Below are 139,303 nucleotides of genomic sequence, written 5' to 3' on the forward strand. Positions count from 1 at the left end.
GAGTCTTAGGAGAAACAAAGTGGGTTTCCTCCTGTACTGACCCACACAGAGTAACAGGGTGTGATTTCCACGAGCAGGAAAAGGAACACATTTGAGGCATAGAAATCACCCAGGCTGTCTCTAGCACTGAAATGGGCAAGGCAGTGAGAGGTGTTTCCCCTTCCTCTTACCTGTGAGTAGAGGGACAACACACACACACTTGAATTTCTGTAGTTTAGGTGCCTACATGAAAACAGATGAAAACCACCCCGAGGGTCTCTACCCTGAACATCCTTTAGACAAGTCTGTGACAAGCTGTTCTGAAGCCAGTAACTGGTTGTTACTCAGGCAGGTTAGCAGATGGTGAAAAGCAGCCAGGTCTGGTCACAGGCACAGCTGCAACCCAGAGAGGTCCTGAGTCTGTGGTCCAGCTCCCCTGGACATTCCCAAGGGAAACCAAAATGTTAGACTTAGTGCTGTGCAAATGAACTTCTTTAAAAGCATCTCCTCAGTAAAACAATAAAGCAAAGTCTTGTACAACAAACCCACTGAGCTAGAGACATCTATTAAAAGAAAACAAAACCAAGCTCTGTTTCTGTAAAGCATAAAGTCAGTCCTCTGTCACCCTCCTCTTCCACAGGCAGAGGGGTTCTCTGGCAGGCCAGGTCCCTGCAAAGCAGAGTCCCCAAGGAGCTGTGTCTGCCCCACTCACACAGAAGCAGCTTCTGGGGGCAGCCATTGGAATTACTGCTCCTTTTCCCAGACAAACATGGAGGGAAAACTCCACCTTTTGATACCCTGGTCAGGAAGGGGGGTCCCAGCTCTCCCTCTCTTGGTAACATCTCCTGCACATCTGCTTTTGGGTGCGTGTGAGCAAACATCAAGGTACTCTCCTGCCTCTCAAGGCACTTCAGATGGCAACAGGAGCAGAATTTGAGCTGTCAATTTACTGGGAAAAATTTCTGCTTCCAACTCCATCTCACCACACAGCACTGCTGGCAAAACTCATTGGGATTTGGCTGCATTATTCCAGCATACTGAGCTACTTTTTAAAGTATAATGCCAGAAAATGTAGAGGAGTGTTACATATGAGCTGCAGCATATCCAGAGTGAGGCAAATAAGCTTGACAGTGGAAAGAGGAAGTTTGCTTATTTGTTCTACACTGCTGAATCTGTGCCCAGATGTGGTCCTCTTCACAGCACAAATTGATCAACCTCCCGCTCAGCATTGCAAGGGCTTCGTGGGACCTTTGATTGCATTTTTTATGTAAACAAAGGAAGCACGAGGGATAAAAGCAATCAACATGACTGCAATAAAGAAAATGATATGAGAGGAATAGATTTCTGTGACATAGAGCAATGCTTCCTGAAAAAAAGGTGGTTTTTTTCTTAGCTGCAAATATTATGTTTTCTGTTATGGCCCAAGAGGTAGCCAACAAGACAATACACTCTATTTTATTTTAAATTGGCAGCTTCAATACCTTTCATTGAATATTAGCACCTCATAGAACCTGCTGCTTATCAGGTCTCCAGTGACTTCAGGATGAGGGGATGCTCAGTGCAGCACTAGAGCTTCCCAAACAAGGTCCTTCAGCTCCGTGCAGCTGAGGCTATCCAGGATGTGAGCTTCAGATGGTGTTGAAAAGATATGTGTTGAGTTAAGTGAGAAGGTTTAAACACAGGGTGGTCTCTGAAATCAAGTACAGTAGCTAACTAGCAACAGCAGCTAAACAACAGCCCAATCTTCCATAACTCTCAGGTTTATGTTGGCTTTGCTGTAGCAACTCCTTATCTTTCCAGAGATTAGAGCATTTTAGATCAGTTGTTATGAGATTTGGTGGAATCCATTTCCTGAGCTGTCACCACCAGCTAATCAGACCAAGTCAAAAGGCAAAGCTTCAGGAGAGTGGGAAAGCAAAACCCCTGATCCCACAATACTGAAAATGAAATTCTCTTTGCTTTTACTGTTACCAGATTTTAGATGCCCAGCTCCAGACACTGATACAGAGAAACTTACAGCCTGAAACATAAGCCAGCTGAACTGTAAGCAGAGCAAATATATCACAGTAGAAAAAAATGCACCCTTTTTCAATTTCTACAACTATTGGTAGCTGGTGACTGTTCCCCAGTTCCTGTTTACTGTGCTTGCTCTCCACCAGATCTCTGAAATCCCAACCTGGATTCCTCCACAGGTTAAATGGGATTGGGAATCCATGGGAAACTGAGACCCACACAGTCAGGAGGCTAATGGGCTGATCCAAGCATTGAAAGAGTTTAAATTCTTTGATTTTGGCTTTGATTCTGAGACAGTCACAAAACAGAGTGACAACGTACAACTACAACCTGCTATCCGAAATTGCACTCGCAGCTTTGTATCACTTTGGAAGTCATTCTTGCAGGAGAAAGCAGGAATAAACCACAGCTGGGATCCTTGCTGAAGCCCCTCCTTTTCCCATGGGATTTCTCTGGCTCCCATCTTTTCTTGTTCTTTTGCCCTCCTCTGCCAATCGACAACTTAAACCAGCTGCAGATTTGGCCCAATAATATTGATTGCATGTCTTGTGCTTCCTCTGTCCACCCTAATTAGTGCCTTAGAGATAAGCAGTGTGCCCTGAGCAGTGAGCTAATGGAGCAGGGATGGCTGTGGGGCATTCAGCCTTCCTGACAGGGGCTGCCACACTCCTGCCTCCATGACACTGTTCAGGGCACTGCATGCAATGCTAATGAGCTCCAGAACAGGCAAACAATTTAGACAAGGGCCTCGCTGAGCTCCCCAGGGCTGCATTAACCCCTGCACTTACTGCAAGAGAAAGGAGTAACTTTTAAAATAGAGTTGGTGGCCAAGTCAGACCCTGCTGCACGCTGCAGCTGCCACGCACAGGGGAAGGCAGCAGCTTCCAGGGGATGGGGGAGCCACTGGAAAACAATGGTACTGCTGTGAGCAAATGAATTGCACCTCTACATCATCTTTCAGCTGTCCTTTTATCAATAACCATCCTGAATTTGCATCATTCTCTCATTCTGGCATTGTTTTTCTCAGAGAAGGAATCAGTGTCTTCACCACTGGCACCAATGTCTCAGCACTTCTGGCCTGAAACTTCCAGCCTCAAGTTAATAAAAGGAAGGTTATGTGGCAAGCCCAGCATTCTAGTTATTGTCCCAGATATTTATAGCCTAGATTGGGATTCAAGACTCCCAAGTCTTTGTCTGGTTCTGCTTCATATTGTGCTGTGCAAACATTTTCAAAGGCTTCATTACTTTTGAGTTTTGGAGAGTCAAAAATCTGTGATCTTAATGGCTTGACTTTCATTAAGCCAGAAGACCTCCTAAGTTTGACATGAATGGTGAGTGCTGACCACTCTGCTGCAAACTCCTTTGCTTTGACTGCCCAAGGGGCTGCAAGGCTTGCAGTGGTGCAGCCTCACCTCGTGAGCATTGGGCTCCTTTCTTGCTGTTGATGCTAGAAGAGAATGAGGCAGGTCAAGCAAAAAGTAGTCTAACCATCTGAGCCCCAAAACACTCTCCTAAAAAGCCACTATAGCTGGAAACCACAGAACTACTTTTTTAACAGCCTAACAAAATCAAACAAAAGGCTGTGCTACAATTTTTACCTTTAAAAGCCATCCTGCTTGCCATTATCAATGAGGCTTTATATTTGAGTGAGCAGAAGCAGGTCAGAGTGGGTGACAACAATTTAATCTGCTGTTGCTTTTCCATAGCTTCTTGTGCTATCCTTGACCTTCAGCCAATGCCTTTCCATTGCCAGCTAGGGGAAAGATCCAGTCTTCTGGAGCTAATGAGTTGCTAAACATGTACCTCAGGTCTTCTGCCAACTGTAAATGTGATTTTATCCCCGTTTCGGACTCCTTTACACAGACATCTTTGCCCTGGATAGGAGGAAGGTAGCGAGGGAGCAGGATGTTCCCACAGTGGAAACATCCTTTCCCAGGGTGTGACAACACTCCAGTTTCCAGGGGACATTTGACCTTTCACTCCTCGGCGCTGCCTGTAGCTGTTGTGTTGGGAACAGTCGTCCTTGGGGTGCTTGGCTGACCTCCTGACTCCTCCTCGATTGGCATTTCCATGGAGTTCAGCACTCAAAACGAGTACCAGGCTTTTAGCAGCATCAGCAAGGTGGATGCAGGCAAAGGGAACACTTGGCAGCACTAGAAAATCCACCCTTTGAGCCCTAGGCAGGGACACACAGGGTAAAGGTGTCACTGAAAGGACTCAAAACCTGCCCTGGCCTTAGGGATCAAGTGTGGGATCCTGCAGTGTGCAGAGCCCCTCTGCCTGGCTGGCAGCCTGTGCTGGCCCTTATCGGGGGCTAAGGGAGGAAACAGGGCAACACTCCTGGGGAAAGGACAGATCTCCCTCTCACATGCTCAGAAAGCAGATGCCAAGCTGATGCTCACCCTCTTTTTCTCAATAAGAGGTCAAAGCCTGGCCCCTGCCTTCCTGGCTGGTTTTAAAGTGCACTCATTTGGAAACAGCTCCCTGGATGCAGCAAACAGGGTTTGGCCACGTGATGAGATTAAAGAAACATTCCCCTGTCCCCAGTTCCTGTTATCAGGACACTGTGTGAAGAGGGCCAAAATATCACATTGGGTTTTTGCACGTGATAAAGCAAATTTTCACAAACCACTCCAGTGGCTGCTGATGGGCTCACCAGGGCTGGTTGGGCATAGGGACCTGGGGGGGGGGGCTTTTGGGTAAGGTTGTGCATGAAAAGGGAATGGCTTTTTGTGAAGCTTCCTTACATGCTGGACTCAAGGGGTAAAGAGAGTGGTTCTTTCTCACTGAGCTCTCTGCTTGTGGGGTTTTTCAGCTGGGTAAAAAATCTCATATGTTTGCTAAAGGTTGAGTACATCCTGGAGTCTTGCAGTGGCAGCACCATCACTACGGTCTCTGCTCCACCCCACAGCCTTAGAGGTAGAAAAATTTTCCCTGAATTCATGTCACTTACCTGGTCACTGAAATTTTAAGCCTTTTTGGCTTTTTAAGAACCAAGTTCCCAATCACCTGATGAGCACTTCTGTGTATGGGAGTTACCTACTGAGAGAAATCCTGTGAAGGAAAAGCAGCTTAAAGGGTAAAATATCCTTGGTGGAGACTGTGCATGCAGTGAGCTGTTGGCAGTGTGCATTATACAAGAAGCTGGCCCAGCTGGAGCCTCTGTGCAATATTCACCATGATCTGCTGGAGTAACTCAGAATTCCTAAACTTACAGGTTTTTTGTGCTACAATAGATGAACTTTTTCTCCAAAGGAGTGTTTATTCAGACACCTCCTGTCCCTGCTGACCTGGCTGCTTCCTCCTGCCCTTATGTTCACCTTTGCTTTTTCAGGGTGCTCCTTTTTTTTTTTGCCAGGTTATTTTTCCTCCAGGAACAGTCTGGCTTCGTAGCATCCCTGTGCTGCAGCAAGGTGGCAGGAAAACACCAAGAAAGCAGGATAGTGGCACTGCTTCCAGGGTTGTGTTGGCTGAGAGTCTGAGGACTTTATTTCCTCCACACCTTGGTGACCAGTTTATTCATACATGAAGTCTCAATTTGGCAGTCTTCTTAAAAGCAGCCTGGTCTGGGGTATCTTTCAGCTCCCACATAAAGGAAGGAGAGATTGCATTACTCTGTCATTTCTGGGGAGAATAAGATGTTCTCACTGCTTTTCTTTCGTTCCTATAAACTACCCTAAATAATGTCTGGACACTTTTCCTGCACGTCCACCTCGCCTCCCACAACAACGTGCTATTTTATGCAGCAGACAAGCTAAAAAAGGAAAGTTACTATCATGCCAAAAATGCAACTTTGATAAAATGTGAGGGCGTAAGTCAGCCTCAGCATGACTGGCTTGGGATCCAAAGAGAATAATGTGGGAAGGATAATTTTACTTTCTTGCCTCTCACGCCTACCAAGGGCCTGGATATAATGAGGTGAATTCCTAAACGAAGGCAGTAAATATCTAAGAACAGCAGAACGGATTTTTTGCTCTAATGCAAAGAAAGCTAGACAGGAAAAGCAGGACTGAAACTGCATCCTAAAAGATGTCATCTCTTCACCCCATAACATATTGTTTAACAGGTTTAAATGCATTCAGATCTGTGGTTTAATTGCTCTAATTAGGAAAGCCTTACCACATTTAAAGGGAGAAGAAAATCCTTGGTGTGTTTTGTGGGTTATCTTACACTCCCATCACCTTGAAGGGGATGCTCTTGTGTCCTCTGGCTGTGCAGTGTGAGGATTAAGGAGGGGTGAAAAACTTTTGGAAAATTGCTGAGTCTACAGTACCCAAGATTGGGTCTACAGTACCCAAGATTCAACAGGGTTGAAAAGGATTTTTCTGCAGGCTTTATTCTATATAAAAGCAGACCTATGCTTTTCTGTCTCTGCAAAAAGCCCACTTTTTAAAAGAAGAAAACCCCTCCTTATCTTACAGAACCCAAGAGCAATTTCAGCTCCTAAGATGTTACTATTAACCCCCCACCCCCAGCCTCATGTGCTTAGGAATTCCAGCCCACCTGACCTCTATTGGAAAGTCTATCTTTCAAATATGACCACTATAAACACTCCAAATTTTAATGGGTGGAATATCTTCAAAGCAGTTTCTCTGATCCTCAGAAACAGTCATGGTCTGATAGAGGTTCTCCTGCCTATCTGCAGCGGAAGTGGAGGAATGCACAGTTTATACTAAAATAATGTGCACTTGTCCTAATCACAGAGATTTCTGAGCCTCAGCCAAGCTTTTTCACGTCATTACACTCCACTGTGGGTCGTGAGGGAATTATTTGCCTCTTCACACTTTTGATCTTTGCAGAAAGGAGCGTGTGGCATTTCCAGCCCAGATGTTTGGAGAAGATTCTCCCTAAACGAGTCCTGAGCCTCATACCCAGATTAGGAATGAGCTCCCTGCAAAGGTAAAAAAATAATTAAACACTGCCAAGGTCATCTGGAATCACAGAAAAGGGACGGGATCAGATGCTCTGCAATGATGGCAGGAAAAAGGCATCTCTCAGGAATTTTGGAGACTTTTTGATGTGGGTCCCTTGGTGCATGGTGGGAACTTTGACTTTCAGCACCACTGGTGTTAGTGTTGCTTGAAAGAGACCTCAGAAGACAAGTGGGTCACCTCAGGGTGCCACAGCATGTGGGACATGGAGGTGATAGGGAAGGTGAGGTTGGGATAGCTCAGGTTTGAAGGTGGCTAAGCCTGGTGGAGGTCACACTGACCTTGGTGACCCATCCCTCTGCAAGGTTTGGGGCTGTGGAGTTCTGCACAAGCAGGTCCTATTTGGTTCTGGCTTCAGTTTTGCTTGTGGATTTAGCTAAGTTTTTTATCTCCTCCTCAAGCATCTTGTTTCTCTTCTCCATGTCTTCCCGTGAACGCTCCATGTTCATCAACTTCAGCTCCAGTTCCTCAGATTTCTTCTTCTCCCTCTCGATGTCCTGATTCAGCCTCACCACTTTGGTCCAGACTTCTTTGTTTTCCTTCTCCAGACTGCAAAGAGAAATGGAGTGTGAAAAGATTGGAAGGGTGCTGGGAAGTCATTGCTGCCCACTGTGTCCTTAAGCAATAATATAATCCAGAGGTTCTGCCTTGACACTCAGTAACACGATGCAATAAACCAGTACACACAATATATAATGATACAACAATGTGTAAAGCTATAGTATCTCTGGTGGTCACAATGGATAATGTTTCCACTGAACAGTATTAAATAAAGGGACTGTGACAGTTTGATTAATGCAGAGGTATTGCAGTGCCATAGGATCGTGAAGTAAGAACTGCAGTGTCAATATTGTAATAATATAATATAATATTAATAATATAATATTGGCAACTGTGGTGAGAGTACAGCACACGAGCATTGGCTTTTAGATACAATACTGTATTTTATAATAAGTTACTGCTCTTAAAGCCTCTCTAATATCACTGGTAAATCAATCTGTGCAGTACAAGTGTTGTAATAGCAGGAGCTGAAGCCTCAGTACTCTCCAAGCAGCAGCCCTCTGCAGCAGGTTACCTTTTAATTTGTTCCTCGTAGTCATTTTTCTGTACCTCCATTTGGTTTTCCAGCTTCAGGATCATGTTTTTCAGGAATTCCCTGCTCTCCTGATCAGGCTTGGAGACCTCAACAGGGCTGCTGGTGGGACTGGCTTCTTCCTTCTGCTGATGGCTGGGGCAGGGCAGGAATTCCTTATCAGAGATGCTGCTGGAAGGGCTGGGGCTGCTGACTTCCCCACTTTCTGCCTGGGAGGTAGGAACATTATCATAGGTGGAAGCCCGATGAAGGTCGAGCAGCTTAAAAAGATCATGAGACAAAGTCCTCTTATGTCCATCAGGTGCCACAGAGCGTGTGCTGCCCCCGGGGGAGCTCTTCCAAAACTCACTGGCAAAAACATCATTTTTGTCATTGCTGCCTTTCTCCCTCGGAGCAGAAGCTGCCAGGAAAGATTTCTTGTTAGGTAAAGTCTGAGTTCTTTTCCTTGACTGTGTTTTCCACTTTCCCAGTGTATCCTTGGACTCGTTGTCTTCCCCAGGGGCAGTTGAGCTCCCAGCTGCTCCAGGGACACTCCTTGGATTCAGGTTGTTTCTCTGTAAAACAGAACCCTGGAATCAGGACAGCCCCCTCCTGCTCTGGGAGCAGGCACAGGTTGCCACAACTGCTCTGGCTGCAGTATTTACACAGGGAATATTTTAGCATCCTGACAGGAACAGCCACAAGTTTTCCATAAAAATTTAGTTTGGGTTGTTCTGTATTTTCCATTAAAAAGAAATTTCCATTTTTCTTTCCCCCTTTTTTTTCTTTCTTTCTGAGAAAAGGCTTTAATCCTCAATGTTTTCACTTCACCAGCATGAGCTGAAAAGCTTTCATCTATTCTGCCTTTTAGCCAAAACACTTTAGAAGCTTTTATTTTCCCCAGAACAGCAGATTTTCCACAGGAAGGTGGAAAAATTATCTACATTATTTTCCTGACACAGATATTCCAGGGATGACAGTTACAGCTCTTTACCCTATTAATAGCAAGCACTCCTAGTGGCTCACTGACCCATCAAATCTCACAATAGTTCACTGCATATTTATGAAGCTTATGTTTTATTATTTCTAGCTTTACCATTTGCCTTAGGATCAAGCTCTCTGCCTTGAGCACTGCAGGGTCCTCTGCAGCATCCCAGCCCACAGAGCTGCGTGAGATTGGGGCTTTCTTGTCATTCGTTTGAGCAGGTGGGGAGGGTGACACATCCTTGGATGGGGGAAAGAGGTTTGCATGGTCACTTATCATCACAGTCATCACTTTCTGGATCTGTGGTGTGCCTGGAAGAAATTAGAGACATGTCAGTGGCAAACTCAATGTGACAAGCTTTGCTCCACCCATTCTTGCACTTCTGGTTGATTTTTCTTGGTGTCCCAAATGGAGATGCAACCAGAAATGCAGGTGAACACAAGGAGCACAATCACAAAGCCAAATAAAGGGACAGATTTTTATATCACTCCAGAAGAGCAGAAGTAGAACATGGAGCAACCAAGGCAGGAGTCTGCTCAGTTCCACCATTCCAGGAACTGTGCTGCTTTGGCTGAAAAGAAGCTGTGAGTACCATTTATATGAACAGGCAAATGAAAATCTGGATCATTTGCAAGTGGTGTCTGCAGAGCAGAGCAGTCTTTGGCCTGAAAATATTTCTTCTCTTAGTTCTGCTGCATCTGTTCTTACCCATGGGGTTACAGTTTGGCTCAACTATTCTGTTGAGTTTCCTTTGTTTCCCTTAAGAAGAATTTCACACCTTCCTGCTCCAAGCAAAAGAAAGATGAGGTCACCAGATTCCTGAATTGCTTGAAAACTATAGAGGGAACACACCAGGCAGTTTCTAAGGGGGTTTTGTCACCATAAATACATTTATAGCCTAACTAAACTGTGGCTTTACCCTGCTGTACTCACTGTTCCCAGGCACATGTCTGACTTATACCCATGGGTCTGCCATAGAAAAGATTTAATTTCAAGATTGTGGACTCAACTATTTCAGCATAGCAGGTCTTCTATGCTAAATATTCCAAGAGTCCTTTTTACCTCTCATAATAATTGCAGGATCCTCTATCTTGGGTCTGATGAGGTTCACTCCAATCACTGTTGCCAGGTTATCCACACTCATCTTGTTGACACTGGAGTTCAACTGTATTTCATGTAGAAACCTGCCAGAATCCAAGGACAAATATTCAAGTCAGAGTAGGATGACTGCAAAAAGCCTTACACACACCCACTGGTATAAAATCCTGATTAATCCATCCAAATCTTCCTCTAAGTTTCCCAACAGAAATATACTGTGAACCAGAGCTGGTTCTTTGGTATCTTTAGAAAAACCACTGTGTGATGAGCTGCTCATAAAAAAAAAAAAAAAAAAAAAAAAAAAGGAGAAGAAAACCTCCATCTAATATTTAATAAATCACCCAAGTTTTGTTGCACAAGGCTTTGTTTAGGAAAACTACACTTGATCTTAATTCTCAGGGATTTGTAGGTGAGTTTTAGGGTAGGCTTTTCATCAAGGTGTTGACCCTGGTGGTTTAAACTCTCCCTAAAACAAAGTTAGAATCTGGTGACTCGAGGGGAACCAAACCATGGCTTAAGAGGGCTCTCTCCAGAGGAGTCAGTCTCAGCCTTGGGAATGATATTTCTACTCACCAACATAAAATCTGAGCTGTGCAGAGGACTGACCTGCAGATATAGCTGAGGAGGTTGTAGTTCTCTCTTGGAAGGAGGGACAGCTGCTTCAGGAGCTCTTGATGGCCCTTAATGCAAGTTTAAAAAGTGCTCTGTAAGGATTCAGAGATGTGTCTGGACTCTTGGTCACTCTATCCATCCTTGTATGGGCTGACCTTTGGAAGTTTGCTCACCTTGGAAATGACATTTCCCTGGCAGACCAAGCATGGACATGGAGAAGTTTTTGCTCAGCCCATTGCCAGCACTGCTGCTGCCACAGCAGAGTCCCTGTGATGAGCTCTTCAGAAAAGGCTGATCATCCCTAAACGTGCATTTCTTGTCTATAAACATTTAGGACATTTTTAACTCCCAAAAAATCCTGAAGCAAAACAACCTACAACCAACATTTGCCCTTGAAATCCAGTTGTTGAACACTGCAGTTCACAGAGCTACCGAGATCTGCCTTTTGTTTCTGGGGATAGGAACAGCATCTCTGATTGATGGGGCTTTTGCAGTAGGGGGGGCTTCTTTTCCATCAAAATACATAGCTAGGAAAAGACCATTCCTGTTTCTCACTTCTCCTTCTGCCATATCCCTGTTTCCTTCCTTGCTTTCACCCAGAGCCTTCTGCCAGCTCTGCTCTCAGCTCAGGCTGAGGGCAGTGCAGGAGGTTGTTTCCTTCCACTCTTGGTTTTCACACTCACTGTTTGCTGCAAGGGCTCAACAAAAAAAAGGTGCTGAGCAGCTCTTAGATCTGCTCCAGAAATTTAAGCTTAAAACTGGATAAACCAATGTTGTCAAGTTGGGAAACCTCAATGTCTTTATGAGATTTGCTTATTTTTTTATTTCTTTCCTTTTTTCCAGTTGTTGGAGCTCAGTGAACACACAGTTTATAATGCACAGCTATATACCCACCCAGCATCTCCGGCTCACCAAGCCCTGCCACTGCAGCACAGCTAATTTGAAGGCCAGGAGAAGAGAAATGAATGTAGCTCTACCTTCCTCTGATCCCCATCCAGTGCCTGCCCACACAGCAGGAAATCCTCATACTGCATCCAGGGCACAACTGGCTCAGGGAGCTCCCGCAGGTAGAGTTTGAAGAGAGAGGCCACAGTGTGCACATCTGTATCCCTGCAACCAGCAAAAAACCCACTTGTGTCAAGCTTGCATCCAGCTGGTGGGCAAACCAGGGTATCCCTAGGACACCCCAGTCAAGGGAAGAGGATGCTTGATGAGACCCTGAGCCACCTAATGTAGGTAAGAATCTTCCTGCTCATTGCAGGGGGGTTGCACTAGATGACCTTTAGAGGTTCCTGCCAACCAAAATGATTCTATTCCATGATTCTATGGCAATAACTGCTCACTGGAGGCTTTCCCCACAGATCTCTGGTGCTCATAACCCATCTGAGCCTTCCCAGCCTGTTTGGCTGATGAGGGTTTGTATGGAAATACTGCCTAGTGTTCCCATGTCTGGCAGGCTCTCCCCACTCTCTGCAGAGCTGGAGAAGCTTTTCTGGGGTTTTTAAGATTAACAGCAATTACTGAAGTTGTTCTGCTGGGACAGATGTTTGCAGCTTTGCATCCCATATTGTTTACATTTTGTCAAAAGGACACTGCCAAGATCATAAGCCTCTAACTTGACCTACCTTGAAGTCACTCAACTGTTATAAACTTCTAGCAAAAATCCCCCAGGTCATTTATTTTTAGGATTTGGTTGGGTTTTTTTCAAATACTATTATTTTTAACAAATTCACATAACCATAGAGAATTCTTTTTTTTTTTTTAGAGCTGTGTTTTTATAGGGCCTACCAATAACACGCCATAAACCACCCTGGATGCCTGGGTTGCCAGGGCAGCTTTCTGACACTCCCCACTCAATCCTCCCATGCTTGTGCACACAAGTTGTGCCCGTGCAAACCCAAAGAGGATGCAAAGATGGCACTGGAGGGCGAGCCAGCATCTTCCAGCATTCAGGTCCCTGGGCACCCCACTATTTGCCTTCAGCCTCTGGAAGAAAATGTTTTGGTTGAAGTGCAGGGGGGTCAGAGTCACCCTGAGCTCACTGCAGCAATGCTCATACACAGAGTTTATGTCCCAGGGTACTGGGAAAGGGACCAAGCTCCCTCCCCATGCCCGGCTGCAAAAAATCAGGTATGGAAAACAAACACAAAAAGGCTTCACCTTCCTCTGACCCCTGTGCAGGTTACAACAGGAAAGCTCTCAGCAGGACTCTGGCACCCAGAAAGCAAGAAATATGCAGCTGCAGACCCAGCTGAGATGCACCAGGGGTTTTACTTTTCTGCTTTCATTTTGCACAGAGACAGCAGCAGCAAATGTCCCTCTTGGACAGGGAGAGGCAGCTCTCAGATTTAGGGAGCTTCTCATCTCCCCTTAGCCCAGCAAAGGAAGAGAGAAAGGAGGACACAGCCCTGGGGTAGCCAGAATCTCTCTCTCATCTCTCTGTGATGTTGTAAGGAAAAGCAAGAGGAGGAAAATGCCACAGAGCTGGCAGGGAAAGAAATAACTCCAGTGTATTTAGGGTTTCTCTGAGCTTCTCTGTGCCCCACTGCTTGCTTCCCTTTCTCTACCCCTTTGCCCTGAGCTGATGGGCTATGTAGGCTCTTTCCTTTGCCTCCTTCCTTGGCTGCTCCTGCAAATGATAACTGCAGTGTGGGGCAGGATTTTCCTAAACACTTCCCTCTGTTTCCACAAACCCCATCTCAGCACCCTCTGATTCTGCTTTTGCCTCCACTCGGTGTTTGTGCAGAATCCTCCCTTCTCCCCAAGCCCTTCTGGAGGGTCCGAGTTTCCTGCAGGGCACTGCTGGGGTTAGATTCTGGGGAACAGGAGAGGGGGAATCCAGCATACCTGTCAAACGATGGCCTTTCCCCAGCATGGAAGGCATCCCGGAGCTGTTTCACCAGATTGTCTTGGCCAGGCAGGCGGAAAATTCCCTCCTCCCCCATCCCGTGCTGCCGGATGAACTCCGCACACTTCTGCACCAGGATGGGGACCTGGTGCTGCCCAAATTTCTGTTCATAAGCCATGGTCTCTGCCAAGCTCTGTCCAAACACCACTAGGGAAAGAACAAGAGAGGTCAGAGGAGCCCAGAGGCTTTGCTGAGGGCACAGATGTGACGCTGGACCTGCTCTGCAGGGAGAAGAGGAGCTCCAAGAAGTCTGCAAATGAGGGGAAAGCAGAACTTCCTTCAAAGAAATTATAGCAAAAGGAAACCTTGTTCCTCCTCCAATTAATTAACAGTTCTCAAAATCATTTAAACCAAGAAGTGAGGCTTGGTTTATTTCCAGGCTGCTTGCTGCCTTGGAGCAGGGTGCTGATACAGGGCAAGGCAGGAGCAGCAGGAAAGGTAATGCTAGGGCAAAGGGAGAGAAGGGATGCTCATCACACAAATCTTAAGGATATAGAAAGCACAGGAGACCACCAAGAAAAAGAAAAGCAGCCTTGCAAAGACTTGGAGCTGGAAGTCATACTGGTTTAATGGCTTTTCTTCCCTTTCCCCTCCTCTCACCCTCCAGAAACTCCCCAGGGCAATGAGCAGCAGCATTTTGCAGCAGGTACCTTTCCTTCCAAGCAATGGCTTTTTCCTCCTGAACTCCCAGCAAAAGAAGAGCTCAAAGGTGGGAAGGCAGCAGCCTGCACCCCAGGAATTCCTCCTCAGAGCCAGGGGCATGGTAAGAACAGACAAATCCCAACTCAAATTGAAGCTGTGATAATAATGGCAAAGGGTCCTAATGGTCCTCTACCATATTTTTACCCCAGCAGTGCCTGTGATATGTTCACCTTGTGCTATGAAGGTTCAAATTTTATCTTCCAGACCAGGAAAATACAGGTAAACACTCTCAACTGGAACCACAAGGCTTGTCAGCACCTGTCTGATCATGAGGGTGTTTCATTTATGATTCACTTACACTTCTAAATAATGACTATAAATCTGTCATTGTGCCCAGTAAAAGCAAATAGCTTTTTTTTTTTTTTTTTTTTTCTCTGATAATGAGTTGCTTGTTTAGCTGCAAGCTGGCAGAGCTGTTCATTTGGGGACACTTCTTTGAGCTCCACCATTCTTGTCTTGTACAGCTGAAAGGTCTGAAGGACACTATAAAAGAAAATCTAAATAGACAGGGCAAATCACAGAGGGAGGAGAGGCTCAGAATGATGATCCAGGTTAGTTCTCTGCTGGAAGAGAGCTAAAAAGACTCCCAGCCCTGTTTCATTGGGGGATCGTGCTTGTAGGAGTTCATCCTTCTAGGAAAAGTGTCTGGAGGGACCTTTGAGGCTTCCTTTGTGGGCTTTGCCTCTGGTGGCAAATTTATGGCTTGTTCCTTTCTGATCAGTTAATATTTCACACTTCCCCTACCACAGTGCTGTGATGACAGAAGTGAACACCCAAGGGCAAAGGAAGGAAGGATCCAGGCACTGCAATCCCTGCTGGAGTCTGGAGAGGGCAAATCCATGGCCAAGGCAGACTCTGCAGAGAAAATGAGTGCAGGAGGACTGGGATGTGCTGGAAACGCAGCAGAGTGAGGAAACAGGCAAGCAAAAAGCAAGCTTTTCCAATATTTTATCCCTGAGTGTGAGTTGGTTTCAAGAAGAACAGTTTCTGGGGTCAAAAAGTCAATGAGGAAGTTCATAAAAGTGGTCGAAACCAGCCCAGAATCTTTACTCACACTTGAGTGCCATTTCCTTAGCACTGCCCATGTCTGCAGCAGCCCCAGCACCACAGGGCTGGGTCTAGGAGTGGGTTCCTAAGGTGTTACCTCACATCACAGCTTCCAGTTTCAAGGATTTATCAGCCCAAAGCACAGCACAAGGTGGTAGGGAATTCCCTGCCCCCCTTTACCTCCTGAGGATGCCCCCAGGACTCGCTGGATGGATTTAACCCATTCCTCCATCTCAGACTGGGAATTAGCCATGAGCACACAGGGGTCATGCCCTGCCCGGGTCTGGTCTCCAGAGACCCCTGCAAAATAAAAACATTTATACATCATTTACAGAGAGGATTGGAGGAGAAAAGACAGATTCTTCTTTGCTAAATGCTTTTGGCTCCAGTTTGCCTCCCTGCAGTCTGAGTGGCTGTGGAATGGAGCAGCACTGGTGCATCTCACACTTGCTGAAGGGCTGGGAGAAAGGAACAGAAACTTCTTGAGTTTTTAACATTTTTTTAACACTGCAGCTCAGCACGGGGCATGGGCACTGACCCAGGACCCTGCTCCAGCCCTGAGGTGTCAATGAAGACATTTGTCTCCCTATGGGGATCTGGGAATGAAAATTCCTCCTTCAAATTCAGGGTGAACAGTTCAGACCAAATGAAGTGAAGCATCCTCACCTGGGATGATTTCAAAAATGAATTTCCCTCCTTCCTCTGGGTTGCTGGCCACCTCCTTGATGGTGCTTCCCTGGAGACACAGGCAGCCCTAGGACAGAGCAGAGCAGGAGCTGCAAACACCCAGCTCTGTGGGGCTCTCAAACTGAAAGCAGAAGCTGGTGGCCTTTATATATTTCTGTGCTAAAAATGCCTTTTTAAACAAGAAGGGACACTTCTTAAATGCCAATTTTTCTAATGAAGTAATTCTCAGAATAAGAAAACCGGTTGTTTCACTCTTTCAATTTTTTCCTTCCTTCTTATAAGGAAGAGAAAAAGAAAGAGAAAAAGAAAAAGGAAAAGGAAAAGGAATAAAGAAAGGAAGAGGAAGAGGAAAAGAAAAAAAAGAAAAGTAAAAAGAAAAAGAAAAGAAAAAGAAAAAGAAAAAGAAAAAGAAAAAGAAAAAGAAAAAGAAAAAGAAAAAGGAAAAGAAAAAAGAAAAGAAAAAGGAAAAGTTAAAGAAAAATAAAAGAAAAAGGAAAAAGTTAAAGAAAAATAAAAGAAAAAGGAAAAGGAAAAAAGAAAAAAACCCTGCAGGGCTTGAGGGCATTTTCAGAATTCAATTGCATCGATGTTGCTGATCAGGTTCCTTACTGCCCAAAAGCTGGAAACCTCTTGAACACCCTCTGCCATCCCCCTCCCAAACCATTTCCCTGCAAGCAAGAAGGGGGATTCTGAGGACCAGCAGAGCCCAGTGGCCTCCTCCTACCTGTGGTTTGATATCCTCCTCCTCCTTGTAGTAGTACAGGTGCTGTCCCTTGAGCACGAAGAACCTCTGCTGCCAGTTCTTGACGATGGAACGCTGCTTCTTCAGCCACCCCACCTTCTGGGGCCTCTCCAGGGGCTGGGGGGGGGGCAGGCTGGGTGCCCCCAGCCTCACTGCTCATCACGCTTTTGGAGCGAGCTGCCAAGGAGAGAGAGGGAGAGGATGGGGAGGATGCAGAGGGATGAGGTCCCACCAGCCCAGGGCTGATTCAAGCTGCACCAGTGCCAGGGGCTCCCTGCCCCTCTGCCTGTGCTGGGCAAACTGGCTGGAGCTTTGAAAGGAAGTGGCTGCAGTATCTGTCAGAGTGTGCTTCCTTTTTCCTGCGTGGGAGTAATTGTCTTGCAAGTGAGAAGAAAATAATTTTTTTAATTTTTATTTCATAGGAGGGTGTGTGTGGGTTTTTTTGATACCCACCCCAAACAGGCTGCAGCAGCGATAGCAGAATGACCCAGCCTGGCTCACAAAAAAAAAAAAAAACTGTTTGGAAATTGAAGTTTTGCCCTCAGAGAGCATTGCCTGGTGTTTCCAATAGGGCAGTTCTCACACAGGGAGGTGGAAAGTCTCCAAAGGGTTCAAAAAGTTCCAGTCTGGATTTACCAGCTTTTACCAGAGCTAAAAGAATAATTAGTGAAATAAAAGAAAGGTGAAAAAGAATATAGAGACCTTATTATCTCCAATGTTTCTGTGATAAAACAGACCAGCATGAGTTCTGTCCTCAGGGAGGCCGAAATCTGTCGACAAATGACTGACATCAAAAGAACCTGCCTGTCCACTGGAACACCTCTGAAGCCTACAACAAAGATTCATGGCAACTACATGAAATCACTGGTAGAGGTGCTGAGCCTCAGTCAGAGTTATTTAAAGCGAAAGAAAAATAGGAAAGGTGTCTGTTCAGGGAAGCTGGTCCCAGGGGCTACCATGATGCAAAAACCAAACTGGGGTTTCCAAATTCCACCTCAAGTCCTGGGTAGCTTCCCTTCTCCTTTTCCCCTGTCTCTCCCCAGGGTGGTTCAGCATTTGCAGTCACCTCCTCCTTCACCAACACATCCCTGACACATTTGGCCCTGCTCCTCCTTGCAGTGCAGGAAAGAACCACTAAGAGCAACTGAGGTGCCCTGAAGCATCTCCTGTGGTAACCACCTCTGAAGTTGAACATTTCCTCCAAAACATCCTCATTTTTCCTCCAGCCCTGGAGACTGGACACAGCAGGTGACCGTGTCCCTGCAAAGAGGAGCCCTGACAAAATGCAGCTTGCAGGAGAAATTGCATTGAGTGCTCCCGTGGTGACCACATCACTGCTGGGTTCTGCCCCAATTCCTGTCCTGGGCAGGAGCCCTCAGTGCCATCCCCTTCCCTCCTGCTCCACAGGAGGGATGTCAGGTCCTGGGAATAAAACCAGTACAAGCAAAAGTGCCACAACAGGTTTTGTGATGAAAATTGCAAATGTCGTTTTCTCCTTCACTGAAATAAATGCTTTTTTGTTGATTTTGGGTTTTTTCTCAGCACGAGGAAGCACACAGAAGCTGGCACTGCCCTGGGGCTTGCAGAAGCCACTGCTGGGGACAAGGAGAGGGAAGTGTCCTAAAGCCAGGAAGAGCCAATGAGGGTGGTGGTGAGTAATTTGCAATTATTTTCCACAAGCAACTCACATCCTTGCTGCACCTCTGAAGATGGCAGCAGCTGCTCCCTGCAGCCAGAAACCCCAAGGACACCAGGCTGTGCCCAGCACTCAGGTCCCTGCACACCCAACCCTTGTGTCCTGGGCTGGCAGCAGCCACAAGCTGCAGTAGGTACTCAGAGTTTCATCAGGGGAAGTTTTTTCTTGGGAAAAAAAAAAAAAAAAGCAATTCCTGGTCAGAAGATGCAGTCAGGCCTGTGTCCCATCTCCTTTCTCTCTGCTTGCCTGCAGTCAGCAGGCTCAGTGTCCCCTGATCTTTGTTTCTGAGCTACCAATTGAATTTACCCTCTGCTCTGCAGCCTCTCTGCAAAAAAAAATTAATTATCCTGATTGTTCTGGTGGAGATGGATCCCCTGGCAGAGGAGAGCCATGCAAAGCCTGGTGAGAGGCAGGACATAAGTCAGGAAAGGCCACAGTGAAGCCACCCCAGAGCACAGAGCCCAGTTTGGGCATCACAGGATTCCTGGCCACCAGTGAGAGGAAACGATGATGTCAGGGTGGGCAAAGAAACCTGAGCAAGGGCAAGATCGCTTCCTCCAGCCTGTACAGCTCCTTGGCTGGCACTTCACCTCCGGCAAGGTTTGTGCCAAAAGAATGAGCTCATGGGGCTTAAATCCCACCCCAAACCTGGCCTTGGGGTGGGCAGCAGCCCCCCTCTGCCTGCTCCCCTTGTCCCACCCCCCCAGGGCAGCCCCAGCCCTGCTCCCACAGCATCCCCTTGGTGACAACTTTGCAAATCACTTGCAAATCATTTGCAAAACAACTGCTCTCTCAAAAGTGGTAGCTGGGAGCCAGGTCCCCACATCGGGTCTGGCTCTGTGCCACAGCCAAAATTGCTGCAGAGCTTGGCCAGGGGCAGCCCCCAGTGTGCACCTGAAAGGCTGAAGCAGGAAAAAAAAAAAAGGCAGAAATAAAACAGTCACGGTACCTATTTTTGCAGCATCCATTTTCAGGTTGAAATCCCAGTTCCTTGGCAGCTTGAGGGACATTTTGGATCAGGAGGGGACTTTTGGTTTTGGTATTTTTTGGGGGGGTGAGGGGGACCTTGCTTAGGAGACAGGCTGGAACAAAGCCCTGATGGTCCCAGGGGTGCGATCCCCCCCCACGGAGATCTCGGCAAGGGTTGATTTACCAAGGTACTTCCTCCTCAGAGAGCAGCTGTGAACAACCCCATAAAAGTACTTTCCTGCCTTGCTTTCCTGCAAAGCTCTCCTTTGGCTTCTCCCACAGCCCCGAGGTGATGCCACCCCTTTTTGCTCCCCTTTTTCTTGCCCCTTGTGGCTGATGCAGAGACTCAGCCCGCACCAAACGTGGCTGCCCCGAGGTTGCTCTCAGTGCATTTGTGGCATTTGAGGAAGTGCTTGTCCTTCTTGGGGCCCTTGGTACACCAGAAAATGACTTGTTGAGGGGCACGGCCCAGCAGGGAATTGCAGGAGACATTTTGCTCAGCTCCAACGCTCAGCAGGCTTTGGCCAGAGCCAAACAGCACATGGTGGCATCTCTTGGATGTCTGGATGAATCCCCCTGTGCACAGCCCAGATGATGTTGGGTGTCTTGGGGATTTTCTTCTTGCAAGTGCTGTGTGGTCCCCACAGCTGATGGAAGGTTTGCACACACACTTGGTGACAGATCCAGGAGGAAAATGGGGCTGAAATGAGGCTCTCGTGGAGGAAAGATGTCAGAGCAGCGAGGGCCAGGGGACCCCACCAGAGCCACTGGATCAAGCAAAGTCCCTTTTCCCACTCACAACATCAAGTGCAGATCCTGTTCCATGTCATTTAAATGTCTTTTTCCAAAGGAAAATAGCAATGTGCCCCAAAGACCTAACGGAGTGCTCCAGCTCCCCCCCAGCCCTGGGGAGAGGCTTTTTGTGCTGAACAGAAGGAAGAGCAACGTGGGAAGCACTGGGCTGAAAGAGGATGTGGCCACTGGTTCCTGTTCTGATTTGCAGCCCAGCAGTCATGCCTGGCATGCACTGAGCAGCTTGCAAAGTTTTTTTTTAGTGCCACAGCATAAACTGAGGATGTGCTTCTTGGGGAAGCAGCTGGAGCCTGCCCTGGCTGCCAGCCACTGCTCAGCCAGGATGGGCTCATTGGGATTAATCCCATTGGAAAAATGCATCTTGTTGCTTTGAGCAGTGGCTGGAGCTGGCTCAGGGATCCCCAGCTCACATCTTCAACTGCTGAAAGTCCAAAGTTGGTGCCATGGGAAGAGATGCTATGGCAATGGAGCAGCCCAGCTGGAACCCAGGCCAGAATGAGATCAACCCCAAAACCTGCTTTGGGTCCAAACTGCTTGAGTTAACCCCATTTCTGCTTTACCACAAGTGGACTGAGACCTGAATTTTAAGCATCATTGTCTCCTCTTCTTAATAATATCTGCAGAAAGCCATGGGAGCTCCAGAAGGGAAGGTCATGTGTCTTGATCCTTTTTTTTTTCTCTTTCAAGCCTGTGAGCAGCCACCTTTCCCCACCTGCCTGTGTGAACAGGATGTCACGCAGCACTTTGCCTTCCTCTAGAGAGGAAACAGCAAATGTTCGAGCCCAAAACCATGCAATTCAGCCCAATGCTGTGGCTACAGCTCAGCCCTCTCCAGCACCCCAAAACAAGCCCTTTGCAAGCACCCAGAATGCCATTGTAGCTTCCTCCTATTAGGTACTTGGTGGCTGCCTCTGGATTTGGGGAAGGACATCATAAGATTAAGGCTTTTTTCTCACAGCAATCAAGCTGGGCTGCCCGTTCCCCAACCCAATGCCCCAGGGGAACTTAAAAAGAGCAAATCTCAGCCCTGTGTTGGAACCCTGTGTTGAGGCCTTTAATTTTTGCAGGGTTGCTATAAAGAAAGCATCAGATTGTGTTGTTGTAGGATTCACTTATCTGAAAATGCCCCAGAGTGTGACAGGAAGCAAAAAGAGAGCTGCTGATGGGTTGGGTTGTCTTAGCTGATAAGTCAAAACCAGACAGAGTAACACAAGAGCTAAAAATAGTAAATTTTGCTGGGTAAACAGAAGGATTATGTTCTCCTAGCCCCCCCACAAGTCAGGAGAAACGACTGAAATGGAGCAATAATTTATGCTAGATGGAATTCCAACAGTTTATCACATTTCTAATGAAATCTTTTGGGCAAAATGAGCTGATTTGCAGGGTCAGCATGTCCCTCATCTTCGATTAAGATGGGCCCGTAAGATCCCATCACAGCTTCCACCAAACTCCCCCTGGAATAAAAAAAGAAATTTGTGTCCCTGGTGCAGGACAGGGGTGGTTCAATCCTGCCTGTGTGTGCAGCCATCCTGCAGGCTGCATTCCTGGCTTGGCCACAACCAGGTCTGATCCCAGGAAGGTCCTTGGAGAGCTACAGGGCAAGGAATGGGGGAACTGGAGTTTGAAACAAGCTGCCAGAGAATGAAAAGGAGGTTTTCAGCATCTCTCCTCCTTGCAGCCAGTACTGAATAAAACCCCACTCCAGATAATGGAACTTATATTTATTTAACAGTGACATATAGTATATAAATAGGGTAAATACTTTAAAATATACAATATATCACATTCGGACATTCGGTCAAAGGCAGCTCTACGTGTGTAGCTAGAACATGAGTCAAAAAAACAAAGCACAGAGAAAGAAGCAGATGGAAGAAACGCATCAGGTCTGGAGAACAGGAGCACACAAAGATTACAGTAGTACAAAATGCAACTCTGGGGCTGGTTACAGAGGGCAAGAACCAGAGGGGCTTTCATGCAATGCTTTTCGGGGACAAATGTCTGTCCCCAGGGGGGTCTGGAGAGGCTGTAAGGATGCTTTCCCCACAGCTTCACCCTCCTCCTGTCACCCAGAGCTGGTCAGGAGAGGAAGGGGAAGGAAGAGATGCCAAGGTCCCACCAGAGCTGTACTCAGGGGAACTCACTGCACTCACCAGGCACAGGAGACATCCCTAGGATGGTGTTTCACAGCCTGATGCCAAGCATTTGCTGATGCTCCAGGACTTACAGCTTCATGAGCCACACAGGGAACCACAAACCCCTGCAGATCAGTACTAAGCCCACACCTTGAAGAATACATCCTATATGCTGGTCAGCATGGGACAGGACACCATAGCAAGAAAGGTTTTGATGTTTTGCTGAGCACTGCAGGCCAGAGGCTGGCTGGGCATCCTATCTGCAAACTCAGCTGGGCTACCACCAGACTCTGAAAAGCAAATTCCCATCAGAGCATGCAAAGTGCTCATCTACACAGACCTGGCCCAGTTGTGCCCCTCAGGCTGGGGATCAAACATCAAACCAGCATCTGACCCATATCACTCCATCACCCACCAGCAAACCAATGTCATGAACTTTAGAATCACCTCCCCAGGACAGCCAGCTTCTCATGCTCTGCAGAAGCAAATTTCTAGCCACTTGCCATTCCCTTTGCTCACTGAATACACTGACATCCTTCCCTGTCTGCTGCAACTGAACAAGCAGTGAGTGCTCCTCTGCCAGGACCAGTCTCACCCTTAGAGGCTCCACCTTGGCCAAATTCTGCTTTTCTCCTCCTTCCAATCCACCACACCTGCTTGCTCACACAGGACCTCCTCATGCTGGTCTGCTCTCACAGTTATTTCCCTCTTTTTTGGGCACAAGCAGGAGGAACATCTCCAGACATAGAACCCACTGTAAACAAAAACCACTGTGCAACACTGAGCTCGAGCCCTGCAGCTGGAGGAATGTCCTGAGCATCACCCCCACATCACCACCCCTACACCTCCCTGGTGGCAGCTTGGCCTCTCCAGCAGCCTCCCTCCAAACCCAAATTCTTGTCAGAGCTAGAGGGTGGCTAAAGTCCTGCAAGGCTGAATGCAACCAAGAGAGGTCCAACACCTCTTGCTACACATCCCCTGGCATCCCAGTTAACTCCTGCAGGCACAGCCAGAGGCAGGAATGTCAGCTTTCCAGTTCCCTGAATTTTCTAAGTCTAAGTTGAAATACTTCTGGTGAACTAAAGCTGCTCCCAGGCTGGGCTAATGGGGAGCTCACCAAATGCTCCCAGACACCTTGGTGTCACCAAGCACTCAGCTCTACCACCCCCAGGATTCAGACCAGTGGTGTAGAAGTGGGTTTGCCAGCCACAGCTCCCAATGGATGACACACAACCAGTATTTCCTAGCAAGATCAGCTGTCCAGCTTGCAAGCAACCTTCACAGTGCCCATCTGTCTCCCTCCCTTTCTCAACTGGATGCTCTTGTTCAGATTACCAAGATTTAATGCAGGCTCCTCAACCCTTTCCACACTCACCCTGCAGGATCAGACCCAGCTTGCAAGCCCACCCCTTAACTGCACTGCTGGGAAGGAAAGGAGCAGAAAGCTGTGAGTTCATTAGGAAAGCCACCCACAGGATTCCTGCTGCTGCCTTTGGCCCAGCCCTAGGGAACCAGGAATTGGAACTGCTTTGCCCTCCTGTGTCCACATCCAGCACTGCAGCAGCATCCAAACGCCACTGCAGGGGAAAAGCACGCAGGAAAGCTTGGTGTTGGGTTTTTACCCTGCTAATTACAACTAAAGAGGTACAAAAGGTTTAAAGCAAGACCAGAAGGAGACTAAAGACCCATATGAAAAAATTCTTAATATAAAGAGCAGCACACTTTTGTAAGGTTTATCAACTACAGCTTCTTCTGGTGACCCAACGGCGCACTATGAGGGATTTTGGCAGACGTCAGCAACAGGCAGGAAGAATTCAGAAAAACACCAGCTTGGCTGACCCCACATGGCAAACTACTTCTCAGGGGCTACACAAAACCCTGTCACTTCCACACCTATTTGCAGCCCAGGTCCTCTTTGCAGGTGCCCTCACTTTGCTTACCTAAACTCAACCAACAGAGCCATGAATTGGCATGAAATGTAGACGAAATATTCTACCTGGGCCAAGAAAGATGGAAGCACCTTAATGCTGCCCTCCAATTTTCCAGTTAGGGGCTTGGACCAACATCCTTCACATCAACAGAAACTAAATCTCAGCCTAAATCAGGGATTAGTCCCACGACTAGTCCAGGAAAACCTCTGGGTACACCACTGGCATCACGCAAACGTAACCCTGCATGGGCTCCATCAGAGCCGTCCCAACTCCTGCAACTTTGCCAGCCCCACACTGAAAATACTTGGTGGAAACCAACCCTTCTTCTCTGCACCCTGTGCTTTCAAACAAATACATGTATTTGCAGTAAGATGGGGAGAAACTTCTGCCCCAGGGTTCCTATAGAAATGTCAGGGAGAGGTGGGTATTTACGAACGCATTTCCACATGCTCGCTCGGGGTAAATGAAAGCAATGGCAGAATCTGAATCCAGAGTATGAACTACAAAGTATTTTCAGGTGTTTTATTTTCTGTCAATGATGAACTAGTTGGCAGCACGTATGTGTCTCCATACTGGGGGATGTTGGTGGATAAGGTTTGTGTCAGCAGCTGTTTGAAAACAGCAATGTACTTCTGTATTATCTATCCCTGCCACTTGTTCCCCAGGTCAAAAAAAAAGGTAAAGTATCTCTCCTATGCACAAACTATGGAAAGAAAAATCAGAGTAATCTTGTGTTTGGGAACACTGCTTGAGGTGTAAACCAGGGATATTTTCACTATCTGGTCACAAAAAAAAAAAAAAAAGTTTACAATCTTTAGGGCTCTCCTTGTTAAATAATAAAAAAGTATGACAAAATAAAGCTAAGTACTTAGATAAAACTTACAACTATTAAGTACAATCTATGTATGACAAGATTTAGTAAGTGAAGCAGGAGAGAAGCCTGCAGGTACGTGAACCCAGGCTGAAATGTAACACAGACCATGATGAACTCAGCAGCACAACACCTAGAACTCAAGTAACAAACAGGTGATAGACATGATCCCTGAAAGAGAAACAAAACACCCAGCTGAGAGCACCAGTGGGGTGCTGGAGCCACAGCCAGCAAAACAAGTTGGAGACTGCTCTCCAAATCAGTTAAAATATCCCAGTGAGGGGGTTCCAACCAAAGAGTGGTTCAATGTTTCTTAAAGGTTATTTGAGGGGGTGGAGAAGGGGAAATGACCCAAGCTATTTAAAGGGTTGTTCTTACTTGGCAGGAATTACTCATTAAAACTTCAATGTTCTTTAAAACCTATTTACTTGATTCAGTTTTGAAGCAATTTGCACCTCCCACATTCCCATAAGCAACTACCAGTTTCTTGACTTCTTGTCCTCGGTCTATTTCTGATTGAATGGGTTAGAAAAATTGTATTTGACCAAATATCAGCCACAAGGAGGGAATGTGAGAGGCACTGCAAAAAAAAACCAGCAAGTGAAAACAGATGCACATGCCTGGCTGGGCAGAGGAAATGTGGCTGGATTAGTAAAATCCTCTTCTGATTAACAGTGCCTGGTGTTCACTGTGCAGTCTGCAAGGAGGCTGCACACAGGCCTAAACGTGGCTTTCTGGGAAAATGAACACTGCATCCACAGTTACCACTGGAGAAAATGCTGGTCCCCAGAGTTATCATCAAGAACATCTTGGCAGAGGGGCCAGGAGAGCTGCACGGCTTCACCTTCCCGCAGGTTCCCACTGCAGAGGAGGTTGTACCCACCAGGCTTGGTTTATCCCCTGTGTAAACACTCACAGGGAAAGTTCAGCTCTGCCTACAGGCGTCCAAAGTTAAGAACAGACCACGAGGACAGTTGTACCCTCCTACTTCACCCAACAGTCCTTCCAAGTCTTAACTCCTTTTCGGCTACAAACCCAAGATTTGCTCATTTGAACCAAAGCTATATAAATATATTATTTAAAAAACCCACAAATGCAAACATTTACCAAGAAAGGAAGAAAAGTTACAGTGAAATGAGGCCTTGTTATTGTCTTAAGCCAGACAAGCCAGGGATTTCCTCAAAGAGGCTTGTCTGGTTTCAGTCCTGTTCCAGTCACCCTACACGTCCTCCAAGCTTCCCAACATCCCCTTGTCAACCAGGTGTGCTTTGAGAGTGTTGAAGATGTGGAGCTGCTGGTCTGGCCGCAGGGTTAAGAACTGCTGGATCAGTTTGCTTGGATTAGGACCTCTGAAACACAAAAACATCATTACCAGTGAGTGACATTGCTGAGCCTGACTGAGCTGGCACCCCAAGTGGGAGTCAATCAAATGAACGGGCTGAATGCCGTAGCCATGCTGCCCCTTCTTTCACCAGTTCCTCTTTATCTTACTTCGGAGACATTAATCTCAGAGGGACAAAAACTGTCTCATTACAAGCCTGTACCTCACTCAAGTTTGACAGGGCCCCCAAACTTCACTGTCAAGCAAGAAGTACCTGATAAAGCTTGCAAGGTAGACATTAACAAAAGTAGCCATCAGGTACTGACAGTCAAAGCGGTCCATGATACCTCCGTGTCCTGGGATTGTGTTGGCAAAGTCCTGGAAAGACAGAAGGAATTGTGTCAGATACCCATATTGCCTCAGATAGCCATTATCTGTTCCTGCCTCTACATCTACACACGACACTCATACCCTTGCTCTAATTCTCCCCAGGAAGTGAAAGCCAGGCTAAGACATTTTGTTTAATCTCTCCCTGCTTTGAAGAGTTTCTTCTTCAAGACTCCCAGTGCCTGAAGGACATCAAGGCTTAATTCAGCTCTGTCACTCAAAGGTCAAGGAAGGCTGATGTTTATCTCCTCCAGCCCTCTCTTGTCTTCCAAAGCATCTTAACTGAACACAGACTGTTTGTACATAAAACCTGCCTGCAAGACATCAAGGGAAGCCTCAGATTGCAAAATTTCCTGACTGGCTCTTTCTTCTTCTGCCTCAAATTCTGCACCAAAGAGGGGTTTAGAATATCAGTGCTGACATTTTAAGGTCTCTCCCCATTCATTCAAAAAAAACCATCCTGCCCCATTGCTTTATCTGTGACTGAACAAACCTCCTCCCCTTCCCAAAGCTCCCAGTCTGCCACCCCTGGAAGAACAGGAGCTGTTTAAAGTAGTGGCAACCACTTAGTCTTTCCCTTCTAAAATGGAAATGGCTTTCATCATTCTCACCTTGATTTTGAAGGCTCTCTTAAACCCACTAGCAAAGAACCCTCCAAAGGGCCCAATGAGGGAGGCAAAAGTAGAGAGTGCAATGCTGTGGATTTGGAAGGGGTACATCCGGACTGTCTTCTGCAGAAAGAAAAGGACAGAAAAGGAACTTTAATGATAACAGTACTGGCCACTGCTTGGCCTTCTTTCTTTGCTCTCCAGCCTGCAGACCAGTTGGTTTTCAAGTGGTTCTGAAACCACCTGGGAACAGAGTTAAATTCCCCCTTTTTATGGATGTGCCATCATCCCATGAAGACCTTAAAAATAAAGTCCTGATCTCTTTTCTTGGTGTTCCTATCCTAATAAATAAGATCCAATAAACAGAGAGTCCTACCCAGCCCACCACAGACTGCAGCACCAGGGGGATGTTGTACTCCTGCAGCTGGAACAGCTCAGATGGTTCACAGTCCACAGTGAAGCTGTTGGTGTCGTTGTTGAACTCCACGGGACAGGTGAAGCAGCGGTACCCGGACATCACATAGGACAGCTTCCAGGAGAGAGGAAAGAGACACAGGAAGCAGGATTACTGATTTCCTGAGCAATGCAGCAGAGCTGGATCTCAAGGGAGAAGGCCACTCAAGGAGAGGCAGTGAGGAGGGAGCCACAATCCCAGCTTCATTAAGAAGATTACTCTCCTGAGAAGCAGTAAGTGGCTAAAGGCAGAGTAAGCATTTTTGTTTAGTAAGTGCATCTGCTCAGAGCCTGTACAAACAGGCTGAAAGAGGCTGAGAGGACAGAAACAACCAGAGACAGAGATCATCATCAAAGCAGATAAGAATATCCCCCACACAGTCCTTGAAACGATGCACAACATTCATCCAACAGCAGCAGAGGGAAAGTTTCAAGGATAATTATTGTAATAAACGTCATAGGGTCTAATAGGGACTTTCCTGCTCCATCTGCAGGACCTGCACACAGCACAAAGCACAGCCATGGACCAGTTCAAATCCTCAGCAGTAAGGGACATGTGAAGTCTCTAACAAGAGCTGGGAGAGCTTAAAGCTTGCTTGCATCTTCTAGACAAAGCCCTGTCACCCTACAAAGGGAAAGAAGCAATGAAATAAGCATCATGATTCCCACTTACCAGTAATCCAAACAAAACTGTGGAGAAAAATCCTCCAATAAAACCCTCCCAGGTCTTCTTTGGGGAGAGCTGCCAGAGAGAAAGAGAGAGAATTACAACCTGTACCTCCCTGTACACCATCACATACCTCTGTGCAGCCTTTCTTTGCTTGTGAATTGCTGAGGCAAATACAAATTGATGCAAAAAGCCCCAAATAATTGGTCAGAATCTGACACTGACATCCCAGTTTGAAATTGGTCACTTCACAGCCTGAAAGACTGGCACAGTGTAATTTGGAAGCTGAACTCAGACCCACAAAAAACCACAACAATGGAGCTGAGGGGACACAGGACTAAGCCCCAAAGAAGCAAAGTGGGTGTTTTGTTGCCCACAGAGTTACAAACCTTGATGAGTGGGGTGCGGCCGAAGAAGAACCCGAACATGTAGGCCATGATGTCATTGCAGATCACACAGGAGATGGGGACAATGAACCTGGATGGGAAAACATTCACACCACTGCAAAAAGGCCAAGACCATACCCCAAGGCTTAACTAAATGAGCAGTTACTTCATGGGATGCTTTGCAGTGCCAGCACACAGTCTCCCCCTCCAACGCAATGCAAGGAGCAACCACTTGAGGTTCCTAGGGAAAGCTGGGCTTTACTCTAGTGCTCTGGACTAACAAGTGAGTTGTGTACCCAGAATGGCTGTTTTAAGCTCATTTTCTTTTGCTAAATGTGACATGCTGTTAGACTGCTGCCCCTTTTTACCACGAGAGGCTGCTATTAGCTGGAGGCAGGCTGGTCCCAAGGCACTCACTCCAGGCTGGTTGTGAGTGCAGAGAAACATGAAGTCTCAGAGCACCCAAGATTAGTTCCTCCCATGCTGGTTTTGGGAGGTCCACCAAAGGGGCTTCCCCTTGTCCTGTCACCGAGTCTTTCTCTTTTCTTCTTTGAGCAGGTTGGTCCCTCACAGGAAGCACCTTCTCCCTGGCTGTTTTCTAGAAGGGTTTGGGCTCCAAACAGGGTCACTTGTTTCAGGCTGCAGAAATCAAAGCAACTCACCATATCATTCCTTCAAACAGGTTGTGAATGATGAGGTGTGACTGGGTAACAACAATTAGCAACGTCACATGGGTCCATCCAAACTGGAAGAGAAGACAGCATGCAGTCCAGCCTGCTCAGAGACCCCCACCACACACACCACTGCCTTCAGTCAGATGCTGATAGCTGCCTCTCAGCTCATGCACATCTGTATTTCTAGCATGCAACTTCACCAGAACAAAGCCTCAGAATCAGGGAACAGCCACCCACAGTACTCTACTCTATTCCTCAGCTCAGGCCCTGAGGTGACCTTCATTGGGAAGACTTCTGCTGCACCAAATGCTCTTTAGCTCTCCCCTGGCCCCATACATCTCCCTCAGCCTTCTGACTGTGTAAGAGGAGGAGACAGATAGATCTCCAAGCTGCATCCCCATGTGTTGAATGTGCTGGAAAGCAAAACTAGCACAACACATGAGCAATGCCCTGCTGAAGCCTGGGGAAAGGAGGGCATAGGCAGTTAACCCTGGAGGCCATCTACCCTCAGTGCAGGAGGCAAATAGCCTTGTGCAGTCCTCTCAGCTTGCAGGAAGTTTCTTAAGAGTGCCCACAAGTGCAGGGAGAAGAGAAAACATGTTTTCAGGGAAATACAGTCAGAACCCCCTTCCTAAAAGTCCAGTCTGCTCACAGTAACCTGTCCTGCAGGCAGCACTACAATGCACAACCAGAAGAGAAGCACCTACTGACTTGTAGTTCCCTACACAACCTTTCCAAGCAGCCTACACTATTCCTGCCTCCTCCAACTGGGGGAAGCCAGGCCTTGAATTTAACCTTACCATGTAGAACTGGAGGCGATAGTGTTTTTTCACCAGACTCAAGACAAACATGCAGAAACCTGGGGAGAGACAGAAGTAAAAATGAAAAGTAAATAGTCTCCAACAGTAAGAAATACATTTTGCCATGACATTGCACAGCTCCTTAGGGTTTTTCTTGAGCAAAGCAACAATGAGGAGTGGGCAAACACATTGCTTTGCAAGTCACAAAACAGCACTGCCTACAGGTAACACCTGGAGAGATGAACAATCAAGCCTGGCTGTACAGAACAGGGAGTTTTCTTCTGCAGAGCCTCATGTAAGAGATCAGCCACTACTCCAACCATGCAGCCAAATAAGGTTGTAGAGTCTTGTTCTCTGGAGACATTCAAAACCTGCCTGGACATATTGCTGTGTGACCTACACCAAGAGATCCTGCTCTGGCAATGAGGTTGGACTCAATGATCCTTGAGGTCCCTTCCAACCCCTTACATTCTCTGATTCTGTGAAGTTACTGAAGAGCAGAGTTAATTTGCTGCAGATCCTGCACTGGACACAGCACTCAGAACAAGAGCAGTTCAAGCAGATTTCTTGCCTCCAGCCCAGACAAGATTAACCAACAGAAAGTGTGGTTTGTACCTGTTAAGTAGAGGGCGAAGGAAATGAAGCGGTGATATTTGCTGAGGATCCGCAGGGGCTCCTCTCTCTGAACCAGGGTGAAGAAATAATCTGTCACAGTCTCACCATAGAAGAAGTAGTTTACACAGAGCAGGAAGTACCTGTGAAGGATTCAGATGATCATGAACACTAAAAGGCTGCTTCTTGGAGGAACACAGAAAGCATCTGATCTCAAAGGTCTTGGCATGACTCTGGAGCTGCAGACAGGCTCCCCTCCAGTGACTGCCAGAGAGAGCTTTATGTCCCCCAGTTTGGAAATGTCACTTTCATTTAACAACCGGTGGCTGCATCCCTTGGCTCCACTTCACCACGAATCACAGGGTTTAAGGTTTGGTTTTGGCCTTCAGGTGCACAAAGACTTCTTGCCTTTAGGTGGCACTCCTCAACAGGACTCTGCCAACTTTTGCATCCAACAGCACCAACTCTGCTCCTGCCCTCTCCCCAGCCCTCCTCCTGTCTGTTTCAGAACCACCTAAAAATTCCCATCCCACCGAAGCAACCGTGTCCCTCTCTAAGTGGTCGACACTGCCCCTTGCTCATGGGATTCATATCTCTGTGCTTCATGAAGGACAAACCAAACCTTTATCACTACAGGCTTTCAATATATGGATCTGTCAAGGTTTTGAGGAGGCTTTTCTTTTACAGAGCTGCCAGCACTGGTCAAGACACAGCAATCCTGTGGTCTCTGGTTTGGAGGTAAGCAGATGATCCCTTTGCTTGTCTGCATGAGGTGATGTCCCCTGACAGCAGCCCAGGGAGGGGAGCAGCCCCTTACTCACCAGCTGAGTGTCCTGAACCAGGGCAGGTCATAGGAGTGGTACACATTATAGCCAATGGTGATGATCTCATGGAAACATTTGATCTGTACACACATCACCTGCACAAAATGACATCCAGAAGCTGTAATACATGTTGGTTAAATATCTCTTTCTTCCAGGAGATAAAGCACATGCATGTGCAGTGCAAAAGATACTTCAGCAATCACTATCAGTCTGGCAGTAGTCTCCTAACCCAAGAGAAGCTCAGCATTTTGGGTTTTCCCCCCTTTTCTTCTGCAGGAGGTTTCTAAAAACCCCTTTTAGTGGTTCCAGATGCAGCCAAAAGCTGACTGCCAGAGCAGGTGGTTACAAATTCCTTCCAGGATTCCTCCATGGAGAGAGAAATCTAGCAAGCTGAATAAGAACCTCTAAAATATGAGGTTCTGAGCTGCCCACCCCAGCAATGGTCCCAACAACCTTCCCACCTGTCACTGTGAACATAGGGGAGCACTTACTATCATCATTAAGACCATCGGTCCCAAGTAGATGATGATGAAGAAAAAGGTGATCATTGCCAGTGTGAGGATGCCTCTTACCCACCAATTCTTCCATCTAGGCCAGAAAGAAGGAAAGGAGATAGAGAAAGTAAGAAAAAAGCAAGAAAGCAGTGTGCTCTCTGCACATCACAGAAGGAAACTGAGCCCCGGAAAGCTCAAGTTCTCTTTGATGCTGCAGAGAGATCTGATCCACTGATGATACCCTGGCTGCAGCAGCTGCAAGGCTACAGCCCAGCTCAGTCTCCCCTGCTATGAACCTCAGGAAATGCAGAGAGCACTGTCCAGAGGCAGAACATCCACAGGGAAACTGAAACAGGACAGGAGAGCAGCTGTTCCTGTTCAGCTACAGGTTTCCCACACTTTGGGCAAGCTGCAGTAAAAGTTCAAATAAATTGGAGACCATGACCCCTCTCTGCATTTCCTTCCAAGACGAGATGTGGGCCCTGGCATGTTGTACCCTTGCCAGTCTCCAGCAGATCCTGCCTTGAGCCTCTCCCATCCCCACAGCACCCCAAGGAGTGACACTTTCTCCCGTGATATAAATAAAATGCTTTTTTCCCCAGAGCAGCCTGTAGAGAACATTCCTGATTTGTTTTTATATCTTGTCCTTTCCAGTATGCTTGCCTCACGTGTTCCTGCAGCAGCCCCAGCTCTCACTAGTGCTTAAAAATCACCACAGTTAAGTCTGAGAGTGCTGTCAAAGCTAAACCCAACTGTCTTCTGCCCCTCTTTTCACCTGCCAGCACCAAGGTGTCCCTCCCACAGACCCCTGAGCCCTGCATCATCCTCATCTTCTCTTTCTTGTGGCCTCAGGGGCAGTTCCTGCTCCCAGGAGAGCTTCCAGCAGCCCCAGCAAGGCTGAGAACCCTGCAGGGAAGGCACAGGAGCCCTGGCAGCAGAGGGGAACCATGCTCAGCAAGTGCTACCTTGAGGAGAGGTTGGAGAGGGCTCTGTTCAGGACCTCTGGGGTGTCATCTGATGTTGGCACCGGGGGCAATCCTCCAAATTCAGATTTGCTTTCGCTGTCTGATGCTGTCTCTCCATCCAGTTTGTTTTCAGACTCTGACTCCTGCACGTTGAAGAGAGACAAAGGGAGTTCCCACATGGACACCCTCTGTTAAGAAACTCAGACCAGCCCACCGGATCTAACACCTACCACCACTTTGCTCCTGTATAAATGAGAGAAAGAAAATATTCTGGGTATTACATGGGGTTATACCCAGAAGGAACAACACCAAGTGGGTTTTTAGGTGACAAACATGGTGGGTTTTACTCTTCGTCAGTCTCAGCAGCAGCCATGGAAAAGGATGTGGTCCCTCTGAACAGGTAAAGATACCTCAGAGCTGATTAATAAGTGCCTCTGAGAGCAGAAAGTGCTTCAGGGACATGGGCTTGTTAGCAGGAATTTTTACAAGGCCTCTCAATCCCCAGGCAGATCTCCAAGCATGCAACCCTACCCAAATTAGACAGAAAGAAAGGCCTCAGAGTGGACAAGAGCTTCCAGAAAGACTTTTCAAGTGCTGACTTTACATGTGGGCACTAAAAATACCACTGAACCCATCTTCAAATAGCTGCAGAGGAAGAGGATGGCTTATCACTTGGGTCCAACCACCCTCCATGGCCACCAGAGAAAGCTGCAGAGAACACCCGCACACTCCCCACCCCTCACACCACTCCAGCTCTTCCCTCAGAGCAAAGTCCTCTGTTTAGGGGCTACAAAAATGCGTGGGAAAAGGATTACAAACAACATCCTGGTTCCAGGCAGTTCTATGCCCTCTTCCCAGTGGTAGTTTTTCCTCCAGTCCAGCTCCTGAATGGAGAATAAATCCAAATTTCCCTGTTTTGCCAGTTCGTTTCAGTGGCTAAACTTCATCCTGATCCTCAGTCCTTGAAGCAAGGAAGGAAAAACCTCTCCCGGGGGAGTGCTTGTGCACCAGGCAAGGCAGAGCCCTTGCATTTGGCCTCGAACCATGAGCTATTTTAAAACTCCCAGAAAAGAGAGTGTGTTTGCAGGAAAAGCAAGGAGGGATCCAAGCTGCCAGACACCAGAAGCTCTGCAAACAGAACGACTTCATCCCTGCGGGCTCCCAGGCAGTGCTGCCCCAGGCTGGGAGAGGGGGGGACCCCACAAAACCAAACATCCGCTGGGACTGGTTTGGTGCAACCAAACCAAGGGGGGTTTGTAGTTCACTAGAGCAGCAAGACTTGAGTAGCTCCTTTACTTAAGGCAAGAAAAGATGATTACTCCCCAAGCTGTGATGTATGGGTGGCTGCAGGCCAGGTTCTTAAAACAGACAAGGACAGTGAGACACTGGCAGGTGGAGGCAGCTAAAAATATGATGGTGCTGTCAGAGATGACTTCCGGGGCCATCGCCTCTCTGGCACCTGCCTTCCCCTGCCTTGTCCCATGCTCGCTCCCTTCTATCCCCTTCTATCAGCTGGGAAGCAAGAGGAAAGCAAAACTAAACCCCTCAGGTGGGTCTGGAGAGCTGGCAAAGGGAACACAACTTGGCTTTTTCTTCGGCTGTTTTTTAACTGACCTGTAAAATCCAGCTGGCACTCAGACTCCAGGAAGATTTACTGCTACTTAGCTGGGAATGCACAGAAGATCAAACCCAAAAGAAGTGGGCATAAAGACTGGAAATGATAAAACTCCCTGAATACCATGAGGTTGGCATCCTAGAGCAGAGCAGAGGTCAGGGGCCCTGTTCTTGAGCGGGTTTTGGGAAATCAGTGCACTGTGTTTAGCTATGCTCACATCTCCCATTGCAATACTTTCTCCAAGAAAATCCTCTGAGGACTTCCCCTGTGAGCAAACTAAATAGCAGAGAAAAGCCTCAGCTCCAGCCTGACCAAACTCAGTTTCTTCTTCTGGCCTGCTGGATTACCTTAAGGAAATGGGGGCTTTGCTTCTCTTGTTGCACATTTCTAAAAAAGAAAAACGAATGTGATAGATTCAAATCCAAATGGGCAAGGGAAGTGCTTAGGTACTTAGGGCAACCACCACCATCTGTACAGGCTAAACCCAGAAACCTCAAGCAGATTTCTAATGCAATCCAAGTATCCACCCCCCCAGGCACATTCCAGGCTTGCCAGCTGCGTAAGAAAAGGACCGAGCACTGAAATGAGGGTGCAGATCCAAGCCAGCATCCCTGCATTTATTCCCCAAATCATTAACTTTGCAGGGATAAGTGCAAAGCAGGCAAATTATTCCTTGCCCAGAGGATCAGAAATTTCACAAAGTGCTCAGAGACCAAAAGAAAGGGAAAGAGCATGGTGCCTTCCTCCCTTTCACTCCTGGCCAAGAACAGGAAGGATGAAAGCAGCTGCAGGGATCAGGAGACAGAGGGATTGAATGCTGCAACCGAGCTGCTCTCCCACCAATTCTTGCACTAATTGCAAGATGCTGTGATGCTGCAGTCCATGCAAAGCACATCACCAGTGACCTGCTGTGCTTTCAGTGCAATCCCAAACCAAACCTTGTGTTTCTGTCTCCAGGAGCAAAGCCTCAGTGGATCAGCCACACAGGGCACACGCTGGTTTCTTCTAATGTTAATGGTCTCCAAACTTCTCTCCCTTCTTTCACCCTTCTGAGCTTCTCAACCTCCTGAGCTTGGAAAGCAGCTCTTCCCTGCTCCATCCCCAGCAGTGGGAGCAGAAGAGGCTGTGCCAAGGACACACAATACCCACAGCTCCAACAAACATCTTCCTGTTACTTCCACAGTCCAAAGTTGCAGTCAAGATATTTGTTGATACAAAGGGACCTCATTAGGGTTTGACATAAAATGCCTTGCTAGTTCAATTTAAGCCTGATGGGAGATGGAAGGAAACATTTTTCCTGATGGAAGAAAACACCAGTCAGGTGAGGGCTAAAGTAACATCTTCACTTTGAAAACAAGGGAGCAGTGTCAGGAATCAGCTCTTTTCCCTGATTACATGAAGCAGAGTGTTGAGATTATATAGGACACTGTGCCAGATATAGGCTATGGAGAGGACTCAGTAATTGCCACTATTTTTATACCTTTTATGCAAATTACAACCATCAGCCTACAAATCACCAGTTTAAGCAGCTGAGCAGCCTGATAAATAACTTGTTTAAGCCTGAGCGTGATGCACCCTGGTCTGGGCTCCTTAATCCAGCTGTGGCATTGCCTTGGTGACAGCCTGCAGCACATCCCTGCTGTCCTGCTCATCCTGCCTGAGCCAGCCAGACCCCAGCCCCAGGGATCATCACCAGACAGCAATGCTTTCCTCAAATAGCTTCAGCAGCTTTGAACCACACTCACCCAGTGCTATCACTGGTGAAAATTTAAGCTGGTTAGAATTGGTTCTGCTTCTGCAAGGAGCTTGTGACAGCCTGGGGCAGGTTTGGGCTGGGTTAAAGCCCCAGGCTGCCAACACCATGTCCCACACTGCCAGCACAAACTGTTCCAGGGAAGCTGGGGCTAAGAAATGGAATTCTGGCACCAATTCTGCTGCTCCCCTAAGAAACACCAGGTGTCTGATGCCTCTTCTGGCTGTTCTCTCTTTTTTTCTGCCCTTGAAACAAAAACCTGGAGAGACCAAAACTTGCAAAACATTAACCCAGAAATCATGACTTGCCTCCCTTCCCAGCCACAGGACCATACCCCCTCCTTGACCCTTCAACAGACCTTTTTTTTTTTGTAACCTTATTTTTGATTGTTGTTTAGGTTTTTTCCTAAAATTGAAGTTATTCAGCAAACCTTCCCTCCAGTTACCTTGCAATACAGTTTTATTTTTCCATTTCTATTACAGTGTAAGCCTATCAGAAGCAGAAGGTTTTCCTGGCCTTTCTTACCAACAAGTAATTCTTACGCTGAAATGCTCTTTTTTGTGCAAATCTGCCCAACCAGCCCTGTAGCAAACTTAGTGCTCCTTCAGTTTATCATCTCAAAGGCTTCTTAAAGAATCAAGGGTAAAAGTAATACAGGAATAAAATCAAGACAGTAACACACATTTTATCCTAACTCATCAATTTCTACAAAGTCATGATGAGAAGAGTAAAACTCTTTAGTTCTAAGCAACATTTGGGAACAAATATTTTATCACCCTGGAGCAAGACGAACAGAGAAACTGGTTGTCTTAGATTTCTTTAAAGCAGCTTAACTTCTGCAAGAGTGCAGTAAGAAAACTGGTGCTCAGTTTTCAGAAGGTTTTCTCACAGTGGAAGCTGTGAGCACTCAGGGTTTTTATTCCCCAAGTATCCATGACATGATCTCAGTTGTCATAGAAACAAGTCAGTTACCTCCCTGCCAAAAATTTCTTGCCCAATACAGAGATAGAGTTACACAGATTAAATTAATTCAAGAAATCCCATTATTTATGCACCTTTCTTGAAGCAAGGCATTGGTTTACTTTATTTTAACAAACAAAAAAAAGCAGTGATGGTAAATGCTAATGCATTGCTGAAAGGGAAAAATATAGTTGCTTTTTTTAGGCAATAAAATTGAGAGCTAGAACAGCAGGGACCAACTGAACTAAAGCCTTGACTCTTCTCACCCCTAAGCACATTTGCAGGACCAAGGCCAATAGAATTATTCTAATGGATACAAACCCAGTGGCCTCAGGTCTGGAAGTCTCAGTGGTTTTCAAAAGTGGTTTTACTTCTTACATCCAGGAAAACTGTCTGGTCCTTTCCCTTCTCCCCTTCTCCATGGCTTGATCCACACAGCACCTGCCCATCTCCACACAGCTGCCCAAAGCCACCACAACCTCCATCCTCAAGGTGACATCAAGGAAAAAAGTTCTCCTATTACTCCCTAATTACAGGATATTCTCTTGTAGAGGTTAAAAGTTCAGAAAGTTGAAAGAAGAGGGAAGTCTGGAGTCCACTGACACTGGAATGAAGAAGTAAACAAGTGTCAGGTTTGATTCATAATAAGGTCCCCAAAATCTCCCTGCAAATGAGCACAAGGTAGCTCATGTCCTGGTGCTGGTCTAGGGGAAAGTGTTTGAACTTCTAAGTTATCTGCAGAGCAGATAAATGCAAGTTTCTTATGTCCCTCCCTCAAGATATCCCACCAACCTGGTGGTACCTGCTCAATCTGTTGTCTTGAAAAACCAAAGGTCAGGTTTCATTTATGTTTATATAGGACTCCCATCCCTCCCCCAAAAAATCATACTGCAGTTGAAAGCATGCACAGAAATTAGGGAATGCCTAAAAATGGAGCCCTTCAGCAGATAACATCACAAAAGTATAAATATTTGCATAGTGGCTGAAATAACTATGAAAACTCCCCTGGCCATCTCAGGTTCCCAAAGCCAACTGCTTTGTTTGGAACACAAGCAGGCTGAGCTGGGCAGCAGGCTGGGAGGGGAGGTTTGCACAGCTTGCATTTAGCAGAACAACAGTCTGATACAAGAGCCTGGTTTTGGCATCAGCAATCTCTGATTCATGGGAAGTCACATCTCCCTGTGACTCACAGGGCACAAATTCATCCTCTGCCTGTCCCCCAGCACCACACCCCCTCCGGGGTCTGTTTATTCCAGGAAACCAAGAAGGTAAATCCATCATGCTCCAAGTCTCTTACAGAAGCTATTGTATATAAAAGAGCATAAAAATAGGTTGCTGCCTCTGGCATCCCCCCAGAACTTCCTCCTGCTATGGAAGGCTCTGCCTCCTGCTCTGAAACACGGGGTGGAGATGTTTTGGAGACTGAATCCAGTGCTGGGTTCCCCTGGATCTAACTGGGCTCCCTCTGCTAGCATGATGCCAGGCCAGACCTTGGTGTCCCTGCAGAGACAGAGGAACATGGACAGAAACAAGGCAGCAAAGCTCCCGAGCACCTCTGGGATCTGACAGGAGCTGTGTCTGCACAGCCCTGCCCAGACATTTCCAGTTGTTTGTTATTTGGAAGAGCTATGAGAACCAAGAGGGAGAACAAACAGCCCTGCAGCAACAGCTACACTGCCTTGCATTGGCAAGGTTACTGCCGGAAAAGTCAGGTTTTGTCCCCCAAAAGGAGAGCTTACCAGCTCATTTAATTTGCTGCCTCTAAGGGGGAACCACAACCTCATTCACATTCCTCAGCTGGTCAGTACTGTTGACTTTATCTGAACTAACCAAGGAAAGGAGCTAGGTAGGACTGGGATATGTGTGGCCAGATGTAATCCTGATGAACTCCAATCAGGATTTTTCTCAAGTCACAGCTATCCTCATAAACCTACAGACCCACATGGAACCTATTCTAGAGAAATCTGAATCTTTCATGGTCCTTTATAATCCAAGAAAACATGTATCAGAGAAAACTCCAGTAAAGCAGATCACCAGGAGGGGGACATGCTAACACAGGCTTTAAATAATCATAGACTGGCTTGGGTTGGAAGAGATAAAGCTCATCCATTCCCAAATGCCCACCTCCCACAGCCCAGGGGGCTCCAAGCCCCATCCAACCTTGAACACTGCCAGGGATGGGGCAGCCACAGCTTCTGGGGGCAACCAGGGGCTCAGCACCCTCTCAGTGAAATACCTCACAGGTAGTGGTGAAGGTTTTAAAAATGCCCAGTTAATAAGGATGGGAAACAGAAGCCAGCTCTGAATTATCTTGAAGGCTGAGTAACACAAGAGCCACATGCACCTGGGGGGTTGAACCTGAGCATCTGTGCTCCTCCACCATCCCCAGTCCTGCACCCAGCTCCCTGCAGACTGGGAAAGAAAGCACCCAACAGCCTGAGGGGGAGTCATCCAACCCACCCTTAAAATTACACCTGCTTGGCATCAAACTTCTCTGGCATCACTGCAAACAAGCAAGGAAATGGGCTGTTCAGTGGGGAGCCTGCCGTGTTGTGCAAGAAAGAGTCAAACACCATCCAAAGGGAACAATGAGCGGCCTGCAGCTCTTTCATCAGCCCCAGAGCAGGCCAGAAGCTGGTGAAGGTATTAAATTTGACAGCTGGTCAAATAATGAGCTCCATTAGAAATGCAATCAGTCCCAGTTCTCATTGCCACAATTAACAGCAAGAGGCAGCAATGAATGCACTCAGCAGGCACAGTGAGGAAGGCTGAAATGTGTTCCTGCATCAGAGCTATCAGGGCTAAAGGAGGCTCCTGCTCCAGCAGAAGCAAATTGATGCTTGGTATCAAGCCTAAAATGATATTAAGAGCTAGTAAAAAAACCAAGCCTTCAGGGTGGGTCTGGAAGTAGACTTGTGCTTCTGCCTCTCTTCATTGTGGATGAGGATGATGAGGGGACATCACTGATGGGATTTATTGGGTTTGGTTCTACAAGAACCTCATCGTTCTCACAAACTCACAATTACTCCCAGCAGCCTGGGAAGTAACAGGCTTGGAAAGGACTAAATCTTCAGAGTACCAGCACTGTTATTTTTCTATGATCTGCAGCCTCACCCAAGCCAAACACAGAAATCAGAGCTCCTGCTCTCTCCCAGCACACACCAGGCAGCCCCCCACATCTCTGCCCTTCATCCACAACTCAAACACTTCAAACACCTGGCATTTACTGAGCTCACCAAAACACTTCAGATCCACTAGGACAGTCTTGCAAAATGCCTGGAAGCACAAAAATCAGGAGGCTTGGAAGGCAGAGTCCTTCCCTTTTTGTACCCCAGGATACAGAGGGAGGCAGATAAATCATCAGCCCACTGTGAAACCCTTCCTAGGCATGGAAACTTTTCACCCTTGAACACTTCCAGGCCTCCAACCAGTGAAGCAACACTCCTGCAATCACCCTGACCCAGACCTGCCCTCCTTCCCTTCCACAGGACTGAGCCATGGGATGTCAGAGAATCCCCCTGATTTCAGACAAATGCTCCTGCATCATCCCAGCAAAAGGAGGATGGAAAGGAAAAATACCTCTGTCCTCACAGCTGAGTGACACCAAGTCCAAACAGCTACTAAGAATTATCTTAAATCATCAAGCATAAGTGTTCAGGAGCTCTATGGAATGATTTTCTTCTGCACTTTTCCTGTTCTCTTGGGAAGCTGAAGGAGAAAATGTGATTTAATGGGATGCATGCAACAGAGAAGGCATTGACCTCTGGGTTTAGATAATGAATGAGTCTGATGTTTAGATAATGAACAAGTCTGCAAGGACCAAATGATAAAGGGGTCTGCAAAGTAACAAGAAACTAGAACTTGTTTCAGTCATCTAACCTCAGATATCTTCACAAAACCAGCAACAATTAACATTTAGTCTTTGGGGCTAAGAACATGGGTACTGAGCACAAATAACATTGGGGCAAGAGGTTTTTTTCACTGGAAAGAGCAGAAGGAGCCCACTGATCAGGGCAAACAGATGTTGCCTTGTTCTCTTTGAGATGAAGAACTGCATGTTGCTCAACAATTTTAACAAAAATCGATTTGAAGCTGCTCTGGCACGACAGCCTGAAGCAGCCCAGTTTCAGTTGTAAGCACTGCCCTGTGCCAGTGGGGAGGAAAAACATCAAAGCTGTGACACTGTGCAAGGGTCGGAGGAGCAGAAAGTGAAACCAGCCTCTCCATTATCAAAAGAGGAAAGCAGGAACCCAGAACAAAACACAGCTTTCCTGGGCTAGTCTTAAAACCAGCCTGGATGTTTACATCTCACTTCCAGCTCATTCAATATGCTGAGAGGCCCTTTCAGAAGACCCAGGGTTTCTCTACAAAACAATAAGCATGGCTAAATGTTTTTTCTTGGCAAGGCTGACTGAATGACAAAGCAGAAACAGGAATCTCCCCTCTGGACAGCAATACCAGCAGGCACCACTCTGGGCAGGCAAAAGACCACTGAGAAACAGGATGTCCAGCAGCAAGTTTGCTGCCTTGCCTTTATCCTGATGCTATTCCCAGGATCTGTCAGGCATTTCCCAAGCACTAACATCACAACAGCTTCATCTCGGGGAAGGAAAGAGAAGTCTCGCACTGAGCACAGGGTGACACTGTGGGGCTGTACTCATGGCAGGGTTACTGTTGCCAGGTAACCTCCCACCCGGCTTGATTTTCACAGTTTTGGGAAATTCTCTGCCTCCTGAAATGCTTCTATTGTTAACAGACCCTGGAGGAGCTGTTCTTCACTCCTTGGAAACAAATTTTCTTTCTTTCTTTTTTTTTTTTGGCTCTTTCATTTAGGCTGCTTTAGGATGAGCAGTACCACAGAAATGTTCCCCCTCTCCAGTACAGACACTTCAGGTCCTCAAAAGGTAATACCAGAGGAGCCCTTCAGAAGGCTCCTCATATGTAAAAAACACACTTGCCTGGAGATAACAAGATTGCACTCAAAACAGGAGCCCTCTGACCTTCTTTAGGAACACATCACAAGCAGCCAAAGCAAGATCCCAGCAAGGCAGAGGGAGTTTGTTTGCATTCTGGTTAAGCAGTCCCAGTCCTTCCAGGCTGCTGAAGGACATCTTCCAACACTCACCAAAGTCCTGGGATATAAAAGTCCCTGAAGATTTTCTGCTGCACACTAAATTCCAGCTGAGACAAATGTACTTTTCTGGAGGGAAACAGCTTTGCCTGCCTCATGCAGGACAACAAACCAGAATCCACCTTATTGCTCTCTTAAGAGATCAGAGAACGTGGATGTCAGCTTCATGTAAGCAACAAAAAAGGCAGAAACTTACCCAGGAAACCCACTCTCAGCACTGTCAGCACTTTCTGTCCCCTCTCTTCTTCAAACCTGAGGGCAACAGCTCCTCACAGCTGTTAAACTGGCATTCAAAACCGTCTTAAAAGTGACCATTAAGCTGCAAAAGGCATTTTTCCTGATGATTTCACACTTCTCTGAGTTGGTGCTTCCTGCCTCAGCAGAGGAAACATCAACAGGACACAACTAAAGGCAAATGCATGAGTACTTGGTTGCTCTCAAGATCTCTGTATTCAACACGAGGAACCACTTTTCCCTCCAGTTTTTGCTCACTGTGGCCCTGCAAATATTATTTACACAGTTGGGGGCTTTTTTTTTCCTTGGCTGCTTATTCCTCTTGTTACTCTCCCCCTTGGGGAAGCACAGGAGTAAAGATGACAAAGATGACAGAGAGGACACAGGGAGCAACTGCCAAGCTCGGAGCATCCAACCGGGCTTGGGTTTGGGACGGAAAAAGGTACCAGAGGAAAACCTGAGTTCGGTTTTCTCCTCGGGGCTCTTCCTGGGAGAAACGGAGCCGTTAAACCTTATGGAACTACGGATGCAGAGGGACACATCCCGCTGCCGGGGCAAGGGATGACCCTGGGAGACACCTGTGGGGCTTTGGTCACCCCCGTGGGGACACCCCCTTCCCCGATCTCCGCCCTGCCGGGGGGATCTGGGGACGGGATTTCCAGCCGCGGACAGCGGGCTCCCCCCGGCGCCGGGCTCTGCTAGGTCGGGGTCGGGGCTGTCAGGAGGTAGAAATAACCCAAGCTTGGGGTCCCCGAGGCGCAGGAGGAGCGCAGGGTGCGGGGGTTCTCTGAGGGGAAGCGGGGGGTCCCTCCCCTCCCCCCAGCTCTGCAGGCCGCGCAGCCAGCCCGTCCCGGCCCCCCCCTCCTCACGTCCCGCCGATCCCCGCGCAGCGCCTCCGCCCCGCTCCCCGGCCTCTCCGCTCCGTCTCCCGACCCGGATCCTACCTTCTCCTCGGGGTCCCGCTCCCCGCAGGGCTCCCGCCCGGGCCGCTGCCGCAGTTCGCTCATTGCCGCTCCCGGCTCCGCGCCCGCGGCTGCTCCGCCCGCTGCGCGCACCGCCCGCGGCCGCCAGGCGGCGCCAGAGGGCAGCGAGCAGCCGCCGGCCAATCAGCGGCGCGGATGGAGGCGGGGGCGGGGTTTCCCTCAGCCTGGCTCCGCCCAGGTGTACCCGGATGTGCTCCCACCGGCGCCATGATGGGTGGCCGCGAGTGCGCAGCTGCTGCCGGGGAGTGTCGCGGGGAGTGTCGTCATATCGCGACGGGGGATTTGGCGGGCGCTGAGGGAATTGCAATGGATTTGCCTCAAAGGGCAGAGCGGGGATGGGTTTCACTGCGGTTCCTGCCAGGAACGGGGCCCGAGGAGACACGCCCCGAGTGTGGCAGCGGCGCTGCGGTGTAGTGGGGGAGGAGCGGCAGGGACCGGGGGGCTCCGCCGCGTGAACGCGGGAGCAGCGCGGCCTCCGTGGGCTGTATTTACACCCTGGGCCCCGCCGGCCACCGCCTCACGGCCCGGCGGGACGCGGGCTGCCGCCCCGGAATGTGTAAATCGCGTGACGATTGGCTCCCGCCAGAAGAGGGGCGGGATTAAGGAAGGAGCCGAGGCGGGATTGGTCAGCAAGCGGAGTGCACCTGTCACGTGTCACTGAGGGGAAGGAAGGCCGCCGGCGATTGGCTGCGGCGAGGCGGTGGGCGGGGCGGAAAGGGGCGGTGTGGCTGTGTGGGGCGTGGCAGACGTATTGTTAAAGCGGCGGTTGGCGGGCCGTTCCGTCGCTCGCGGCGTGTCGGTGTCGGTTCTGGTGCTGCCCGCTCGCTGCTCCCCTCAGGATGTTCGAGGCGCGGCTGGTGCAGGGCTCGGTGCTCAAGCGGTGCTGGAAGCGCTCAAGGACCTCATCACCGAGGCCTGCTGGGACCTGGGCTCCGCGGCATCAGCCTGCAGAGCATGGACTCCTCGCACGTCTCCCTGGTGCAGCTCACGCTGCGCTCCGAGGGTTTCGATACCTACCGCTGCGACCGCAACATCGCCATGGGCGTCAACCTCTCCAGGTAGCGGCGGGGCCCGCCCGGGCGCTGGGGGAGCGGGACGGGGCCTGAGGCGAGCGTGAGGGGCGGGGGAAGCCTTTGCGGTCGCCGTCCCCGGGGCAGCGGCTGCCGGGGCGGTTCGGATCCCTCCGGGCCCCTCTCCCGCCGCCTCCATTCTCCTCAGAGCTCTCGCGCCGTTTTTTCAGCTGAGGCCGTCCCGCGGTGACGTCACTGCCGGGCGCGCCATGGCGGGAAACGGTGGCGGGAGCGGATGGGGGAGCGTGCCCGGCATGGCGGCAAAAGCCCGGACGAGCCCCCCCTTATGGGCAGGGGGAATCGGCTCCGGAACGAGCTCCGGCTCCGCTCCCGTCACGCAGCTCCGGGGGGGCTGCGTTCTCCCCGCTGTGCTGGGCAGTGGGTGCGTGTTCCTTCTGTCTGCGTGTAATGCTCAGAGCGATCTCTGCTTCCTAACCTCCCCAGCATGTCCAAAATACTGAAATGTGCTGGAAATGAAGATATCATAACTCTCCGAGCAGAGGACAATGCGGATACGTTGGCTCTAGTGTTTGAAGCACCAAGTGAGTGTTACTTTTGGGAGATATTTCGCTAGGGTTATGTTTTTAAGTAGTCATCATAAACAACACGGGTACAGGGAAGGGGAGGAAACAACGAGTACTTCTGGAAGGAAAAGAATCACTAGATACATAAACTCTTGAAACAAGCTGGAGACTTAACTTAGTCAGCTTGCCCGGCTCTTTGTAAGAGAAAAATCTACATACAGTGACCCTATTTTGGTTAATTTTTAGATTTCTGGCTCTACTTAAACAAGTTTGATCTTCTTACCATAATGGAAGTGTTTTCACTTGGGCCTGGGAAGGGGCAGAACTTCAGGTTTCTTGGGAACACTTGGTGAAACTCTGCTTTGTTTCTTAAGATCAGGAAAAGGTTTCTGATTATGAAATGAAGCTGATGGACCTTGATGTGGAGCAGCTTGGAATTCCAGTGAGTAGTGGCTCAAATGACTGCTCTCTCTCTGCAATGGATGTTTTTTCATGTCAGACTTGGGAGTTTAAGCTTCTAACAGAACTCTCTTTGGGAACCCCAGAGTGTTGAGTTGGAAGGAACCTCTGGAGATCATCCAGGGCAGGATCCCCCAGAGCAGGTGGCACAGGAGGGACTCCAGGGGGGTTGGGAATGTCTCCAGAGATGGAGACCCCACCACCTCTCTGGGCAGCCTGGCCCAGTGCTCTGCCACCCTCAAAGGCAACAAGTTCCTCCTCAGGTTGAGGTGGAGCTGCCCAGGGTCCAGTTTGTGCCCGTGACCTCTTGTCCTGTCACTGGGCACCACTGACATTAGATTGTGCCCCCTCCTCCTGACACCCCCCTTGGTGAGATCCCCCCTCAGGCTCCTCTTCTCCAGACCCAACAGCCCAAAGTCCCTCAGCCTTTCCTCACAGCAGGGATGTCCCTGTCCCCTTTGCTGTCCCCTCCCCAGCAGCTCCCTGTCCCCTGGGGAGCCCAGAACTGGACACAGTTCTCCAGCTGGGGCCTCACCAGGGCAGAGCAGAGGGGGAGAACCTCCCTTGACCTTCTGGCCATGCTTTTCTTGTTGCACCCCAAGATGCCATTGGCCTTCTTGGCCACCAGCACCCCTTGGTGGCTCAGGGACATCCTGGTGTCCATCCCAGGTCTTTTCCCACAGAGCTGCTCTCCAGCAGCTCAGCCCCAACATCATCTGCTCCAAGGGTTATTCCCCCCTGGCTGCAGGACCCTCCACTTGCCCTGGGTGAATTTCATGAGGTTTCTCTCTGCCCAGTTCCCAGCTCATCCAGGGAAGGGGAGACAAACTCAAGAGGGGTGACTGCACTGACTGACACTCCCCATCTCGTTGGGGGTCTGACTGACTGTTCCTTTGGCAGGAACAGGAATACAGCTGCGTGGTGAAAATGCCCTCAGCCGAGTTTGCGCGCATCTGCCGGGACCTCAGCCACATCGGGGACGCTGTTGTCATCTCCTGTGCAAAAGATGGGGTGAAATTCTCAGCTAATGGGGAGCTGGGCAATGGGAACATCAAACTCTCACAGACCAGTAACGTGGATAAAGAGGAAGAAGCTGTAAGTGAAGCTTTAGTGGTTACTGTTGTGTCTTCAGCGTTGGGGTGTTGAGCATTATGTTTTCTGGAGCTGTGTGACTGTTGTGTCTTTCTCTGGTTTATAGATGAGGCAACAAATTGTTCACTTTTAAGTCCTTTCTTCTGGGGCCTGCAAGCAGCACTCAGCAGAACAGTTTGCAGCTTCAGATGTCTGAATTACCTGACTCGAGGGCCCTTGTGGCATTTGTTGGGGTCTAACCTTGGCTGATGGTTTTCTAGGTGACAATAGAGATGAACGAGCCAGTCCAGCTGACCTTTGCTCTGAGGTACTTGAACTTTTTTACCAAAGCCACTCCCCTGTCTCCTACAGTCACACTCAGCATGTCTGCAGATGTTCCTCTTGGTAAGTAGACTCAGCTCTCCCCAGAAATACCCCTGTGGAATGCTTCCCACCACTAGGAATTGGTGATGCAAAGGCTTTTCTGCAGAACCTTCTGAATACTTTTTCTTTTCCAGTTGTGGAGTACAAGATTGCTGACATGGGACACTTAAAATACTACCTGGCTCCAAAGATTGAAGACCAACAAGAAGGCTCCTAATTGGAGTAGGATTGAGGGGGAGGACATCTGCTCAGCTCTTGAGAGAGGACAACTGAGGAGGAAATGGTGTCATTAGCAATTTCAGTGTGTTGGAGCTTCATCTGAGCACTGCTAGGCATGTGGTGTAGATACCTGTGTAAATATTTTTCAATTTACTATTTTGCTATTCTTGGGGCCATTGGAAATAGGAAATCTTGTTTTTCTAGGCTCTTCCTGTACTTGTACTCCCTTAGGTGCTGCCTTGAGATGAAATGTCCTTATCTTAAGGTGAAATACTCCTCAACTTGGGTTAGAGAAGGGGTGCAATATTTATCTTTAGTCAAGATGTTTCCTTGTTTCACCTCCAGAGCTGTAGTTGACTGTAGGGTTGCTGTTCAGTTATGCCATGAGTTTATTTGATTTTACTGCCTTTGTTTTTTTACCCTCGTATCCTCATTGAAACTTGGAAAGTGGAAATAAAGAAATACCATTTCATGGGTTTTATCCTGTTTAAATGTGGATGGATTGAATGAGGGCTTTGTCAAACTGCTGGTGAGCCCCAGAGCCTTTTTTAATAGAACTGCAACAGGCAAGCTTGGGCTTTTTGTGTCTTGCACTGGAGTTACCACCTCCTGTGATTCAGATGTGGGGTTACAGCTGATGGCTTCTTGGTGCTGTTTCCTCAGGGCAGAAGAGAGGTTTGTGAAATGGGTTTTGCTTTGGCAGATGCCACAGCTGCCTGGCTGCTCCTGTGGCTGTCATTGTGCTCTGTGAGGAGGCTCTGGTGGTGTCTGAAAGTTCCTGGAGCTGTGTAAACCCCCTGTGGTTCTGGTCCTGTTGGTTCTGGCTCAGCAGATGTTAAGCTCTGCAGGTCTCTGCATGCTGCATTCACTGGGTGCTTTTGTCCCACACTTGACACTCCTCTTGACTCACCTGTGCCACAGCAATTCCTCTCACAAAGGAGGAGATTTGTGTTCGTATCTTGCTGATGAAGATCAAGTTTACAGCGTGTTTCACACTGGAGGTTTGGCCAGGAAAAAGAGGATTTGGAAGCAGTTTCAGGCAGCTGTGGGTTTTTTTCTTTGCTTGGCTGTAGTGCTACCAGCCATATATCCAGACCCCCCATTAAACACAGGCTCCTTGGTGCTTATTTAGGAGCTGTGTACTTCCCACTAGCCAGAAACGGGAGCATGAGCAGTGGAAGTCATGTTTGGAACCCCCAGAGGTGGCAGTACTGATCACAGGACAAATCCTGCAGTGTCAGGGTGATGGGGCTGCCGTGTGACACAAACTTCCTGCTCCAGGATTATTTAATGCCCCAGCCCTCGAGTCTTCATTGTTGGTGGCACTTCTTAATTAACAGAGGTGTTCAGACTTTGGGGTTTTCTGCAGCTGGGTCCCTGCTTGGTTTTCAGCTCCCATACCGAGCTCTGTGTTGTCCCCAGACTGTGCCCCATTTATCCTCTTGCTGATGAATTGATTGAGTACCTTGAAAAAAACCTCTCAAAACCCACACTTTCAGCTGCTTTAAAGCTTTTCAGCATTTGCAGAGTTACTGTCCAGAAGAGGAGCTGTGGAGACCTTGGATAAGCAGGAGGGATTTGTGATGCTTCTCAGGTTGGATCACCATGGTGGGACCCATGAGTGCAGCAAGGAAAGAGGAGCTGCAGGAATGGGAGATTCCTCGAGTTGAGATTGGGAAGGTTCTGATTTGCAGTGGTGTGCAGGAAGCTGGGCTGGTGATGGAAGCAAATTCTTTTGGGCACAACCCCCTGCTGTAGTGGGGCTTACCAAACTCTTAGTTATGCTCTTTCTGCTCATAAACACCTCACAAAAAGGAGCCAAGTGGTGCAGTTATTTTTACAGCTCCAATGACCACATGAAGTAGTCTTGTCTTGTAAGAAGCATCCTGGTTAAAGTTTTGATGTGCACACTGAGCTTCCCGGATAAATCTTTGAGGTTAAATGTTTATTTTGTTCTATCCAAACTTCAGATGCTCCCTTTAAAAAAAACAAAAACCCAAACCAGCCTTCAAAGCAGGAGGCTCAGTAAATGCTGAGTGTGCTCCTCAGTGTTAGAGAGAGGAAGCTTTGGAAATTAAATATATTTAGACTTTCTTACTAGAAAAAAATAAAGGGGGAGGGGGAATCTTTTTTTTAAACTTCAAAGAGCTGAGGTTTTTCAGGCTGTAAATCCAGTGTGTAGCGGATTAGCTGAGAGGAGCTGGAACCAGGGCAGTGCCTGCAGGTCCCGCTGGGGAGCAGCTGGAGGAAGCAGATCCCCAGCAGAGCCTCCTCCCGGTGTCCGCGTTGTTCCAGGGACAGGAACAATTCCCTGGTTAAACCCCTCAGTCACCAGAGCCCTGAGGGCGGACACTTTCATTCCGTGTCATTTCACACCTGCTTTGAGAAACCCGAATTGATTTTTATCGCTGGAGGAGCGATGTGATCCAACCCCCGCCCCGGGACATCGGCTCCGCTCCCGGGGGTTTCGCTCCCGGTGGGTCCGAGCCAAGGACGGGTCCATCCCGGCTCCCCAGCTGAGGCAGGAGGAGAAAATATCCCAGCAGGGCTGAGCCAGCAAGAGGCCCCTGCCATAACCTGGAAGGAAACGCGGTCCATGAGCCATAAACTTCCTGTGCGGTTCCGCGGTGCGGAAGGGAGCGATGGGATGGAGCGGCAGCGCCGGGCGGGGGTGAGGATCTGCTGCCGGGGGGGGGTGTGAATTGCATTTATTTATTGGCTCCTTTCTTAGAATCCGTGTTCTGAAGCTGGGGGGAAGGATTGGGGGGGATAGGGAGGGGAGTTCGCAGACATGTTGTGAACTTCCAGGTCAGCACAGAGGAACCATTTCGGGGCTGGAGGGAGGGGGCCGGGGGTGTTTCTTGCATCAGGTGGGAGATCGGAGCTCCCCAAAGGGCAAGAAACGACATCCCCCCTTCCTTCCTCTTCCTGGGCGGAGAGAGGAGGAAAAAAACACTGCTCAAAACCACTGCTTTTATTTAGGGGGTAAACAGGATTTGAGCTTGAAGTGCAATGTTTGCATTTATTGGCGAGGTTCTGCTCCTGCCTCCCCCAGGGCTCGTGGGCTCGGAACAGGACGGGCAGGGCAGGGGGGTGGGAAACAGGCACAGTCCAGCGTTTATTTTCTTCCTAAAGAGCACAGCACTTCGTTCTGAGCTTGAACCAACGTAGAGCACGAGGAGGGTGAAGCTTAGTGTGAGGTCTGAGAATTTTTTTATTTTTGCCTTTGTCCTTAATAGCCTCTTTCTTGTTTTTTAATATATATATATATATATATATAATATATAAAGTGCTCGTCACCATATTGATAAACACTGTTTGGAACCGCTCTGAGGGCAAGCAAGGTAATGGAGAGGGCAGGACAGGTAATGCAAGTGTAAATTGGAAAAAATCTACATTTATTAATTGGGGGGGAGCCATGAGCCTGGTAAACAATGGGAGAGTCAGAAGAAGTCCTGTGGTGCTTGAGAGTAAAATGGGGGAGAATCAGGAAGTCTGATACATTTCAGATCTACTGACTTGGGGGGGGTCCATGCCTGCACATCCACCCCAGGCAAGGGGAGGCTTTGGGGGTTGTTGTCATCTGGAACATGGATGTGTCAGGAACTGAGGGGGTGTGTTGTCACCCTGTGAGTGGGTGATGTTTCCATTAGCAACGGGGCTGGAAATGTGTTTTGTCTGTGCTTGGGGTTTCCTACAGGGGAAAAAAAAAAAAAAGTGCCAACAATTTGCAGGAAGGAGACAAAGGATTTCAAGTGGGACTAAAAGTTTTGGAGAGGTGCTGTTACCTTTAGCTGCCTGATAGTGTTATGGAAAAAGCATCTTTGTCCCTTCCTGTTGAACAGCTGGGGTGTGCACTTTGGTTTCTTTCCATTCCATACTTTGTCAAAGAAAAAAAAAAATCTGTTGAAGTTGGAAAGGGTGGGAAGTCTCTTTTCTGCCTTCAGCCCTGGGCTGTGGAGCAGAGGTTGAAGGCTGTGGGTGAGCACCCAGAGGGGTTGTCAGGCCCTGGGGGAGCTGGGGAGGTGTGGGCAGGACTGGAGCCAGGTTTCACCTCCTGAGAAGCTGGGCTGCAAGGTGGTAAGGAAGCTGGCTCTGTCCCTGCTGGCAGCAAAACCACACAGGGGTTGGCTCCAAAGCACAGGAAAATTGCAGGGTCTGGCTCTGGTGTAACTAAATAAAGCTGAACCTGAGCCCTGCCTCCCTCGCAGCTCAGCAGCCAAGTGGCTACACTTAGGAGCTCCTGCTGGGGTTCTTTGGTTCCCTTATCCAGTAACCACCCCATCCCCTCCTCATGTTCCCTCAGTCATGACTGGAGCTGCCCCAGCAGTGGCAGTTCCATTGCAGTTTACTTTCCAGTGGGGTTTTTTGTTTTGTTTTGGGTTTGTTTTGTTTTGGTTTTTGTTTTTGCAATATATAACTATTGCAAAATATCCTTTTGGTTGAATAGCTGCTGTTTTTTGTTCTGGTTTGGGTTGATTTGCTAGGTCCCTGTTTAGAAATAACTGGGCCTCAGACATTTCCCTGCTGGAAACAAATATTATTCTGGAATTTCTGTCTTGTTTTCAACACAAGTTCTGCCTCAATTTGACTTTGCTTTCAAATATTGGCAAGCCCTGTTGCAGCTCTATGAAATCCTGCTCAGCCTGGAGAAGAGGAGGCTGCCAGGTGAGCTCAGAGCAACCTCTCAATATCTGAAGGGGCCACAGGAAAGCTGGGGGAGGGCTTTGGGGTGTAGGAGAGGATGAGGGGAAATGGGTTAAAACTTGAAGATTTAGGGGAGATTGAGGTTGGACATTAGGAAGAAATTGGTGTGAGGATGCTGAGCCCCTGGCCCAGGTTGCCCCCAGAAGCTGTGGCTGCCCCATCCCTGGCAGTGTTGAAGGTTGGATGGGGCTTGGAACACCCTGGGCTGTGGGAGGGGTCCCTGCCCATGCAGGGGGTTGGAATTGGATGAGTCTTGAGACCTCTTCCAACCCAACCCATTCTGTGATTCTCTGGTTCTATGACATATCCATGCTTTTGTATTTTAGACTTAAATACAAAGCTTAGGTTGGAAAGATTTAATTTATCAACAGAGGTGCCCTTTGGTTCCTATAGGCCTGACATTTATTTCTCTGATCCATGTGTCTCAGGCTCATACCATGAAGTTTGCTCTGATTTTTTGCTGCTCCTGCTTTTCCAGGTTCTAGCTGCTGCTCAGGCTTCCTTGGAATGATGCCGTCACGTACAAATCTGTCTGCTGGGATTCCCAGCAGCAAAGTCAAATATTCCAAGCTCTCCAGCACTGATGATGGATACATTGACCTGCAGGTAAAAGCTGGAGAAGAAAAGCCTCTCTCTGCTGTTCTTTTGAACCGGACTTAGCAGGACAGGCTGCCGTAGCTTTGCATCTCCACAGCAGGTTGCTTTTGTCTTCATCCTGGATGATCTTTAGGGTCCTTCCCAACCCAAACCATTCTGCAGTTTTCAGAAAAGCAGCCCCAGCTTGGGTGCAAAGCTACCTGCCAGGCACCTCTGCAGCCCTTCTTCTGTTCTGGAAACAAGATTGCTTGTTTAATAGGTTCAGATATATTTTTTGGTTAAAATCAGAGCAGATCTTTTAGCAAAGGGTGCAAACCCTGGCTCAGCAGGGTCTCCATGGGCAGGATTCCTACAGAAGGGCCACCTGAGCTGCTCTAGCAGTTTGTCCCATGTCATTTCTGCTGTGATGGGAGGGGGACTGGGCTGAGTTCACCTATTTAATGTTTGGGTTTTTTTCCATCCAGTTCAAGAAGAGCCCACCAAAAATCCCCTACAAGGCGATAGCTCTGGCCATTGTGCTCTTCATGATTGGGACCTTCCTCATTATTATAGGGGCTCTGCTCTTGGCAGGATACATTAGCAAAGGGGTAAGTGCTTTGATTTCCACTTGGGTTACAAGTTCTGCCTCACTTCCCATCAGCTGTGCTGGTTAGTGCAGAAATTCAGAGTAAGAAAGTGATCCCTTAGATCTGGGGTTGGGTGTCAAGAGGAAGGGGACAATCTCTGTTCAGGAGTGCTCAGGACAAGGAATAATGGGTTGGAGCTGGAACATAGGAAGTTCCATCTCAACATGAAGAGAAATTTCTTTACTGTGAGGGTGAGGGAGCTCCGGAACATCTGCCCAGGGAGGTTGTGGAGTCTCCTCTAGAGACTTTCCAAACCTACCTGGATGTGTTCCTGTGCCCTGCACAAGGTGATCCTGCTGTGGCAGAGGGGTTGGACTGGATGATCTCTAGAGGCCCCTTCCAACCCCTGACATTCTGTGATTGTATGATTCCAGCACCCCTGTCCCTCTGGCAGCAAAGTCACCTGGTGGCTTTGCTTAGCAAGGTTGGAGCAGGTTCAGAGCTGCTGGAGATCAGCCAGGGAGGGCTGAGTGTCTCTGTCCCCTCTGCAGTAGAGTTTCATTTCACTGCTCCATCCTGGCAGAGGTCAGCTTGCTTTCCTGGAAAAAAGATTTCATGCTGGAATCATCACTCCTCTAGTGAAGATAATATGGTATATTAATAATAAACCTCTCCAGGCATGAGCAAAAGAGATCGGTTTTCTTGTAGGTGACTTGGTGCTCCTCTGTGGCCCACTTCATTTACCTGGTGCTGTAGGGAATTGCTTCACACTTGGCAGCTGCTGCTTATCAGTGTGGGGCCAGCAGCCTCTGGGCTGTGCTGGAAACTGTCCAGGCCCAGATAGGGGAATTTTCCCTCAGCCAGACAGGCAGCACCCAGCCTGAGCACGGCAGGTTTGGTTCATGATTAGTGCCAGGAGGAGCCACCCCTCCTATCTGAAGGAGTTCAGTTGAGGGTTTCCTGTAGGAAGGAGGAGATAGCAGGGAGAGGACTTTGAGCTCTGCCTGAAGAAAACGTTTCAGATTTCAGATGAATTTTTAGTTTTTGACAGCAAGCCAGGCCTTGGGGATCAATAGTTGAGGCAGTACTTAAGAAAAAAGCCCCCTGCTCATACAGATGAATAAAGAAAGCTCCCTGCCCATACAGATGTCTTCTCACTTGTGTCACTTTGGACAGGGAACTGCTTGAGAGAGCCCAGCACAGAGCCACAAAGATACTGAAGGGAGTGGAACATCTCCCTGCTGAGGAAGGGCTGAGGGAGCTTAGGGCTCTTTAGTTTGGAGGAGAGGAGCCTGAGGGGTGACCTCAGGAAAGTTTATCAAGATGTGAGGGGTGAGTGTCAGGAGGATGGAGCCAGGCTCTTCTCAGTGATGTCCAAATGATAGGATAAGGGGCAGTGGGTGCAAGCTGGAGCACAGAAAGAAGGTTCTGTGTAAATACAAGGAAAAACTTTTTGACTGTGAGGGTGAGGGAGCCCTGGCCCAGGCTGCCCAGGGAGGTTGTGGAGTCCCCTCTGGAGACACTCGGAACCCACCTGGATGTCACCCTCTGTGACCTGCACTGGGTGATCTGTGCTGGCAGGGGGTTGGACTCCAGGGTCTCTTGAGGTCCCTTCCAGCCCCTGACATTGTGACTCTCTGTCTCTTTCTGACCCAGGGGACAGACCGTGCCATCCCTGTCCTCATCATCGGGATCCTCGTGTTCCTCCCAGGCTTCTACCACCTGCGCATCGCTTACTACGCTTCCAAAGGCTACCGGGGCTACTCCTATGATGATATCCCAGATTTTGATGATTGAACACCATATATTTAATCCCATTTATAGTTAGGTTGGTGATAAGAGCTGGCATTAGCTACTCTGGACCTCAGGAGGGAGCTTGTTAAGATTGTAGAGGAAGGATCTGCTGGTCACAAGATGCCAGTTCTGGTTTTGAGGTGGAGCAGATTTTTCAGTTGGGGTTTCTGGGACTTGACCCAGGGAATTGACCAAAGGGATTGCAACACGAGGTGGGAAGAACCATGTGATTGATTGTATTTTTCCTCTTTCTGTTCCATAATGTTGCTGGCTTGTAAGAAGTTCTTCTTGAGCAAGGCATTTCTAGAAGTTTTCTGAAAAATAGATGAACCAGTTTGAGTAATGAAAATATTTGGCTTTTTTTTTCTGTTTTCCAGACTTTATTTTAGTTTTCAGTGAGATTGTGGTTGTCACCAGGTTTACCTTTGCAGACAAACACTGTAGCTAAAGTTCTCCTTTTGCTCTCTGTCTATCAGACATGCTTCTTCAATCTACTTGTCCTGTGTTTTTCTGGAGCAAAGCAAGTCAGATGTGGACAAAAAAAGGAAAACTTTACTTGCATGAAACAATTTACGTGGAGTGCATTTGCTCCTCTTGTCAGACTGACCAAGCTTATTTCCTCAACAAAACATTCTTCAGAAGCTGTTTCCCACGCCACTGTTACTTTTGGCAAAATCTGTTTCTCCTTTAAAAGGACAGTTGTTGTATCTTGCTTTTTATTTTTAAACAAACTGAATGGATACAGAGAGGAGAATTGGAATCTGGACCAGGACTCAAGTGTCTAAATACCAGAAATCTTAGTTTTGACTGGGGTGGATATTAGAGACACTTGCATTCCAGCTGTCTGTATGTATATTTGTCCCTGTGCATAGCTCCCTAGCCCAGTAAAAAGAAAATCTCTGTATAGTTTGTACTAAGTAAATCCTGTTTTTATTGTTTTGCTAGCTGCAGTGATGTGTTATTCAGGGAAAGCAGAATGGAAGCTCTTTTTAGGTACAGTAAAAACTGTTTGCCTCCTGAAGTGAAGATGAAGACAGTGTCCTGGGAAACAAATGTGTAACACATAGTGCTGCAAGTGGATGTATTTATTACAAATAAACTTCACTATATTCTGTGTACAAATCCTAAGCTTCTCTTTTTCACATTCACAGAGCTGGGTGTGCACTGAAGATTGTTCTGGGCAACCAGATGAAGACTTTGGCTGAAGCTGCTGGTGCCCCCTGCTTCCAATCACTACTGCAGTCAGTGTTGGCCTTTGCTGAGCCAGCAGCTTTGGGGTGGCTCCATCTGCTCCCAGGACCCTGGGCTGGGGCAGAGCTGGAATTACCTCCAGGGTGCTCTGGGTGCAGCAGGAGAACTCAGTTCTGAACCTCATATGCAGCCCTTATGAAAGGTACAAAGACACCAGAGCTCTGGTTGCTTTGTTTCAGGATGCAGATATCCAGCTGTGCAAGGCAGGAGGAGCAGTGTCTGTGGGATCACAGCCTGGTACTGGTACTGGTAGTGACTCCAGCATTGTCAGGGGTACCTCACATGGAGGGAAGGTTTTTCAAAGGAAGAGGGGCCAGGATCCCTGGTGGTGCAGAGCACAGAATGAGTTGGAAGGAACCTAAAAGCTCCCCCAGTTCCAAGCCCTGCCATGGTCAGGGACCCCTCCCACAGCCCAGGGTGCTCCAAGCACCACCCAACCTGGGCTCAGACACTGCCAGGGATGGGGCAGCCACAGCTCCCTGGCAACCTGGGACAGGGGCTCAGCACCCTCAGAATAAAGAATTTCTTCCTCATGTCCAACCTCAGTCCCCCCTCTTCAAGTTTTAACCCATTTCCCTCATCCTCTCCCTCCATCCCATGTCCAAAGCCCTCCCCCAGCTTTCTTGCAGCCCTTTCAGATATTGGAAGGTTCTATAAGGTCACCTTGGAGCCTCTGTGGAGCCTTCAGGCCCATGGAGATGGGGAGATGAGTGCTGGATGAACACCTTGCTCTGAAAGTGCTCTTCCCATCACTACTTTTTCCTTCTGCAGTGTTCTAGATTAAACCCAGAGCCTGAGCCAAGATCTTTTTTTAGCTCCCATCTCTTCCCTCATTTAACTGAAGTGGCTTGAGTGTGCCCCAGTGCTGTGCTCTGAGGAATCACTGACTGAATTCAGGATCTCCATCTCTGAAGACAAGAGCTTGGGCACGTTCTGTGCTGTGTCACACTGCTCCTCATCCCTCTGGCATTCCCCTGTGCTCTGCTTCCCAGAATTTCTCATGTTCTGAGCTCAGCAGCAGCTGAAATGTGTCAATGAAAGCTGTGTCTGGCCATGAGAGCAGCTGCTGATGCAAACCCCTGAATCTGCCTCTCTTAGGGGTCAAGAATGTCGATTTGTTTGGGCCTGGGGCAAGGAGAGATGAAGCAAGAGGGAAGTTTAGATGGGAGAAGGAAGAGGGAGGAGAGGCCTTCAAGTGGGGCTGTTAGGATGCAAGGAAGTTGGGAAGCCTGGGCTGCTGAAGAGAGATGAGTAAATGTAGGGGACAGGAGAAGAATATGCTGACATTTCTGGAGGAAAAGGCAATTTTATTTTTTATTTGACAGAAGCAAAGTCCTCAGGCAGCACAGTGTTTAAAAAAAGAGCAGTCCCTGCCCTAATGCCCATGGGGCTGTCTGCATGAGGCTACAGGGAAATTATCCTCTCTCCAGGGATGTTTTTATATCCAATTTGGAAGAAAGGAGATGCTTCTGGGAAAGAAAAAAAGGTAGGGAGAGCAATGGAAAAATGGACATCCAGAGAATTTAATTCTTTGGGTTGACACACTGCCTTCTAAGCATGGCTTTTTCTCCTGAGTATAAGCCTCCAGATGTTCAAATGTGTAATAGGCATCTTGTAGTGTGGCAAATAGCCAGGGCTGGATTTTCTCTTGCAAATTAGCATGAATTTACATTTAACTGAAGCAACAAGAAAATTTTACTCAAAAAAAAAAACCAAACTCCCTGAGCCTGGTCCATTCCATAACAGGGGGGCTCCTGTGGTAGAGGTTTGAGATGTAATTGGTGCTGTCAGCTCTTTTTTTAAAGCATTACATAAGGATGGTGCTTTCCTCCCATTTGGGAGCTGGTTGAATCAGCAAAAACACCAAAATATTACAACAAGGTCTTTTTAATTTTCCTTCTCACTCCTGCCATGCTGTGGACCGGCAGGTGTGAGTTGCAGGACTGGTTTGGCTCCTCTTGCTGCCTCCCCTGTGTGGAGCTGCATCCTTCCTATTGACCCAGGTGGCAGATGCTGCTGCCAAAACCCACAGCTCATGGCTCTGCTCCTCAGTTCCCCTTCCTGTAAAATCATGTGGCTTTGCAGTGAACTGACTGGCTCACCACAGCAAGGAGGGTAATAGGAAGTTTCTGGTCTTGAATCACAAAATAGGCTCCAGTCAGACACTGATGGATGAGGATCATACTGAGTAGTTGTTTGCTTTATCCAGCATCATCCATTCTGGGCACTCAGCAGGGCAGCTGTCTCAGAGGAAAAAAAAAATAGCTGGCATTTATGTAGCTTGATGGGTGTTATTATGCACAGAAGCTCTGGAGAAAGAACAGGCTCTCAGATTTTAGGCTTTTCTCTAATTTATGAGTGCTTGAATTCATGCATCATCAGTGATGTTCTTCTGTTGCTCTTGTGCAGTGTATTTATACAATTACATACTTTATTTAATACCATGAAATTGCTGGAAAGACACTTGGGAATGTGATTCTACAGTCCTCTGGCCTGAGCTCCCCTCAATCCCAGAGAAATTTTCCCCCAGTATATTTATAAAGACTCATTTTAAGTAATTATCTTGGGGGTTTTAATTAATTTTTTACCATCTGGAGTAAACAAAGCTTATTGAAGTTACCAGGCATCCTCCCAGCAGAGGAGCTTCCCTGAAGCAGACAACCTGTCTGAAACCTGTGAATAACCTGGAAGGGACAAACAAGGCAGCAGAGGAGGCACAGGTAGCTGCAGATATTAACTACAAGCCCTGGAAACTGATGCTCAATCCAAAAAGGCTCTTTCTCTGCTCCATTTGCTCACTGTTATTGGCATATTGTGTTCCCCAAGGCAGAATGGGGCCTCTTCCTCCCTCTCCAGGAGGCGCCTTGGTGCTGCAAAAGCCACCAGTGGAGATGGCTACTAGTGACTCAAAGATGTAATTAGTTTTCTAACACTTCCCACGGCCCATTTCCCTTGAGAAGGCAAGTCAGGCATCAGGCTGGCACCAGGTGGGGACATTCAAGTGTACAGCAGAAGAGTCAACTTGCTGCCTACACCAAAGGACCTCAGAGGGCTTCCAGGAGAGGCTTCACACCCAGAGATGGTGCTAAAAGCCATGCAAGGGGCTCTGTCAGCTCTGGCACTGGCTTTATAGCAAGCATCTAATGCTGCATCTCTGAGGTGATGGGTAATGCCCCTTTGGGGAGGTCCTGGAGAAGGATCCCTGCCTGGAAGGGGCTCATGGCAAAAATAGGCAGGATGGAGATAAACTCCACAATGGAAAGGAGCAACTGGAAAAGCCAGAAGTAGTCAAAGTATTTTGTAAATGGTTCTCATAAACCCTTGAAAGAAGTGGCAGAAGTTGTGCTTCTGTGGTTTGCTTGAAGCGGGGAAGGGGCGGTGAGGTGTCTGACCAGCCTGGACACCATGTGAGCCTCAGGTCTGAGAGAAGCCAGAGCCCTGAAGGGCTTCTTGCCCTCTCCTGGTCTGTCAGTCCTTCTTTGGTTGAAGCCGGCAGTGTTGTGATTCTTACAGGTTCATCGTTTTGGATCTGTCCATGTAAAGAGACATCATTCCCTCTACAGAGAAGCATCTGCATCCTGGAAAAGGGAGTGGAAATACGCCAGGTAGCAACTTTCCATGTGTTATTTCTGTTCCTTGGCATCACTGTTGATTATTCTCTCTGAAGGTCTCCATATGCTTGTGCTGATGGAGGTTGGGAAGAAGAGCAAGACCCAGGGTCTGCCCTGTGGTGATGCAGCAAGAAGGAAACTTGAGTTTCCAACTCCTTGTTTGTTTTCTTTCTCAGCACTGACTCATGTTTCCTCTCATTTTTTGGACAACCTTACCCTGGATGCTGGACCACAGAGCAGGGTGGTTGTTAAAGGAGGCTGGGCTGACCAGCAGGTTGCTGAGCTAAGTCCTGAAAATATTTTAGTAGAAATTATGTAAAACATCCGTGGAGGTGAGGGAAGGAGAGAGGTGAGATGGAGCTCCCTTGGAGCTTGCTGGACACGACCCCCATGCTCTAAACCCATCCATAAACCAAATGTTTAATTTGAACAAGCAGCACAATCTGCAGCAGCATCTCTCCTGTTTTTCTGGTGCCCGTCATGCAGGAACACTCAGTGCAGCCCCTTGGTCCTGGTTTGCTTTCTGTCAACTCCAATTACCCAAATTCAGCAACGTTTGCCACTGAGAGGCTCAGTGCTTTGCTGCTTCTCTTACACAATGGGCATTTTGCTCAGCAGAAAAGACGTAAAAACCCTGCAGGGCAGGAAGAGATGACACAACAGTTCTGTCCTTTCTTATCAGATTTGTCCTGCACTCCACTTAGGTGCTGGTCTAAATGAGTTGCTCTGCTCTCTCCCTACTCCTCCTCCTTATCCCTGGTCCTTAAAAGTCCCCAGCATCACCCTGTTTATACAACAGCTTCTTCATCCTGACAGCTTCTGCCTCTCCCAAAACCACTCCTGAAGCTTGCTCCTGGTCCTGGTCTTCATCCTCCTCTTCCCAGCAAGATCTCTCCTGCAAAGCACCTCTGGGACTCCTCGGCTGCTTTTCCACTTGGTGCTTTCTTCAGTGCTCTGGAGTTGCAGGGTAAGTGCAGATTTCCTGGCCCTGGGATCTCTCTGATCTGCCAACAGCTAGCAGAGACCTTTGGTTTCACCGCTTCCAACGTGGGCAAGGCACAACCCTGCCTTTATTTTCTGTCTTTTCTACCTGGGGAAAATAAACATTCCCTGCCTTTCCCTTAGAGCTCTGCATCCAGGCCAGCAATGCTTTCATGCTGCAGGGCTGGGTTCTCTACTCCCCATGTGAAACGTGGATGTGCACGTTCACAATGTTTCCTTTCTCCTCCCTTAATACACAAGCAGCCTGAGGTTTTTAGGAATGCTGGATTTAACTAAAAATAGTCCAGACAGTTTAGTGAGCCCCAGCAGATCCCTCCTTCCCAAGAGAACTGGCTTCGTTCTGAGACAGAGCCATGGGTCAAGGGAAAAAAGAGAAAAAAAAAATCTTGGGAAGAAAGCTTAATTGTGGATTAGAAATGTTTGTTTCCAAATGATTTTGCAGACTGTTTGGCTTCCCCAGGCTCAGGCAGACTTTGGTTTCTGCTGGTTAGGTACTTACTGCTTTGAGGCCTTTCCTTATATCCTTTCACTCCTGTCTAGGAATGTGTTAAGAGATTTCTTTCAATTGGAATGAAGGCAGTTATTAGGTGGTCTTTTTTTGTGACCTGCATGGACAGACCTTGCTTATGGCAAGAATCAGGAAGTGAACATTTCCTTCCTCTACACTGCACTCCTGTTGGATCCTGAGCCAAGATGCTGTCCTCCACCACTGGAGCAGCTCTCAGGGCTTGTCTCTCACTAACACAGACCTGTGAGGTTCAGATAGAGCTTTTCCAGTTCTGCTGCAGTTACTGTGAGGAACAAAACTGTGATGAATCTTCTTTGAGAGGACTCTTTTTACTCCAGTGAAATAGCAGTTTTGGCACCGAAAGCATAATTTCTGTGTGGAATCACCATTTCAGCCTAGGCTGTTAAAACAAAGGAGAAAAAAATTCCACTACTGACCACTAATTAATTTTATTTTGAAATATTTACTTGGAGTGAAGTAGTGGCTGCTCTTACATCTTTAAAGGTTCAGCTGCCTTCTAGTCTTTGTTGCCTGCAACCATTTATTTAAGCTATTGCTGCAAATTATGCTGTTAACCTGTCATGCAAGGTTTTAACCTCTCTTTCCTTGTCAGTGGGAAATGCGTGGTACAAACAGCCCTGCTGCTGTGATGGGGGAAAGTTAATTTATCCGCAGTCAGGTTTTCTGGGTTCTTTCTCCAGCTTCTTGGAGGAAGGGAAAGATAGAAGATGAATATAGTAATAATTGTCTACTCTAGATTATTGCAGTGAGGGGTTGTAAGAAGTGTAGGGACCATGAGACGTTTCCAAAGGTATCCTACCCCTTGGTCTTTGTGCTTTTCCATGGGCTGTTACCAGGGCAAATAATTCCTCTTCCCCCCACTGCCCTTTCAGATAGGAGGCAGCATTTTCATGGTGCTCCAGCCTGATGTTCCCTTGAATTTGTTGTCCTGCATTGCATCATGTTTAACACAAGTGGTCAAACCAATCGACCAAACCGCAGCTGCCAGGGGAGGCTTTGGTTATGCAAGAGCAGCATCAGTTTTTGAGCTAAAAGTCCTGTTTAGCAAGGGAAATGTCAGGTGGGTTTAGAAAAAATCCTTGAAGAAAGCTGAGAAGTCACCTCAGCAAGGGTTATTTTTTACTCTTACAAGTGTAGTGCATTTAATGTATAAGGGAGAGATCTCTGGTCCTGCAAATACTCCTGAGCATCACCATGTAATTTTCTAGCAGTTTTCATTACTATGTTATTAGAAAAAGTCTACCAGCTCCTATCATACTTATTTTTCTTCTCTCCACACTAGCAGTTCATGGCACAGCATGACATCTTTACTGCTATTTTGGGTGGTTCTTTTCCAGACAAATGTCTCATTTTCTCTGTATTTGATACTACAGGTCAAGTGAATTCTCTCTGCCTTTTATTGCACAAGAACAGAGGCCGGATTGTGACATGGTTCAAATGTGTGCCAAAAATAGGGCCAGTGGATGGCCTCCAACTTCAAATACAAAAATGGGATTTGTAAAGGTTTCTCTTTGTTGGGGTGACTGTATTGCAAATTGCTAAGACAACACTTTAAAGTTCAACTTCCAAACAGCTCATATTTTAATCCTCCCATGAAACACAGGAGACTATCTTTGACTTGCATCTGCAGTTGCCTGAGATGCTGAATACTTGAAGCTGGCATCCTGCTCCACTCCTGGATCTTTAGCATCCCCTTTAAGCAGGGTCAGCATCCCAGCACTCCTGGTCTGATGCTTCCCACCCTGCCAGTGGGTCATGGACTTGGGTCTCAGGAGGGAGTTAAGAGCAGGGGCACAGCCCAGCTCCCCTGGAGGAAAAATAACCTGGCCAGAACTTGCAAGAACACCTCAGTGATGCTGTATTTGGTGCTAGTGATGAGCAGTGAAGAGGTGGCACTTCAGCAGAGCAGGAGTTAACAAAATAAAAGGCAACCTGTGGGGAGAAGTTAGGTTTCATTGTTCCAGGCTGTGCTGTGGATTTCCTTTTTATCCTTTCACCTCTGAGCCTTGGCTCTCATTGTCAGAGGGTCTGCTAATCCTCCCTTTTTCTATTTTTATTTACACTGTGAGCCCTCCAAGGCATGGACCTTAACCTGTGTGCAGTGGGAGAGCTCTGCTGGGGAGAACTATAAATAGTCAGCCTGTCCAGCCCTGTGGCATCCACACTTGCTATAATTGCCTGCTTTGCACTCCTGTGACTAGCATTAGTTCAGCTGTCAGGGAAAGAAGGAACTGAAAAGTACTGCCACAGTTTCCAGCTCTTGATTTTTGACTGCTGAGCTTTGGTTTGGGCCCAGATCTCCTTCCTGCCTCAGGGACTTCTTCTTCTTGCTGTGTGTAAATTACAGTTCCCAGCATCTGCCCAGCATGACTGGGACAGTTCCATTTCAGAAGCAGCTCTGCTGAGGGATTGTTGTGGAGCTGCCTGTTTTGTTCTTTAACTCATGCCTCAGCACCACACTTATTTATTTTGTCCCTTGCCACAGAAGGATGATTCTGTAGCAATCTTTTTTTTTTCCTGTCATTCCTGACATCAGTGTCTTTTTTTGCAAGGAATTAAATGAGTCATGGGGAGAGAGTGGATTAAAGTAATGACAACATCCAAGACCATCCTTCCTCTCTGAACAGATTGTAGATACTCTTTCAGAATTGCTTGCAGGTGGGTTCAAGCACTGAAAGGTTAAGCCAGGGATTTTCTCTCTCTGCTATCACTTCTCTGCTGAGGTAGGAGTCAGTAACCATGAGGGTTCTGTGCTTTGCAAAGGAAAGGACCTTGCTTTGAACTCCCACTGGGGGTGGCTTAAGAAAACCTGTGCTAAAAAATTCCTCTAGTGGACTTTAAAATGGTTTTGTGTACTATATCCTCACGTTGGAAAGTAGATTAAGTGAAAATAAGTGATAATGACTGATGGGTATAAGATCCTGCCTGCACGTGTCTGTCAAAGGAAGCTGCCACAGCACTAACAGACACACATTAACTTGATGCAAGGTGGCAAAATCCAGCTTTTCCTGCTTGGAGACCATCTCTGCAAATGACAGGGGCTTTTTCAACCTGATGGGTAGCTGCAAGCAAAATGCCAGTGTGAATGTGCACTAGCAAAGCAAAGCTGTCAGGAGCTGCCAGCCAGGGGCTCTTGCAGTACCTTCTCTGCTGCCACAACAGCTCAGAGGAGGCTCCAGTTATTCAGCAGTATTGGTGATAAACCCATCAGAAAAAGAGCCCAAGGAGGATAAATGTGTGCTCTTTTCCTTGCCCCCTCCTGCTCCCACTCTTCCAGAGATTAAAGGACTCTCCTTGGCTAGTTTGGGGGCTGTGCATCCCACTGGGAATGAACTCCAAGAGCTGACTGAGCCCATCTCCTCCTTCCTCTGCCAAATCTCCTGACTCAGCAAATCTCATCTCCCTGGTACAGCCCCTGAGGTACCAGACACAACAGCATCAAGAAAATGAGCTTCTCATCCAAAGCACAAGCTGTCCAGTTGAGTTAGTGTTACTGTAAGCCTCCTTTCTTACTCTTCCTTCCCTACATTGACTGATAATATTTGGATGAATCCCACGGGGGCCGAGCAGCTCTATAGCCAGGGGCAGATGAAGCTGTTTTGGGACTGTGCAGGCTGACAGAGGTTGGGCTCCATTTACAAAACACTTTGCATATACAGAGCTGAAGGAAGGTCTTCTCTCTCTAAAAGCTACCAGAGGTAAAAACCATCTTGATACAACAACAGGAACGCAACAATTCTGCAACTATGCAGGTTTTTTTTTTTCCTCCTCCTCATCTATTGATTTAGTATGTGAATTCAGGCAGCTGTAACTTTGCAACCCTTGCTGTTTATCTTTCCGTACAGCAAGCACAGCAGTACATCTGCCTATTGGATTGCTGACTGAAGCCTCAGTAATTTGAGTACTTGGACCAAAGTAGTATGAGATCCCTGGACTAAAAGCCTTATTTGCTATTAGGAACACTTTGCACTAATTAAACCTCATACAATTCTTCCTGGATCTCACTACCTCCATTTTGTACATGACAAAACTAGGACTTAGGTGGCAGACCAGGAAATCTGAGGTTCAGTTTTAGAAATAGTTCTTAGAAAGAAATATATATAGTTAACTGTATTTCTGTATCAGATGGGGGAGGGGAGGAAACAGCAATCAAGTCCTGACTGTCCCCGAGATAAATTATAAATTTATGTAGGTCAAGGAACCTGCAGTGGTGTTTTCCACTAGGTGGTGGTATACAGCTTTTTTTTTTTTTTTTTTTTTTTTTTTTTTTCCTAAGAGGAGCTTTATGTTAAAAAACTGAAAGCCAGCCAGGATCTGTCCAGTTCAGTGTTCTCTTCTCCTTACAGTTACTACTCCATATTCCAGAATAAGAAGCAAAAATATCACTGTTGGTGAGTTGCTAACCTTTTTGCCTTTTCTTTGGGGTGTTTTCTTCCACCTCCTAGGCAGCTGCTGAAATATCAGTGGTTTCATTTTTCTTTTGTGTGATCCAGTAAAAGGTGTTCTGGTTATCCATATACACCTGTGCTGGGTTGTTTTTAATTCCTGGACTCTACCTATGGGATTCACATAAAATATTCTTAATTTGATGTGAGGTTTCCTTGTTTTATGTTGTTAAGAAAAACAAAGACAAAACACACTAAGAAAACACAATAGGAAACTGGAAATGAGTGTTGGATCCCACTTCCAAAACAATAATCCCTGGGTATAACTTCATGTGAAGTTTTGATATGGTCTTTTGGAGCTCCTGTACTCAGGTCAATGCTTCATGTCCCAGTGGAGGCAACACTTTGGTTTTAAGTGGAAATTTTGAGTTAACAGTAGAGTTGGCAGCCAAAAAGGTTTCAGCTTTTAAATTTATGCCAGTAATGTACATGCTGCATCTCAGGAAAACCCTGACCCTCTGTAGTCCTGTCCTTACCACTTGATTTGCACAGAGCCATGAAGAAATAAACAGCAAGCTGGCATGCTTGGGAAATGTTCTAATAAAACTTAGCTCAGACTCTTGCAATAATTTTGCATCCTCTGGCTGCAGAGAGGGGGCACAGGCAGCCCTGGCTCCACTGTTCCAAAATAATCTCTTCTTATGGAGACTTTTACACAAGAAAATCAAGTCCCTGCTTCCACCCTGTTGTGGAGATGTTGCAGTGATTTAGGCTGTCAGATCTCACAAAGCACTATTTGTTTATGATCTCTTTAATCATTACAACTGTGATTGCAGTAAGATTATAATATTTATCCTGCATTATTAAAGGAAGCATAATGACTGCTTGGTATAAAGAACAGAGGGAGGAATGGGGACTCTGGGAGTGGAAAGTCAGTGTTGTAGGAATTTAGGCCAGGTAGGGCAATGACAGAAGGAATTCAAGCTATATTTTTTTGATGGTAAATATTTTGCACTGTTTGAATTAGGAAGACTGGCATAAGCCTTCCATTTTGACTAATTGTCCAGACACAGCAACACCTCACCTGTTCAGGTAAATCTCTGAGTGACCTTTGAGGTGCTCAGATAATCTCCAAGATTAGATTTAGCAAAGAGAAGAACACAACAAAGGGAAAGTGTCGTCTTTAGCATCTCAGGAGTTTGCACGCTAAATGTTTAATGACATCTAGTTTTTCTTGATAGCCTTGTTATAAAGGATGTGCATGTGCACATCCTGTGTGTATGATTCTTCCAACTTTTTTTGTGCTGCTGGTAGTCATTCAGGCAGAAAGTGACCAAATAGTTCCATAAATACCTCATGGTTCTTCACTAGATTTTATTAGCAGAAATAAAAAATGGTAATATTCCCAGTAAATTTTTTTTTACCTATTTAGCAAGCCAGTGTGACAGCATAAAAAGGTCTCTGGCTCCCTAAATGAGTGAAATTCTGGGGTAATTTCTGAAACTTTATTGCACGGAAGGCCACCTGCAAGGTAGTTTATATACTTAACAAAAATAGAGGCTTGAAAAATGTCTTCCTGGTTTTGAGCCCAGGACTCCAGGGGGGGCTAGCTACGTCAGATTCAATTCTGGAAGTGCTAAATCCACATTTACCATCTTTGCCCTGGATGTCCTTGGGATTATCATGACCCCAAGGTCTCTTTATCTGTTACATTTCAATGTGACTGATTCTCACATCTGTTCTTCACACTTGCAGGTCTCTTGGCATGTGACCTGTTTTTCACTCTGCCATCTTCACTGGGGAATGGCAGGTTAGGAAATTATAACACTGAAAAAAAATTAAATATATATATATATAGAGAGAGAGAGAGAGGGAAGGAGAAAGACCTGTGTCTTCCAATGATTTCTGAACACAGGAAGTCCTCACAGGGACACTGCATCACTGAATACATATGATCCATCTTCCTGTACAAACTCATGTTAACAGCAAAACTGGTGCAGTCTCAATCAATCTTGCATTATAAAATGTCCCTTACATCTTGGCTCCACGCACCTCTACCCTTACAAACAAAGGCTATTAATATTTAAAAGCTGCACTAACTCCCTGAATATGTTTGGGATAAAGCCAGGTATTGAATAATGCTAAGGGATCAATATTCATAATCTAGAGCAACCCAAGAGGTGTGCTGTGACTTACCCGTGTCCTATAGAGTTCTCCATATGGCTCATTTGAAAGCCTTTTAAAAGCTTAACAAGGAGAGTATAGCAGTGAATGTGGAAAAATGATGCATGAGGATAAGAAGCACAAATGCTCCAGGGGCCTTGTAGGGTCTGTAGACTTAAAATAAGCTCCTGGGTTTTAATGGGATCTTATGAAACCTTCTTTATTGGGGCAGCAGGATGGAAGGGGCTGGACAGCTGGTGAACAAATACTTGGTAAACACTCCCAGTAGCCAAACTCTGCACAAACGGCAACTATGAAGGCAAAGACCTGAAAGATCAACAAAGAATTGCAAGTCTGGGTAAAATGATGCAATGGGTTACACCCAGTGTCACTGGTCTGGGGAGCAGAGGTTTTCCTATTGACCTGTGGGGTACCTTCGTCAAATAACGAAGCTCAGCACCCATCAACATTATCTCAAGGATAAGTCAGCATGGTGATGTTTGGGGCTTCATCGCGGGAGAAAAGGTAGAAATTACCCAGGGTGGCTGGAGGGGTTTGGCCACAGCGTCCCAGAGAAGCACTGAGCAGCAAAGGGTTTCAGGAGCCCGGAGAGGAGCCAGGGTTTCAGGAGCCCACTTTCAGGAGCCTTGGCACGTCCACGTCCAGGAACTGCACCTGCAGGAAAGGGCAGCAGAGAAACTGTGGTGAGTTTACCAAAAGCCATTGGGGATTTCAGGCTTTCCCAGGAGGGATGGGAGAAGGGCAGTGTCCGTCTTCGGAGTATTGGAGCAGCAGATGTCTGCTCTGTGGCTGAGAACACCCAACCCCATGTGCTGGAGGGGACTCCTCTGAGATTTGCCTCATCTTCCCAGCCAGAAAACTCTGCAAATGTGTGAGATTTTAGGAAGAGGGATGGGGTGTGGTGGAGGTGCCATCTTTTTGAGGGTTCAACTTCCGTAGCCTTCCTCCCCCCCCCAGGTGGCCCCCAACCCCGGCTTGCTCTGTTTTTCCCTAAAAAAAATCCCCAGAAAGGGCCAGGGCTGAGGGCCATCAGCCTGTGGTAACACCAGGTGAGTACCATTTTATTAGGGGCTGGGGTAACACCAGGTGAGTACCATTTTATTAGGGGCTGCGGAGAGACCCTCCCCAAGACGAAGTGCTCCAGGGGAATCGAGCCCCGCCACAGGACCTGGAGGCGTCCTCGTCCCCCGGGCCAGAGCTTGAGCCACCGACCACCCCTGGCGCCCATGGCTGCCGGGCCCTGAGGGGAGAAGGGCGGCCCTGAAGACTGCGGCCGCCATCTTGTCGGGGGCGGAGCGGGGCCCGGCCCGGCCCGCCCCGTGCTCTGCCTGCCGGGCCGGCCCCGGCCGCGCCGCACTCGCCGCTGCCGCCCGAACGGAGCGGAGCCGCAGCCCCCAGCGCCATTGCCGTCTCCAGCCCGCTATGGCAGGTGAGCCCGTCCTTCTCCCTCCCGCGGGCGAGGCGCCGCTCGCCCGCCCGCCCTGAGGGCGAAGCCTCGCCGGCGCCTCCCTCGCCGCCCTCTCCCCTCATCCTGCCGCGGTCCTGGGTCTCGCCTCCCGCCTCCTGTCACCTCCATCTCGGCCCCCCGCCGCCGCCTGAGAGCTGCCCTCCATCCTCAGACACCCGCGGCTCGCCCATTCCTCCTCCCGGGAAGGTGGGTCGGGGCTCCCCGGCAGCCTCCACCATGTTGCCCGTCCGCGGTTAACCTTGGCCGCGCGGTTCCAGCCCCTCCTGCGCCCTCCCTACCTCTCGTCCTCTCTCCTATATATATTTTCATTCTGGTTCTGTGTTTCCCGTGCTGGCGCTTCCTGGCTCGGCATCGCCTCCAGCCCATGCTGGGCGGAGAGGACGGGGCTCCCACCCGGGGCATGGCCTGGGCGGACGCGGGATGCCCGAGGAGGGCACCTGCGGCGGCATCACCTGCCCTGCGAGGTAGAGGCACCAGAGGGGATTTATCCCTGTTCTCTCGGGGGCTATTTCGTCTGTTCCGTTGAGATAATATTTTTTTTTTTATTTTTTTTTTCCTTTTACTATTTTTTCCCCTTCATTCTGAAACAAAATGGGTGGCGGAGTCGTAAGCTTGTAAATGGGATGGAGAAATGCAGGTTAATTCTCCCCTGGTCCTGAAGGGGTGGCCTCGCTTTCTTGTCTGATCCTGTTCTCGTGATACGCTTTGAGAGTGGTTTGCTGCTTTTTTTTTTTTTTTTTTATTCATTTGTTTGCTTTTTTGGTCGGCATTTTTTTTTTTATCAAATCGAGGCAGTAAATATTGCTGTTTTAAGCTTTTGGTCTGCGAGCTCTGTACGGTATCATGTGTGGTATTCTTTTGTTTTAAGGTGTATTTTTGGGTAGAAATACGTGATGTAAGTAGCAGAGAAAAATACCCGGACAAAGCTTGTTGAAAGCCTGTCGATTAAGGTTTCTTTCCTTAGCAGATAGCACCCAACCACCTTGATTGTGCAGTTTTGTTGTCACTGTTTTTTTGCCTTTTTTCATAAAAAAGATGGGAACGCAGGCAGGGGCTTGTGCAGTTTCGTGCCTGTCACTGTCATTCTGCAGGCTGGGAAGACAAATGCTTGTCACAGTTTGGGGTCCCCATGTCCCTTAACCTGGCCAGGTAAGCACAGGCAGGGCTGAGCCCGGGGAGCTGCAGGCAGCAGTACCAGCAGAAGATTCTGGCAAGGAAGAGGGAAAGCCCCAGATATACTTAAGACAAGGCAAAAATATCACCTATTATTTTATCCATCTTAAAATTTACCCCTTGGAGCTGACTGCCTTCATAGGAATTCAGTGCCAGGTAAATGCTGGGCTCCTTGTTGCTGTTGAACTGGACTATCTGAATAAAAAATTCCCAATACTCCATTTTCTCAGGGAAGCTTGATATGTCTGTGTAACCTCGCGGCAGCGCAGTGCTGTTATATTTGAGCAAGCTTTTAAGTTGCCCAGTGTAAGCTTAAAGAAGCTTAGAGGCAAAAGGTAACAGTAAAAAAGGTAGTGGTTTTATGTCAGCTGGAGTTTGATGCAGGGGGTAAAACCTAGTGGAGAAGCCATAGAAATAGTGGACCGATTCCTGCTGTGCTGTCCACTTGCCAGAGCTGGACTTAAACGCTGCACACCCTGATCTGCCCAGTGATTTCACTCTAGAGAAAGGATTACTGCAACAAGTAGCTCAGGTTAGTAACTGGAAATATCCTTGAGATCGGTAAAGCAATGATTAGCAGTTGATGAGCTCTCACAACCCTGCTCTTGGCTTTTGAGTCCCAATCCAGATAGCTTAAGTGGGAGCAGTATTAACATGGAGATGCACTGAAATAAGGAAACTTTGGGGCTAACAATGAGGCTAAAACAAGCCTCTAGATTTTTATCATGGATTTAAACAAGTCTTTGGCTTTTAGTAAAGATGCATATAGGATCTGAAGTTGTCTTAGTAGAGTCCTGGGGGACAGGGGAAGGAGGCAGGGACTGTGGTTCTCTGCTCCTGCTGTTCCTTGACAGGCCATGTTCATGTGGATGAAATCATCCTAATTTGTCACTTGTCTGTAAGCCCTGCTTTACCAGGCTGAGCTTTGGTGAGCTGCTTTCTCAAGCAGCCAGCTGTGAGGAGCTGGATGCAAGAAGGTTTCTGAGTGTGAGTCTCTTGCTCCTATTGCATCTTCAAATACAGAAAACAAATCTGAAGGAAAACTGAATGTTTTCCTCTGGGTGACAGCACCCATCCATCACTGCGTCAGAAGGTTGAGGTCAGAGATCTTTTTTTGGGTTGCCACAAAAGCCTTGCTTTTATGTTGAAACCAGTTTTCTTTGGAGATTTTTTACCTGTTCCCTACCATGGAAGTAGCCATGGGGTAGACCTGTGGTGTCCAGCCCTGAGGCAGTACTGGGGGATGTCTGTGTGTGGGGTTTTTTTTCCAGACTGCTAATCTGAGGATTTCTATCCTTGTGTGGGTGATGCTGGAAGGGATTGGAGTTCAGTGGAGAAATACAGGACTTGTCTTTGCCACATTGTTTGGTTGGAGATTATTCTTAAGGGGAAGCTTATGATAATGGCAAACGTTTTGAGGATTATTTTTTTTCCTAAACAGAAAATTTGATAACTATATTTCCCTGCTTTCTGCCTTTGTATGCAGTTACTATTTAAAAGCTTTAAGTATAAATTAAACCAAGTTGAGCTTTCTTTGCTTCAGTTTGTTTTTTTTTTTTCCCCCCCTTCCTGATAGCAGCCAAATCTGTTAACTTTCTTCCCTATAATGACTCTTTTGATTCTGCTATGAAGTGGGCTTTGTTATGCTGCTGACGGTGAATGGAAACTGTTTAAAACTAAATGGGTGATGGTTCACCATCTTGGTATGGATTTCCTCCAGAAGTGGCTGTTAAAATGTTCTAATGACCCAACTGCTGCCCTCGGGAGCTCTTCCAGGTCACAGCAGATTACAAACCAGTGGCCCATGGAAGGTGCTTTTTGGAAGATCTTGTTCTGTAGCTGTTCCTGTCAGTGTCTGTGTGAACCACATCAGAAAAGCAGTAAAGAAAAACTCAAGCCCAGAAAGATGCATGGGGCTGTTTCTTGAGTATTTTACTTTGAAACAGTTCATGCATTTATTCTTATAAAAGAAGATGCAGATTGCAGAATGATTTTTCTTCCATGGAAGGTGATGGTTTATATTTGCCTGGAAATTCATTTGTATCAAGTGTTCTTATTTATTGAAGCCTATTGGGTCCTGAGATTGTCTGACAGTAGTTAGCATGTGTTTATTTTACTTGGAGCTGCAGGAAGGAAATATTGACAGTCGGGTGAGCAAAGGGAGGTGCATCATGGTGAGGTTGTGAGGCAGCAATAAATAAGTCATGTAAAATGAAAGCTATTTGGCCAATGTTTCTTTAGCTGTTCCATGGGTGAAGTGCATTAAGACATTGTACAACTTCATGGTACTGTGCATAAATACTTGTAGCAGTGCTGGGGAGATTATTTTCTTTATGGCTAAATATTTTTGTTGTTACAAGCCATCTTATGACAATACGTATTTGAAGGCAAAAAAGAAATGGTGATATTTTTCCCATTTTCACGTTTAATAGAAAGGGATATCTGCTGCCTGAATGTGCTTCTGTTAGAGATAAATCTAAATGTGGATTTTCTTGCCATGGTAATTTGGCCATGAAAGGAGTAGAACTACCTCCTTGGGAAAGGGAATTAAAGTGTTGAAACATCACTGGGCACTTGGTGGGGAAAAGATGCAGGAGGGAGAACTAGTCTCCTACTTAAGAAGTCTCCAGCTCTAGTTTTATTCCTTGCACTCACCATTAATCTTGGCCAATTTCTGTTGCCAAACATAGCAATAAAAATGTGTATGGCATCAGAACAAGGGGATGGTTTTCTAATCCAGTGCTCTCTCAGCCGTTTGAATTTATTTTTAGGGTCCTGAGTGGTGTTGTCAGTCTGGTAAACAGTGAATCATCATTCTCCTTGGGGCTGCAGAAGAGCTGTGACTCCTTCCTTGGCTCTTGCCCTGGGCCACTGGGGGTTGAAAACTCGGGGTTAGTTTGGGAAGGATGAATCGACCCTGGGGGTCCCAGCCAGGGTGTTGTGAGGGAGTCCCAAAGCACCACATTTGTGTTGCAGGAAAATATTGAATTGCTCTTTGTTCTTTCTCTGGCAACTCCCATTTTCTTATTTGCAGAGGAGTGGCCTGAGCTTGAGGTAGTTGTAAACTCGTCCTTAACGGGTTTATAATTAGAAATTCAGTGATCTAAGTCTCCTTGAGCTCAGTTCTTGGGCCAGGAGATGGAAGTGCTGGTTACAGAGGGCAGGATGGAATGCACTCGCTGTCCAAGTGTCTGCCCTTTATATTACTATTATAATTAAAAAAACAAACAACAGAACCTGCTTCGGGAGGAATAACCAATATCCTGTTCTGGTGAAAGGATTTTCCAGAGTTTTTTTCTCACCACATATCTCAAGAGTATTTTCTTCTTACCCCAAAAGGCTCAGCATGTCATAAAATTGTTGTGTATTGGTAAGAATGTGTCATGTGCACTGTAGGACTGTTGGTATAGCTGGGGTTTTAGCTCCTGTATTATGGTGACTAATAAATCTTCTCAGAATGGATGATGTTTTGGTTCTTGTAATTGCGTCAAGCAAATTGCCAGAGAAGACAAACTCTGTCTGATAGTTTGAATTTTTAGGAGCAAATGGGACCAGATTAATTCAGTTGTAGTTGTGTTTGAGGAGCTGGAAAGCAGCGGCACAGGTGCCTGTATTTTCTGAACTTTTAGGCTCTGTGTGATAAAAGCAATGACTGAACACTATTTGGATTTAAACCATATTTGCTTGTCATCTCCTTTGTGATAATAGTGCCTGTTATTTGTATTTATTTTTAATCTAATTTTTGTCTTAGATTAAAATGGCTCCAAGGAATGCAAGTTTAGTACAAAATGGGTGGAGAGGTTTTCTTGAATGCATTTTAAATCAAATCTATAGCAGTGCTTGTGTCATTCTGACAGGTGGCTGAAGCATTTTGGGAATGCATGGGCAGACAGCAGCACTTGGCATGATGAGAAAGTGAGTAAAAAAGTGACTTGAGGGGGGCTACAGGCATTTTGCATTCCTGGGCATTAACGTTGTGTGTGGGTGCTTTGAGTGAGTTGGGGCTCTAATGCAACAACACATTTTAATTGGATTTACTTCTGTTTTTCATGGCCTGAAATGGCAGCCTGGGGCAGTAAGGGCGATTTTAGTGGGATGGTAGGCCTGTTTAGGAGGCTTGTAAGGTTGTAAAAGTGAGGAGAAGAAAGTGCATTTGGGAAGCTTTAATGGGAAGATCCCTTAAACACTTGGTCTGCTAAGCCTGCTGGGAGCTGTGTTTTATGTGATGAGGCACTTAATGTGTGTCCCTGATTTATCCCAGACTTTTCCAGTGCTCTCTGGGTGTCCTTGTTGACCTGGTGGTAGCTATGGGAAGGAAATGCTGGAAATCTTTGCTTCAGTCTACCTTTAAGCTCATCTCCATTGATCAAGCACAGCAGTAATGATCTAAGGATTTATTTATTTTCCTGGCTTTGTTACCTTGATCACTTCCCTGTATGATCTCCTGTATACCTCAGTGTTTCTGTTTTGTTGGGCTTTTAAAGAAAAAAAGTGTCTAAATGTTCTTAGAAGAATCCAAGGTCATACAGAGTATCATAAAAACAGGCGTGTGACTCCATGTCACCACTTTCAGTTTTTATTTAGAAGCTTGGAGTGGAAATAAAATGCTGCACTGTAAACTTAGCAGCCTCTTTCTTATTTTGTGGGCTGAATGAAAGTGTCCCAGAGCTAAAAGCTGTGCTGTTATAAGGTTTGAATCCCAATGGCAGAAAAATATATTTGCAAATTCTGCAATTTTTGCTCCTTTTATTTCTTGCATTTTGTGTGGAGAATCCTGTACTCAGACCCTTGTCATACCTGAGCAAAGAAAACGCATCCTTGTTTTTACAGACACCAGCTAATTGACAAGATGTGGCAGGTTTTATTTTCCTTTTTCCTTCTTTGTACAAAAGAATTGTTTCTGAAAGTTGAGCTAGATGTTCCTGATGCAAGATGCATTTGCTTGGCCATAGTTTAACTGATTGGAGTTTCTGATAAAAGCTGAAAGAGTACAGTTTCCTGATGAGCATTTGATTGTGTAAAGGTCAAACCAAAGGAATAATTTGGATTCCCTCTGACAAGAAAGATGTTGGAACTCCAGGTCTCTATTCTTTCAGCTCAGACTGCAAGATGTAATTAAAATGGGATATGTAATTAAAATTATTGCAATAATATGTACCTTTTATTGCATTTTACAGTAAACAGTATTCTGTGGTCTTTCATATTTGGGAACAATAACAACCACCAATTTTTTGCTGATACTGTCAGTATGTATTTGCATGGGTACCATTTGTTCTTGTGTGTGGAGTTTTCAGACACTATGCTGAACATATTAGTTATCAATAAAATTTTACAGGGCTCTGTTCTGGATTACTTAGGCTGCCAAGCATTCATTTGTTACCTGTGGTTTATTTCAACTTCCTGGTAGATACTTTTAAAACTGAAACAAAAAATTTACATGGAGAAAGGGGTGCTTTTTTTTTGTTTGTTTTAATACCCAAGTGTTATGTTCCTGTTGTAGTAAGGTAGTGTATCTATGTATTTGCTCCAGCCAGAAACTGAAAATTGAATGGGAACAGCTCAATTTGTGCTGTATTTATTTCAGGACATAAAACCCAGAATCTGTCTTGGTATAAATAATAATTTTCAGAGTTGGTTGGTCCTATGGCTTGAATGTCTCTGGATGGCTGAGGTATTGAGGTCTGTACACTGAATCTGCCTTTCACAGGAGCTGACATTTTCATCTTCCCTCTGTCTTGTTTGCAAATACCAAAAAAAATAAAGGATGGAAGCCTGAGCTTTTCAGGAGCCCATATGTGGTCCTTCTAATAAAAATACAGACCTGAAAAGCCCCTTCTGCAGGAGGGAAAGGACTTCAGTAATCTTGAGCCCTGGGTACATGTAAACATCCATTGCTAATGAGTCTTCCTCCTCTTTGGAAGGGATCAAACACATTTCATGCTTTTCATGAGGATGCCTAATAAGGCACAACTGAAACAAGCAGAGCTGTCAAGTTAAGCCTTCTATTAAGTTTCTGAGTCAAAAAGAGCCTAAACCCCAAAGTATTGTCTGAGCTTGCCTTTGCTGTTTGGTCTTGGTGAAGATTTTATGGTAAGTAGTAGCCCAATTTTTAATCTCTTTCAGGTGCACTGTTCCTTGCTTTCAAAACCTCCTGAATCATGGACCCCAGAACAGTGTGCCGAGTGTGTTAGGATCCCAGTTTAATTACTGTTTTTGTTCTGGAGACTGTTGTGACAGATAATGTTGTGTTGAATGGCAGGTAATAGATTTATTATGGAGACAACACAGCGTGCAAGTACCTTCAAAGGAGACTCTATCTCTATTGGTCTTTTCTCCTCTTAATTATTCAGATGGAAAATATTGGCTGAGGACAAAATGTACACCTAAATGATACTACTCCAAAGAGTAGCAGCAAATAAATCTTGCTTTTTAAGTGATGCCAATTAGGGAAGAATAATTGCAATGATTTTTTTTATTTAAAGCAGTCTTATGCAGGCATCTGCAAAAGAGCCCCACAGATCAAAGAACGAGGAAGGTACAATATTGAAACCACAGTATATTGGCTGAAAAAGATTGGTTTACTGGCAAAAATCACAAAAAAGTATTCCACTAAATGTTGCCAGAATACTTCTTCGTAAAAGGCATGTCTAGCTGAAAGAAAAAGCTTTCCTTCAATTGAAGTGTAGAATTGGTATAAATATTGTTATGCGTTACGTGAACTCTGTCAAAATATTAGACTTTTTTTGGTGCTTTTCCTGAGCAATCAATTTGGTATTAAGAGGAGTGTTCCATTTCAGTCACGTCAGTTGAAGAATTCACTTAGGCTCCTTTAAGCAGTTTTGTTGGTTGTAGGGATATTTAATGCATTCATCTATATTTAATGCCTTCTTAATTAACTGCTTACGGTTGGAGAAAAATCATCAAAGCTATTGGACTAAATTACATTTTACATCTCTGCAGGGTGGCGTGTTACATGACAGCCAGGTTAGATGTCAGCTGGATTCTGACAGGTCCTGGTTACCTCCTGGCTCATAAATTGTCCCGTGGAGTCAGAGGAGGGAGCTGGTGGTGTCATGTTGGCTTCTGGACTGAGATGGACAAATAAATCCACATTTACGAGGAAGTAGATGTTGATTGCTGAGCATGTAAACACTTCCACCCACGCCTGCCTGCACCAGGAGTATGGGAAGTTAACCTGCAGGTCTGGTTAAACACCAGCGTCTGTCCAAACACTTCCAGGCTCGTTGTGAAATGAATTGGTAATTGGTTGGCTTAACGTGTGGGAATCAAAAGCAGGGTTGCATCCAGTCGGTTATTTGTGGGCAGAGTAAGGAGTGCTGCTTTAGCTTAAAAATCATTACTGGCAATAATGACTTAATTTTCCCTTGTGGGTAGGGGAAACCAAGCTAGGCTTAGTAGTGACCCAAACTCATGACGTAAGGACTTGGTCAAGTTATAAGTAATAATAATAGCACCTATTAGTGCTGGTATAATTAATAACAACATCTATTATTGCTCTATGGCAACAGCAGCCGATCTGTTTGTGCCCTGCCCTTGGCTGGTTCCTGCAGAAGGAAATTCTTTCACTGTTTTGGGGGTTGGCTTCATGTGAGGAGTCGGGGAGCCTCAAAGCCAGCAGGGTAACACCTTTTTTCTGGGCAGGTATTTGAGCAGATGGGTTGGGGTTGTGCTCACAGTAAGGCAGCAGCCTGAAGCCAGCAGATACTTGCCCTGCAGAGCTGAGGGTGCAGTGTAACATGGTGAAGGCTGCCTGCACAAAAGCACACAGAGAATCCTGCCACCTCTCCCCCTCAGTGCCTTTAAACATTTCCTTTGCAAGTGGTATAAATTTGCTGATTATTCCCAGGAAAGATCGCTTGAAATAATCTTGAAGGAGTGAAAGGTCACTGAGCAAGGAGGGCATAGCTCTCCCAACCGGGTAATTAAAAAGAAAATTAAAAACTGTGCTAAGTTTGAGATTGACTTGTGGCCATGCTTTGAAGATTAAAAGGGTTGGGGTTTTTTTTCCCCTCATTTCAGATGAAGGAGGTTGGGATCAGTGGAGGAGGAGCAGTTGGGCAGTGCTGTGAAGCTGCATTTGCCATTTGCTAACTGAGCCGTGAAGGAGGCAGCAGGATAACTGAGCAGAGTACAGCTATCTGCTCTTTTTCTACCCCCATTTGAAAATATTTAGTCTTACACCTTGAGTTTTCAACCTTGCCACTTGGCATTTAGTGCAGGTGGATTTTCAGGCATCTGAGCAAATGGCATGTTGAATGCAAAGCTGTATGAACGTGTTTTGGATAAACATGTTTTGCCTTTAGGAAATGAAAATAGCAGCTTCAGCTAAAGGATGGAACTTTCCATGTTCTTTGCACAGCTCGATAATTCTGCTATTTTTTTTCTGCACATTGATTTATCCCACGTTTCTAAAACTATTTGCAGTCACAAAAATAAGAGAAAAGCTAAAACAAAAATGTTCTAACCACATGGTAACAGCAATGTAATACCAAAAATTTACACAATTTCTACTTTAGCAGATAGCACCAGCAAACGTTTCAAGTCTAGACTTGATATATAAATTTGCAAATCTCTTCTGTTTTGTGGTCTGCAGCAGTGAATAGGTCAGAGCTGTTGGGCTGATCATGGGGTTTTGCTCATGGCTGGAACTCGTGAGTGCACCATAGGCTGTGCTTCTGTGGTGTGGTGTTTGAGGAATGAGGAGATGGGAGTTGTGGAGTCCTAACTATAGAGTTTTTGTAGCTTTTGGTGTGTAGGTTATGAGCTGCTGTTGCCTTCTGAGGGTTTGATGAGGTTGACAGCATTTCCCTGGGCATCTGGGGATACAGGAGGGTAATGATGCTTTAAGGCTTGCATGCTGCTGTGTTGACCAGTAAACAGGTTTTACTTTTGTCAGTTTGTAGTAGAAAAATTATTTGAGCTTTTGCTTTCCATTACAAATGTACCTGGAGGTCTAGGAGCGATGCAGGCATCTGACTTACTTTATGGACATGATGACTACAATAGCAGGTCACTAAAAGTACATTACTCCTTTAATTTTTGAAGCATTTTGATCTGTGCCTGGGGAGTGTATGGCTTTGGCTTCACTATGGTTTTTCCTTGAAAATGTTTTCTTATTTCTTGCCCAAAAATCAGCCTTAGGTGTTCTTAAAGGCACTTTCCTCTTATAATTATTTCTTTACATAGAAGAACCCTGGGTCTGCTTTGATACACATCTCAGACCTGAAATACTTCTCACAAGCGTTTAAAAACATAGATGCAAGAGAAGTTTTAAGAATTCAGGTTTTGAGAAGAACAGAAGTTGGGCAGAAAGCATGCATCCTCTAACTGGAAAAGTGGAATTCACTTCATGTGGGCAGCCTCTCTGTATCTGTTCTGGTCCATGAGGTTGTAGGTTTAATGGGCTGGGGTTATGGATAATTAGTGCCCAGGACTGTGCATTGATTGCTCCTTGAATTAAATGGTAAGCTTTTCAAGCAATCTCAGTAATTCTTCCTGTATATTTGATACATCATTAGAGAAGAGCAGAGTAGATGTTTTCCTATTAAAGAATATCTTCTGGTAAGTGCTTTTTCAGGGAATTTATAATTCAGTGGATTTATAGATGTCTCTATAAGATCAAACCTAATGGCTTAAGTCTTTCTGCTGTTCCAAGTTATTCTGCTAATATGTGGTGCTATTTTCTTGTGTTTGCTGTATTAAGTGTATTCTGAAAGATGTTCATGGGAGCCTGCTGTATAAATGGAATCTTTTCACTGATACAGGAGATTACATATTTGTTATGGCTTTGATAGGAATAATACTTAAATTAGGAGACTGCTACCAAAATGGAGTCGGAAGACTTATTTGTCCATCATAAATGAGTCTTACACCTTACCTTCCTGAAGAAACAAGATGTTCTTGCAAAGATTTGTGTTTTTTTCCAACAGCATTGCTCTGAGAAGGGTGTCTTCCCACAGTTTAATATTTGTGAGGCATCTGCTATGCTGAAACAGGCTTTTTATTTTTATTTTTTTTAAGGTAAGCTATGGAACAGGTGAGCTCTTCTTCATTTTTTTCACTGATTGCATCAGACTTGCCTTTTTGTTGTGTGTTTTTGTTGTTACTACCTGGCAATATATGAAAGTTCAAAGGAAGGGTTTGGTTGCAAGGTGTTTGCAGTCCCTGAGTCATATTATAATTGTTTGGATCGTGTGAGAGAATCACGGTGTGCCATCCCTGTACACAAGACATGGGTTTCCTTACACTGAAAATCAGCAACTTCAAAGAAGAATTTTGCCCTGCCTCTTGAGTGCTGCAAAACTAGGGAGGATGGCCTCAGAATAAATACTCAAACTCAGAAGGTTGCCTGTAAATTACCAGTTTCCAATGCCTGTCTAGCAGCAAACTTTTGTAATTTGACAAGGACACTCTGAAGTATTTGTTCCATCCTCAAACTGAACACTGTATGTATGGGAAGAAAGCAAAAAAAATTGGATTTTCTCATAATAATCAGAAGTGAACTCCTCCTAGGAGTAGCATTCTCAAGCAAGAGAGATGCTCCCATCAGTTTGAATTTTGGATATTAAGCAGGTCATAAAAATGATGCCTAGCTATGGAGGATCATCATGACAGTGCCTCTTGCACTGAATGAAGGACATAAATTGTCTCCTGTGATTTTCCCTTCCATCAATAAAGTGCAGAAAAACCATAGAGCTTCTCATCTGTTGGATGGACAAATCTGTTGGATGGAAAAATAGGGACTTTGCAGATGCATTGTAAAATGTTCTGCTGTATTGAAAGAGCAGTTGCAAGAGTTACATCTTGAATTAACATTCATCACAAGTCTGACAGTGTTTAAATATCTATTCACTGCAAGGAATTTTAACCAAACAACCCCTGATTAGATCTGTCCATCATGGAAGCTGGGTTTTTCAGTAGAGGTATCCAGGTTAGTAGGTGTTTTATTTGAACTAAATTATTGAGTGTAAATACAAAGTAATCAAAAATAAATCTTTTGAATTTTGAAATTCTCCATTTCTCAGTGATGAACTTTGGAGCGATTAGCTTTAATTGTAAGGTAGATACATAAGTCTCATTTAATTGGATACTGAAGCCGTGTTATTTGCATTGAACTCAATTATACTTTGAACTATGATACTCAGAGAAAGCAGCATTGGAGTCCCTGATGTTGTTTAATGCAAATATTTATTTATTTTTTAAAAAAAAGTGAATTCAGGACATTGGAGTGAAAACACAGGTGGCTTTTTTTTTCCCCCAGAACCTTGCCATTTTTTTCTTGCCAGAAGTCACTTCATCCTGAAGCTCCCTGTGAGAACATCAAATGCCTTGAATATAAAATTATTTGCATCATTATTCCTCAAAAGTAGTATGGATGAGTAATCTTGTAGGCAGTTTATATTTTATGGTGTTAAAACTTAAGATATGGTGATGCTTTTATTAAGGACTCTTAAGTTTTCTCCTTATAGAAATTAGCAGATGTTTTGTGAAAACATTTGGAATTCAGAAATGAAGAGCAAAGGGAAGAGGAATAATTGGAAAAGGGGCAAGCAGAGGAGAACTTTTCAGCATCTCTGCAGTGGAGATTAAATGCTGGAACAGAGAGTGGTTTTCTGTACACACACATTGCATAAAATAATTGGTGGAGATAATTGGCTTTCTTCCACGCATTCTTAGGAAATGATGAATAAAGAGCCCTGCACATCATAAATGTCAGCGTTCAATTAATCTCACCCTATTCATGAGTTGGTTCTTTGATGCAAGAACAAGCACACGATTTCTGTTCTGCCGACACTTTGCACCTTTCAGGTCCTGACAATTAAGGAAACTTTGGCAGTGGAAAATTTAGACACTTGTTTAGGGCTGACTTTCCTCCCTGAGCAGAGGGAGCTAGATGGCGCCAGCAGCCTGTCCTTAGCCACCACAAATCTGGGTTCAAAAGGTGCCTTTCAGGTAGAGTTGAGCTCATCGGAGCGCTGGGGAAGCGGGCAGCAGCTGGGAGCTGGGTGCTGCTTTCCAGGGTCTCTTTGAGCTCTCAGATGGAGCCTCATTAATAGTGTGGGCACTGATTGATTTGGAGAAGTAATTACATCCCTTGCTGGGTGAGGGGATGGGGTACAGACTTGATGACAAGCCACAATTTGAGGCAGGGGCTGTGATGAGTTGTAAAGGGATGGGAAGTGTAAGGCTAGCCTGAAAACGGTGCTGTCCTCTTGCAGAAAGAGAGGTGGGTTAGGGAGAGGACCTCGTTCCCACAGAAGAGCTGCATGCTGGTTAAGTGTTTGTTTTATTGTTGTTTCAGGTCTCTCAGTTTTAGTCCTGCCTCCTGTTCCATCTCACTTTGCAGCCCTGAGCATCCTTTTTGTGTTAGGAAAGTGAACGAGCCCAGCACAAGTTGATCTTGTGTGTTTTCAGTTCTTGGGGAGGTTGTGGACTGCTAAACCTTGTCCTGTGGAACAGAGCTTTGAGATCTGGGCCCTCCTGAAAACTGGCTAATTGCTAATAAAAATATTTCTGTGCAGGTTGCACAAGAGAGGCTTACGGAAATGCTAACGTGGTGGAGAAAATCCCAATCCTGATACCAGCTGTTGGAGTCAGGCATGTAAATATTTCTCCAAGTGGAATATTGAGAGCTTGGGTTGGGTTTTCAGTCGGTGAAGCAGCAGCTTATGTAAAAACACTTGAGCCTCCAGGTTCGGGTTGCTGTGTACATACTCTGCTGTTCTCAGAGCTTACTTTTCGTAACGCTGAGAGCTGTGCAGTAACAGTTTCTGGCCATGGGGTGTCTTCCCACATCTCTGCAGTTGTGTAAGGCAGCGGGGTGGTGATTGGGCACAGCACAGTTATACAATGTAGGGAGCCCCACCAGATTATAAAAACCTCCCTGGGTATGTCTGCATCTCTCAGACTGCAGCTTGCAACTGGAGCTGTTGCACTGAGCAGAGGCTGGAAGGAAAGCAGTGGAGGACTTGGCTGGGACAGGCTCTAGAAGTTGGTGCAGGTTTCTGGAGGTAAGAGCTGCCTTGAATTCAGCTGTTAATGGGCATGATTACAAAAATTCAGCTGTTGTGGTGTGGGCATTATTAATTAAGAAAACTTAAACCTGACAGACTTTTGTTTCTAATAACTAAGTTTCAATGTCTTAAAAATTTGAGGACTTAATTTTTAATTTAAAAATTGTGATCACTGTGAAGAGAAGTATTTACCTTCTTCCCTGTTCACATGTAAGCTTTGGATTCCTTTTAATTTTTAAAATGGGAGAAATTTATGTGAGGTTTGTGTAGTATTAAAGAGATTTTAAGCAGGCTTGAGCCCAAAAGTACTGCATTTTGGTGAGTTTTTGAAAGCTGCTTGAATTCCAGATCTGTTACTAAGTTTTGTTAAATGGAAGTGAAATATTTATTTTGAGACAAACCTAATAAATCAACTCAGTGTGAACTTTTTCAAGTGTGTAATCAGTTACTGGGTTTATATTGCTTACTGGGCTAAAATTGTTCTCTTTCAGGAAGGAGTATCTGTTTCAGAAGCAGACGTGGGGAATGCCTAAGCCTTTGGAAAGGAGCTTTGTATTCAGAGTTGAAAAAGTTGGCGTGTTACCCTGATTCGCTTAATCAGTGGAATTTTTCCTAGATGAGTCTCTAACTTTACCTTTGTTTTAATGTGATTAAGGTCTTGGAAAAAAAAAAAAGGTAGCTTTCATCCCAGTGCCAAGCAGGAGCACAAAGCAAGCTGAGAACAGGAGCAGTGTGTGCTCAGGTTGCTTTCGGAGTGCTGTGACTGAACTTAATGAACTGTGTATTAACATCCATAATCACGGGGAGGTATCTGAATTCTTGGATTATTAATGCTCTGCAGGGAAGCTGTAAGGACTATGTACTATTATAAATCAAGTTAATGTGTACCATAAACAGTCAGAGAGGTGTACTTTGCTGAGAGGAAGGCTATAAAGTAGTGCTGTGTTTTATAAAGGACAGCAATAGGCTATTTCATTTTTATTTACCTTGAACGTCAGTGCTTTCTAGGGAATGCACTGCAGGTGCAATTTGTTATCAGGCACTTGATGTCAAGCTGTAAAATTGTTACCTCCTAGGTTTTGCTTGCACTTCTCTGAAATGTGATATTGTGGCTTTTTCTGTACACATCTTCCCTGGCATTTCTTTAAGGATTTTAATGCAGACCATTGTGCACACATGGATGGGATCTCTTGCAGAGGGTGACTCACACTGCACAGAGATTTGGCAAAACTGTTCCCTGTTGAACAAGGAGAAAGTAATGGGGTGAAAGACCAGCAAGGAACAGCTTGACCAATAATGTTTTTGTCTAAGCACACCTTTAGGTTGACCTGCGCTTCCTGGAAATCCGCATCTTTCAGATATTTTTATTTAGAATCACAGCCTAAATAATCACTTTGGAAATAATTTCAGCAAACAAACATTTCTGAAAGCTGTGAGATCCTTTGTTCAGCCTCTCATTCAGTTGGATTTAAGATCTTTTCTTAACCAAGTTCATTCACACAGGAAGTTAATGAGATTTAGCTAATGTGCTTTAAATCAAGGGAAGGTTTGAGCTGGGCATAACTTTCCTGTGTGTCTTTGTGTGGACATGCCCTAATAATGTTGGTCAGTTGTTAAGACACTGCATGAATGGCAGGCAAAACAGCAAACTACTTAAAAATTCATTAGTGCCTACACAGAAAGAATATGTTTGTGCTTTGAAGATGTGCTTTGGAAGTGAAGTGGGAAACTGAACTCAGAATCACAGAAACTTCTTAAAGTGCCCATCAGCTCTTTGGTTTTTAAAGCCTAAATGTTAGGAAGTTTGAGCCTATTTAAAATAGCAGTTTTAATCTGCTTCTGCGGCATGTAAAGGGCAATTATGCCTTTTTTTGTTGCATCAGGCGCTTGAGGCATACTTTCCTATCTTGAGCAGGGATGATGTAGTTTGCTCTTGAGTGGAGGGGCAGAAAACTCTGTAGCTTTTAAAGAGATGGCAGCATTTCAGTGCAGTTTCATTTTGTGGGAAGGAATGCTGGGTGCAAGAGGCTCCTGGTAAAGACAAAACAAAGGAGTATTTTTCATCCTCTTTAGCCTTAGTTTCAAAATAGCCTGAGGAGAAGCTCTACTTAAGAGTAAAGTGAGAGGATTGTTTTTACATGTAGCAACAGAGTATTACACGTGGCTGCTGTGCAGCTTTTTTCTCCTCTATAAGATGGTCAAAATCTCTTGGAAGGCTGAAAAAACACCCTTGGGGCACACCTACATGTCTGGAATGATTTGTGGGCTAGAGGACCTTAGAGCACCCAAGTACCCATCTGGAGATGAAATGTTCATGGCCAGCCCTGTGAAGCAATTGAACTTCTTGTGGGTTTAGGTTTGCAGGCAATTCTTTGATTGCATCACATAAAGTACTTGTTGGGCTTTATTAGCCTTGCTGATGAGATACTTGTCAATGAATCTTTTGAAATGGGGAGGACTTTTTTGCTTTGTAGGAAAACTTCAAGCAACTTTTTTGGACAGCCTTGAATTCCAAAGTTGTTAAAGGACACAGCAGCATTTCGGTGCAATTTCGTTTTGTGGGAAGAAACTTGGGGTGTGAGAGGTGCACTCTGAGACAGCTTTGAGTAGCGAAGTTGTTCCTGTTCTGGTGGTTTGTAATTTGGTCATAAATATTTTTAAAGCTCCTTGGTGTAATGTATTGTTTCATTTTTAGCAATTTCTCAGACAGTTTCTCCACCTTACTGTATTAATGTTGTTAAATAATATGTGAATGACTGTGGTGGGCAGGCTGGAGAGTGAAAGGGGGAGCTTGTTCTGAGATTTTTCTAGTGTTAAAACCAGCATAAGTCAGGACTTGTAAAGGTCAGGACACATACAAATACAAACCATGGTGCCTGTGGCTCCCATTTGGTGCAGAGAAGACAAGGCGTGTCTCCTAACAGGATGAGGAGTCTCTTTTTATTACCTGGATGGCACAAAATCAGGACGGGAATTTTGTACAGCGAGCTTAACTGGAGCCTGTGGCAATCTGGAGAAAGCTGCTGCTCTGTAATTAACTGGGAATTGCCTTGCTTTTGTATTGAATTCTGTGTCTGGCCAGAGGTAGCTCTGTCTTGTAAGTAAACTTGTCTAATGGAGCCTTCACAAAATTCCTTAAATTGTCTGTGTTGCCAGTCTTGGAAGTGCAGAAGTGCTGCTGCTTCCCAAATCACTTTGGCACTTCGGTGTTTTGGTGACAGGAGTGCCTTTCAAAACTTCCCTGAGCTCTTGGCATCCATCCTGCCATCAGCTTCAGTTGCCTGCATCTCCCTGGATACTCTTGAGCTGCGTACCTGCCTCTCCCTCTGCTCAGTGGCTCTGGGTGGATATCAGCTGGGAACCAAGCTGTAAGCAGTATGCAATTCCTTTAATATGGCCCTAGTGCTGTAGAGTACAAATGGCTGCTTGGCCTAAATGCACTTCTTAAGCAGCACAGAGTAATATGTGGTGCATTTGTTGCTGGCTTCAGTTCTTCATAGCTGTCCAGCACTACAGGAACTGAGAATTTATCTTCATTCATAGTCTGCAGCATTGCCCGTTCCAGAAACAGCTCTGCAGTGCTCACAGTGTTGGGGATGAGCAGAGTGAAGAGGATTTAAAAACTGGTTTCATCTTCTGTTCAGACTTGGTACACTTTAACAACAAAATATCCTGATGTGCAGGGAGTCAAAGTCTCTTTTTTACATTTCTTTTGAGTGTCTGTTTTCCAAAAAACAATCTCAGGTGTAGAGGATGCCTTGATTTGTATTTAAACACAATGTGTGCTTGAGTTTCAGATAAGCCAAACACTTCAAACTGCTGTTAGAGGTGGTGGAACTCCAGGGGTGCTGCTGCAGTTCAGCTTGTTCACCTCTAGTGTTTTGAATTGATTTAAAATCTGTGTGAATCTGACCCTGGCTGGTGTGAGGCTGGACAGCTGCTGGTTGGATGCTGGCAGGAGAAAGTTGTTGTTACTCACATGTGTCTGACAGCCAATTACAAATAATAAATTGAAGATTGTAATTAAGCTATTACCTTAATTTGGTTCTAATCTTCTTAGTGTATGCAGCAGACTGAGCTCTCTTGGCTTTTCAGCCATCTGTAGAAGCCAGAAAGGTCCTGAGCTGGCTACAGCATCACTGCTTCCTTGGGGCAGTGGGACACACGTGCTTACCCAGTGCCATGCCTACAGCAGTGCTCCTCAGAGCTTTTCCATCAGTATGCTCTTAAAGAATGTGTTGTTCCCTTCCTAGGTTTTTTATAACCATGCCTGTTTTGCTTCCTTAACAAATATATGCCTTGCACACCAGTGTAGGGCCACCAAATATAAGGCAGTTCCTGATTTTTCCATGATGGAGATGGAGAGGAGAGGACCACAGGTACTGGTTAACTTATGGTTTTAGAAAGGTTTTGGGTTAAGTTTGGCAAATATTGAAATACATAGAGGTCTTAAAGCTTCTGGGGAATAAAAGCTGCATCATCCTTAAACTTTGAAAAAACAATAATTTTCAGAGTTGAAAGTCATCGTGACAGTCCCAGGGGAACCTAAGGTCCAGACCAACCTTCATCCAAAGGCTCAAGGGAAATCTGCTCATTGCAGTGGGAGGCAGAGAGGTGTCCTGTCCTGATGGTACCAAATCTGGAAAAGATTTGGATATCAGAGAAGAGGCACGAATGTCCAAGATGCAGAGTGGCATCACCTCAGCTGGGAGGGTTTTCCTCTCCTGAACTTGCACCTGGACTATCCCCTGTGGGAGGCTGCTTGTCTAAATCCTAATCTTATCTAAAGCATTTAAACCCATGTCAGCTTTTGGCTTTCCTGGGTTAATCATGTGTGAGCACTACAGATAGTTTGGCAAGGAAAGAGATGAATGTTAATCAGTGTTCTGGTGGAAATTTCACTTCCAGCTTTCCCATTTGATCCAAAGGGGCAGATAATTCCTTGTACTATGTGTACTTAGCTGATGCTGAGTGACTTTTACTTCTTTTTACATAACTTTTCAGCTCTGATCAGTTAAATTTGTTACAGGCAATTAGAAAGTGTCCAAGTACACTTTGTTAAGCTATGCTCAGTTGGTGGGATAGAGAAGAAGAGTATCTTTCAGGTAACCTTATCTCCTGCTGCCTAAGGATTGCTGTTTCAATTGGACACTTCTGACTGCAGAATAAAGGAATTCTGAAAATCTCTGGTTAGCATTTGAGCCATTAAGTGTAAGTTGAATTGCTGAGCAGAAAAGGGAAGAGATGAGAAGTTTATTCTCATTTTTCTTGGGCCACCCTCAGCACACTTCAGTGCACGTATGTGTGTGTACACATTCCCTCTCTTAGGAAAAGCAGCAGATGAAGCTGGTTTTTTCACTTAATTTGGAACTGCTTGTTGCTTTTCATTTGGAAAACCCATCCAAACATTACCTGTCTAGCTGTTGTGTTTCAGCTATCAGGAATTTTACAAGGCACAGCTCATTTGCCTGCTGTCCTGATGGAATTTCGAAGAACAATTGCCAGGGACTGATCACATCTTCTCAGAGAAGATAGCAGTCTTACTGTTTTCCAGTGCAAAGTAAAATAGGATTATGTGGTCTTTTCATCAGTGGAGTTAATGCTAACTAAGAAGTTTACCCTGCCAGAATATTTTAAGCCTGATCCCCTGAGTGGCACCTTTCCTGCTGGTGGAACTCCTCCTGCACTGCTGGTTTGTTTTTTTGGTGTGGCTGTTTTTATTAAGGAGGTGTAATTCTGTCCTTTCCCTTTTCCCTTCCAGTCTGAGATGATAAAGCTGCCAGGGTAAACTATGCCTGTCTCCATCACTGATTTTCTTGGAGAATAAAACATGTCTGCATTGATGAAAAAAGGCAGATTCTTTTTTATTATTATTGTTTTGTGTGTGTGCTTGAAAAATCCCCTGGTTACCCCAGACATTCCCACTGCCCCACAAACCTTTAACCAGTGTCTGTCTCTTTCTCCTCCTCTCTCAGCTCTTCAGGTCACCTCTCAGACCTGCACAGGCACCTTTGAGAGCAGGGTTCCTGTAGAGCTTTGAGGAGGCATCACCAATTATTTCTGCACCAACCTGGGAGCAGACAAACTGTTCCAAAGTTGCTCTTGGGGTCTGGAGATTTGCACTTCAGAAGGTGGTTACTGTCCACATGGGAATTCCTCCTTTTACAGAATGGTGTGAGGATCAAACTGCTCTGATCCTTTGATCTCAAGTTCAAGTGAGAAATAATTAATTATGCTATCTTGATATTTACTTCAAGAAACACGTCTTAATTAAAGCCTTATTTAAAGGCACTTCTTTCCACCCTGTTTCTGTTTAATTAGGACTGCTTCAATGGTATGTCAGTGCCTGAGTAGTATTTCTCATGGAAGTATATTTTCTCTCTTGAAAAGTTACATTGCTTTGAAAGATTAATATCTCTTTAACCAGCATTTTCTAGCAGATGGGCAATTAACAGCTATTAGAGGTTCTAAAATATTAGTACTCTAATTTTTCAAACAGTCCAAAATTGCCCCTCGTGGAAGGGTCAAATTTCATTATTATTGCAATTACAGTAGGCATTCAAGCTGCTGGCATTTTACTGAGCAGTGCTTTGGAAGGGAGGCTTAAGAAAAAACCTTTAGCTGACTTTTTTTTCTTTCTAATATATATGTAACTTTTTTTTTTTTGCTTTTTTAATGTCCATTCACTGCATTTTCACCTAGGAATTACATTGCAAATGTGCTTAACTTGGTACTGAAGAAACACTGGTGTGTGGTGGGTTTTGCTCTTTGAATGTGTTCCTGGTCTTGCAGAAAATTTCACTTTATGATTTTGGAGGGGCCGTTTCTCAGGTGCTGTCCTGTAATTTCAGCTGAAACTTTGTTTGTTTCATCTGCAGCTGCACTTTCTTTTTTTGAAGCTCCGTAACCACAAGCTGCAAAACTTGGGTTTGTTGTGGAATTTCTTATGCTGTCCCGTGGGAAATTTAGGTTCAAATCTGTTAATTCATGTTCTTTGGAAATGGCAGAAGTGTGAATAATCATGGACTTGCAAGTCTAATTTAAGGAGCAATTGTAGGAAAGCTTCAGAGCACTGACCCGTCTGGAAAAACAAAAGAAAACCAGTGAGCTGTACAGTCTTTCCTGTTCCTGTGCCAAAGTAGTAGTGATGCTAATTAAAATGCAGTTTTATCCTGAAGCAGTTGCTTCACCATCATCAGGCAGATTACTTTGAATGTTCTTTGCACAGCTGGTACAGTTTTGGGTAGGGGTGTTCAGCAGAAAGGGAAGGTTCTATCTCATGGGAATAGGCTCCCTGAAAGTCAAGTGCTTTTGTCCATCTAGTCTAAGCTTCCTAGATGGATGCTTTTATTTAAAAATAAGTTGTTTTGAAAGGATTTGGTTTTACTGCACTCTTTGAAGAAGCACAAGTGTTGTTTGTAATGGGTGCTCAATTGCAGGCTGGTTGGTATCACTGCGTATCTGGAATATGGTTCTACTTTGTTTCCAGAAAAGACTGTGAAATTGTAACACAAGCAGAGTTTCAAAAATCACACTAGTGATTAAAGACCACAAGAGAAGAATGAGAGAATAATCACAGTATTCCCATCCTGAAAGAATTTTAAATACCATCAGCTTTATCTTTAAATGATAATCTACTAATTATGAAATAAAAAATTAAGTATAAGAGTTGATGAGTCATGAGCATGAAAGTGAACCAAGGCTGTGGAGTGTGTGTGTTTGTGCATACACCTTGGGTAATCAAGAAAAAAATAATTTTGCTCTGTTCAATTCTAGGTGCCATTGATGCTAACGATACTTAATCAAGCAACCCTCATGTCCCACCTGGGTCACTGAGCACTCTTGTGATTCCTGGAGGTGCTGCTGCTGTTCAAATAAGAAATTGTTGTTTAAGATCTGGCCTGTCATCCCAGCAGCATCCCCTGGGGTGCTGCACCCAAGTCCTGGACATTCTGGAAACGATGGGAATTGGTAAGAACACCACTGCCAAATCAGTGGAGGCAGGAGGCTCAACAGAAGGCAAATATGAGGATGAATCTAAACATCCAACCTTTTTCACCCTACCAGTAAGTAACCCCTTAAGCTCCTGCATGTTCCATGTGAATAATGCTCTGTTCCAACACAGAATCACAGAATTATTGAGGCTGGAAAAGACCTCTGAGCTCATCAAGCCCAGCCTATGACCTAACCCCCCAGCAGCCAGACCATGGCACTCAGTGCCACATCCACCTTCCCTGGGCACTCCATCCCAGTGCCTAATGGATCACCCTCTCCATGAAGAAATGCTTCTGATATCCAGCCTAAACCTCCCCTGGGACAGCTTCAGGCTGTGCCCTCTCCTCCTGTCACTGTCTGGGCTCTGGGGAGCAGTGGGTGACATCTTTTCAAGTTTCTCCATCTTCCTAAACCTGCTGTTCCAGAAATGATTGCTTGTCACGCTTGTCATATTTCCTGACGATGTCAAGTGCAGCTGAGTGACAGGGGGTGTGATTGTAGAGAAAATGTTTATTAAGACCTTGTGTTTCTTTTTGTGTCTTCTTTTTAAGGTTGTGATAAATGGTGGAGCAACATCGAGTGGTGATCAGGACACAGAAGACACAGAGCTGATGGCCATCTATACTACAGAGAATGGCATTGCAGAAAAGGTATGTAGCACTTTCCCTCAAGGTGAGAACTCATTCTTGCTTTTTCTGTCCTATTTTAAGTTACTACTTTATTTGACCAAGAGATTTTTCTTTCTCTAACCAAATTTGATGACTTGCAGATTCAGATTGGGCTTGGAGGAGTTCTGTCCTCATGACTCTTCCAGTCAGACATTTTGGTTGCAGAACGGGGGAGAATGACTCAGCAAATGTTAGAAGCAGTTAATGCACTTTGACCTGGCACCAAAATTCATAATAAGCAATTTCTTGATTTCTTAATTTCCATTAGCCTTTCACATGGTTTCCCTGATAAGGTCATTCTGTCCTGTTCATCAGTTCTTAATTTTTTCTGCATTTAGTCAAGTAAACTGGTGGTGTTGAGCACCTTCAGAAGTCCCAACCTCATAAGCTTTCTTTTTCTGGTCCTTTTTCTAAGTAGGGGGCTGTGTATTACTGAGTGACAGCTTTATGAATGAACTCCAGGTCATTCGTAAAAACCCTTCAACATTTTTCCTTAGGATAATAATGATTGTATGGTAGCTACTCAGAGCCAGCTGAGGCCTCAAAGGAGACCGGTTGTGATTTTTTTTTTTTTCCCAGCGTTTTTCTCAATTCGTTTCTTCCCCAAGCCTGTTCATGAATAAACTTGCAAGCAGAGATGGTCTGAATCCCAGCTTTTATTTAAAATAAGGAAGGATTAAAATAAGTATTACGGTAAATCTGAACAGCACCTTTTTCTGAGATGGTTATGTCTAATTGGTATTGGGGTTACCTTGTCCAATTTTTTCAGATGTCCCAGTTGAAATAGGAGTAAAAAACTCTCTTGATTCTAAGCAAGAGCACTGTGATGTGTCTTTCTTTGGAGGCTGTAACTTCTGTTGGGGCAAGGATGACATCGAAGAGAGTAGTTAAGGTTTTCCAACTCGGATGTCAAAATTCACTTCCAAATTTCTGGCTTAAAATGTGCTTCAAGCAGGTGATTCTGACAGTGATCTTGGAGTGTTGCATTTTAAAGGAATGTTGTGAGTGCCAGGATGTGCTTCTGTATGCTCTGTCTCTTACATATTGTCTGCCTGTATGTCCCAAATATGTCTCTACTACCATCTTGATCAGACTGATATTGTAATGGACAAATTTTGGCAATTGTTGACATGTGTGTGTCTGTGATGGCTGAATTTTTGGAGCCTGCTCAGACTAGTGTGGAAAGAAACAATCTGATAAAAGCCTTGAGCAAAAAAAAGGTGTTGGGATGAAATTGTGCAACAAAGATCAGTGATCTCTAGACATCAAAGCCTATCTTCATGGCCTGTTTTTACCAAACAAGTATTTTTCTCCCTTCCATTTGATCCATGTGATCAGAACTGAAAGTGGTGATAATTCACCTTAAAGAGACCTTGGGCTTTTAATCAAAGCAATCTTCTTGAGTCAAAGCTTTGCTGGGGCTCACAAGGAACAAACAGTAGCAATTAGCAAACACCCTTATGCATTAAAGTAATATTTTTGGTAATCTAGTTAAATCTGCTTTTCACTGAAAATAAGTGTGTATGAAGCATGTTTGTTCTTGACTTTCCATTCCTCTTGTGGAGGAAAAGAAGCAAATGAAAGGCCTTGAATAAAAAGCCTTTAACAAAGAAGACTGAAATGTACTTAATTGTTGGAGGGTGCCCAGTGCTTACATTCTTCCAGTATTTTTAACTGAAACAATAAACCAATAGATGAGAAATAACTGTATCATTGCATCCCTATAAAATAGACAACAAGAGGCTGTTGCTGTTTTAAAAAGAGTTAATTTGAACATGTCAGCTCTTTATTAAAGGTACCTCTGTGAAGGCCTCATTCCCCACAGGTAATCTGTTTGCTTTACATCCTTCCCACTAGGAAGGATGGGAACAGAGCCTTCATGATGCTTTGGTGTTTGTGTTTTCTCATTTGGATTTTGGGATGGGCTGGGGTTGTTTGATTAATTTTTTTTCCAAAATTTTTGCTCCACTTATATCTCTGTCTCATTCCCCCCTCCTTATTTATACTTAATTTTGTGCTGCTTTTTTTTCTCAATTGTTGTGTTGTCCCATTTTTGGACAATTATAAAAAATTTAAAAATTAAAAGAATTAGTCTCTGATCAGTATCTCAAACTGAAGGGTGTAGTTCATTCCCAGCAGTCCCCTAGGGCATGCTTTGGCACACTTAGCAAGCACCAGCATATAGTCAATATATTAAACCAGCAGGCACATGCTCAAGCTACAAAAGGGCCAGTGACTACCCAGTGACTTACCAGCAGGGTAGCCAGACCTCACCCTACTTCTCAAATTCCTCATTGTTCAGTCTTAGTCTCTTTTATGTCTGTTCCTTTTAACTGTCATCTGCTGAAGGTTTGATAAAGGAGAAGGCTTCTTTTGCCAAAGCAGAATGTTTGGGTTTTGGAAGGAATGAGGAGTATCCTAGATTTATTATTATTATTATTATTATTTTTAATCCAACCACTTTGCTTTGTAGAAAAGACGTTGCTAGGACAAGGATGCTTAAAGTTTGAAATTCTTTGGTTAGAAGACCTATTAACTTGAATTTCAAAAAGAGAGCTTAAATTGGGTAGCAGTTGTTGATCTGTGCCCAAAGAAAGCTTTCTGTGTGCCACAGTCCAGCTGACTTGCTCCTAGGCAAGGTGCCTGCTGCTCTTCTTGTTCTTTGCAGACAAAATATTACCATAAATGTGATCACAAATGTAAAACTCTGAAGGAACTGATAAACTTGCTTTCTGGTGGAAATGGGTCATGATTTCTGATTTTTGCTGCCCAAAGATGATGGGAGATATGGCAAATATTGTATTTAATATAATGTATTAGAATAAATGGGCAGGTGGAAAAGTTAAGGAATGCACTTGATGCAGCCTCATCAGTCCTGTGAAGAAAAATTAGCATTCAGCACTAAGTGGAACACTTAAGTAGCCACTGGAAATTGGCCTGGAAAAGTTAAAGATGGAAAAGAGGCTGAAAGATGAGTTTTCCAAAGGCAGGTGTCTGAATAGAGCCACCAGTCTGCACAGATCACTTAATGGAGGTTTAAACAATGTAGTATGCTGCATGGGAACATCCTGAATTTTGGAAATCCCATTCCTGTCCATCCTTGGGAGCAGCAATGCAGTTGCTCAGTGTATGGTGGGAGGTGTTGTCTTTCACTCAAGTGGGGAACAACTCACAGTTTCCTCTCCTCATTCTGTGCTGCTGTCTGGGGGCTTCAGCAAGACAATGTTGATGTGACTGATAAAGCAAGCAGTAAATTTCTGCTGCTACCTGTCTGTCCCTGCCTCATGAGAGGATGCTGTAACCATTCTTACTTTTCCTTCCTGACCTCTGCCTCTCTGAAAGCATATGATGAGCTCTGAGGCAAAGTGTTCAGTAAACAGGCAGTCTCACTGCTGAGCAAAGTTCTCAAGTGGAACAAGTGTTGCAGTGAAATAAAGAGGTGAGGCAATCCTGCAGGTACATTTATATATTTAAAATTATATTAATACATATATATTAATTATATATAAATATATATGGAGGTATGTGTGTTTGTGTAGTCTCTGAGGAAAGGTTAACAAAGCTGCTTTATAACAACTGAAAGTATCCCAGGAGCTTCTCTGGATGAATTTTTGTTTTCCTGAGAAAGTTCTCCCAGGAAGCCTCAAGTGATGCCGAAAGTCCTGCTGTTCCTTCTCAACTACATTGGCTGTGGGGTCTCCTCCTTCTGCCTGGCTTTGTGGGTCAGCAGCTTTGTGCCCTGCCTTGGATCTACACAAAACTGCATCAATTTGAGGATGTACTTTCTTACATTTCAGTTAGAGACAACCTTGTATGTGTAGAGGTTGACTGCTGCTCAGTGCTCTCCCTCCAGTTTGAGGTGAAAAACTAAAGCTCAGATTCCTGATTTTTTTTATTTTTTTAATTTTTTTAAAATTTGGTTTTTCTTTTTTTAAGGTCAGGAAGGTGATCTTTCATTTTTCCAGTCAATGAAAAATGAGATTGGTGCTGCAAATTGGCAGTATGGTTTGTTTGTAAAGTGGACAGTTTCCCTTCTTCCTCTCTTAGGATGTGTACCTTGTTCAAAGTAAGCCTGGTGAGCAGATTGATTGGTGTTTAACAGGGTTTAAAAGAGTCTTCTAAATGAATGGGTTTGTATTTTGCTTTTGTGTTTTAACAACCTTGACCTTTCCATAGCCATGTGGTCATTCACTCTCCTTGAATTTGGATTAATCCAATGGCATTTGCTTTCCCAACAGAAATTGAAGGTTAAGAGGGAAGTCCCATGGTTCAGTTGGGCTTCCTTGACCTTGTAGATGATAAAACAAGTGGAGATTAAGCATCATCTGTGTCTGATTTTTGAAGAAGTTTGAGGCAAAGTCACGAGTCTGGCAGAGTTCCTGGTCTTTGTGTAGGGCTGCTTCACGTGAGCTTGTTATGGGGATTAGGTCAGAACTGTAGTTATATAAGGTATTTTTTTGGATAGTTGAGCTGAAGTGATAAAATCTGATACTTCCTTCTGCTTTTGTTGTTGGTATTTGGGCTTTGGAGCATTGGGGGTTTGTTCTCAGGAGTTTCATAACCAGAGAGTTTGGACAAAGCAATTCCACTTTGTTGTGAAGAAGAAATGATTGAGTTGAAGCTCAGTTGAGTGGGAATTCTGCAGGGGTTTTGGTGGGGATGTATGTGTGGTCAGTTATCTCTTGGCTCTGCAATTTAGAGCCCCTGGTAGGCCAGAATGTGGTTGCCTTAGATTCCTGTAGGTTTGGAGGAAGTCTGCTTGAGGAATATAAATTGGCCGTGGTTGCCTTCAGTTACAATGTTGAGCATTTTTGTTGACTGCTTCATGGGGAGTGGAAGCAAAAATAACAAATCTTGGGGCTAAAAAGTAAACCAAGACTGAAATTGAGTAAGAATTAAGTGGGGAAGCAATTACAGTAATGAGGAACTTTCCTGCCTGTGATTTTGGTCTCTTATGCAAGGGTGGCCATTCTGTTTTGAAAATAGCTGGTGTTGACTCTTCTACTTAGTTCCAATTCCTTTTTTTTTTTTTTCTTTTTCTTTTTTCTCTTTAAATAAGCAGTTCTGGCATGATCAACCCATTTTTGTGGTACCTTTTGGCTGCCAGATCGGTTATATCATAAATGAGCAATTGTTGTGTTAAGTATAAATAAGCAGGAATGGCTTAGAGGAGTGAAGGTGTTTGGTACAAGTTCAGTAGCTGCAGCTGGAGATGAGCTCATCCTCAGAGGTAAAATATTTTCATATTAAAAAATGAAAATATCAGCATTGTTTGGGAGTATTGTTACCAGTATTGGAGCATCTTCCTGAGTAGAAATTCAGTTTATTCATATAGGATATTTAGCTTCTGTTGTTCTTTGAGTCTTACCCACTTCATTTGTATCCTCCCCACCTTTTCTACCCTCCCTGTCCTAACAGAGCTCCTTGGCAGAGACACTGGACAGCAGTGGCAGTTTAGATGCCCAGAGAACTGACATGATTTACACCATTGAAGATGTTCCTCCTTGGTATCTCTGCATATTTTTAGGGCTACAGGTACGTTTCAAAAAGCAGCTCTGATATTTTTTTCCTCTCAACTTTTAAAGATCGTTTGGCATTTTCTGTTCAGTTGGTTGTGTTTTGTGTGTGTGATAATTTCATCCACCCCATGCTGTCACACATTTGAAGAAAAGTGTTAAGATTTTCTTCTGAAGTCCATCACAAAGATTTCCTGTGCTGGTAACAAATTATTGTTTTCTGGCTTGTGCCAATGTGAATTTCACTTCAATATTTGGTCTTCCAAAAAGCACTTGCTGAATAAGCAAGCAAATGCTAAGTGGGAGTTTTTAGTAAGTGAGATTTGGCACCTCTGGAATTAAAAAGGGCTAGAGAGAATGTTTTGTCCTGAAAAACTGTAATATTAAAGCTGCTCTTGAGGTAATTGCAATTCTGCAAGCTTGATAGCATCATCCTTGCCCTGTAAGCTCACTCATGAGGAGGGCAGGCAAATTCTGCACTCCTTGAGTGTGCTTCCTGCAATAAGTAGGGCTGTAGTAGTGAGCTGGACCCTACTACCAGCTTAGCCTTTCACTTGTGTGAAGCAAACCAGCTGGTTTCATCTCCTTTATTTCTCAAATAGTAACAATATCTGTCCCACAGGAATGCTGAGAATTTGTTAGTATCTGTAAAGTATGTTGAGATCTCCAAACAAATACATTCCAAAGCCTCCTTTTTATTTCTGCCTTTCCTCAAGGACAGGCAGCTCTGTAGGGATTATATTTTTAATTAGCATTGTTGAAGGTGGTGGCACATGTTTGTTTGTTTGCTTGATGTGTTTGAATTGCAAAAGAATTAATGAGTGTCTGGTTTCTGGTACTTGTGAGCTTATTTGCAGCCTAGTGTGTGTGTGTGCTTTAAGTTCATTTGTAAGCTAATGGCTTTTCACATGGTTGAAAATGAATGGAGTTATTTGCTTTTCTGGGGTAGAAGCTGTTTTCAACAGTTACCTAGATACATCTTCATCAAGAACAGTAATCATGTAGCTATGTAAGTAACCCAGTTTATCCTGCAGAAATAGCAATCACTAGCAACGGGCTGGAGGTAGCTCAGCTTAGAAAACAAATACTTGAAGAAATGTTTAGAACTAGGAAACAGCACCTGTGGTGGAGAACTCAAGCAAAAATAGCCAGTGCAAAAGAAAAGATGATCGTAACTATATTTACTTATTTCTGTTGACTGCAGTATTAACAAACATTTTTTTCTCTTCACAGCATTACTTAACATGTTTCAGTGGAACTATAGCAGTGCCCTTTTTGCTGGCTGATGCCATGTGTGTTGGATTTGACCAGTGGGCTACCAGCCAGTTGATTGGGACCATTTTCTTCTGCGTGGGCATCACTACATTGTTACAAACAACTTTTGGGTGCAGGTGAGATTTGTGAGTTGTTTTTAGTTATTGAGATGATGGTAAGACTAAACATCTGTTGGCCTTTCCATACAGGCTGAGATCCAAGAGGTGTAGTTAGCCTGTTTTTAAAGGATAAACATGAAACACAAGATACCATGTCAAGTACAGGGCAGTTGGGGAAAGCTTTTGGAAAGAAAAAGAAAAAGCTTTTTGGTAAGAAAACAGAGCAGGAGCAGTGAGAGGGAAGAAGTAGGAGGAAAATCCATGAGAACAGAGAAAGTAGAAGTACTTCTGGGGGAAAGGAAAATTTCATATAACTTTGGTAAAGAGGAACTAATTTTTACTTTTTAATTTAATTTATTGAATAATACTGTATTCTGGCCAATGTTTAGGTGGTTGTAGTGGTGTTTAGGTGGCAGTCATAGCAGATCGTGTGCTTCTTCCTGTAAAGTGCTTGTCAATTGAAAAAGGTACAAATGATAAAGGTAACCTTTTATTCTCAGAACTGTGCAAGTCTGTTACCTTGTGATACTAACAAATAATTTGGTTTTATTTATTAGTTGTTCTGAGTTACAGTTTTCCTTGAGCTGGGAAGAAACACCTGTATAGGGATGCCTGTACCCCTTCCTTGATCTGCTCTCCTTAAGAGGATGCAAGAGACCAATTCAGGTGTTAGCACAAACTGGGGTTGATGAGAACAGGTTGTTAGCAGTTTTATTAGCATGAAGATGAATCTTATTTAAAAAAAGTTTTCTGCAGAGGAGATGTTTGTCATATTCAGCTTTTGTTGACTCTGCCTGTGAGAACAGGGAACAGCTAAAACCTGCAGAGTTATTTCTGCATCTTCTTGGGTAAAACAAGAGTGATAAGTAAAACCAGAAGAACAGTGCATATTTTAGCAGTGTGCCCTTGTATGGTTATTTGGATGATTCATGGGTCATTTAGTTCAACTTGAGAACAGTGTGAGCCCAGATCTTGCATTCCAATAGAAAATGGACAAACACCCCAAACATTTTTAAAGATTTATCTAAGAAACAGAATCTTTGGGTGGAAAAGTTCTCTCAATAGGGTGCAGAAGCCAATGGTCAGTCAAATCAGCTTTACATCCAAAAATTTTCCAAGTACTAAAGGTTTTCCAATATAATCTCTAGTTGGTATTCTAGTTAGCTTTTGTGTCTTTTATTTTTTTTTCCTTTGGAAAACCTTGTCTTTATTATTTTGTCTTACTAAACTTACAAAGTTCACACCACTGTTTGGTATGAAAAGTTCATTCTGATGACAAAAAACCATAACAAAAAAGAGAAAATTGACATTGTCCATTGTATTCTTTTTCAATCAAGACTACCTGCAGTTCATAATCATATTTCCTGACTTGTTGGCTCTGTGCTCACAAAGTGGCTTCCCTTAGCTGGAATGATCAATTTTCAATTACCTCACCTGAAAGGAGGCAGAGGAGCAGAGTTGTGCCCTTGAGTCATTTGAAGCTCTCCTTAAGTGGGAGTTCTTTATTTTTTTTTGACCCATTTTTTTATTTCTGCTTTATACAGGGAATCAAGGGATTGTTGACCTAGGCAGGAACTGGAAGTTAAGGTCTTTTATTGTTCAGCTTTGAGCTGAATAAATACTCCCTGAAATAAAAACTCCCTGGGTTTGCTGAAGTTTAAAATCTTCCAGTTTTATAACAAGTGGGGAGTTGGGGTTGGAGACAAACTCAAAAGGGAGTTTGGTTTTCCTGTTCTTCTACCAGTTTTCTTCTTTTGCCTTAAATTTCTTAGAAGACTCTTAGGTTTTATGCTTCTTGAGACTTGTATCTTTTCACAGAATTAGTTTGTCAGACTTAATTTTTTCTCTAACTAATCTCAGGCTATTACTCACTGTAGAGTGATTTTGGGCTTGCAGAAACCAGTGTGGTCCCATCACTATGAAATTCTCTTTTTCTGTATAATCCCACCTCTGCCCTTTGTGGTGGGTTTTGTTGGGTTTTTTTCCCCTTTTCAGTGGCTTCCTCTTCCACTGAAGATGCAGTGGTGTTTGGATCTTAAAATAAATTGAGCTTGTATTTCAGGAGAAAATTTCCATGGCTTAATGTTTTTATAGCTACTGAACATGTGATTTGGTTTTATGCATGGATGGGATTGGGATCTAGTAGCCACGTTCTCTAAATGAGATTTAAAAGGTATTTATTGGCAAGTCTGTCAACTGCAAAGTATTTCAGCAAATAAAGCCACCACGGTCTCAAAAGGTCACATTCCATGGTTAAAAGGTCCTTAAAGATGGATTTAGCTCAATTATGTGGTTGATTTGGTACCCACACTAATTTTAGGAATTCAAGCTATTTGTTAGATTATGTAATAAGCCAAAAAGATTTGGCAGAGACTCAGAGTAATTTGTATGACCAAGGCAATCAAATCCAGCTTTAATATACCTAAATATTTTAGTTTTTTCTGTGGTGCCCATTGCTATATTCTCTAAGGATTCTTACATCTGTGTGAAATGTAATGAAGACATTTCCAGATGTCTTTAACTACATAAAAGGGCTGTCTTCACAGGAGCTGGTGCCAAAATTGAGCAACTTCACAATTTAGACATGAACTTAAAATTATATCCCAGTCATAAGCTGGCGGTGCTTTACCCAGCTGGCAATGAATCACAGAATCCTAGAATAATTTGGGTTGGAAGGGACCTCTAAAGGTCCCTGCACTGAGCAGGGACACCCTCAACAATATCAGGTTGCACAGAGCTTCATCAGCCCTCAGCCACCTCCTTGGGCAACCTGTTCCATTTTCCCACTGTTGTCTTGGTAAAGAACTTTTTCCTAACAATGGCTTAGCAATGAGAATTATTAAGTCATGTTGGAAATTGTAGCTGTCTCTTCAGGAAGAGACAGATCTTGGTTGGCTGATTTTGAGTAATAAATTACAAAAAAACCCAAACAAACAAAAAAAAACCAACCCCCAAACTTATTTTTCTTCTTCTTAGGAAAAGAAACCCCAATCTTTTGAGTCCTGGCACTTTTTGGTAAATATTCCAGGTTAACTGTCTCATATGAAAGTTGAGAGGATAGCAAAGCCACGAGTGCTAAGATCTTATTTTTTAATATGTTTGTAGGGTATTTTGTGTGATACAAAACTCAGAGCCTGGACACAAGTCTCGGCACAACAGAGTTCATCTCTGGAGAATGTATTTGCAATGTATATTTACAAAATCATTTGGGGATGGGGGGGGGGGAGAGTGGGCACAGAGTAGTGTGTAGGTGGGACAGAGGAGTAACAGCTTGCTACAGGTATTGCATATTTTGCTTTCTTCATGGAGCTTGAAAAATAAGGTGAATCATTCACTTGGAGCTACCAACTGTTTCTTCACCAAAGATAAAAGATTTGAGTTCTGACTGAAGAAAGTTGGGAGGAAATTGCCTGCTGCTCAGGGGGGCTCATGTATTTTCTGAAGTTTGACTTTCAAAGGCAGTTTTCAACATTTGTGGAATGTGGATCAGGTTTTTAGCATGCTTGTGGCCCAAACTCCTTTCCAATGTTATCACAACTTTTCTACCCTCCTTCCTGAGAACGCTACAACCACTGGTAGTACCATGCTTCTGGTTTATCTTTTCTGTGTTAAGTATGCATAGGATTTTTTCCCCACACACATTTTTTTTTTTCCCCTTCTGTGTGCCTTTTCTGATCCTTGTCTTCATCTTCTCCAATGAGTTCTTTTCCCTGTCCTGGTGTTTGCAGTGGCAGTGAGGTGCTGCACTGCAGTTGAAAAGCAGCCATAACCACCCTGCAGTAACTCCAGCCCCATCAGCAACTCAGTGCTCCACGTGCTGCAGTTTGAGATCTGCTATTAAAGGGAACCTTGTTACAATTAATTAGTGACAGCATGATTAGTTCAAAGTTCATCTTCTCTGTAGTTAAATACTATCTGGATGTTTGAGATGTTACACAAGCAGCAGTTGATTCAGTAAATGCGTAGTTGCTGCTGGGAGATGCTTTGTAAAGCATCTGAAATCATTTGGGAAGTGTAAACACCAGTGCTAAGAATGTAATCTTGAAATTCTTGCAGCCTTTGTTATTTATTGTTGGTAGCCACCTGGAACATCTTATCAGCTTTTATCAACCTTATAGTTATTTACACATAACACTTAGAGATGAATGTATCAATGACTGTACTTCAAGTCATGCAGAAGGAAGGCACTGAGTATGCAGACTGCTCTAGCAAAGTGCTTCTGAACGTGGTGGGACAGTGAAAGCTGCAGGTTCAGCAGGCTGTCTGGTACGTCCACAAGGACACAGCTGCTTGCCCTGATGCTGCTAAGGCAAAACCAAGCCTAAAACTTCCTAAAATTTCAACCAAGACCTGGTACCTGCATGCTGGTGGTGATTGTCTGCCACAGGCATTGTATTAATAGCTACATGCTTGTAGTGCTTTGTCTTAGGTCTTGGGTTTGTGATGTCTTAGTGTTTCTCTGGCTGTTCTCTTGAAGGAGAAATTCTCCTATTGTTAATAACCCCCAATAAAGCTGCTTTTGAGGATGAGTAACCACCTAACTGCAACTGATAGCCTGGAGCAATAGTGTGACCCCGGGACATGTCAGCATCTCTTCTTTCCTTTCCACCAGGTTACCCCTGTTTCAAGCGAGTGCTTTTGCATTCTTAGCACCTGCTAGAGCAATACTCTCCCTGGAGAAGTGGAAATGTAATAATACAGGTAATTATCATTTGTGCTTCTGGCAGTTCAAATGGCAGATGACCCAGATGATGTATAATGCAGCTGCCAAACCTTTTGGTATGAAAGTGGAAGTAATGAGCAGGGAATAGGCAAAATTCACTCCTTTTGCATTGGTAAAACTTTGTGCCTTGGAAAACGGTTCCTAAAAATACACTTGTGGAATTCTGTTTCTGGACATTTTTTTTTATATAAAAGATGCTGACAAAATAAATCTAGCATTATCATCAAGGTTTGTTCTGTTACCGATGTAGAGAAAGGCAGAAGGATTCTGTAAATGTTCATTTCTGGTATTTGGAAACAGTGAGTCCAAGTCCTTCTAAGTTGAGTAGTAAGAATTCTAAGCAGTGTTCAGCATCACCTCAAGATCAATATTTTTAACGGTTTAACTCATACTCAATGGGATTTGCAGAACAAGCTTTGACAATATATGATGTTCATTTTAACTTTATCTTGGTTAAAATAATAATCTGACAGTTTTGAAATCATTTAGAGTGGAAATGTGCAGTAAAACTGGTTGGGTATGGGGCTTTTTCTTTACCTTAGATAAGAAGGCTAAATTGGAAACAGCTCTGGCAGTTTTTATTAATGGGATGTGGTTATTCAGTAAGAAGGCTGTGGGTAGTACACAACAGCAGCATAGAGAAGCAGGCTGCTTGCTTCTGGCTAAAGTTGTCCCAGGAGTCCTTTTTATTCTCTGATAATTTATATTTATATTATTTATATGTTTATACATCTCTTTCAATTCACTTACAACCCTCTAATTAGTTTTCCTGATGGTTTTTTGTATAGAAAACTTAGCTTTGAGCCTAACATTTCCTCAGTGGGGGAAATCAGATTGAGCTACTGGGAAATAGGATGTGGGTTTCAGTGCCCAAGAGGTAAAGGCAAATGACAGTGTGCTTTAGGTAGTGAGTTGTGTTGGGTATTTCTGTGCACCAAAAAGTGCCAGTATCTTAGTACATCCCTGGTTAAAAGAACGTGCTGTCAGATAACCTTTGATAGTGAAGCAATTTTTGTTCCACTACTTCAGCTTTTCAAAAAGAGCCTTTGCTGGCATTTTGCTCTTGAACCATTTAACCCAAAAGGTGTCAGATGAGATTGTTACCACAGGGTCAGCTCATCATTCAGTGAGTGACCTCAGTTGGTGAGCAACAAATGTTGGAGTGCTTGATTCCTGGTGTGCAATTGAGTAATTCTCCATCCATTTATCAGTGTGGGAAAAGAAACCCTAACTGACCTTTCTGAAAGCTGGGATTTTTTTACCCCACTTTGGTACAGTGGGTAGAATAAGCCCTTAGCTTCTGGGAAATGTGTTACTACTTGATTTGTAGCACTGTAGAACTTAAGGTTCATTTGCCAAACATAGCTGTGGGAGAGATTTATTTTGTATCAATCCAATGCTGGCCAAGTGGCTGAGGAATAAATACCTGTGTTTTTTTTCTTTTTGTAAGATATAACAGTTACAAACGGAACAACAGAGCTGCTTCACACTGAGCACATCTGGTATCCCAGAATACGAGAGGTAATGTAGGAGTAGCCTTTAGCTGTTGATCTGTCCAATTCCAGTTAAGTTTCTCACCTAACCATGTGTGTCTTCTTGTCTTTTAAGTTGGTAATCTCTTCTTTCACTGTGACTTTCATTTGAACATATCACTACACTCATTTCATGGAAGTCTTCATCTTTTCAACTTGTTCCTTGCTGGACAGCAAATACAAGGAGTTTAGTTACCACGTTCCAAAAGATGTGCAGTAAAATGCACAGGCGAGATGTACACTCCTCTCATGACACATTGTGATTTTTGTGCTCACTGGGAGCAGTCCAGCTGCTCCCAGACCACTTGCCTGCTGTCGTTCTGCTCAGCAGGCTGCCCCGTGGTAGGTGAATCCACAGTTAGCAAATGTGGTTCCATCCCTAAGCGTCTTCAGTTGGAGACTATTCTGAGAAGCCACTGAGACTTGGTGAACTCTCTCAAACTCCTTCTCCACTCACAGCACTGCAGTCTGAACTTCATCATGCTCTGCAGAGCCCAGGATGAGGGTTGTGCCCCGGCGTCACGCTAGTGGTAGCTAGAGTAGTCCAAATGAAGGCGTGTGTCATGGAATTTATCTCCCATCCCGTTGCTTTGGGCTGCAAACTTTTTCTTAATTAAAAACAACCCCTCTCTCTTCCCCATGTTCAAACCATAGCTACATCCTGCCAAGAGCCCTGCAGCCAAGAGGGCTGACAGTCTCCTGAGACCACAACGCTGCTCTATACCAGCTTCTAAGGAGCACTTGTGAACAATGCAGCACACACTCTGCCCCTAGGAGCTAGGAGCATCACCTCCGTGGCGCCAGCAACCCTTGCCGGTTCGATCTGAGAGCTTAAAGGTTAGCCTGGAACCCAGGTCTCCTGTCTGACAGTGTGATGTGCTATCCACACAACTACCAGACTGGCCCACTGGTCTGTTGTGGAATAGTTTTGTGGAGAAAACCATAAGTGTTATGCTTAAGCAATAAGTCACTTAAACATTATGAGCTGTTTTATGACAAAAAATTTGCTGAGTTCTTCTGTGTCACTGAATTCTTTTTTAACTGCAGTTTGTAATCCAGAGCAGACAAAAAAAGTGTTTTGGCTTTGCTTTTAAGATTTGACTGAGCTTTCTCTTTCCCCTCTTTGTGTGTTCAGATCCAAGGTGCTATCATCATGTCCTCCTTGATAGAAGTGGTGATTGGTTTCCTTGGCCTGCCTGGTGCTCTGTTGCGATATATTGGACCTCTGACCATCACTCCAACTGTTGCTCTCATTGGACTCTCTGGGTTCCAAGCTGCTGGAGAAAGAGCAGGCAAACACTGGGGTATTGCTATGTTGTAAGTACTCCTGGGTGGTCTTGGTTTGAGCCAGAGGGTCCCAGTTGGTGAGTGGTCACGCAGGAATTTTGGAGTGCTGGGGAGAAAGCGCGAGGCTGCTCATCTGCCAAAGGTGTAACAAGGAACGTGAGTAGGGTTGGATAGGGTCAGCTGGAAAATTGGCAAAAAGGACAGCAACAACTCAAGAATCAAAAAGTTAAGGGTTGGAAGGGACCTCAAAAGATCATAGAGTTCAATCCTTCTGCCAGGGCAGGATCGCCTAAAGTAGGTCACACAAGGTGGCATCCAGGCAGGTTTTGAATGTCTCCAGAGAAGGAGACTCCACAACCTCACTTGGCAGCCTGTCCCAGTGTTCTGAAGAAGAGGATGAAGGAAAGGACAGGAAATGAGGTGTGGAGAAGAGAGGTTTTTATAAAACAGTAGCTGGTCAGGGGAGCCACTGGCTGGGTCTCATTCAGTGCTACAGAAAAGATGTTTGAGCAACACATGGGAGACTTCAGTGAACAATGTGTAATTCTGTTTTGATGTTGTTGCTGTGTATGTTTCTTACTCTACAACAACAAGCGAATACTATTAGTAGTAGTGATTAATCATGATCACAGGTTTGGTCACCTTTAGCCTGGAGAGATGTGTATGAGGGCAGAGATATGTTTCCAGGAATGCCATCAACTGATGAGGCATAGATTACCCATAGTAAGGAGACAGTAGGAAGTATCTTGCAGATAGTGAGATAGACAGATTTCTCTTTAGTAGGCAAAAAGGCTTTTAGAGTGAATATCAGGGCATGGTATGTGTGCTTCTGTAGGTGTAGATGCCAGAGGGAGATTAAGGGATTGAGATTAATGGTATGAAAGAGAGCAACTGTAATAAAGAAAAGAGATGAAAACAGAAGTGTCCTGTGAGAGGTGCTGTGGATAAGCAGCCAAATAAGGATGGAAATCACATTTTAGGGAGAGGGAAAGGGGTGAAGCAGTTGCTGTATTCAGGGTAGAGTGACCAACTTTGTGCTGGCTCTCAAGCAGAAGGAATGACTTGGTGAGATCAGATTCTCATCTGACTAATCTGTTTGCAGAGTACTTTGAACATGTAAAGTATTCTGTAAGTGCAGCTTATGATTAAAAGGGCTGTTTAATTCTCTTTTATCTCAGATGTTAGCATAATGAATATTTTTGTAATTATGTTAAGCAGCTGACCCAAAGGAACGCTTTATTTTCCTGTAAAACAAATTCTAGGCAAGTTGGGACTCCTGTTAAATCAATCAAGAAGGCCTCTGGTGAATTGGACATGGAAACATGTAATTAAAATTGACATTTCACAGATGGAAAAAAATGAATTAATTTAGGAAGAGGACTTAAATATTACCCAGTCAATAAGTATTTCTGGCTTCTGCCATGCAAAAATGTGCACTAGGTTGTTGAAAATAGCTCCATAACCATCTAGAGCCACTCAGAAGTTACTTGAACCTCTACAAGATGTGGCACTTGAAATCCTGTCTAGCACAGCAGAATAATACCTGGGTAAGAGCTGTTGTCCTCTAAGAGCTGCAGATGCTATTTGACAAGATTTTCAGTGTTCTGACCTTACTTGTTCTGTGGCTGCCAAGCTGAAGGAATGTAATATATAAAACACATCACATCCTGAGCTGTAAAAAGGGAAATTGCTCCTGAAGTGGCCTTTGCCTGCTTATCTGGTGAACAAAACTGTTTGGGCATTTAGGTATTTGGTAACATTTTATGGAATTGCATTAAGACCCCCTGCCATGTAACCAGTATAATATTTCCTGTAATATAATGTTATTCACAACTCTGTACTAAAGAAATAAAAAGAAAAACCCACCTGTCCTCAGAGCTGGCATGGCAGGAGAGGTAGAATAGCTGCTGTTGGCAGCTGAGCCCATCTTTCCATAATGGGCTTTGGGAGAGATGCCAAAACCTTCCCTGAGTGCAAGGAAAAGGTGCCTTTATCATGAAATTCTAGTTGGGGGTAAAGGCTCTAAATGACACCCTTCTTGTGCACGGCTCTTTGTTCCTGGAGACTGAAGGAGAATAAAGCTCTGTTTTGTTTCTTACAGACTGAAACTGATCTTGGATAGAAAAAAGGGGAGGGAGGTTTCAAATCTGCCTTTATCTTTTTTTTTTTTTTTTAAGTCAACTGATAAAAACATAATCTCAAATTGCAGAAAAGCTTTGCTGCTTCAGGCAGCTCAGCTCTTTGTGTAGCCTTTTTAAAGCAAAAGTGGTTTTGGCTATTTCAGAATTAACCAACCTGCCCTGGTTTGTTATTTTTCATCACAGTGGATACTTAATTTAGCTGCAGAGTTGAATTGATTTTTAGCATGTAGAGGAGCTTAGCAGTTTTGAGGAGAGGGGGAAATGCATAATGCTTGAGGCATCTAAAAACTGTAATAAGCTGATTTGCTGGTGAAGTCTGGGGTTTTGGGGCTCTATGGTTCTTCATATACAGCTGTTTAGTGAAAGATGTATACAAAAAAAGAAAAAAAAATTCTGAAGACTTTAGGTATTAAGATATTTAGATACTAGATATTAAAACTTAGGTAAGACTTATATCTTAATAACTAAGTCTATTAATAGCCAAGTTAGGAATAGTTACATTACATATATATTATATATATGTTAGTACAGTTAAGAACTTACAGATCAGAAGGCTCAAGATACAGATTCTTAAGGTTCTTAGGAAATAATTTCCCTTCACATAAATTTTTCAAGTGCTTTGGAGTTGCATGCAAATTTTGAAATGTAAAAATTCTTGTATACTGGCCTCCAGTTTTCCTGTTGCTTTCCTTTTGGTAGCAGCTGCAGAGCAGACGTTGACACAGAGGTAGAGTTTGACTCAAAAAGAAGCAAGCAGCCCAGCACAGCTCCTTGCTAATGGCTGCTGAGCTCTGAATATCTTTCTCTGGTCTGGCTCATTTTCCTGGTTTCATTTGCCTCTTTGCTGCTGGCTATTGTAGCACTTTAGAATATAAATTATGATGGTTTGGCTTTTGTGGAATAATTTCTTTAAAAATATATTCACTTATGGTGCTTTGTCTTGTGCTAACTTTAAAATGTACATTTGTATTCTGTGTCTGAAGAGCTGGAACAGGTTTGTTGCTGAGAAGGGTTTTTACTGTAATGATGCTAATAACAGGTCTCTCTTCCTTCTCCTCCTTTTTTCTCAGGACTATTTTCCTGGTATTGTTGTTTTCTCAGTATGCCAGAAATGTCAAATTTCCCTTACCCATTTACAAATCCAAGAAAGGATGGACAGCATATAGGCTGCAACTTTTCAAAATGTTCCCTGTAAGTAGTTGAACTTATTTTTCACTTGGCAAAAAAAACCTGAACCAACAGCCTAATTTGTATTTTGAGTATTTTTTTTCCCTTGAGTTTGATTTTTTGTAATAATACAGTAGATCTCAAAGGTGAGATAAAAGGTGAGATAAAGGCTTGAACAGACATATGGGGAACTTAAAATGGCTCATTTACCCCAGGAAATAGTTTCATGTTGTAGTCTTGCCAGATCGTATTCTGGTTTTCTCTGATGAAGATCATGGAGGGGAGAGGAGGGGATAGGGAAGATGTGTTTATGCATGCAGTGAAAGCCCAACCTGAGCCCTCCAAAAAAATGATGGGGAGATTATTATCTTCTAGTTTTCTGAAACCAATGCTAGATTCCCTCATGTGAAAGGCTTCTTTTTATCTCCCTGGTAAAACTGAGACTAATTCACTACTTTGTCTAGGTGACCATTTGGGAACGTTCCCATTTGTTAAGGGGAGGGAAGAGGCTTGCTCTAAATTCTAAAGCTTTGGTAACAGCACCTTTGTTGGGACCAGGGTGGGGAACACCTAAGGGATCCATTACAGGCTCTGCTGCTTCTTCAGACTTAAAATATCACTTAATAAATATCACTTAATAGCAGACTCAGGTATGTTTGTGATCGATGCTCTGCAGAAACTTTGCTGTCGGTGAGCATTGCCAATGACAATTTATTTTCTTCTTCTTTCACAGATTATTTTGGCTATTTTGGTGTCCTGGTTGCTCTGCTTCATCTTCACTGTGACAGATGTCTTTCCCCCTGACAGTTCCAAGTATGGCTTCTACGCTCGCACAGACGCACGGCGAGGAGTGCTCTTGGTAGCTCCGTGGTTCAAGGTTCCTTATCCTTGTAAGTATGTCCAGTTTTAGGGGCTCTTCTTTATAATAAAATGCCTGTGAGCATCATTTCTGTTGTTTCCAGAAGCATTGCTGGTTTTCTCTCAGTACTTCAATGTGCACTGACATAAAGACATCATAGGTGGAGATGATGTTTTTTTCCTTGTTTTCCTTTTTAATTTAATACCTTCAGGTCTCACTCAAGAAAAACAGTGTCTGAAACTTGAATTTGTAGAAGGCACTTGCAAGGCCTCAGTCCCTCTTGACTGTTATATGTGTGACTGTGCATGGATTTTCAGGAAATGGTTGATTTATCTGTACCTGTACCTGTCAGATGTTTGACAACAATAGGGATGGATTATTACAACTCCTGTAGAGCTACTGAAGTCAATGATTCTTGTCTGAAGAATCAGTAGTGTGTGGAATTGTTTCCAGCTTACTCACTTCCCTGCCCCAAACACTCAAAAATGCCCTGACTCCAGAAGCAGTGTTAGAATGAGGCCGATGGGCAGGTTGGAAGATGCCAGCCCGTGCTTATTCAGAGGACAGAAAAAATTCTTTGGACAAAAGGACAGAAGAACACAAAGCTCTTTACACGTCTTGGATGCTTGTGTTCTTTTGCTGGCCACCTCTCAGGCTGAAGCTGTTAAGAACAGTTTCTGATGGCATGAGAGTGAGTTGCACAGCTGGTTCACCCTTGTGCAAATGAATGGGGTAATAATAGAATAATATTCTACTAGACTAGAATAACAGAAATAGTAACACCACTGTTGCCATGTGGCAACTTCGCTGTGGTTTTCTGTATGCTTTGATTCTGATTAGTTCTTAAAAAAACCCCAACACTTCTAAAGCAGGGCTTGCAGGATGCAGAATAGAAGTTTTTTGGGAAAGGAGGAAAACTTCTCCACCCTGATTAGACCTTTCTTATTTGTGGAGACTTGTTCATTCACATTTGGGTGACTTAAAGTTCCTTTTGTTTTGAGAGTCTCATCTATTTCAAAGAGATAAAAGCATCAAGGCAATTGCTGTGGAAAACCTGCCAAGCTTTTCTGTGGGCTTTAATTAATCTTATTTTCTCTTCTACAGAAATCTGGAATTGGAAGGAGTTTGTGCAATGATCATAGCTGTTTGTTGGCCATTACCTTCATTAGACTAAACTTGTAACTGAGAACTGAGTTTTCAGAGCAATAATAATTAAGTGGCATTCACCTCACTGATCAGAATTGTTTTTTTCACCAGCAGTAGTTCAAATTCTTTCCTTCTGAACAGGAGGAATTCTTTTCTGGTAGGGTTTAGGGGATTTTGGTATTTTTTCCAAGTGTGATCAAAGCAGTTGGTTGGGTGGTTTTTCCTCCACTCCTTTGATCTACTTGAACTTACCAGACGGTGGTACCGAGAAGGGAGTTTGTTGATTCTGTTCAAGGAGAATAAATTGCAGTATGTTTGGATACCTAAATTGTTTGCTGTGGCAGGAGAAATTCCAGTTTTCTTTTCTTCACAGTTCAGTGGGGACTGCCAACAATTTCAGCTGCTGGAGTAATAGGAATGCTCAGTGCAGTTGTCGCAAGCATTATTGAATCCATCGGAGATTACTACGCCTGTGCCAGGTTGTCTTGTGCTCCTCCTCCTCCAATTCATGCAATAAACAGGTATGATTAAAAAAAAATGTTTTTCAATGTTTTAAGCTTTTCTTTTCCCCCCTTTTTTGTTTTTCTCCCTCCCTTGGGATAAGATAGGAATGTATATTGAGATAAAATGTTACTATTTGGTCAAGCACAAGGGCCAAGAAATCTGAAAATTATCTGAAATAGAAGATGCAGCTGTCATGGTGAATTAATTTGCTGGAAGTTTAACATTGGAAGCCTGGGCCTCTTGCTGCTGGAATCAATGGAAGTTAATCATACAGTTTCCGCAGGGACAGGATTCTAAATGGGTTCTGGAATTGGGAGAGGTTATGAAATTCACCTGAAATGCAATTTTAGAAATGAAGAGCAGCCATAAGTTTGACTTGAATTATTTTGTAATTTCCTCAGTTGAAGAATGTGGGTATCTAAGACATAGAAAACAGAACTCAAATTGGTTTTCCAGGTGTGCTGGAGTTTGAAACATGAGTTACAATAATTCACGTGGGACAGATGCCTGAACAGACAGCAGTGTAGGCTGCAGCTTTAAAGCAGCATCTGAAGTGAGTCTGCACTGATACAAGTTTGACTCTTATTCTATTGGTGATTTACAGGGGGATTTTTATTGAGGGTCTCTCCTGTGTTCTGGATGGAGTATTTGGGACAGGGAATGGATCTACTTCTTCCAGTCCTAACATTGGTGTCTTGGGCATCACAAAGGTACGTGCTTTACCCTGATCACTTAATGACTTGAGAATTTTATCTCCTCTGGATGATTTTTATACCATTTTTGCTTACAAAGTATCATCCTCTTCCACAGAACCATATCACTTAAAACTTGCAGACAAACTTTACATGGCATCCTGAGTTTACTCAACTTACCTGTGCCAGCCATTGTCTAATGAAAATGCATTCTAGATAAAGACCCCCAAATTCTTACTTTTATTCAGAGTAAAGGAGTTAGAAAACTTGCATTAAGCAGAGGATGCTAAATAAGCTTGAGCAGGAGCTGCAGTGAAGGTAACTTCACAGTTAAATTTACCCTAAATATTTGCTTTCATCATGATAGGGTTTTGAGGCAGTCAGCATGTAGGGGATTACATATTTTTGAGGTGTTATTCAGAAAAATTTATAAGCACTTAAAAAATTCCTTTGTTCACCTATGGAGCTGGATATGATCTTAAATGCCTTGCTGAATGGGCAGATCTTGGACTGCAGCTAGATTTGCTTGATATTGTTAATTTACCCTTGTTCAGAAATAGCAGCAAAATTGGTAAGAGTAATTTATGTTGCAAGTAAGTATATTGTGTTGTGTATTTTGCTTGGAAGCTATAAATCTTCATGCATGCAAGGTAGAAAATGTACACTCTCCACTTCAGTAACTCATCCCTTGGATTTAATCCAATATAGATAATGAATTTGTCTTCAGCCATTTTTTTCTCTGCACAAAGGATGATTCTGTTTTGGTTTTAGGGTGGAATATCAATACTAACAGCACCATCTGCTGTCTGTACAAGTCTTCCATTCAGTTGCTGATGGAAATTTCCTAGCAGAAATGTTGGTTAGAAAAATCCTTAAAGAAGGGTCTATTCTGTTCTGCTCCATTTCTGTTGTTACTTCATAGAAGTTGATATGAATTAACAGCACTTTTTTTATTAACATTCCATAGAGAGGAGTGTATGTTTTGCTTGGAAACAGAGAAAAATGAATGTTAAACTGGCAGCTGTTCCAGAGTTAACTACAGTTGGGGCTGTTCAGAGCACATGATAGAAGAGTGAATCTGCCTCATCCACAGTGGCACAGCTGCATGGCTACTCTCCAGTATTTTGCCTTGTTTTCCTGCCTGCATACTCATTCCTAAAAACCTAATAGCTTTTCAACTTCAGTTTATATTAAAATAGATTTTTGGCATGTAGATACTGTGCTGGTTCCTTGGGAAAGGAAATCTTTAGTGCTCCTGAGTAAAGACTACATAGTCCTGGTGATCCCATTACACCATTGCAACGTTTGAAGAAGCATTTGCCTCCCTGGAAATCAGTGTGTGACTGTGCTTAGAATTTCAATTTGAGGCTTCAACTGGATGCCAGTACTGGGAAGCCTTTGAGCAAGCCTGTGAGTGAGTTTTATTCAATGGGAGGCCAATCAATTGAGTCTGATTAATCGAGGCAAAAGTGTAGATAGCTTCTGCCCTGATGTTAATGGTGAAATTGATATTCAGTAAGGTACTAGCTACCATATCATGCTCTCCAAAATAATCACATAAAGTTTGTTTTTGAGTGTCTGGGAATAAATACATAGTTTTAGGGAGCCTATTTTGTTTGCCTTGTAGTGACTGAGCATTTGCACAAATCAGTGTTGCTATCGTGCAGTTTCAAAGATGACTAAAACGTAAACAAAACCAAAATAAAATAAAGTCAGAATTGGGGTGCAGCCATGTTACAGCTGAACCCTCCACAACATCAGTGAAGGCTTTGCAGCCTGGCTTTTAACATCACCAAAACCTACATGTGGAAGCTTGAAAGAAGTTTTAAAGAACCATAAAATGACACGTGAGGTGTGAAGGTGGATTCAGTGTGGGCTTTTTCCAGTGTCCTTTCTGTCCTCCTGCAGGTTGGAAGTCGCAGGGTCATTCAGTATGGAGCAGCCTTCATGCTCCTGCTTGGAATGGTTGGCAAGTTCAGTGCTCTCTTTGCATCACTGCCTGACCCCGTGCTGGGTGCCCTCTTCTGCACTCTCTTTGGTAACATATATTTTTTTTGCTCCTCTGTGTACCCTGTGGCTTTCTCCTTTGCACTGTGTGCTGTGTGCTCACACATCTGGTATTGTTTTCTTGAAGAAAAAGACTGTAAAAAAACTGAGAGTTGCTTTATTTTTATTTAGGGATGATCACAGCTGTGGGGCTGTCTAACCTTCAGTTCATAGATCTAAATTCTTCTCGTAACCTGTTTGTACTTGGATTTTCCATTTTCTTTGGACTTGTTCTTCCAAGCTATCTCAAACAAAATCCACTGGTCACAGGTAGGTGTTTCAGCTCATTCACATTCACTTTTTGTCTTGTACTCATACACAAAGTACAAAGCACCACGTAGAGGATAAAAAAGATTAAAACCCAAAGTATTATGGAGACAATAAAAGCTCTAGGTTGGAAGTTGCTCAGAAAAGCAGGTCATTCAATCAGAGTTAGGTGATGATACATTAATGTAATGTTCTTCTGTGAACTGGTGCTATAAACTCTTGCCCTTTTAAAAAGTAAAGCTATATATAAAGAATTCCTTTTGGCCTCATGATTTTACACAATGAACATTTCCCCTTTTCCACGTAGCAGTTTTCAGTTTAGTTTAAATTAAGCAGCTATGTCTGCTGCAGAAACTAAAATGGCATTTCATGACATTTTTCTAAGCAACTGGAAGTTCATGGCATTATGTTTTGGGAAAGAAGGAGCCCCCATGGAGGACTGCATTAGGTGAAACTTCTTTTGCTTCTCTTCCCAGCTGGTTTAAAAGTCCCCTTTGAGCAAATCCCTCAGTGAACTCGGTAGGAAGTTTTCCCAGCTGACCTGTGTATAAATCAGTAGGATGTGTGTATGGATGATAACAATTCAAATTCTAAACATTTTTTTCCCTGTTTTTCTAGGAATAGCAGGCATTGATCAAGTCTTGAATGTTCTTCTCACCACAGCCATGTTTGTTGGTGGCTGTGTTGCATTTATTTTGGATAACACCATTCCAGGTCAGTATGTACTTGTCATTTACCTGAAATACTAGCTGAAGGCAGGAGATTAAATTAGTGGGAAAATGGAACAGGTTTACCAGGGAGGTTGTTGAGGCCTTCAGAGGTCCCTTTGGACCCAAGTTTTTCTATGATCCTATGCTTACTGCTTTTGTTGTTGACTTCTGTAACACCCAGAGCAGGCTGCTCAACACCTGTGTGCCTCAGTTTCCTTGAGAACACTTGGAATCTTTCTCAGTAAAGGTCTCCATCCTACTAAACATATAGAATCAACCCTGAATAGTCTTCTTCAGAAGAAAGACAGAGGAAAAATATTTTAGATCCAAACCTTCTTCTGTTCATCTGCGAGCAAAAATTTGCCTTGACTTCCAGTTAGAAAATAAAACAGATAATAATTTCCAATCAACTTTTTTCTTCTCTTCTTGCCTCTTTGAAGGATCTAAAAGATATTTCCAGTACTTTGCTGAATGTGGTGTCTGAGACATGGGGTTTTCTTTCTTAACCTCCTCTGTGTATGTGTGTGTTTCCATAAGGATATTCATGTGTATGGCTTTTGTTCCTTTTTCTTTTGGCTTCTAGGAAGCCCTGAAGAAAGGGGAATACGGAAATGGAAGAAAGGGGTTGGGAAAGGAAACAAGTCGTTGGATGGCATGGAAACATATGATTTGCCTTTTGGCATGAACTTTGTTAAAAAATACAGGTGCTTCAGCTTCCTGCCCATCAGCCCAACCTTCGTGGGTTACACATGGAAAGGCTTCAGGAAAAGCAGCAACTGCAGGAGTTCAGATGAAGATTCAGAAGCTACAGTATAGCCTTTGCTGAAATTATATTATCTAGTTGTAGTAAAAGATGTATTTGCAGTTTCTTGCTGATTAAGAAGCATTAAAATATATGTTTTGTATATCTGCATTTAAATTCTGGAACCAGAGCTGAGACAGATTTTTTAAAAAGAAGAAAAAAAAAGAAAAAAAAAAAAAAAGAAGAAAAAGAAAAAAAAGCTTTCCTGTTGTGGGTGGTGGTTGCCAGATCTAGTGTCTCTGGGGCAAAAATCTGCTTCTCTGTCTGCTTTTCAGAAGCAACAGATACCTGCATACCTAAGGCTGGTTATTTTAAAATTTAGGTTTTAGAAGGATGTAGGTGCTATTGAAGAGTGTTTGGGGTTTTTAGGGTGATTTTATTGCAGTCATTGATGCTGACATTCTGGGCACATTCATTCCTGGTATTGTTGTAAGTTACTCCAGAAAAACTGAATCTCTTGAGAAAGGAAGGAGGAAAAAAATAAGTTAAAAAAAATCTACCTAATCTACTTGTAGTCGTGTTTGATCCCATATAGTTTTCTGCTCCCTGATTTGATCATTCCTGATTCTCAGCCCCCTGGAAATCAGGTTTAGTTGATATTAACAAATCATGAGAGCATTTTTTTTTTTAATTACTAATAACTTAGTAATAATAATGCACTCAGATGCTTGGTATTAAGACAAAGTTTTCTAAGAACTTTGCTGACAAAAATGATAACTGACCTCTGCTGGCTTAGTGCTGCAGAAGGAACCACTTATTTTGTGTCATTTCACATTTTTAAACATTTGCTTTTTCTACCTGGCATTTAACCACCTAATTTATAATGTCCAGGTGCAGGTTTCCTTCCACAGGGTTCTGTGCAGCTTGTGTTCTGCAGATATGGGAAACTTCTAAGCTTCCAGCCTGGATGCAAGAAGAGTTTTTACAGTTCCTGTAGCCAGCAAAACCTTTCCTGAATGAAAATGCTAATTATTTGAGCAGTTCTAAGCAATTAACATCCGGATCCATGCAAAACACTGCCAGCATTCACTGCTTTGGATCTGGGCAGAATTTTCTTGGTGGGATCTTGAGGGGTGATGTTGCCTCTTTTTCCTTTCTCTGGGTGGCGCTTCTGCAAAAGCTGTTAATGCTTGGAGGGGATTTTGACCAGCAGAGACACTACATTTGTTGTCCTCATCCACTGGGTGGTTTCACGGGTATTGGGTCCAATCAGGGCACCATTCAGATCTTTCTTTTTTCTTTTTTCTTTTCTTTTTTTTTTTCTTTTTTCTTTTTTTTTTTTTTTTTTTTTTTGGTCCCCCCTCCCTGAATAGTCTCAGCTCTGATGTTATGTGGGTGTTCATATGCTCATCATGCATTCATAATTAAAAGAGTTTTATTCCTGTTCAATGTTCTTACTATTGCAAGTTAGTTTTTAGACTTCAGTGTGGCCCCAAAAGCATTTTGTTTTCTTTTGAGCTGTGGAGATCATCAGGGAAATGTAGTCTGTAATGTAATTTCAAGGCCAGTATGCTCTATGGTGCTTGCATTCTGTATTCCTGGAAAAAAAACCTTAACAGTAGAGATCCTGTAATTCACTTTTCTATTTATCAAAGTTTGACTACTGGACAGGAGCTGCAGGAGCTCTGTTTTCTCTGAGTCTACTTCCAGGGGAATTTGTTCTTGAAGCATGGAGGGGTTGGGGTGGGGAAAGAGCTTAATGGATCAGTTCTGAGTAGTGTAGAGTTGGAATGATTCCATTGATAGCGTTCTCAGCATGCCATGGCTGTTTCCAGCAACTATTTTATACTGCTTCTTTCCATAACTAAAGCATGTGTTTGTTCCTGCTTCAGGGAACTTTCAGTAGTTTGCAGTCTTGGTGTCAATTGGACTATCTCAAAAGCTGGTCAGAAGAGTTACCGTGTAGTAAACAAGGTTAGTTTGCTTGTGAAACAGAATAATTTTTATCATTTTTAGAGACTTTTTTTTTTTTTCCCTCTTCAGATAGTGAGGTGGTAGATTTCTGCATCCACTTGTGGATAATTCTGAGTGTGAAGACCTCTGTTAATCAGTGGTACGAAGCTTCTAGATTTCCCAACCTGATGTGCAACCAAAGACATGCAGGAGGTGTGGGGGGGAGGTAAAAAGATAAATATATATATAAAAGAAAAAAAAAAAAAAGCCACCTATATATGGTGGCTATAGTGATGTGAAATGCCAAAGTTGGTTTCTTGTAACTGTTGAGAAAGGGAGGTGAAAGTGTTTTATTTCAACAGTGCCACCTCCAAAATACTGAAACATCAAGTCCAGTGCTGCTGCTGGGCACGGAGCGGAGCATTGACCCCCATGTCCTGAGGCTTTTCCAAATTCTCCCCCCTCCCCCAGATACTTTGATCATGTCCATGCTTATGCAGTCAGGATTTGAGGTGATGAGGACCAGTTTGTCCTCCCTCACCTTTGGCTGCCCAAAGCTGTGTGTGTTCTGCACTGCCTTCCCCAGGGAATTGCCGAGACCGTTTCTGACGTGTCCATCAAGCGACAGGGCAGCCAGTCCAGGGAGAGCTTTATCTTCTCCATGGAGCAGAACACCCCTTCCTTGCAGCACAGGAAAGACTGTCCCAATAGGTCTGATAATTTTATTTCAACTGTTGGATATAATTCTGGTTTTGTGGCTTTTGGTCCTACTCTGCTGATCCTGTGAGAGAAGCACCGCAGCGTTCCACTGGCGTGTCTGCTTTTCTGACCAGTGGGAACACTGCAAGGAGTGGTTGTAATCAACAGACATTTATGATCCAAACTGGCAGAGGTAACAACTCTCTCTGTCCTCCTACAAACCTGAATGAGCCTCAGGATTCTGCTGGAGCATCAGCACAGGGTTGCAGTGGAGTTGGCCGGGGTGCCGAGGGATAGAGCCCAGTGCTTGGGAAGAGAAGCTCTTTTTCCTCTTTTTCCTCTTTTTCCTCTTTTTCCTCTTTTTCCTCTTTTTCCTCTTTTTCCTCTTTTTCCTCTTTTTCCTCTTTTTCCTCTTTTCCCTCTTTTCCCTCTTTTCCCTCTTTTTCCTCTTTTCCCTCTTTTCCCTCTTTTCCCTCTTTTCCCTCTTTTCCCTCTTTTCCCTCTTTTCCCTCTTTTCCCTCTTTTCCCTCTTTTCCCTCTTTTCCCTCTTTTCCCTCTTTTCCCTCTTTTCCCTCTTTTCCCTCTTTTCCCTCTTTTCCCTCTTTTCCCTCTTTTCCCTCTTTTCCCTCTTTTCCCTCTTTTCCCTCTTTTCCCTCTTTTCCTTTTTTTTTTTCTCTTTTTTCTCTTTCTTTCCCAAGCACCTGTAAGCACCAGTCAAAGGAGAGGTGCGTTGCCTTTTTGAGGAGGGAAAACCAGTCTGAGCTGCCTCTGGGTTTCTGCAGCTGCAGCAGGCAGTTGAGGACCTGAAAGAATCCTCCTCCCTCATCTGCTTTTCCACGCAGGGGTTTGGTGTGAAGGTCCCTGGCTGGGGGGAGGCTGGGGAGCTGCTGTGTGTGCAGAGGATTAATGTGCCCATTTTAAATACTCTAAATGTTTGGTGGTTACATCCAGGCTTTGATGAGGAAGGGTGGCTGCAGATGTATCTTATCATCTGCCTGTCAGACAGCTCAGATAAACAAAACCTCAGTGGGAAGACACCCAAAAGATGCGAGTTAAGAGGCAAGGGGATGTTTCAACCAAACTTTTGAGATGGAAGGGCAAGTATTCGTGGTAGAAAATACCATTTTGTCATATCAAAGGTGGTATCAGTGTATACAAAACAAAGGAACTTGGGACTTTTTGTAATTGATGTTCTATTCTATTTTTTTTAAGGTTAAATTAGGAATTCTTGCAGACATGTTGGCATACATTTTCTAAAGCAAATACTTGCAAATAATACCTATAGAAATTAAGGTTTCATAGCTAGCAGCTGTGACTGATGAATATTGTCATATTAGTGTGTTGTTGGAGGAACTTAAATCAGGTACCTCGCTTAGAAAGTTGAAATTTTGAACCCAGAATTTGCTTTCTGCCTTTTAATACTGACTTTAAATATGGCAACTTGGTTTGTACATGAATATTGCAGTATTTTATTTCCATATATTAAAAAAATAACATTTCCACTCAGGATAATGACCACAGTTTTCCTGGGAGGGAGTGGTATGATTGTCATGACAATGTCATGTGATGGTAGAATTTCTTCATTGACGAATCTATAGTAGTTGTGTATACTTTGTTTACCCATGTTTATGTTCCTACCAAAACAAAAAACAAAAAACAAAAAAACAAAAAACAGACTAAAGGTTTTCTTTTAGCATTCATCTCCCTACTGAGATCTTGGTCCTCCCAAAGCAGAATTGGCACCTGCAAACTGAAACCCTCGGTTGGATTTATCCCCCAGTGCGTGCCACCTGTCTTGAGAACAAAACCATTCCAAAATTGCATCGTTTTGGGGTATAAACAGCACTCCAGGCACCACAGGGTTGAATTTTTTTTCAGTTCACACACCATCTCAACCAACCTGTGCTCAGCATCACCTGTGTCTCAGTGCAGAATCTGCACTGACCACTGGCCACCTGGGTTGCTTTGATGTGGCCTCAAACCAAAAGCAACTCTTGATTATTTTTATTTCTTTTTTTATTGAGGCAGTGGTGGGCCAGTCATGTTTGCAGAAAACATCCTACTTTTGGTGCATGTCCTTCAGACCTTTTGTGGCCCTGGGACACCAGGTCCTCTGTGCTCTCCCCTTTCTGGCCCAAGTTTTGGCAGCGTTGGAGGAGGCCACGACTGCTCGGGTTTTGTTTCTGCCCATGGGGTGAGGCCAGCTTGGTGCTGAGCTGCTTCCAGGTGTTGGGGAGCTGTGTTCCCTCCCAAATATTCCTGTCTGGTTCTGATTATCTGTGACTGTGCATTGATTGTCATCTGTTCATGTTGATAGGAGAGGTATTTAGAATTGCCTTGTGTACTAGCTGGTATTTCCTCCATCTTTCCAGGTAAATCATCTTGCTGCCAGTCCAAATTTATTGTACTTTTGTCTGTTTATAACAACCTTTGGAGTAACAAACTATTGACTGTTCTTAGGCAGTGGGGATAAATACTTTTTTTTTTTCATGACTTTTTGTGACTGACTTTGGCTGTAAAACCTTTTGTTCAACAGCAAGAGGGGTTTTTTTAGTTGGTTGGTTCTGGTTTTGGTTTCTTTTATTTCTGAGATGTGTAATTCTTTTATGGAGTTTGGTTTTTTTTATTATTTCATTATTTTTGTTTCTAACATTGCTTCATTATAAACAATTAAATATTTAAAAATGTAATATTTGGACCAGATGTTGTGAATAATAGTAGATAAAGCTATTTTATTCTGTATTTTTAAAGCTGTTCAGTATAAATAAATGCGGGCATAGATGCAACCTGGCAGTGTAGTGTTCCCCTTCATTTCAACCATCCAAGGAGAGTCAACACTTTGGGACTCAAGGTTATGTAAAGACCAGGCAGCTCTTTGTAGCAAGTGCCACCTAAAAACACAACCCCCAGCCTCTTTCCTGATCCGCCCAGCTCTCAGCCCAACTTCTACCATGAAGACACATTAAATTTTCTTTTTTTTTTTTTTTTTTTCCTTTGGGAGGTGTGGGGGGTGAAGAGGCACTAGCACTAATGACAGCCCATATTTCTTATTTTCCTGACCTCTTGGGCAGCAAAACTCCCTGTAAAACCAGTTGCAGGATGATGTGTGTCTGAGCAACATCCATGCAGCAAAAATTAAATTACTTATTTCCTACTTCAGAACAGCTTTCAGGTTCTCTTAGTACACTGAGCTTCAAGTAACTCTGTCCAGCTAAGAGGATAAGCCGAAGACTTCCCAGCAGAGAATTAACCCTCTGGTTTAGGTTTGGGAATTGCTCTTAAATTCTTTCAATTTGTCAACCTTTAGACAAAAAGTTCAAGTTTCGGGAGCTCCTTCCCAGGTCCTGCTGCTCTTCTTGGACTTGGACAGATAAATTACCTGAGCATTGCCCTGCCTCATGATCAGCATTTCTAACACCATTTAATGAAGTTGTGTGTTTTATCTGGAGCTGGAAGATGAAATCCCTGGAGCTCCAGTGTGGGGCAGTGGTTGCAGTGAGTCAGGACCTGGCAACATCTGCCTGAGGATTCACAGCACCTTGAGGTGTCCATCAGCTTTCAGGGTACCCGAGCTCTACTCTTCATTTTTAAGGGGTATTAAGCCACCCAAAAATCATACTCAGAAGTGACCAGTCCAGAAAGGGATGGGAAGAAAAATGGCAAAAGTGAGAGTAGGTCTGGTATCAAAGCCAGTGGAGCAGCTGTTTGGCCAGGATGAAGGATTTCTAATCATTCCTGAGCTGGGCTGGTTCTGGATCCACTATGAAAACATCTCTGATCTTAATCCTGCTTAATCCTTTGTGCTACTGGGTCAAAGCTCTGGAAAGAATTGTGAGGGGGTTTTTCTCCTTGTGTTATGCTTGAATCAAAATTCAGCATCAGCTGCAGCCACCCCATGAAAAGGGCTTTACCTGGAGGGGCAGAAACCCAAACCTGGAGGATTTTCAGAACGACTGAAACATCCTCAAAGGGGGACAGTGACTGTGTTTTGGAGGCCAGCAAAAGCTTTTTTAAAAGCCAAGTCTCATCCCATCTGGATCCTGGAGGTCCCAGGTGCTCCCCAGCCAAGCTGGATCCAACTACTGGATATAGTTTGGTATTTACTGAAAATTATCTTGGGGCTCCCAAAGCTGAAATGGTGGGAGGCTGCCAGGGTGTGAAAGAAGTTTGGCTGCTTGCTCAGTCTAGAGGTGGGGGGAAAAAAAACCAAGTAAATACAAATAAATCCACCAACCCTAGTGGTTTAAAAGGCATCAGTCCTGCTCCCAGCGTGGCACTCCTCACAGAAATGCTGATTTAACCTGAGAAATGGGTGCTGTGACATTCCTGTGCTTTGAAATGCAGGGTCACACTTTTGGAGCATCTTTTTCTGGGAGTTTTCATCAACCAGGAGTGATGCTCTGGCTCTCAGCAGCTGCCCAGGACCATGGTGAGAGTTTTGGTCTCCTTGCAGGTGGGCTTGGAAAGTGTTCACAGCTGAGAAGGAACTGGAAGCCTTTGGCAGCCTCGTAGGTTACAGGAGTGGGTCAGATTCCTTTATATTTGGTAAATAAATGCCTCCATCCAGGCTCTAGCCTTCCCAACCCACTGAGGAGGATGTTGCAAAATCAGAATTTAATCCCAGGTCTCACAACCAAGTTCCTCCTTGTGCTCACCCAGGTGCCCAACCCAAACCCCTCCTTTAATTTTTCCCCCTTTTACTTTGATCACATCCACCCCATGGGCTGGGTAATATGAGAGCAGTTTTTCCTCTCTCTGGGGATAAATCCATGGGTTTTGGGGTTTGCACAGCTCTGCTCCATTGAGCAGACAAATGGCCTCACATCTTTGCTAGCCCTGGAAGATGCTGCTGGAATATAAATCCTAACCCCCATCCCAGCTCCTTCTCGCTGAGTCAGGGTTTCCCCAAGCCAGATGGTTCCTCCTGAACTTCTCATATTTTAGAGAAAAGCCAAGAAAAAAATAGCAGAGAGACAAATAGTAATTTTTTAGAAGGCTGATTACAATCCCTGGTTGTGAAGCCTTGCTTGTTTTGCTAAACCAGCTGTTTAGATGATTGCTTTGTTTTGAGGACTAATTTTTTTCCTTTCCTGTGGGCTGTTTCTAGGCAAATTCCTTCAACAGAAAAAAAAAAATCGAGGAAGCCACAAAGCACTGGGAAGGTCAGTATGAGACAAAGGCAGAGGGGATGTGGCTGACTGCTGCTGCTCTTCTGGAATACTGAACATCTCCTTCTTCCCCCGAACCCCTGGAGCAACGTGGGGTGCACAGGCAGGATGGGACCCAGAGCCTGGGAGTTGAGCCTGGGGTCTCAGCACCATTTTGGAGGTAAAATAACCCCAAAGTGCCACATCTGCTTCCCAGGCAGATTTATTATTTTTATTGTTTTTTAATTTACTTCCTTTTCAGTCCCCTCATCGGGGGCGTTTCTGGATCCATGGTTGGGGTTGCTGCCAGCACATGGCCCCATTGCACAGTCCATGGGTTGCATCCACGCCTCGGGCCCCAAATATTACAGGATTTGGGGCATTTTTAGGCAGAAATAACCACTTTAGTCCATGTGATGCAGCCTGCAAGTCTTCCTCCAGGAATACTGCCTGGAGCTGGAGCCCATCCTAAGAGTATTTCTAACTTGGATACATGGAATAGGGCATTCTTTGGGATCCTGGTCCTGGCATGGGGCATGGAGCATCTTTTGGGAGCCTTCCTGGTCCTGGCACCAGGGATGAAGGATCCTTTGGGACCTGGCAACTGGCACCAGGGATGGAGGGAGCATTCTTTGGGGTGATGGCACTGGGGCATTCTTTAGGGTCATGGTCCTGGCATGGGGGATGGGACATCCCTTGGGATGCAGCCTGGGGTGGCAAAACCAGGGTATCCTTTGGGAACCCAATCCCAGAGCCTGAACCAGGGGTGTGAAATGGAGCATCCCTTGGGATCCACGGGGACAAAGTGGTTGCCGGCTGTAAGGCATCCTCAGGGGGGGCACCCCCACTCCCAAGCACCCGCTAAGGGGTGTCCCTTGGGATCCCGGTGCTGGGGTGACCCTGGGTGCTGATGAGGGGTGTTGCCGAGGATCGCGACATGATTTTGGCCCCGGGCGTGGCCCCGCGGCCCCGCCCCGGCCCCGCCCCACCGGGGGCGGCCCTTGGGGGGCAGCGGCTGCGGAGCGGAGCGGCGGGGAACGGGGTGAGTGCGGCGAGACGGGGAGTCCGCCTCCCTTCCTCAGCCCTATCGCGATCCTCACCCTCATCGTGATCCTAGTCCTCACCCCCATCCTGATCCTCATCCCCCATCGCCATCCCCGTTCCTGTCGCGACTCCCGGGGCTGCCCCCAAGCCCCTTCCGCAGCGAGGAGCCCGGCAGAGGCTGCGCCCACCCTGGAGGGAGCGGGGGTCCGGGATTGGGGCGCGGGGGGTCCGGACCCCACAGCCTGGGGTGTCACCTCTGCATCCCCCCAGCACCCTCGGCATCGTCACCCTCTGGTTCCGGGCTGGGTGCTCTGTCAGGCTGGGGGGGCCGTAAGCACTCTCAGGTCCCCAGCCTGGGCACGACCCCTCGGCTGCAGCCCCCAGCGCACCCGGGGAGGAGACCCCCGCAGCTCCTTCCCCGTAGCCCCCAACAAGCCCTTGATGGCCGCCAGCTCCCCTCAGGGGGGCGGCTGTGTGACCAATGGGTCCCCTCACTTGTCCCCAAGCGAGGTGACACCCCCCCCTCGATGGCATCCCCATCCCCAAGCAGCTCTCCCCCCCCCCCCCTCGTCCCACCTCGCCGCTCCCCTCCTCATCCCTGGGCAGGACGGTGCTGAGCAGTTGGGCTGCTGAACAATAGAGCTGGAAAACAATAGAGCCACTAAACCTTCCCGCTTAGGGACACCGGGGGGACGCTCCGAAGAAATCCTGGCTCCCAAGTAACGCCTGGGTCGGAGCTACCGGCTGGGGAGGGGGGGATCCGTCCACCCAGAGGAGAAGAAAAAAAACCAAAAAAACCCTCGGTGGTTGCTGATCGGAGAGAGAAGCAGCTCTGGGCACCTCCCCGGGAGGAACTGTCACCTCCGAGTGATGCTTTGCTCCCGATTGCAGCGGGATCGCTGAGTCCTGGGTTTGGGGAAAAGCCCCCAGGGTGGTGCGGGAGGAATGAGCATCGGGGAGCAGGGATATTCCCACAATCCCTCGGGGGAGCATCAGCTGCGCCCATCCCGGGCCGGGGGACGCCCAAAGGGCAGTGAAGATGAGGCCAAGCAGCGGGGAGATCTGGAAGCAAAAAAAAAAAAAGAACTCTGGTAAAAAAAGGTCCTTGCTTTGCAGGAGCAGAGGAGAGCAGCCCTCTCCTGCTGAAAACACCAGCCTAGGGGGTTGTTTTCTATTTAATTTATAATTTTTCGATTTTATTCCTATGTTTTTCGATTTTATTCCTGGTTTTTTTTCTATGTTATACCCAGTTTTTCTATTTTTCCTATTTTATGCCTATTTTTCCTATTCTTTTCAGCCTTTTTTCTACTTTTCCTAATTTTTTTCCTATTTTTTTCTATTGCATTTGACCTGTGCCTCTCCCTGGGAGCTTTACAAAAGTGAGCTCTGATTTTTGAGTTAGGTGGGGTTTTTTTGTTTCTTTGGGTTTTGTTTTGGTTTTTTAAATTATTATTACTATTTTTTGTCATATTTCAGCTGTGCATCTCCCCAGGGAGCTCTACAGAAGTGAGCACTGGTCCCTGCTCCCTGTGAGGGGAGGGATGGGGCTGTGGGGAAGGCTCTTAGGAAGTTTATTTTTAGGGAGGGGAATAAGTCTGGGGTCTGTCAGGCCTGATGGGTGTTGCTGGGAGAGTGGAGAGGGCTGGAATCCCCCTGCCACAGCTGCAGAGGGAATTGATTTGCTCTGGTGGTGTTCAAAACCACTTTGTGAGGCACCAGCACAAGCTCGTGCTAGAAGGAGATGCTCAGAATGGGGAAACTGAGGCACAGGTGGTGTCAGGAAATGAAGATGGCTCCAAGGTTGAGCAACTGATGGGGCAGTTTACACCAAGCCTTTTCTTTTGGCAATTCCCAGCCTTTCACCAAAGCTGTAGCAGAAAATTGGGGGGTGAGGGTGTCTGGGCAGGGTTTGGGGCTCTTCAGGGGCTTGCTGCTCTCTTCCACCCATGGCCTGGTGCTCTTAAGACCCAAAAAAGGAAGAATTTCCCCCTTTCCTCCCTTGCTTGGAAGGGGATGTGATGACAGGAGTGAAGGTGGTAAACAAGAAACTCAGGGGCTGAACCTGCACTCCCAGGCTCTCCTTCCATCCCAGAATGAGCCTTTTTATGGGATGGAGTTTCCCCTGAGAGCCCTCCCAGAGGGAGCAGGGGCTTTGCCTCTACCCTCCATATGGCCACAGAACCAAACCCAAAGGTTCCACTTGAGGCTGTGCCATGGGAGGGGTTTTAATTTTATTTTATTTTTCAGTAATTTGGGGTATTTTTTGGCAACATTTTTCCATGGGCCAAGCAGCTGTGTCCCCTGGAGCTTTTTCATCCTCTTCCAAGCACTGATGTCCCCAGTTTCCATCTCTCACAGTTGCTGAACCCCAAATTTGGGTCCCCACCAGAGCAGATGCCATCCCAGCCTTTTGTTCTTTTTTTTGTTTTTTTTATCCCCAAGTCCATCTGAAAAATTCCCTCCTAATACAATTTTTTAAGGGCCAAATAAGCTGATTATTTGGCTTATTTCCTGCAAGAGGGTAGCTGGAAGCAGGATGAGGGGGGAGTTGCTGCTGGGATGCTCACAAACTGCTCAGCTCATCAGGAAACCCAAAGTTTTGTCACCTTTTCCGTTTTGACTTGTGATTTTTTTTTTTGGGTGCCCAGTTTCTCTTCTGCTTTCTTTAGGCTGAGCTGAACTCCCAACTTCCTGCTTTTGCAACCTCTTCTGGGGTTTGAAGCCTGACATCCACTATTTTTTTACTGTTTTATTTAATGTATTTGCTCAACATGCAGGGTAAGAAGCTGCCATGCTGAGGTTTTTAAGGGCAGCTCCAGCCTCCAACACAGCTTTGAGCACATGACCTTGGTTGAGGCATTTATCTGCCTGGATTTTGTTGTGGAGGGTGTTTTTGTTTGTTTTTTTCTTTTTTGGTAGGAAAACAGGTTTGTTTCTCAGGGGCTAAGGTTTGGGAGCAGGTTTGGCTCAAATGTTCTTTCCTTGCCTTGATTTTCTCTTGCTGGACAAGAGAACAGGATGGGGGGAGGGGGGGGAAGGGGAAGGTTGTGGGCAGTTTCTGAGGATTTGCAAGATTTTTGAGTAAATCCCAATGGAGATGTTGTGCAGCTGGAGGGAATGCATTAAAATTTAACTGATTTCATTAAAAAAAAAAAAAGGGAAGCAGCATCCCTTGCTGGTGACAAAATTCAGCCCTCGTGCTCACAGCCTGGTTTTGGGCTGGCAGGAGGAAGCATCCAGCCAGGATGTCCACAGCTTTGGGGCCAAACCTTAGGAAGAGCCCAGACCTTCATAAAATAAGCAGAGAAGAAGAGGGGAAAAAAATCTTCCTTATAGCAACCTTGGCATCCCCGGGGCAGTGCGTGGCTGCTGGAAATGCAAATGTTGGTGTCCAAGCAGCTGGGCCACTATTAAATTTTCAGTGAGTTTACAACACTTCGCCCCTTATCTCATCTCCCCTCACTCCCCAGCAGTCTTCTCTCAGGAGCTGCAGCAAATTCCCCTCAGGGCTGCAGCAGCTGGAGCCTTTTCCCAAGAGGGTTTTGGGTTTTTTTCCCCCCCCAAAAAAATCCAAGCAGGTTTATTCCTTTGCCCACTCTCCCCCCCCTTTTTCTTGCTGGGGTTTGATGCTGAGGTGGTTCCTGCCACTGCTTTTCTCTCTCCTCCCTCTTTGCAGTTCAGCTCCCATGAAAGAGGAGCAGGAGGATGGATTACGGTGGCTGCCAGTGCCTGGTTCCCTGTGGAAAGGATAAATACATCTCCAAGTAAGACACTCAGCCAGGATGGAACCCAGGAATCCCATCAGTGCTGGTAGCTGGGGGTTATTTGCAATATTTTGGGGGTTGTTTTCACTTTTGGGCTGGGAGCAAGCCTGGGCTTTAACTCCACTCACTTGAAGCTGGAAAGGAGAAGTCATTCTAGGGGGAGAAATGGCAAGTTCTGGGGAAAAAAAGGGTTGTGGATGGGATTTTGAGTTTTTTTTCCTTAGGACCATGGCCAAACTTGCATGAAATGTGAGTTTGGCTGAAAAAAGGTCCTGACAACACTATTTTTTTATGCTTTGGTAAAGAAGTAAAATGATTCCCAAGTTGCAAGGAGGATTTTGAAGGAGCTAAAGTATAGATGTGGTATTTTTTACCCCACTTTTTTTCTCACATAACCCTAAATCCCCATGATTTGTGTTGCTTTATTCTGCTCTACTGGTGCTGAGCATCCTTAAGCTCCATCCGCCAGCCCAGCTGAATTGATGCCAACTTTAGGAATTACTGCCTGAGGCATCACAGCCCCATGATTCAGAGCTGGCCTTAGAGAGCGTGCTTTGGCTTTATTATTATCATTATTATGTTTATTAATTTTATTTCTGTTTTATTTTATGCATTTTTACTCTTTTTTATTTTTATATTTACTTTCAGCTTTGATTTTTTTCTTTCATCTTTTCTTTTTACTTTTTTTAATTTTCATTTCTCTTTTTTATTTTTCTCTTTTTCATTATTCATTTGCAATGGGAGCAGGACTCAGACTTCAAGTTCAGTCTAGGGTCTGGAGTGAGGAGCCAGTGGGATAAACTCTCCTGTGATAACTTGTGACTCCAGCATGACCCAAGGGATTGGGTGCTCAAAAAATGCCCTTGTTTTTCAGCCTTGTGACCAACTCCCCTGAGGCCTGATGGGGTTTCTGCCATTTGTTTGCATGGCTGATGGAGCACATCAGCAGGGAGCTTCTCCCCCTCTGATCATCATTGCAAAGGGCTGGTTGAACCCACAGCAGATCTCCTTGACAAGGCTGGTCTAGAGGCAGCAGAAGACCCAAATTTGCCCCAAATTAAGCTGGTTTAACCAGCCACCATCTAGTTACCCTGCACAGAGCTGACCATGGAGAGTTGTCCCATTCCAGCAGCAATGTCCCCATCCGTTCTCAGCAACTTTCCCTTCTTTTTAATTTTTTTTTTTTTTGAGAGTTGTCCCACTCTGGTTCTTGCTCCACCTCTCCTTTCTCCTCTCCATGTTTCTCTCAGCAGCTTTGCTATTTGTTCCCCCAGAAATGAGCTGCTGCTACACTTGAAGACGTACAACATCTACTACGAAGGGCAGAACCTCCAGCTGAGACACCGGGAGGTAAGGAATTCCCCAGGGTGGGCACCCAACTTCTTAAAAAAAAAAAAAATAAAAAAACCCTCGTTTTTATTCTGACATTTTTCTGGGGGCGTGGGGGTGATCTCTCGTGCAGGAGGAAGGTGAGCTGGTTGTGGAGGGGCTGCTGAACATCTCCTGGGGGTTGCGGCGCCCCATCCGCCTGCAGATGCAGGATGACAACCAACGCATCCGCCCCCCCCCCTCCTCCTCCTCCTGGCACTCGGGATGCAACCTGGGGGCCCACGGGTGAGCCCAGGGGAAAAAAAGGGTGTTTTCTGTGTCTCTTATGTCCCCTCTGTCCTCTATGTCCTCTCTGTCCCTTGTGTCCCTCCCTCCACCCCCGGCTGCTGGTTGCATCCCCTGCCTGCTTTGCCTGGGTAATTTTCTTTTCAGCCAAGGTGCAACAGCCCAAAGAGGCCAAGCCTGACCTCCCCCTGCTCTATGCCAACGACCATCTTCCTAAAGCCCCCCACCCTGATTTTCAAAGATTCCTCCTCTGCAAACTCACCCTTTTTTTGCAAAGTTCCTCCTTTTGCAGCTGCCCTCCCTTTTTTGCAGACTCAACCTTTTGCAAATTCCCTTTTGCAAAGACCTCACTTCTTTGCAGACTCCTCGTTATGCAAAGATTCCCCCTTTTGCACCCCCTCTTTTTCCAAAGACTCCTTTTTGCAACCCCCCCCTTTGCAACCCATCTTTTTGCAGGACTCCTTTTTCAAAGCCTCCCCCATTAGCAACCCCCCTTTTGCACCCCCTTTTTTGCAGACTCCTCCTTTTTGCAGCTTCCCTCTTTTGTAGAGCCTCCTTTTGCAAAGATCCCTACGCTTTTTCCAACCCCCCCCCCTTTTTGCAACACCCCCTTTTTTTGCAAAGATCCCTTTTTTCCAAGCCCCCTTTGTTTGAAGAAACCTCCAAAAACTGGCTTTTCTTGCTCCAGGCCTGGCCCTTGGGAGTGTGGGGGTGTCTGCCAGATTTTTGCAGAATTTTTAGATGTCTGCAAAAAGTAAAAAGGGGGAAGGCAGCTTTGCTGGGACAGGTGGTGTGCTGGAGCTTTCAAGAAGGCTCTTGGAGACTTCAGCATCTTGGGGAGAGGGCAGCTGGGCTAAAACCCTCTAAAGGGATTTTTTTTGTGTGGGATGGGATTTAGGACTGATACAGCAACCGTGCTGCAGGGGTGGCTGGAAGGAATCCAGTCCAACAAGGCTGGAAGGGACCTCAGGGATCACCCCTTAGCTGCCAAATCCAGGGATAAGGAGCTGCTTCCCATCCTGGGAATTACAGAAGGGGAGAATTATCCTGCAAGTCGTTTTGGGGCACTCATTATAGATTTTTTTTTTTTTTTTTTTTTTTTTTTTTTCTGTTGCCAGGTCCCTGCTGAAGCCCAGCACCTTGCCAGACATCCAAGTTACGGATATGGGGACCACACCGAGCACGGAGTCTCCTGGGAACAACACAGGTGAGCTGAGCTCTGGTTGGGAGCTGCTGATTTATGCTCAGGTTTGATTTAAGAAAAATATAAACCAGGTTTTTTGTTTGTTTTTTGGATTTTGGTTTTGTTTGGTTAGTTTTTGGGGGGGTTTGTTTTGGTTTTTTTTTTGGGTGTGTTTTTTGGTTGGTTGGTTGTTTTTGTGGAGGCTTTTGTTTGTTTGTTTTCTTTCTTTAGAACTCGGTGTGGCTCCAGGTTCCTTAAAGCCCTTCCCATGAATTTGTAATTTCTTGACGTTTCATTTCTTGATTTTGCAGCAAGAAAACCAGGAGTCACAAACTTCTTCCTCTAAAGGGTTTTTTTTCTCTGGAGGAAACGGCTGGGATGGGTTGTGGGGAAAAGGAGGTTGGAAAGAAATAGGGATGGAGTGTGAGAGGCTGATGGAATGGGAGGGAAAAGGGTGCTGGAGTGAAGGGGATGTTGGAGGGAAAAGGATGTCAGAGGGAAAAGGATGTCTGTGCTTCCCTTTGTAGGGAAGAAGAATAGGGAGTCTGGGAAGTGTGGTTGCCATGGGGAAGGCAACAGTTCTGTAAAGATTTTGATTTCCCCTCCCTGTTTTTTCCAGGCCCCGCTTCCTTAACCCCTTGGGGACTTGTGCTGTCCCCAGGGCAGATCCCACAGGAAAATCCTGGGTTTTTGTTTTTTTTTTTCCCCTGCTATTTTGGGGACTGCTTTCATGAAAATGCACCCTGGGGGCAGAGAGGAACCGGGTGATCCTTTGGGCTTGGGGACACTCAACCCCTTCCCAGCTCAGGGAGAGCTGAGCACTTGCAACCTCATTGAGCCATGAAACCTTTTGTCCCATCCCTGACCCTGCAGCTTTTGCCCTTTCCCTTTTTGATCTCCCCACACCTGATATGTTTTATTTCCCCCTTAATTAAAGCTTCACCAGGGCAATAATCCTCATCGGATCATAGATATAACCCAGCACCCATTTCAGCCAGATGATGTTCATCCTAAAAAAGAAATCTTTACTGTTCTTTCTCCAAAAACCAAAAAGACCTGTAAAAAAATCAGTGTCCAGCCTATGTGCAGGGCTCCTGGGGAGTGCTGAGTCACTCTGGCCATGGCGTGTGTCCCAAGCCGTGCGCACCAGAGAATTTTCTTGCTGCAGACATGCTTTGAATTAAAAACATCCAAGCTTGAGACATTCATTAAAAATGGATGAAGAGCTGGTTTATAATACTCTGGAGCTGGTCCAGTTTTCTTGCTGAGATCTGAAGCTCTAGTCTTGTTTTTGCCCGTTCTCATTAACGAAGAGGAGGAAAAGAGTAAAATAAAGATAAATTAATAAAAAGCGAGAATAGATGCTGAAGTCCCCTAGAGAAGGGATAGATCTAGGTCATGGCTTAGATTTAGGCAGTTCATTCTGAATTAATAAGCTTCTCCAGCAGCTGGGAGAAAGCAGTAGCTTCTGTGGTTTAAACTGGAGGGGTTTAAATCTTTGCGGGGAAATTTGTAGGGCTGGATTTTTGGGTTGGCAACTTGGCATCCGTGGGGAGGAAAAGTGATTTTGCAGCAGGGAGATGCTGGGGTTTCTCTCTTGCTCCTGGTCCTTATGGTCTTGGTCTTCTAGATGTGGTGTTGGGGTTTAGGGTTTAGGGGAGAACTTTGTAGAGCAGGGTTGGACCCGATGATCCCAAGGGTCTTTTCTCAACCTGAAAGATTCCATGATTCTCTTCCTTGTTGTCCCACTGGCTTTTCCCAACTTCTTTTCCAGCCTCTAAGTCGCAGCCAGAAGAGGTGCCACAGCTGATGAGGACCCGGAGTGACGTTGGGGTGCGGCGCAGGGGCAGCACTCGCACCCCCGGCGAGCAGCGCCGCATCCGCCGCCACCGGTTCTCCATCAATGGGCACTTCTACAACCACAAGGTGAGCCCTGAAACCTGCCCCGAGAACCTCACCTGGAGGAGCTCTGTGTGCAGGTTTGGGCACCACGGTACAGAACAGACATTGAGAGCGTCCGAAAGAGAGCAACGAGTGTGGGAAAGGGGTCTGGAAGGGATCACAGAATCCAAGAATGGGTTGGGATGGAAAGAACCTTAAAGCTCATCCAGTTCCAACCCCCTGCATGGACAGGGACACCTCCCACCACCCCAGGGTGCTCCAAGCCCCATCCAACCTTCAACACTGCCATTGATGAGGCAGCCACAGCTTCCCTGGGCAACCTGGGCCAGGGGCTCAGCACCCTCAAATTAAAGAATTTCTTCCTAATGTCCAACCTCAATCTCCCCTCTCCAAGTTTTAACCCATTTCCCTTCATCCTCTCCCTACCCCCCATGTCCAAAGCCGTCCCCCAGCTTTCTTGGAGCCCCTTCAGATATTGGAAGGTTGCTCTGAGCTCACCTGGGAGCCTCCTCTTCTCCAGGCTGAACAACCCCAATCCCTCAGCCTGGCTTCCCAGGGAGGTGCTCAGCCCTCTGAGCATTTCAGTGGCTCCTCTGGACACCTTCCAGGAGCTCTGTGTCCTCCTTGTGCTGGGGACTCTAGCACTGGACATACTGGGATGACTTATGAGGAGCAGCTGAGGTAATTTGGCTTGTTCAGTTTGGAGAAAAGGAGGCTGAGTGGTGACCTCATGGCAGTCTACAGCTTCCTCACAAGGGGAAGAGATGGGACAGGCAATAATCTCTTCATTCCAGTGACCAAAGCCAGGATTGGAGAGCTGAATCAGGAGAGGTTTAGGTTAAGTTGTCTGAAGGTTTTCACCCTGAGGGTGGCTGAGCACTGGAACAAGCTCCCCCACCAAACCTGCCCAAGGTCAGGAATCACAGAATCACAGAATGGGTTAGGTTGGAAGGGACCTTAAAGATGATCCAGTTCCAGGGACACCTCCCACTGGATCAGATGCGTTTGGATCAGAAGGCATTCAGAACATGGTGTGATTCCTGGGGTTCCCTACACGGGGATAGGATTTGGACTCGATGCTCCTGATGGGTCCTGTCCACCTCAGCATATTCTATGGTTCTATGAAAACCTTTTCTTGATGGACAATTCCATGGGGGACAGGGGGGGGTTGATGTGGAATTTGTACCCCATAGACATCCGTGTTCACCCCGGCGTACGGCTCCGTCACTAACGTCCGGATAAACAGCACCATGACCACCCCCCAGGTCCTGAAACTGCTGCTCAACAAATTCAAGGTAGGTTAAATATTCCTCCCACCATGCTCCTGGTGGACAAATACAAATAAAATTGTGAAATAATTAGATTTTTTTATTTTTTTTTGCATTGCTGGGAAAACCTCACGTGGAAATGTGGCTGTTTACCAATGGTTTTGTGTCCCTGTTCAGATTGAGAACTCGGCAGAGGAGTTTGCTCTTTACATTGTCCACACCAGTGGAGGTGAGTCTGAAAAAATACCACCCCACACACCCCCCAGCATGGCTGCTGGATCAGCAAAACCCCACCAAGCCCCAGTGCTGATGTTTTTGGCGTTGCAGAGAAGCAAAAACTGCGTCCCAGCGATTACCCCCTGATCGCCCGCATCCTGCAGGGCCCCTGTGAGCAGGTCTCCAAAGTCTTCCTCATGGAGAAGGACCAGGTGGAAGAAGTCACCTACGATGTGAGTTTGGTGGTCTGGGATACCCCAGTGATTTTGGGTGGGCTGGGGATGCACCCAAGGCTGGAAGAACCAGGAGGATAGTGTGGGGATGTGGGAATTGTTTTGCTTTGCTTCCCTGGCTCCCCTGGAAGAACTCCCCATCTGGTGAGAAGAACCTTTTGTTTGGAGAGCAGCTTGAAGCTCAAACCAAGAGCAAAATCCCCCCAGCCCAGTTTCTCCACCCCAAATGTGGTCATGGAAGAGCTATCAAAGTGCAACCTTGGGGATAATTTCCTTTTTTTTCCATCTGGAAGCACCTTGGATGGGGAACCAGCTCATTTCTGCCACCTGCTGGCACCTTCCCACCCCTCTGCGCTCAAATCTCGGCACAAACCAGGTGGCTTTGGGATATATTTGGGCTTAAACAGGACCCAGTGAGCCCCTGAGGATGCACAGGGCTCTGGGTGCAGAGGAGCCAAATCGTGCAGGTGGTGATGGATGAAGTAAAACAACCTTAAAATAGTTCATGATGGAAGGGGAATTTTGGAAATGTATTATTTTCAGCTGGAAAATGGAATTGAAATTGGGTTATTTTTTTCCCCCAATAATCAGTTTGCACAACCAGCTTCTTGTGCCGTGCAAGGAAAGCGGATTTCTTGTATGGGTTCCTTCAAGAAGTCCTCAATTTTCCCTGGGCAAAGTCCTCAGTTTATGGGGGAAATGTCATCCTCCTCATCGCCCTAGCTTGGCCTTTCTCTCCCCTACTCCCCAGGTTGCTCAGTACATCAAATTTGAGATGCCTGTCCTCAGGAGCTTCATCCAAAAGCTGGAGGAAGAGGAGGATCGGGAGGTGAAGAAGCTGATGCGCAAGTATGCTGAGCTGGGTGGCATCTTGGGGAGAGGCTGAGAGCTGAGGAGTTAATTTCAGAGCCAAAAATTCATTCCCACAACCTTGTGTCCCTAATGCACGTGTGAGCCACTGGCTTTCGCATTATTCCAGAGTTTTCTTCGGCTAAAAACCCAATTTTGATCCTTTTCTCCTTGTCTTTCCCCTCTCCAGATACTCCATCCTCCGGCTTATGATCGAGCAAAGGCTGGAGGAGATTTCTGAGGGTCCCACAGCCATGTGAAGCTCTTCACCAGCATTCTGGTTCCAGGTTCCATTCCTCAAAGAGCCTTTTGCCTGCAGGACCTACTGGACCAAATCCCAAATCCTCAGCAAGCCCCGTGTCCGCCTGGATCCAACCCATCCTCCCATGCCTTTGGCCGCGCAGCATCTGCAGGGGATTCCTCCTCTGCCAGCAGGGTTGTCCCCAGCAAATCTTTGGCCAGTGGCAGCTTCAGCCAAATCCTCAAATCCCTGGAAATAACAGGGGAAAATATAAAAAATAAAGAGGAAAGCCACAAGCAGGACAAAGCTGGGAATTCTAGGGGCTCTGTTGGGTGCCGCTCAGCTCCAGCGGTGCCTGCGTGTGGCTCCCAGTGGAGCATCCGCTGCTGGGTGGCAAGAGAGCACAAATAATTCCTCTTTTTTCATAAAGAAAAAACCCACATTTCTATTGCAATAATTGGCAGGTGATGGGAACTTCTTGTAAATCAAAAAGGTCGGCTGGGAATTGGAGTGTTTTCTGAAGAAAAATCCAGGGGTTGGATTTCCAGCTGGGATGTAAATCGCTTTATCCCAGCACCTTCGCTTGACCTGCGCCTGGTGGTGTAACCTTCTCCTCCCCCCACTCAGATTTGCACTAATTTAGGGATTTTTAACTAAAACCAACCATGACATTGAATCTCTCTGGGAGCCCCAAGATGCCAAATAGCTCTGGCAGGAAGAGCTGATGGCGCTGAGCATCTCTGGAGCGCTGCTGAACGGCGAGCAGGGGGTGGCAGGAGGAGGGGGAGACAGCAAGAAATCAATTTCTTTTGTAAATTGATTTTCTGGTGGTGCTGATAACATTGTCCCAGGACTGCCTCTGTTACCACCTTCCCACCTGGAAAAAAATAACTTTCCTCCCAGGCTAAACCAGCAATAGTGATTTTATACCTCGGAGTGAACTAAAACTCTGCCTTTTCCCCTCCCCTCGAGTTTTTTGCAATGTCTCTTTGTAGTTTTTGAATTTTAATGGTACCTTTTCTGCCTTTTAATGTGTGTTAGGGGAAGTGTTGTACAGCAAGGAAAGCTTTTTCTGGACTGGGAGGCTGACTGTGGCATTGCTTTGGTGATGAATAAGAAAACAAAACCTGTGGCAACAATACAGAATGAACCCTCCTGAGCTAGAGCCTGGTTTGCTGGAAATAAAGCACTTTGCAGATGGAAATGCTGCTGAAGTGGGGGTTGTGTGGGCTGGGAGCGAGATGGGAGAGGAACAAAATCGGGGAGAAGTTTTCTGAGGAGAAACGTCCCAGCTCTGCAGTTTTGGAGACTCAAAACTAAATCATTGGAGGATTTTTGAGGCTGCTGTTTGGTTTATCCAGCCTTTAGAGACTATTTATCCCTGTGCATCATGGGCTCAATCCTCTGGATATTTCCCTTCCAAAAGATAAATTCACCTTTTAAAGGAGTCCCCCACATTACTTGGCTTTATTTGAATGAAACCCATCAAGTTTTTCATGTGATATATTCAATTTTTTTTTTTTTTTACCTCCTCCTGGGGGTTGTGTGGGCTGGGAGTAAGGTGGGAGAGGACACAAAAGCAGGTGGAGAAGTTTTCCAAGGAGAAACGTTCCAGTTCTGTGGTTTTGGAGACTCAAAACTAAGACACTGGAGTATTTTTGAGGCTGCTATTAGATTTATCTGACTGTTTATCCCCATGCACCATGGGCTCAGTCCTGTGGATATTTCCCTTCCAAAAG

The 139,303-nt window shown here is 45.2% G+C and overlaps 6 protein-coding genes across 16 annotated transcripts; 4 read left to right on the forward strand and 2 right to left on the reverse strand.

The window, feature by feature from the left end:
• Positions 1 to 6,499: 6,499 nt before the first annotated feature.
• Positions 6,500 to 19,580, reverse strand: ARHGAP25 (Rho GTPase activating protein 25). The gene is given in 12 exon segments (XM_008500736.2): positions 6,500 to 7,472; positions 7,999 to 8,570; positions 9,092 to 9,291; positions 10,043 to 10,164; positions 10,685 to 10,758; positions 11,668 to 11,800; positions 13,538 to 13,745; positions 15,528 to 15,647; positions 16,014 to 16,101; positions 16,759 to 16,903; positions 16,905 to 16,953; positions 19,422 to 19,580. Coding segments are annotated over 12 exon segments (1,983 nt in total). The 5' UTR covers positions 19,483 to 19,580; the 3' UTR covers positions 6,500 to 7,261.
• A 2,380-nt stretch (positions 19,581 to 21,960) lies between these two features.
• On the reverse strand, positions 21,961 to 44,134 carry CDS2 (CDP-diacylglycerol synthase 2). Its single transcript, XM_030463967.1, has 13 exons — positions 44,017 to 44,134; positions 33,380 to 33,522; positions 32,412 to 32,508; positions 31,918 to 32,015; positions 31,100 to 31,239; positions 30,485 to 30,543; positions 29,673 to 29,755; positions 29,014 to 29,101; positions 28,631 to 28,699; positions 27,881 to 28,033; positions 27,508 to 27,627; positions 26,784 to 26,887; positions 21,961 to 26,537 (listed from the first exon to the last, which is right to left on the reverse strand). Exons 1-13 carry the CDS (start codon positions 44,077 to 44,079, stop codon positions 26,408 to 26,410), a joined length of 1,347 nt encoding a protein of 448 aa, XP_030319827.1. The 5' UTR covers positions 44,080 to 44,134; the 3' UTR covers positions 21,961 to 26,407.
• Positions 44,135 to 44,879: 745 nt separating this feature from the next.
• Positions 44,880 to 48,257, forward strand: PCNA (proliferating cell nuclear antigen). The gene is given in 8 exon segments (XM_008500726.2): positions 44,880 to 44,931; positions 44,934 to 44,987; positions 44,990 to 45,113; positions 45,570 to 45,667; positions 46,024 to 46,091; positions 47,009 to 47,203; positions 47,461 to 47,584; positions 47,698 to 48,257. Coding segments are annotated over 8 exon segments (783 nt in total). The 5' UTR covers positions 44,880 to 44,894; the 3' UTR covers positions 47,781 to 48,257.
• Positions 48,258 to 50,004: 1,747 nt separating this feature from the next.
• On the forward strand, positions 50,005 to 56,568 carry TMEM230 (transmembrane protein 230). 3 transcript variants are annotated; one of them, XM_030464134.1, is made up of 4 exons: positions 50,005 to 50,453; positions 52,968 to 53,095; positions 53,551 to 53,673; positions 55,309 to 56,568. In XM_030464134.1, the coding sequence occupies exons 2-4, from the start codon at positions 52,997 to 52,999 to the stop codon at positions 55,447 to 55,449; spliced, it is 363 nt and encodes a 120-aa protein (XP_030319994.1). In that variant the 5' UTR covers positions 50,005 to 50,453; positions 52,968 to 52,996; the 3' UTR covers positions 55,450 to 56,568. The 3 variants fall into 3 exon arrangements, with proteins under 3 accessions (XP_030319994.1, XP_030319992.1, XP_030319993.1); XM_030464132.1 differs by lacking the exon at positions 50,005 to 50,453 and adding an exon at positions 51,685 to 51,763; XM_030464133.1 differs by lacking the exon at positions 50,005 to 50,453 and adding an exon at positions 52,402 to 52,450.
• A 4,448-nt stretch (positions 56,569 to 61,016) lies between these two features.
• Positions 61,017 to 117,653, forward strand: SLC23A2 (solute carrier family 23 member 2). 8 transcript variants are annotated; one of them, XM_030464077.1, is made up of 16 exons: positions 61,017 to 61,275; positions 91,860 to 92,149; positions 92,630 to 92,728; positions 98,165 to 98,281; positions 99,496 to 99,653; positions 104,248 to 104,336; positions 105,809 to 105,879; positions 107,026 to 107,207; positions 110,389 to 110,509; positions 111,219 to 111,375; positions 112,864 to 113,011; positions 113,599 to 113,704; positions 115,595 to 115,724; positions 115,865 to 116,002; positions 116,618 to 116,713; positions 117,293 to 117,653. In XM_030464077.1, the coding sequence occupies exons 2-16, from the start codon at positions 92,045 to 92,047 to the stop codon at positions 117,523 to 117,525; spliced, it is 1,950 nt and encodes a 649-aa protein (XP_030319937.1). In that variant the 5' UTR covers positions 61,017 to 61,275; positions 91,860 to 92,044; the 3' UTR covers positions 117,526 to 117,653. The 8 variants fall into 8 exon arrangements, with proteins under 8 accessions (XP_030319937.1, XP_030319938.1, XP_030319942.1 ...); XM_030464078.1 differs by lacking the exon at positions 61,017 to 61,275 and adding an exon at positions 69,006 to 69,091; XM_030464082.1 differs by lacking the exon at positions 61,017 to 61,275 and adding an exon at positions 69,156 to 69,279.
• Positions 117,654 to 125,362: 7,709 nt separating this feature from the next.
• RASSF2 (Ras association domain family member 2) lies at positions 125,363 to 138,770 on the forward strand. 2 transcript variants are annotated; one of them, XM_030464176.1, is made up of 11 exons: positions 125,363 to 125,431; positions 129,971 to 130,058; positions 131,333 to 131,408; positions 131,521 to 131,672; positions 132,791 to 132,879; positions 134,630 to 134,781; positions 135,951 to 136,052; positions 136,203 to 136,254; positions 136,353 to 136,474; positions 137,226 to 137,323; positions 137,514 to 138,770. In XM_030464176.1, exons 2-11 carry the CDS (start codon positions 130,000 to 130,002, stop codon positions 137,581 to 137,583), a joined length of 972 nt encoding a protein of 323 aa, XP_030320036.1. In that variant the 5' UTR covers positions 125,363 to 125,431; positions 129,971 to 129,999; the 3' UTR covers positions 137,584 to 138,770. The 2 variants fall into 2 exon arrangements, with proteins under 2 accessions (XP_030320036.1, XP_030320035.1); XM_030464175.1 differs by lacking the exon at positions 125,363 to 125,431 and adding an exon at positions 126,245 to 126,292 and having other exon boundaries at positions 137,514 to 138,769.
• Positions 138,771 to 139,303: the final 533 nt, after the last annotated feature.

This window comes from Calypte anna, chromosome 22 (assembly GCF_003957555.1).
Source record: "Calypte anna isolate BGI_N300 chromosome 22, bCalAnn1_v1.p, whole genome shotgun sequence".
NCBI classification, from domain to species: domain Eukaryota; kingdom Metazoa; phylum Chordata; class Aves; order Apodiformes; family Trochilidae; genus Calypte; species Calypte anna.

Excerpts from the sequence above, each read along its gene's own strand:
- CDS2 (XM_030463967.1), bottom strand. The coding sequence starts at position 44,079 with ATGAGCGAACTGCGGCAGCGGCCCGGGCGGGAGCCCTGCGGGGAGCGG. Across the intron at positions 29,102-29,672 it reads CTGTTTGAAGGAATGATATG|GTTCATTGTCCCCATCTCCT; the intron begins GTGAGTTGCTTT and ends TTTCCCATCCAG. Across the intron at positions 26,538-26,783 it reads TACCTTGCAAGCTTTATCAG|AGGTCCTAATCCAAGCAAAC; the intron begins GTACTTCTTGCT and ends TTTGTGTTTCAG.
- TMEM230 (XM_030464134.1), top strand. The coding sequence starts at position 52,997 with ATGATGCCGTCACGTACAAATCTGTCTGCTGGGATTCCCAGCAGCAAA. Across the intron at positions 53,096-53,550 it reads ATGGATACATTGACCTGCAG|TTCAAGAAGAGCCCACCAAA; the intron begins GTAAAAGCTGGA and ends TTTTCCATCCAG. Across the intron at positions 53,674-55,308 it reads CAGGATACATTAGCAAAGGG|GGGACAGACCGTGCCATCCC; the intron begins GTAAGTGCTTTG and ends TTTCTGACCCAG.
- SLC23A2 (XM_030464077.1), top strand. The coding sequence starts at position 92,045 with ATGGGAATTGGTAAGAACACCACTGCCAAATCAGTGGAGGCAGGAGGC. Across the intron at positions 105,880-107,025 it reads GGTATCCCAGAATACGAGAG|ATCCAAGGTGCTATCATCAT; the intron begins GTAATGTAGGAG and ends TTGTGTGTTCAG. Across the intron at positions 116,003-116,617 it reads ACAAAATCCACTGGTCACAG|GAATAGCAGGCATTGATCAA; the intron begins GTAGGTGTTTCA and ends CTGTTTTTCTAG.
- RASSF2 (XM_030464176.1), top strand. The coding sequence starts at position 130,000 with ATGGATTACGGTGGCTGCCAGTGCCTGGTTCCCTGTGGAAAGGATAAA. Across the intron at positions 134,782-135,950 it reads GGCACTTCTACAACCACAAG|ACATCCGTGTTCACCCCGGC; the intron begins GTGAGCCCTGAA and ends TGTACCCCATAG. Across the intron at positions 137,324-137,513 it reads GTGAAGAAGCTGATGCGCAA|ATACTCCATCCTCCGGCTTA; the intron begins GTATGCTGAGCT and ends TCCCCTCTCCAG.